The 144,179-nt window shown below is 39.7% G+C and overlaps 4 protein-coding genes across 4 annotated transcripts in view; all 4 read right to left on the bottom strand.

Annotated features, from left to right (window-relative positions):
* Nucleotides 1-25,571, bottom strand: part of LOC308706830 (alpha-tectorin-like) — a gene marked incomplete at both ends in the record, with an annotated part of 40,856 nt that extends 15,285 nt beyond the window's left edge. Inside the window, 32 exons of the mRNA XM_081392696.1 lie at nucleotides 5,519-5,681; nucleotides 5,875-6,120; nucleotides 6,296-6,456; nucleotides 7,376-7,560; nucleotides 7,681-7,800; nucleotides 7,900-8,171; nucleotides 8,658-8,947; nucleotides 9,037-9,225; nucleotides 9,729-9,938; nucleotides 10,210-10,415; nucleotides 10,584-11,142; nucleotides 11,221-11,825; nucleotides 11,930-12,494; nucleotides 12,594-13,177; nucleotides 13,448-14,027; nucleotides 14,114-14,260; nucleotides 14,349-14,602; nucleotides 14,754-14,907; nucleotides 14,992-15,087; nucleotides 15,215-15,493; nucleotides 15,697-15,839; nucleotides 16,443-16,823; nucleotides 17,595-18,680; nucleotides 18,828-19,668; nucleotides 19,885-20,033; nucleotides 20,147-21,040; nucleotides 23,072-23,473; nucleotides 23,591-23,977; nucleotides 24,216-24,287; nucleotides 24,375-24,386; nucleotides 24,498-24,767; nucleotides 25,316-25,571. Coding sequence (XP_081248822.1) covers nucleotides 5,519-5,681; nucleotides 5,875-6,120; nucleotides 6,296-6,456; nucleotides 7,376-7,560; nucleotides 7,681-7,800; nucleotides 7,900-8,171; nucleotides 8,658-8,947; nucleotides 9,037-9,225; nucleotides 9,729-9,938; nucleotides 10,210-10,415; nucleotides 10,584-11,142; nucleotides 11,221-11,825; nucleotides 11,930-12,494; nucleotides 12,594-13,177; nucleotides 13,448-14,027; nucleotides 14,114-14,260; nucleotides 14,349-14,602; nucleotides 14,754-14,907; nucleotides 14,992-15,087; nucleotides 15,215-15,493; nucleotides 15,697-15,839; nucleotides 16,443-16,823; nucleotides 17,595-18,680; nucleotides 18,828-19,668; nucleotides 19,885-20,033; nucleotides 20,147-21,040; nucleotides 23,072-23,473; nucleotides 23,591-23,977; nucleotides 24,216-24,287; nucleotides 24,375-24,386; nucleotides 24,498-24,767; nucleotides 25,316-25,571 — 10,758 coding nt within the window. The remainder of the gene's footprint in view (nucleotides 1-5,518; nucleotides 5,682-5,874; nucleotides 6,121-6,295; nucleotides 6,457-7,375; nucleotides 7,561-7,680; nucleotides 7,801-7,899; nucleotides 8,172-8,657; nucleotides 8,948-9,036; nucleotides 9,226-9,728; nucleotides 9,939-10,209; nucleotides 10,416-10,583; nucleotides 11,143-11,220; nucleotides 11,826-11,929; nucleotides 12,495-12,593; nucleotides 13,178-13,447; nucleotides 14,028-14,113; nucleotides 14,261-14,348; nucleotides 14,603-14,753; nucleotides 14,908-14,991; nucleotides 15,088-15,214; nucleotides 15,494-15,696; nucleotides 15,840-16,442; nucleotides 16,824-17,594; nucleotides 18,681-18,827; nucleotides 19,669-19,884; nucleotides 20,034-20,146; nucleotides 21,041-23,071; nucleotides 23,474-23,590; nucleotides 23,978-24,215; nucleotides 24,288-24,374; nucleotides 24,387-24,497; nucleotides 24,768-25,315) is intronic.
* Nucleotides 25,572-40,830: 15,259 nt separating this feature from the next.
* LOC308706829 (uncharacterized protein) lies at nucleotides 40,831-73,432 on the bottom strand (the record flags this gene model as incomplete). Its single annotated transcript, XM_081392695.1, has 25 exons — nucleotides 40,831-40,892; nucleotides 45,893-45,997; nucleotides 46,654-46,995; nucleotides 48,357-48,459; nucleotides 52,374-52,399; nucleotides 52,508-52,610; nucleotides 58,412-58,574; nucleotides 58,822-59,067; nucleotides 59,234-59,394; nucleotides 59,761-59,945; nucleotides 60,022-60,147; nucleotides 60,857-61,007; nucleotides 61,125-61,220; nucleotides 61,433-61,711; nucleotides 63,114-63,247; nucleotides 63,923-64,012; nucleotides 64,478-64,858; nucleotides 65,533-65,622; nucleotides 66,096-66,164; nucleotides 67,744-68,082; nucleotides 68,171-68,563; nucleotides 68,825-68,896; nucleotides 68,984-69,373; nucleotides 71,060-71,122; nucleotides 73,408-73,432. 25 exons carry the CDS (start codon nucleotides 73,430-73,432, stop codon nucleotides 40,831-40,833), a joined length of 4,194 nt encoding a protein of 1,397 aa, XP_081248821.1.
* A 2,452-nt stretch (nucleotides 73,433-75,884) lies between these two features.
* Nucleotides 75,885-100,530, bottom strand: LOC308706828 (uncharacterized protein; the record flags this gene model as incomplete). Its single annotated transcript, XM_081392694.1, has 14 exons — nucleotides 75,885-76,041; nucleotides 76,143-76,245; nucleotides 77,254-77,416; nucleotides 77,561-77,806; nucleotides 79,049-79,188; nucleotides 87,554-87,738; nucleotides 87,823-87,965; nucleotides 89,471-89,564; nucleotides 89,647-90,030; nucleotides 90,179-90,571; nucleotides 91,119-91,190; nucleotides 91,267-91,656; nucleotides 91,805-92,307; nucleotides 100,076-100,530. The coding sequence occupies 14 exons, from the start codon at nucleotides 100,528-100,530 to the stop codon at nucleotides 75,938-75,940; spliced, it is 3,375 nt and encodes a 1,124-aa protein (XP_081248820.1). The 3' UTR covers nucleotides 75,885-75,937.
* A 36,179-nt stretch (nucleotides 100,531-136,709) lies between these two features.
* Nucleotides 136,710-144,179, bottom strand: part of LOC308706826 (uncharacterized protein) — a gene marked incomplete at both ends in the record, with an annotated part of 12,840 nt that continues 5,370 nt past the window's right edge. The window contains 8 exons of the mRNA XM_081392691.1: nucleotides 136,710-136,813; nucleotides 136,919-137,021; nucleotides 137,382-137,544; nucleotides 137,685-137,930; nucleotides 138,126-138,289; nucleotides 138,672-138,856; nucleotides 143,639-144,037; nucleotides 144,159-144,179. The exon at nucleotides 144,159-144,179 is cut by the window's right edge and continues 372 nt beyond it. Coding sequence (XP_081248817.1) covers nucleotides 136,710-136,813; nucleotides 136,919-137,021; nucleotides 137,382-137,544; nucleotides 137,685-137,930; nucleotides 138,126-138,289; nucleotides 138,672-138,856; nucleotides 143,639-144,037; nucleotides 144,159-144,179 — 1,385 coding nt within the window. The remainder of the gene's footprint in view (nucleotides 136,814-136,918; nucleotides 137,022-137,381; nucleotides 137,545-137,684; nucleotides 137,931-138,125; nucleotides 138,290-138,671; nucleotides 138,857-143,638; nucleotides 144,038-144,158) is intronic.

The raw sequence follows: 144,179 nt of genomic DNA, 5'->3' as shown, positions 1-144,179 counted from the left end.
ATTTGAAAACCTTTACATGTATCATTTACCCACCACATTTTACTATAGATACTCCACATACTGTATACACAGACAGACAGACCCACTGGCTAATATAATTGATAAATTAGGTTGATATTCAACACAGAGGGCCCTATCTTGCACCCAGCGCAATTGACTTTGTACACCGACGCATGTATCATTCCTATTTTGCACCCGCGCAAAGCGCGCTTTTCCCTCCACAGAAGCACGTCGGTTAACTAGGAAATACACTTGCGTTCATTGGGCGGTTCAGCGCAAAGAGGAGGCGTGTTCCAGCGCAAACGTTCCTTCATGCTATTTTGCAGGTTTAGAAAACAATTGCGCTACTAACCAGGAAAAAATTGTTTAAAGTCAGTGGCGCGTTGCGCATGTTATTCATATGCTATTTTAAGGGCGCATGCTTGGCCATAATCAATGTAGCGTGTGCACAACGCGAATGCACTTTGATTCTCTCATCTACACAGAAGCAGCAGTTTTCATTTTTGCAAATCATACATTATTACGATAGATAGTCAAGTCAAGTCAAGTCAACTTTATTTATATAGCGCTTTTCACAATACAGATTGTATCAAAGCAGCTTCACAGTATTAAATAAAATAGTACATCAGTGTTTGTTTCTGGTGTATAACATCCACGTTTGGTAAAGCAGATCAATAGCACTGTTGAATCGATTAATCAATTTAAGTATCCCCAACTGAGCAAGCCAAAGGCAACAGTGGCAAGGAACCCAAAAACTCCATCAGGTGACCTAATGGAGAAAAAAAAAACCTTGGGAGAACCCAGGCTCAGTCGGGGGCCAGTTCTCCTCTGGCGTTTATGAAGTAGAGACCGGATTTAACTGTAAGATTAAAATATTATATGAATGCCTGGCTGAAGAGATGCGTCTTTAATCTAGTTTTAAACTGGGAGAGCGAATCTGAGCAACGAACAGTATCAGGAAGGCTATTCCAGAGTTTTGGAGCCAAATGTGAAAAATGCTCTCCCTCCTTTGGTGGATCTGGATATCCTAGGTATGACCAAAAGCCTTGAATTTAGTGATCTTAAAGAGCGCGATGGATTATAGGGCGATAGAAGATCCGTTAAATAAACTGGAGCTAAGCCGTTTAGGGCTTTATAAGTCAGTAGCAATACCTTGTAATTAATACGGAACTTTATAGGTAACCAATGTAGTGATGATAAAATTGGTGTTATATGGTCAAACTTTCTTGATCTAGTAAGAACTCTAGCGGCGGCATTTTGGACTAACTGTAGCTTGTTTATTGAGGATGCAGGACAACCAGCTAATAAAGCATTACAGTAATCTAGTCTCGAGGTCATGAATGCATGAACTAACTTTTCTGCATCAGAAACTGATAGCATGTTACGTAACTTAGCAATATTTCTAAGGTGAAAAAAGGCTGTTTTTGTAACATATGAAATATGATTTTCAAAAGACAGGTTGCAGTCTAATATAACACCCAGGTCTTTTACTGTAGAGGATAAAGTAACAGGACACCCTACTATGTTAAAGTTGTATTGTAAGAGGTTTTGTGGGCGGTTTTTTGAACCGATAAGTATTACCTCTGTCTTATCTGGATTTAATAAAAGAAAATTGTGCGTCATCCAATCTTTTATATCTTTAACACACTCTGTCAATTTGGATAATTTAGCATTTTCATCCGGCCGTGATGAAATATATAGTTGAGTGTCATCAGCATAACAATGGAAACTAATTCCATGTTTCCTTATAATATTTCCAAGTGGCAGCATATATATTGAGAATAATAGAGGGCCTAACACAGATCATTGCGGCACTCCATAGTTTACTGGAGTTATGATCGATTTTTCTCCGTTTAAATAGACAAAATGGTAGCGGTCAGATAGGTATGATCTGAACCAGCTTAATGCTTGTCCTTGAACACCGGTATAGTTTTGTAGCCGATCTAAGAGTATTGTGTGATCTATAGTATCGAACGCAGCACTAAGATCAAGTAAGACTAGTATTGAGATACAGCCTTGGTCAGAAGCTAAGAGTAAATCATTTGTGATTTTAACAAGCGCAGTTTCAGTGCTATGGTGCGGCCTGAACCCAGACTGAAACTTTTCATAGGTGTCATTTTCTTGCAAGAAAGAGCCCAGTTGGGCAGACACAACTTTTTCTAATATTTTGGACATAAAAGGAAGATTTGAAATGGGTCTATAATTTGCTAGGTTATTTGGGTCTAATTGTGGTTTCTTAATGAGAGGTTTTATAACTGCCAGTTTAAATGTTCTTGGAACATGACCTAAAGATAAAGACAAGTTAATAATATTGAGGAGAGGCTCTTCCACTATAGGTAACACTTCTTTCAATAGTTTAGTTGGTATGGGATCTAATAAACATGTTGTTGTTTTAGAGGAAATGATAAGTTTATTTAACTCTTTTTGTTCTATAGTTGTAAAGCACTGTAATTGTTCTTGCGGGGTGATAATCGAGGCTGAATTATAAGGCGCGATTGAAGATTGAACGTTTACAATTGTGGATCTGATGTTTTCTATTTTCTCAGTGAAAAAATTCATGAAATCATTACTACTAAACTGTAACGGAATATTTTGTTCAGGTGACGCCTGTTTATTTGTTAGTCTAGCCACGGTGTTAAATAAGAACCTAGGATTGTTTTGGTTATTTTCTATTAGTTTGCGGAGGTGCTCAGCCCTGGCCGCTTTTAGGGCCTTTTTATAGCGTGACGTACTGTCTTTCCAAGCGATTCTAAAAACCTCTAAATTAGTTTGTTTCCATTTACGCTCTAAATTACGAGTTTCTCTCTTTAGAACACGAGTAGTATTGTTGTACCATGGTGCTTTAATTTTCTCTCTGACCTTTTTTAGTCTCATAGGTGCAACAATATCCAATTTTCCAGAGAGAATGGTGCTCATAGTGCTGGTTAGTTCGTCTAGTTCATCTGTTTGTTTAGGTTCAGGCAGCAGCTGAGACAGATCCGATAAGCAATTTGAAAAATTATCTATGGTGGATGGAAGGATTGTTCTGCCTAATCGATAACGCGGCGCAGCATGATATATTACCGGGGTACGTAATATGCAAGTTACCATGTAATGGTCAGTTACATCATCACTTTGCGGAATGATATCTATATCGGTTGGATCGGTTCCATGTGATATAATTAAATCGAGTGTATGATTAAAACGATGAGTTGGTCCGGTAACGTTTTGCTTAACCCCAAAGGAGTTTAATAAGTCTATAAACGCAGCCCCTAACGTATCATTTTGATTATCTACGTGTATGTTAAAATCTCCAACAATTAATATTTTATCGACATTGACCAATAGATCTGAGAGAAAATTTGCAAATTCTTTTAGGAAATCAGCGTAAGGCCCTGGTGGTCTATATACGGTAGCCAAGGCTAAAGATAATAGGGATGTTTTTCTAACATCTAAGAGCGTAACATTTAGTACAAGTACTTCAAATGAAATAAACTTATAACCCGTTTTCTGAGTAACATTGAGAATATCTCTATAGATAGTTGCAATACCGCCGCCACGACCAATCAGACGGGGCTCGTGCTTATAGGAGTATCCTGATGGAGTAGACTCATTTAAACCGAAATAATCATTTGGTTTAAGCCAGGTTTCAGTAAGGCAAAGTACATCGATGCTATTGTCTGTGGCTATTTCATTTACAATAACTGCCTTAGGTGCGAGTGATCTAATGTTTAAAAGACCTAGCTTTAGAAATTGTTTTTGTTTACTAATAGCAACATTTTCTGTTTTAATAACAATTAGATTTTTCCTAGATCCTGCAGTAGATTTATTATTTGATCGCACTAAACGAGGAATAGACACAGTTTCTATGCAATGTTCTACACTAGTATTTATATCAGTTAATTTGGTGCAGCAGAGACTATGATTTGGACTTTTGGTTACTAGTCAAAAGGTATTTAACATTTTGGAGATGTTATCTGACAGAAGATCCGATCCGAATCTGTTTGGGTGTAAGCCATCAGCACGGTAAAGCCTAGGACGCTCCCAAAACAGATTCCAATTATTTACAAAGAGCAGTTTCTGCTCATTGCACCATGACGTTAACCATTCATTTAGCGCGAATAATCTACTAAACTTGTCATGTCCTAGACGGTACGTGGGAAGCGGTCCTGACACAATGATCGTTATATCAGGCGATGTGCTGCGTACCGTATCGATCAGATTCCTGAAGTCTTTCTTCAGAACTTCCGTCTGGCGCAGCCTGATAGTTTACGGAGTAGACGAGGTCGGAGTCAGCGGGTTAGTAACATTAATCTCTGATTTGTGAGCATCAGCGCGTGATGTTTCAAGAGCCAAACGCCGGTCTCTCAGCTTGGCCTGTCTCACTAAAAGGTCGTGGATCTGTTTCTCAACAGCTTCCAGCTCAGACTGTACCGCGTGCAGCTCAAATGTGTCCTCACCTGCACCAAAAGGTAGACTACATACATCTGATATATTCGCCATTTTAACAGATGGACAGAAAGTTAGCAACGACACTACCAGTGATGCTATCAATTAATACTAATTTCTGACAAGCGTCTTAGATATAATCCGTCTTTTAAGTGGTACGGGTGTAGAGTAGACGCACGATAGGTGAAAAATGTTTGTAAGTGAGTGTTGAGAAGACGCGTTCAGCCGTGATCCCCGGGAGTAACCTATAAGAGTATCCAGCGTTGGATCACTAACAGGCTTGAGACACGTCTGCTCAACAGTCCGCGTTGTAACTATGAGGTTTGAGCAGTAGTGCTTCTCAGTGAGGAAAAGTAGAAAAATGTTTGTTGTAAGTAAGTTTAAAGAGTAAAATCAAGAATTATAAATCAAATCGATAGAGCTCCAAAGACAACAACGCGTTCAGACGCGACGCATCCGCATAGATAGATAGATAGATAGATAGATAGATAGATAGATAGATAGATAGATAGATAGATAGATAGATAGATAGATAGATAGATAGATAGATAGATAGATAGATAGATAGACAATTTATTATAAAAGCATACATCTAGCTTACACATTTACCCAAATTATCATACGCCTTTTTAACCGAAGTTAATTTGGGTGTGTTTCTCCATCCCCAACGTCCCTGACAAGAACGTCCGTCTCTTTGGCTGTGAACCGCTCCTGGCGCGCGCCTGGCAAATCCGCCGTTACAATAGGAATCCACTTTAGAACAAACGCGTCTGCTCTTAAAGGGAATGTGAGATGACGCTCTGATTGGTTTATTTCACGTTACGCCCAAACCACACCTATGAATAATGAAGCTACTTCAGACCGACCCCTTTTAGATTTGCGCCGGGCGCAAGAGTCATTTATCCCGCCGGGAAAATAGCAACAGCGCCAAGACCCGCCCACAAAGTTACTTGCGCTTTGACACTTGCGTTTCAGATCGTTAAAATAGGGCCCATACAGTGAAAATGTATTTCACAATACAAGTACTAAACCTACTCTTGAAAATTTAACATTTTAATTTCATGAACTATGAGAGGTTTTGTACACTCACTGTTGAGCAGCGATTGCTTGACAGAAGGCAAAGGTGAACAGCACAGTGCAGGTAAAGCTTAGTGGAGTTTGCAGTGAAGATAAACATCCTGAAGGAGAAACGGCTGGATGTCGAGACGCCGTTCTGCAGCAGAGCCACTGTGTCGTCATTTGGATTGGGACACCTGAGAATATCAATAATGACAAATTCTTTCACTTTTGTATGAACTGTTTCAAATGATCTCATGCTTTAGTTCTGAAATACTGAAAGACAAAGCATGTAAGGCAATGCTAAAAGTTTCATGATTATTATTTATTCAAATGCTACATTGAGTAAAAGCTATAGGCTTAAAATAATAGAAAAAATCCCTGCTTTACTCTGAAAGGATGAGATCCCAGCGGAGGCTGTAATCAGGATCATTCACAGGTGTAGCCCAACACGTGTCCATCACCAGGGCAAACTGGCGGCTGTCGACCCCCTCAACACGAACTTCCACATGCATCTCCTGGTCGAGCTCTGCATCCACACGACCAGTGAAGGGCCGGGTAAACTCATCATCCTGATATGGAATCATCCGGACCTGATATCTGCCTTCACCAGCGGGAAGAGTCCTGTGCACAATGCTGATGAAATAATGGATAGATCTGTGTGAAAACCTCTTTGTTTTATGGGTAAAATTCTGCTTTAGGAGTAGCATATATTAAACACAAACACACAATATTCAGTTTTGGTGAACTACTCCTTTAATAACGGTAGCGTTGCTGAAATCAGAATTTGTATTTGTATTAAAATTCGCACCTCTCCAGGGGGTTGATTTCCACATTCATGGAAAGTGTTTGTGATTGAGGATAAACACAGCTGAAAGAAAGCTTCAGGATTTTATCTCTGCTGATGATGAGATCTTCTGACCTCGGTGTCCCCCGAATAAAGTTATCATAGATGAAGTGGGTGCCGTTAGCCTGTAGACAACAAATATAACATTTTGTAATTTAGCCTAAATTGAGTTCAAGGTATTTAAAAAGGCAGCAGTCATTTGCACTACAGCAGTATTTACCTTGCTCTAAGTAAAAAAAAAGTAGTTAGATGCTATTTATACTTAGTGCAAATAGTGGCAGATACTAAATTGCACCTTATGTTGTAGTAATACTATTATAAAACAGTCTGCGATAATAAAAAAATGGATGCTACCTCACTAAGACATTACTTGTCTATGTCCCTAAAGCCCACACTACACCTACTCCTGACCCTATCATATTGAACCTGCTGATCAGTAAAGGTCCTCGAAGGTCCAGGAAGAGAGCCATGGTTTTGAGTGTGGTAATAAGAGCTGCATGTGTCGCGTCAATGTCTCAGCCCGTCCAATCAACGCGAAGACTCAACATCCAATTTAAATTACAGGCAAATTAAAGACCTGTTGAAAACTTTATTCCTACTATTAAATACCTGTTGGATGGAGTTAGTGTAAGTAGCCTCTACCTAAACATGCACTTGGAGTAAATATAAACTTTTTTTTTGTTACTCAACATTATACATATCATTAAAAACTACAAAGCCCAAAATGTATCAGTCAAGGGCTACAAATTGAATTTTTAGAATGTAGAATTGAAGAAAGTGGACACAAGTTCCAGTGTCTTTTGTGGCATTATGTTGTGTATCCTTCCCCACTGAATCTCTTTGAGACTTTAAGAAGTCTATAGGGAGGTCTGTTTGGGCCCTTAATTTTGTATTTACAGATTCAGTATCCTTACAGACCTTTCTACAGACTTCTCAAAGTCTCAAAGAGATTCCCCAAGTGTTCAGATCAAACTCTGTTGGTTCAATCAGACACTACAAATATTTAGATTGTGTATTGAATAGATTATACATAGTTAAACCTACCACAAGATTTGTACCACAGATGTGTTCATCGTTATCAAAATGGAATTCCACTCTGCCATTCCGGACCGTTCCTTTGCAGCTGGGATCATTGAGGTGTAAGACATCAGCTGGAAAACCAGCCTCAAAGAGCTGACAGCGAGACACAAACATGGAGCCAGAGCTGCTTTCACAGATTTCTGAGAACTCTGAGAGGGGATAAAAGACAAAAGATTGTCAGAATTGTTAAAAAAGAAAAAATCAACTAATGACCGAAAAAAATATATATATTTTTTTTTTTTTTGTTGTTGTTGTTGAATGATACCAACCAAAAGAGTCAGGTTGTGGTCTGGGTTGGTCATCATTACATAAACAGCCATAAACACCATTTTTCTTCCCACACCATTCATCCTCAGAGCAGCTGAGTTTAGAACAGCGATCTCTCACATCTAAGAGGAGAAGCACAGATAGATTTAATACAACACAACAGAGTCAGAACTTAACATTCTGGTCCCCTGAATGAGTATTGCTCTGTGATTTTGACTTACCGCACCGCAGAATCGAGCGCCATTCTGGGATCTGTGTCTCCAAGATGGCACAAGCTGTCTCATAGGCCTCAACAGCTGAACATAGCATGCCATTTGCACGTGTGTAGAGACACAGATCATACACACAAGAGTAGAAGTAAGGTGCCGGGTCAACGTGAAGATGGCAGTTCTGGAAGGGGCCAGTGGTGTTGGTGATAATACTACAGAGATCAGAATACCTCTGTCTGTGTGGACACTCATCAACATTACCGGTCTGGTCTCTGGCACCACAGCTGAAGAATACAAGGAAAATTCAGGTCAATTATATACTTATACTATTTTATCAGAGAGATTTTAATTTGTACACTGAGAACTCAACACAATACTAAAAGTAAACAAAAGCAAAGTAGTAAAATTGAACATTAGCATGAAATCAATATTTGGAAGCCTTTCTCTTTATCTCTTTATTTGTAAAATTGCAAATATGTTAAATGTATGCAGTGTTTCATTCTGTCAGCAGCAAATAATTCCATTTCACTCCATGCATTCGATAGAGGCTTTAATAGCAAATGATTTACATTGCTTTCAAGACATACATTTCATCAGTTCATCTACTCCCTGGGAATCAAATGATGGCCTTGCATTGATATTGCCATGCCCTACTGTTTGAGCTGCAAGAACTCCACAAATCACATTAACCTTTTTCCCTGTCCACCACTCCATCAAAACAAACCTGAGACACATTTTTGGATCACAAACAACCAGGTAAAAATTCTTACCCTGGAATGCTGGTGTCTGATTTCCAGCTGTGACCAAAGGAAATGTCATCAGAAGCGAGTTCTCCACTAGGCAGCACTTTGTCATCCGCAGGTTTACCATTGAAATTCCCACACATTCCACATAGAGATCCAGAGAATCTTTCACTTACTCTGACTAGAAGGCTGCTATGTCCATCAAAATGGACAATGAATTCATTGAATGCATTTAGAATCACAAATCCCTGCTCCTCGTGTACCTCTACAAGATCATTGATTTGATAAGTCGGTGTGTCAATAGCATTTCCATCAACCTGGAGGAGAATCAGAAAATTTAAACATAAGAAAAGAGAAAAAAAGTGAAATATGTATTTATATTGGCATCAGTTAAAGTTTAACTTACCTTTACTCTCCTGTTCTGCCCAATACTGATGTGCTTATGTTGTTCATGCTGAGACAACCAAACATCCACTGCAGACACAAATGACACCACCATGTTCCCCCGGTGCCTGTTGGTGGCGACCACACGGAACTGCAGGTCACTGTCCGTAACATTACCACAGGTCTGGGCAATCTCATACGAACACGTTCCCTGGTGAGATTAACACAATACACTTATGCCCAGTTTCATAGCCAAGGTTTAAGCCTAGTCCCAGACTAAATGCATGTTTGAGCTGTTTTAACTGAAAGCAATTTGCACTGACATGTCATAAAATTGACATAAAATTTTGACTCAAGATACACACACTAATGTTGTTTTTCTACGGCAAGTTTATAAAAGCTACTTAAATGTCCTTTTTAAACTAAAGCCTAATTCTGTCTTAATCTAAGCCTTGTCTGTGAAACCAGGCCATAGTCTTCATTATTTCGTTCACTTTCCTTCCATAAATATCTTCATATATATATATTCTATATAAATTCATAAATATATGAATATTCTTCGATTTATGAAATCCATTTAAATCCATAAAATAGATATTCTAAAACCAATAACCATCCTTAGAATAACATTTTTTTGTTTAATTTGTCTACTGGTACACAAAACAACAGTTAAGGTAATTGTCTACAAAAAAACAGCAGTTTACCAGTTTATACCTGAAAGTGGGCCACAGCCCCATCAAAGGTGATGTAGTGGGGGTCGCCCCAGACTGTGCATGTGGACATTGGACTGAAGCAGTCACGACGTCCATTTCTGACCGCACACTCCATGGCCGCTGGGCAGAAAGATGCAGTGCAGCGTAGATCATTTGGAGCAAAACACTGACAGCGTTGAGAGCATGTTGAATCCCAGAACTGTTCACCAATCTACAAAATCAACAATGTCAAAGAAAATATACTTTACATTTCCATAACATAACATCAGTGAGTATTTTTACATACAAAAACAATCATGATATAGCCATGTTTTTAGGAGTATGTATAACGATTATACAATCTTTGTACCATGGCATCACCACAATGGTTTTAAGTGTTTAAGATGATTTATGGAACCATGATACACTAAGGCTATGCTTCCCCTTATCCAATGCTCTATATAATAAGGCTCAACATGTAAACATTATATTTTAATCCTCACATGATAGTAGAATCCATCATATAAGCAGCCACATTGTTCCACTGGTACACAGAGTCCTCCACTTCTCACAAATCCCTCATCACAGAAACAACCTTCTGAGCATGTGTGTTCACAACTAGCATCGATGCTGCTGGCGCACGTGTGGCCACAGTCTGTTCCACACACCTCATAATGACTGTTTGGGATGTTTGATGAGCAGTCCATGACTGGCAATGTAACAAAAAATGTACACGAAATATAAATAAATCAATAATATGTACACTATAAAATATTTGAGATTAAATGAAAACACCTTGAATAAGGGAAATAAATAAACATTTAGTTTAATTGCACTGGTCTTTTTAAAATTCTCATCCACATCTCCAGTCACTTACCACACGATGCAAGTTCTCTCCAGGGGTAGACGATGGCATTGACAGACTGACAAGCACTCACATAGGATTGGGAAGAGCGACACAAGACATCATTATGGTTCCCAGAGATGCACACATCAAATACACAGTTATCAAAGTAGGCTTGTGGATCTACAGAACCATGACAGAAGCTAAAGGGGCCCTGATTGTCTCTGATGATCCCACACAAGGCTTGTGAGATCATAGTTGTGCTCCCATCGTGGCAATTATCAGGACCTTCAGGAATATTGCATGGCATGTTGTCATCAACTATCCATTCTGCACCAAACTGGTCTGCTGAAGGTGCCAGAGCACCTGAAGGAGTGAGGAAGTCATCCTCCGGATGGCCATTAAAGTTACCACAGATGCCACACATAATTCCACTGTAGTCTCCTGGCACAACAATGTTTACCACCCAGGAACCACCATAAATGACACTAAAACCAAAGTCAGTTGAGACATAGACAAACTGTCCTGTGGAGTAGACAGACACTCGACCAGAGTCAAGATAGACAGGGAGGTTTCTGATCTCTTCATCAACCTAATTGAAGAAAAAGTTGAGCTTGTTTATTCACCCATTCTTATCAATAATTACATTGATTACAGTGGACTTGCTTACCTTAACAGCAGAATAACCATTCATGTCCTGTGACATGTGCACAAGATGACCAGAGACATTGACAAAAACTTCAACAGTTATTGACACAGGCCATCCATTCCATGCTTCATTTCTTGCTTCCACTTGGAAGTGTGGTAGTCCATGAGTATCATTACATACTGTGGCCAGCACATATCGGCATGTGCCTTGAAAGTCAAAGTAGGTTCTATCAAAGGACATATAATGTGGATCTCCAGCAGCATAACAGCTACCTTGTGGACGAGGATGGCAGCCATACTCCCCCTCCACCACACTGCAGATTTCTTGGTCACTGCAAGATGATGGTGTGCAACGGACATTTCCAGTGATACCATCACAGACACACTGGAACTGGCACTCTTCACCATGCCAGAACTGTTCTCCAGGCTGCCGATAACGGCCATCATAGTGGCAGCCGCAACCAGTGGGGGGAACACAGCGATCTCCATCCAGCACTAGTCCATCATTGCACTGACATCCCCCCTGGCATGGCAGAGCGCACTGGAAGGGAAACGAGAGGCTAGGGCAGGACGCAGGACAGGATGTGCCACACAGTTCAAAATGGGTATTTGCTGGACAGTTGGGATCTGGGATAATTAAAACAAAACAGGATGGAAAATGAATGATCAGAATTTTGAAGAAGATATATACTTTTAATTCTGAAAATCTTATCACATCACAAGATACTAACCACAGTGGGTGATAGTCCTCCACTCTCCAACTGCAATGCCATTCTGTTGGCATTGTAGTGTGTACCCTCGCAGGGCTTCACATAGAGCCTCCCTGGCACCCTCCGTCTGCTCCAGCATCTGAATGCAGTCTTCAATCCGCTGCAAAGGGTCTAGTGTTCTGCTGCACTCAGCAAAGGGTCCATCGTTCATTGCCATGATGCTGCAGAGCTCACTGAACTCGCTTCTGTTCTGATAAAGTCCTGGTTCCCAAATGTCAGCTGGATCCTCACAGTTGGCTGACAGGGATCCGTCACGCCAACTATCGGCAAATAGCTGGGAGTCATCCAGCAGGACCCCATCTGGGCTGTAGAATTCATCATCAGTATTTCCATTCAAGTTCCCACACAGACCTCCAAGTGTACCATTGTAAGTGGTTGGAGCCGTGATTCGGACAATGTGCGGCCAGTCAGCTCTAACGGTCACTCCAAAGTTTGTCTCCAACACGAAACCCCTCACACTACTGTGAAAGATGTGGATCTGACTTGAACCAACACTGATGGGAAGGCCAACCATCTGTCCATCCACCTGAGGACAATATAAAAGTTAATTGATCTAGCATATTAGTTTTAAATAATTTAGTTAAACTGCTCCAAATAAATGACAAGCTAAGATTCTTTAGCTAACCTGTACATTGCTACCTTCTCCTAATTCAATGGAAACATGAGTTCCTCCTGCCTCAAAATTCAGGAACCTGGAAAAGTCTTGAAGGCCTCTGGGTACTTTCTCCACTGTCAAAACAAAGTATGGCAGTTGGGATAGCCCCATCACTCTTGCAAGGGTCAGTCCACAAGCTCCTGGATATCTGAAAGTTTGTCCATCAAATGTATGGTATGAACCCAGGCCTTCAACCGAACAGGTAGCATAACTGATGGGTCGGCAGCCCCTCACACCATTATGGAGTCCACACACCTCTCCTGGACCACACTGGTACTGATAGCAGACCATTGACCCTGTACTGCAAACACATTGTCTCCCACAGTCCTCGTCCAACACTACTGACTGTCCCTCAGAGTAATAGAAGCCCTCAAATGTGCAGCCACAGTTCGCTTCAGGCACACATTGTCCAGCACTGAGGATGTACCCATCATCACAAATACAGCTCTCCTGATTGGGCAAGGGACAGTTTATTGGGGCAGCTGGGTTACTGCAAGTTGCAGGGCAGCTTGTTCCATGAGACTCAAAATGACTGCGCTCAGGGCATATGATTTCTGGAAATGGAAAGCAGAAAAAAGAATATGCATCAAACTCTGGATCTTTTAATTTGCACAAATATTTCAGTTACATTAAAGGAACACGCCGACTTTTGGGGACTTTAGCTTATTCACCGTATCCCCCACAGTTAGATAAGTCCATACATACCTTTTTCATCTTTTCAATATCTAACTCTGGGGGATACAGTGAATAAGCTAAAGTCCAAAAAGTTGTCGTGTTCCTTTAAGCTGATTGCCAGACTTACTTATAATAAATATGGCACTTACCACAAAAGCCTGGTTGTCTCCACTGTCCAAGTTGTACACCCTGCTGTTGGCATTGAGCAGAATACACATTGAGAGCCTGGCACAGAATAGGCTGGTAACCTCCTCCTAAGCAGAGATCATAGACACAGTTCTCTATGTAGGTCTGTGGTGAAAACACAGAATGGCAAGATGCAAAAGGCCCTGAAACGTCTCCCAGGATTCCACAGTGATTTGTGTCACTGTAAAGGCTCATTTCACTGCTGGTACAAACCGCACAAGCGAGACCTGTGCACCTGACATCATGGCATTCAGGATCTGTGTCCCCCTCTACCTTCCAAGAGTTGGCAAAATCAACATCTGAGCTCAAGATCTCCCCAGAGACTGAACGGAAGTCATCTTCAGGATGTAGGTTATAGTTCCCACAAAGACCACATGTGGCATTCTGATAGTCATACGGTACAGAGATGGTGACATAGCTATATGCATCATAGGTCACTAGGAGACCAAAATCTGTGCTGATGGCCAAGGAAAACCCTGACTGATAGACTTGGATGGATCCATTGTGGAGGGTGAATGGTGTTGCTAGAAAGGTCCCATTAACCTTGACAATGTTGACAAAAAAGAAATTAGGAAGATGGATGGGTGGCTGAACTCAACTCAACACTACAGCAATACAGTGATTATTACCTTTGCCTCATAATAGTGATCTTTGACCAATTCAATTTCTTCACTATAGACAAATACTCTGACCATCCGAGTCCATGACACATGAGTACTACCCCGATGCTCATTTTTCCCCTCAATGCGATAGTACGGCAAACCATTTCCACAAGCCTAAACAATGCCAAAAATTCAGAATAAGTAAAAGATTTTTTTTAAATCTGTTCTACAATAAATGGAAACCCATAGCAGAATTACTAACCTCCGACAGAACATATGTGCAGGTTCCTTGAAAGTGAAATATCTGATTGTCAAAGGTGTAGTAGTGAGGATCACCCGAGATGGTGCATGTTTGTCTCTGAATGTTCTGACAAGAGTATTGGAAAGCAGCTGGACGACAAGCTTGGGAATAAGTACAGGACTCAAAGCTGCACTGGATGCCACTTCTGGTACAGGTGCATCTCTGCTGACAGGTGGAATCACTCCAGAAGGATTCTCCCAGCTGCACTGGAAAACCTATAACAAAGAGTTTATGGATATAAACACCAAAAGTAATGTGTAATTACTGTAAGGCTTCACCTATGGCTCACTAGCATGATATAAGTCTTTAAGATATAGTCTTCCAGAAAATAGCAAATATTTCATACAATCAGAAAAGAGGTTTTACCATTAAACTGACAACCACGTGTTCCAGTGTCTGTTCTGAAGGCCCATCTGCCTGGCACATTGACATTGCTGCTGTATGGTAGGCTTGTAATGTCATTCTGGAGTGATCCAGTAATTGAGAAATGGTGACTTGAGTCGATGGTGTCATAACCAGCCTAATGATAAGGAAGACATTCAGATGTCTGATTATTTAGTCATAAACAGTTCAATACATCGTATCAATGTCATCTTGTGCCTACCTGTACATATCGTTGCGTTGGAGCGATTGCACCGTAGTTCATTACAACAAATGAGAGATGGCCATTTGAAATCAAAACCACTTGGAAAGATGTTTCCTTAAAAAAAGACAAATAATAATATTTTTTTTTTTTTGTAAAGCAAAAAAACATGTGGTATACCGATTTTTTTTTTTTTAAATGGGCACATGACGATCTCCATGGTATCAAAAATTGTTCTACTTACTGTTCCTGAATTGTAGTAGTATGCAACTCTATCCCATGTTGCAACAAAGACCCATGAAGCAGAGAAACTCAAGTCAGGGAAGTATTGGTTTATGTCTTGGGTCGCCTGTGTAAGGACACTGCCAGAGGTGTACTGTTGATATGAGATAACACCATTCCAACGGTTGTCAATATCTGTCCAGAATGGAGCAATGAGGTCTTTCCCTCCATAAGCTGGGAACTGGTATGGAGTGTAGCTGGACCATGCCCCGTCAAAAGTCAAGTGTCCATTGTTGTTAACCTGAAATAGAAGAGGACTGATTATCATGTGGAGGATACCTATAAAATATGCAAAATTATTTGCAACAGTATTTTAAACAGCAGTGAATGGCCATTTTCCCATTTACCTTTTCTCAAAGAGAGTTTATAGACATATGTATAAGATATTATACATATTATACATATACTCATGTTCCAATATCATTTCATATCAGATTGACTTACATAAATTTGGTTGTATGTTTGCCCAAAAAATATAAATGGCTGCTGGAGGTATATGACTGATGAACTTCCATCATCAATGCGTCCATTTACTGAGTCTCCAGTTCCAAATTGATAAAATTGGCTCGTAATATTGATGCCATTATCTGAGAGAAACACAAAACAGTATTGTACATTTATTAGTAGGCTACTGCCATATTTTTTTTATTTCATTTACCTTAATGTCCCCATCATAATATTTGCAATCTCTTCATAATGAAATACATATGATACAGCATTATGACCTATTTCTGCATGGTGGTTACCTTTGGCCTCTTGCCTATGGCTGAATCACTGTAATATGATTGATAATATAATATAACAGCCTATATAGCTTTATAAATTATTTAAAATTATTTACATGCATCACAAACCCATAATATTAATCTGATTTTCTGATGCCAATCAATAATCCTCCATATTGTAACACAATACATCATATTACCACTTGTAGTGTCCATGGTTGTAGTTTCTGTTGTTGTAGTTTCGGTTGTGGTTGTCTCTGGCGTGACAGTAGTAGTGGTAGTGTTTATGTTGCTTGAATCTGAAATAAATGATAATTATTAGATATAAATATATATATATATATATATATATATATATATATATATATATATATATATATATATATATATATATATATATATATATATATATATATATATATATTATCTTTTACATGAACAAACTGCACATGTAAATATATTTACCTGCACAGTAAGCCAAATTGCAGGCAGTTGGGCTCACAAACTCATAGACATAATAATCTCCTGGACAGGCTTTGACTTTAATGGGATTGGATTGGAAATAGCAGCAGTTATTGCTCCAGTGACCGCAGACATCTCGAGTGACCACTCCATCCTCAACTGTTGGATGTCCTCCGTTCAGCCACAGTGGAGCATAAGTGCCACAACTAAACTCATCAACACATGTGTCTGGCATCTGAACGCTCTGATCCTGAATGAAGAGACGGTACCAGCCGTTCCAGCTGACTGCAGTGTCACACATTATTTGAGAGGAATGTTGATTGTTGGTGGCTCTCCATGAATCATCCAGGATATTGTAGTTGTAGCAGGGGTCAACAGGGGGAGCTGTTGTCATGGAAATATTAAAAATATACATTTTGTATGAATATATGAAATTTTTGTACATGTATTTTTTTTGTAGTGGTTAAGTCATGAAATAGTTTACACTCTTTATGTATGTGTGTTAACTGCAAAAAAAATGAAGAATTAATATTAACTGCATACAAATATTAGGAATTAAAGTGAAGAATTAGGTGTGAAACCATCAGGAACCCTAGTCATCAGTGCCACCAGTTTCCAGAACCGCAACCTACCTGGAGTCTCCAAAAGTACAAGGTATCAGGATCTCAGAGACTTTGCTATGGTAAAGAATCCTGAAATATGACCTACACTTAATAAGAATCACAAGCTGAAGTATTGTGAAACCCATGAAGACTGTTATATATATAGGCTTTATACAGATAGGTTGGGAGTGACTCTTGAAGGACCAGCACGATAATGTATATAAAAAGTGCTTCAAAATTAGAATTTTTTAAAAATATATAATAATAATAATAATAATTATTATTATTATTTTTATATATATATACAGGTGCTGGTCATAAAATGTCACGTTACACGTTCAGGAATTAGGACCCAAAAGCAATTCAAGATAAACAGTTCTTTAATGCAAATTAGGCAGGCTGCGTAGCTGTCAAACAGAATGTCTCTTGTTGTAGAAAATAGGATGAACACAAAGTCTCTTAATAAATCAACTGAGGAACAGTCCAGCAAAGGTACTCAGCATTCAACTCAGCTTTCAGCAGCATCAAATCAAAACTCAGCGCTCAGCCTGACCGTTGGTCTGCGGGTGAAAACCAGAGGACAGACTGGGTAAGGCACCGATCTGACGGCAAAATTCCTTCCAGAACAATGACGCAAATTGAGGTCCACGATCGGACACGACATCCGAGGGGAGTCCGTGAATTTTGAAAACATGATTCACGACAACCTGAGCGGTCTCCTTAGCGGACGGAAGTTTGGGAAGTGGAATGAAGTGAGCTGCTTTAGAAAAGCAGTCTATGACAGTGAGAATTACAGTGTTGTCTCTGGACACCGGCAGTCCAGTAATGAAATCCAGCGCGATGTGTGACCATGGGCGAGAAGGAATGGGTAAGGGTCTAAGCAGACCAGCAGGTGGCAAATTACTAGACTTGGTCTGAGCACAAATAGAACAGGCGGCCACAAATCGACGAATATCGCGCTCGCGGGTAGGCCACCAGAATTTCTGACGGATTACTGCAATGGTACCCCTGACTCCAGGATGGGCAAACAGCTTGGAGGAGTGACCCCATTGCATGACGGCTAAGCGCGTGGAGACAGGAACAAAGAGTAGGTCTCGTGGACATTGGCGAGGAATGATAACCCGAGAAAGAGCTTGTTTAACTATACGTTCGATTCCCCAAATGGAAGAGCCAACGATACAACCCTGTGGGAGGATCTCTTCCCTAACAGGGGTTCCCTCGGGGGAATCGAATTGGCGTGAGAGGGCGTCGGGCTTAACGTTCTTAGATCCAGGGCGATACGAAATGGAAAAATCAAAACGATCGAAGAACAGGGACCAACGTGCCTGACGAGCATTAAGTCGTTTAGCAGATCGAATGTACTCGAGGTTTTTATGATCGGTCCAAACAATGAATGGGACAGGGCAACCCTCGAGCCAATGACGCCATTCCCCCATGGCCAATCGGATGGCTAGAAGCTCACGATTACCAACGTCATAATTTCGCTCGGACGGAGAGAGACGGTGAGAATAGAATGCGCACGGGTGAATCTTCTCATCAGTGGAAGAACGTTGTGAAAGAATGGCTCCAACGCACACCTCTGATGCATCAACCTCCACGATAAATTGCTTGGAGGGATCGGGGGTCGCAAGAATGGGAGCTGACGTAAACAAGGACTTTAAACGATCAAAAGCGGACTGGGCTGAGTGCGTCCATTCAAAACATGACTTGACCGATGTGAGCGCGGTGAGGGGGGCGGCGACCTGGCTAAAGTTGCGGATAAATCTTCAATAAAAATTTGCAAAACCCAGGAAACGCTGTAGGGCGACTCGTGAGTCGGACACCGGCCACTCGGTGACAGCACGAACCTTGGCAAGGTCCATGCTGACCCCGTCAGCAGAAATGACCGATCCTAAAAACGTGACAGACTGGGCATGAAAGGTACACTTCTCGGCCTTTACAAAAAGACGATTCTCCAACAACCGTTGGAGTACACGGCGTACGTGCTGTACGTGAACCTGGAGAGATGGGGAGAAGATTAATATGTCATCTATATAGACAAAAACGAAGATGTTAAACATATCTCTTAAAACGTCGTTGACCAGGGCTTGAAAAACTGAAGGAGCGTTGACGAGGCCGAACGGAAGAACCTTATATTCAAAGTGCCCGAGGGGGGTATTAAACGTGGTCTTCCACTCATCCCCCTCTCTTATACGCACCAAATGATACGCGTTACGCAGATCTAGTTTCGTGAAAACCTTTGCGCCCTGAAGGATCTCGAACGCCGATGACACAAGGGGAAGAGGATAGCGGTTCTTGACCGTTATGTCATTGAGCCCACGGTAATCTATACAAGGGCGCAAAGAGCCGTCTTTCTTTTTCACGAAAAAGAAACCTGCGCCAGCGGGGGAGGAGGACTGAACGATAGTTCCCGCGGCGAGGGACTCGGAGAGATATTTCTCTAGGGCTTCGCGCTCTGGTGCGGACAACGAAAATAGTCTGCCCCGCGGCGGGGTCGTGCCAGGGAGGAGGTCAATACAACAGTCATACGGGCGATGAGGAGGGAGAGAAGCGGCCCGTGAACGACTAAAGACCGCCCGCAAATCCAGGTACTCCTCCGGGACTCCAGACAAATCACCCGAATCCTCCTGAAACACAGAAACAGAAGAGACAGGAGGGACAGCAGACACTAAACACTTCACATGACAAGATAACTTCCACGAGAGAATGGACCCCTTGCCCCAGTCAACATGTGGATTGTGTTCCACGAGCCAAGGATGGCCCAAAACAACAGGAGTGTAGGGCGAATGAAAAATAAAAAAGGTAATTGTCTCTCTGTGATTTCCTGAAATCGTGAGACTCACCAGAATGGTAGCGCGGCTGACTCTATCCAGCTCGCTTCCGTCGAGGGCAAAAACAGGCGTACAGTCATTCAAATCAACTAAAGGAATGCCCTGTTCAATGGCCCAGGTCTCATCCAAAGAACTTGCTTCCGCTCCCGAGTCGATTAGGGCTCGACAGGAAACAGAGGATCCCGACCATTGGAGAGTGGCAGGGAAGGTAGTACGTGAACTTGGCGGAGGGACAAAAGCAGTAGTGCTCGCCAGAAGCCCTCTCCTTACTGACGAGCGTTGGCTTTTAACTTGCATGATGCTGCGAAATGACCAGCAGATCCGCAGTAAAGGCAGAGTCTGTTAATGATGCGACGCTCTCGTTCAGCCGTAGTGATGCGAATTCCTCCCAGCTGCATGGGTTCGGGAGCCGAGCTGGCAGGAGGAGTGATAGGAGAGACAGAGGGTGAGGCGAGCAGAGCTCTCTCCATGCCGCGTGCTCGACGCCGCAGCTCGAAACGTTTATCTATGCGGATGGCTTGGTCAATGAGAGAATCAAGATGGGCCGGCATCTCACGGGAGAGGATCTCGTCCTTGATGTCTGTGTTGAGCCCCTCCATGAATCGAGCAACGAGCGCTGGCTCATTCCATCCGCAGGTAGTGGCGAGCGTACGAAACTCTATGGAAAAATCTGGAACTGACCGTTTGCCTTGACGGAGGGATGAGAGCAGGCGAGAGGCTTCAACGCCATGTGAAGAACGATCAAATACTCGAGTCATCTCCTCCTTGAATGTCGAGTAACAACTGGTGCAATCCGAGTCGGCGTTCCAGACCGCCGTTCCCCATTCACGAGCCCTCCCGGTAAGAAGAGAAATAACGTATGCGATCCGGGTGCGGTCCAGCGAATAGGTAAGCGGCTGTAGAGTGAAAACCACCTCACACTGAGTAAGGAATGAACGGCATTCTGAAGGGTCGCCGGAATAGCAGGGCGGATTGTTTACTCTGGGTTCTTGGGTTCCAGAGAAGCGAGGGTGAGGCTCCGAGCGAAGACCGAGGACCTGTTCCGAGAGATCCGACAGCTGACTCGCCGAGGATTCGACTGCTCGACGGGTAGAGGACAGCTTGTCCTGTTGGCGGCCCAGCATGGCTCCCTGGAATTCCACCGCGGACTGGAAGGAATGATCGGTTGCTGGGTCCATAGTTGGCCAGATTATTCTGTCATGTTACACGTTCAGGAATTAGGACCCAAAAGCAATTCAAGATAAACAGTTCTTTAATGCAAATTAGGCAGGCTGCGTAGCTGTCAAACAGAATGTCTCTTGTTGTAGAAAATAGGATGAACACAAAGTCTCTTAATAAATCAACTGAGGAACAGTCCAGCAAAGGTACTCAGCATTCAACTCAGCTTTCAGCAGCATCAAATCAAAACTGGGCTCGGGGTCCGTCTCTCGTCATCAGATGCAGAGTAGCTGGGCAGAGAAAAGCTTCAGCATTAAACAGTCCAGACAGTGCGTAGCTTCCAGATACATGCACCAATACCAGGACAGGACAAGACACGACAAGATTCTAGCAGGTAAGGTCCGAGACGTAAGAAACATTGGCAATAATCTGGCAGAGGAAAATGGGAAAAGGGGTACTAGAAGTAGGAACGCTAATTAGAAGAAAGTGGAAGCAGGTGAGGAGATAGATTGAGTAAAGAGAAGAATGATGGAAAACAGCTGGCGTATAATGAATGAGCGTAATAGTAAGTGGGTGTGTCCAGGCGTGGTGTGTGTGAATGAAGAGCGAGCGTGTGTGTGTGGTGGGTGTGTCAGAGAGATGAATGAATCAAAGAAACAAAAGCCACAAGGGGGAGACAGAGACAAGAGAGAATAACAGGATCATGACATAAAATTAGAATATCATCAAAAAGTTGATTTATTTCAAGAATTCAACTTAACAGGTGAAACTAATAAATTATATAGACTCATTACATGCAAAGTGAGATATTTCAAGCCTTTATTTGTTATAATTTTGATGATTATGGCTTACAGCTTATGAAACCCACAAAATCAAAATCCCAGAAAATTAGAATATAACATGAAATCACACAGTAATTACACAGTGATACCATGGTCATTGAACCAGGTTTTGGTTCTTTTGGCAGTGTGGGCAGGTGCAAATCCTGCTGGAAAATGAAGTCAGCATCTCCATAAAGCTTGTCTGCTGAAGGAAGCATGAAGTGCTCTGGAAATGTCCTGGTAGACGGCTGCATTGAGTGGACAGCACAGTGGACCAACACCAGCCGATGACATGGCTCCCCAAACCAACACAGACTGTGGAAACTTCACAAAATTTGCTCTCATCAGAAAAGAGGACTTTGGTCCACTGTGCTTTATTAAATCCAGAGTCAACGCAGCCGTCTACCAGGACATTTTAGAGCACTTCATGCTTCCTTCAGCAGACAAGTGTGTGTGTGTGTGTGTGTGTGTGTGTGTGTGTGTGTGTGTGTGTGTGTGTGTGTGTGTGTGTGTGTGTGTGTGTGCGTGTGTGTGTGTGTGTGTGTGTGTGTGTGTGTAAGAATCAGAGTGTAGTTTGAAAGCCTTTTGAATTGATTCAGTTTTAGAGTATATTGTTGTTCATTGCATCAATATAACTTACTATGTTTTTTATTTTATTTTAGACAGATATATATATATCTGTCTGTACATGCAGTCATTTCCTCTTTCTGATGGTTGGTGTATGTGGACATGGGTTATGAACTTAGTTTGAGAAACAATGCTGGTTAAGCTTTCACTATTAACAGTTTCAGTACTTTGTTTGTCTAAAAAAACATTCTATGTTTACATTTAAATATATAGAGTTTGAATTCAATAATCATTTGTGGGCTGTATTGTTTTTTTTCCTGATGTGATTTCTGTTCATATTTTCTGCAAAAATTAATTTAGCTATGAATTTACTTAATGTGATTAACAGGAACATTTCAAGAGATCATGTTTAATAAAAATGCATGTCCAAAAAGATGCACAATAGAGTTTATAAAGGAAGCAAGACTTTACCAGTGGTTGTGATTGGTGGTGTAATGGATTCTATGGATGGGATCGTCTCTGTTGTTGTAGATGCTGATGAGATGGACTGACTTGAGGCTTCTGGTATTGGGAACATTTTATATGAACAACAATCATATTCAAACAAAGTCCAGAAAAGTAAATGGCTGAAGATCATATGAGTAAGTGCTCACCTGTACAGTAAGCTCCACAAAACATTGGCTTGACAAACTCATAAACATAGTAATTTCCTGGACAGGCTTTGACTCTTATAGGGTGGGATGTGTAGTAACAGCAGCCGCTCCGTGAGGAGACACAGACCTGACGGGTGACCACTCCATCTTCCAGCTGTGGGTGAGGGCCGCTGAGCGACAGTGGGTAACTAGTGCCACACATGCCTTGATTTACACATGATTCTGGCATCTGAGTATTTTCACCATTGTAGAACATCCTGTACCAGCCATTCCACTCCACATTATAATCACACATGACATCATAGTTATAGTTATTATAGTAAGGATTGTCTGTGGCTCTCCAAGGCTCATCCAGACTGGTATAGTTGTAGCAGGGATCGACAATTGGGGTGGAGAAAGGCACTATTAAGGAAAAAATGGAAAGAGAGCATTAAATATTGCAGATTAAATATATTCAAAGGAATATAAATCAATGCAATTCATGACAAGAATGTCAGATATTACAATTAATGAATGTACCTGCACAATATACAGGATCTGGGATTGAAAGAGTCGGCCTGGTAAATTTGTAGACATAATAATTTCCAGTACAAGCTTTGACTTGAATTGGGTCGGATCTGTGGCGACTGCACTGTTCATAGTGAGTACCGTAAATTTCACGAGTAACAACTCCATCTTCTAGCTGAGGATGAGATCCACCAAGCCACAGAGAACTATAACCTCCACATGACATATAAGACATACACCACTCAGGCATCTGAGCACTCAAGCCATTAATGAAGAGTCGATACCAGCCATCCCATTCTACATGAGTGTCATCATGATTAGTTATGTATCTATACACATAATTGAGTGTGCTTCTCCAGTAGTTGTCGAGTATGTTGTAGTTATTACATGGATCATAATCTGTTAGAGAGAGATGATGAGACCAAAACAAACAAGTTATATAACAATGATGAACTTCACATGTGCAAATCTGAATCAGTAAAACACTGTAATAATCATGAGATTCATAAACCATTCATACGCAATGTGAGTGTGTAATAGTAAAAATGTTTATGCATAAAAATTCCATTTAAACTGTAATGCAAATCTTTCATTGAAAAAATAAAAAAAAATCGTTCATATATTATTTGCAGCTTACTCAAAGTGATGCTGGATCCAGTGAATATATCTGGACTCACAGTGGAAACCGCCTGTGAAATAGTGTTGACATCTAAAAAGAAGGAAATTAATTTCATGACAGAAATCATTTTAAAGCTTTTGAAATAATTACAGTAAATAAATGAGAAAAGCACAGTACCTGTACAGTATCCTGAACACCACCAGAATAGTGGATTCACAAGTTCATAGACATAGTAATTGCCTGGACACGCTTTCACTCTGATGGGAATTGTCTTGTAATTACAGCAGCCTCCCCAATTACCATCACCACAGACCTCTCTGATCACCACTCCATCCTCTATCTGAGGGTGAGTATCATTGAGCCACAGACTGATGTATGTGCTACAGCTGAATGAACTAACACAGGTCTCTGACATCCGGATATCCATTCCATAGTAGAAAAGCCGGTACCAGCCATTCCAGGAGAAACGTTCATCACAAATGTAAACTTCACTTTCAGTGTTGGCTCTCCAGGGACGATCCAGAGACTCATAGTTGTAGCAGGGATCACTGCTGATGCTTTGGAAAGCAACTGTCATGGAATTTGCAAAAGTATTATTAAATATATTTCATATACTGTATATACAAAACTGTTATCCTAAAACCTATTAGGATGATTAATTACATAATTTTGAACAATTATATTCTATCCAGCTGTACTTTCACGCTCAAAATGGGGCAAGTCTACTGTAGCTGACAGCAGCCTGTAGAGGCAGAGCAACATTGCAAAAATTTACTAAAAGCTATGCAAATAAGACTTTTCTGACAAAGACTTGACAGCAACTATAAGAGAACTGTGAAGTAATATTACGATGTGTTCATAAACAGAATATTAATTATTAAGCAAATGGCCTAAAGTGTGAACTGAGGAATTTTGTAGCAAAAGATTGATCTGTAACATAACCTACTATACAGAATGGATAATGGACTGCAAACCACTGATTCTAACTAGTTAAAACATGCTTATTTTTATAAAACAATAGATGAATGTTGAATTATCTAATAGATAGAGCATTTACTCATTATAGTGAAATAAAAAATCATAACAAATATCCCCAAAGAAAAGGGTTAATATTGTACCTGCACAGTACATAGGCTGGGGGGGTGATATGATGGGTTTGACAAATTCATAGACGTAATAATCTCCTGGACAGGCTTTGACTCGGATGGATGTGGAACTGTAGGCGCCGCACTCATGGGAATACCCCACCCACCATGAATTAGTTCCCACGACTTCACGGGTCTCCACTCCATCCTCAAGTGTTGGATGAGAACCGTTGAGATACAGTGAAGTTTGACCGCCACATCCAGCATTACTCACACACCACTCAGACATCTGGGCACTTTCTCCATATAAATACAGCCGATACCAGCCACTCCATTCAACAAGAGTGTCATCATGTCCATGGTACTGATATTGGCTTTGCCGTATGTCTCTCCAATATTCATCAAGAGTGTTATAATTATAGCATGGGTCAGAGATGGAAGTTGTAGGTTCTGAGAGAATAAAGAAAAAAGACTCATTCACTGAGGTGGTAAAAACAAGAGTACAGGTAAACATCTAGCATCTGTGTCGTATGAAAAATAAGATATTGGGATGGTAAAATTAGGATGGATTAGAATTAGATAAACTAACTAAACCTACAGGCGTATCCTTTATACCCCTCTCTCACTAATTTAAAAAGAGTTGTCATTAAGACCTCAATTGAGGGATTTCTATAAACTGTATTTATATTTGTTTTCACCAAATAGAAATGACAAAGTTATACTTTGTTTTGGACTTTTATGATAAATGTGAGATTCAAATATTTAAGTAAAATTATTTTACCATTGAAACAAAATGTACAAAAAAAGGGAACAACAATATTTAAGATCATCCTCAGATAATTAAAGAGTGTCATGCTGTGCTGTTCACATACCTAATGCATTTTGATCCAAATAAAATACAAGATTTGTAAATGTTATGGACATATTATCATGGTACAGTTCAGCCTATTGTAGGATTTGAAGTCAAACCAAACACAAATTAATCTTCCGGGTGATTCGTTGAGGTCAAACCAAACACAAATGAATCTTCCAGGTGATTCGTTCAAACTTAATTCCACACAGGGGCATAGAATTTAGTAGGGACGCTAGGGACGTGTCCCTACCAATATCCAGTGACACTGATATGTCCCTATCAATAATTTCGATCAAAACTTAAAATATATTTATATATAACCACTGTTGTCCGGTTGTGGCTTGTGGTTTTTATGTATTAGGTTTATTTTATTTAATCAGGAAACATCTTATTTAGATTAAAATCTCTTACAAGAGCGTTCTGAGAAAAATTCGCAAACCATGGTACACAAACGGTTAATATATATCTGAGTCCCGCCTGCTAACACACATCGCTAAACTAATTGGCTTTGTTTTTTCTATCTAACTTGTGAGAGGCTCTTGTGTAAAGCGGCAATGCTTCTCCGAAGGAAACCTAGATGTGGTAAGCTAGGGAGAAATCAACAGTTCTGTGCACAAAAATGCGGGACAAATCAGTTTTTACTACTGTATTGCAATCGCGGGATAAGTGGTGAACAATCGTAAGTTTGACAATCGAGAGAGAGAGAGAGAGAGAGAGAGAGATTGTGTATGTTTAAGTGTGTGTGTGTGTGTAACACTACATTATAGGGACAAAATGTCACCACAAAGATGGCAATATCCGAAATACTTGTCCTTTTGGGGATTTATTTATTTATTTATTTATTTTTGGAAAACAGCTGAAAATGTAAAAATGCAGAAAGTTTTCTGTGATAGGCAGGGTTAGTGTAGGGGGGATATAATGTACCATTTGTACAGTATAAAATCATTATGTCTGTAAAAAGTCTCCATAAAACATAAAAACAACATTGCTTGGTCTTGTTGAAATGAGAGGAATGTTTGATGAAGTTGAAACCCTTGTCATCCCAGCTGAGGCTGAAAGAAGTGTCAGTGCTCGACTGAAAACACGGCTCAGAGCAATGGCACAAGTGACACTTAACAGTATTGCTGTGTGTCATGTCCAACAGGACAAACTGGACATTATTGATGTGAAACAAATATGCCAACAGTTCATTTCTGTAAGTTCACTTTTAAATGAAAATTCTGTCATCATTTACTCTCCTTCAAGTTGTTTCAAACCTGTATGCATTTCTTTCTTCTGCTGAACACAAAAGAAGATATTTTGAAGAATGTCGGTAACCAGTATTGAGGTTTTTTTTCTACTATGGAAGTCAATGGGGTCCATCAACTGTCTGGTTATCGACATTCTTCAAAATATCTTCCTTTGTGTTCAAAAGAAGAAAGAAATTCATACAGGTTTAAAACAACTTGAGGGAGAGTAAATGATGAGAGAATGTTCATTTTTGGGTGAACTGTCCCTTTAATGACAGATGCAGCTCAGCTTCAGGAGATGTCCCCGTCCCCACCAATTTCAAAATCAAACCTACGCCCTTGATTCCACACAGAACTCAACACTCCAGACCCCAAATCACCAATCCAGAACCATAAAATCCAGGCTCCAGCCAGTCTACGCTAACCAACGAAAAACCCCAGCTAAGATCTTTATGGCCATGCAAGCTTAAAAGACTTTTTTCATTTTTTCATTTGTGTGATTTGTACACAAATTTGTAGGTTGTTTATCCAAATTCGACCAATCAAATGTGGCCTTACTATCTTTATACCCGCCTCCCCAGTAGGTGCTATTATGCTATTGGCTAGATCAGGCCCAAAGGGGAACCTAGTGGCTCAGAGCAGAGAGTGGAAAATAAAAACTAATGGCGGGAGTAGAGACAAGCGAGGAAAATGACAACAATGAAGAACCTGTGCCTAAAAAGAACTGTATGTCTGAAATATGGCAATATTTTGGCTTCAATAGAGAAGACGTGTATATCGCCTCTACCGCGCCGCTATCTCCTTCTTTCCACAAGCGCTTGCGTCTGTCGTTGCTAATCAACCATGACCTGCATGAGCTTGCGGAATTCTGAAAAGTTGAGATGCTCTCATCTCGTCACGGCATAAGCGGGCCTGGAAAAATGCGCTTCCATTTTAAGCGCGCTTGCTGCGCGCCTGCATTTGAAATAACAAATTTGCACGTGCAAAAAACGCGATATGTGAACATAAGTGATGGTGTCATCGAGTCGTGCCGAACAATTTTGGCTACGTCGAGAGGAAACTAATCTCCACAGTCATCTGGAACGCAATCTCAGGGAGCTATATGAAGACTTCAAAAAGTGTAAGCCCGAATCAACCAAAACTGCTAACGAAATGCCAAGTAACAATAACAGAGTCTCACAGACAACCATTAATCAAAATGTTGCATGTGTAACGTTAACTCCTTATGAAAAATCTGAAGATCAGAAGAATATCTATAGCCTACCTGTTTATTTTAGTATGATCATTACATATATAAATGATAATAAAAATAGCATTTCTCTAGGGAAATGTTATATCGCAAGAAATATCCTTATCGCAATACTCAACAACATCGCATATTTTCCCAGTATCGTGCAGCCCTAGTTGAAATCTGTTAAAACCACAGACACTGAGACTTTACATATCAAAATACATAAATTCATCCCAAAACAATTCTTGACTGACTTATAATCAAACATTGTTCAACTACATAATTTTATATTGTGTCTACAACCTATATATGTGTCTATTATGCTTAGATCACACATAAGTCATGTAATTGTTATAACTATTAGATGTGTGAATGAAAGTGTGTCTTGTTTCCTATAAGTGTGATCGTATGTTCACAATTATGAAGATGGCTTGATTGAAATCTTTGTAAAATGTTTTGTATTCTTATAATAGGAATCATGTCTACACTGTGCTCTCTGTTAGAGCTGGAGAGTAAAGAGATCACAGATAACGCATGATTTACAATGAAAGGTGAAGAAAATGCCTCCTTTCAAATAAAGACAGTGCCTAATTGGTTAGAACTCATCCAGGAGGCTGGGCAAACATTTGAGTTTAAAATCTTAGGACCCGAACAAAGCCTGGGGAGTTTCGCTAGAGAAGATTGCAGAATGCATTAAGAGTTCCCTTTCAAGGCGGTAATTCAACATTACGTCAGCTGTGACGTATATGGGAACTCCTCCCTTCACCATTTTCGCTGAAATCTTATGGGCTAACGCCAGCTGGGGACAGCTGGCCAATTGACACAAAGCATGCAAATACTGACAGGTTCGCGGGCAGTATAAATTCCATGGGCGCGACAATTACGTCAGAATCTCTTTCTTCACGCTAGAAGTCATATCTAAGTCATCGTGGAAGTTGCAATAGAGGACTACTACGCCACCAGGCCGCATCGAGGAGAAGAACCCCGTTCTTTCCAGACGTGCATGAGCATGTGGTGAAGTCGTGGGCTGCACCCCAATCGGCGCGCACCCACTCCGCCATGCAGGCCATGTTCACACACGTGGATGGGGCAGAAGCCCACGGGTATGTGCGCATGCCCCCCGTCGAGGAGACCATTGCCGCGCACCTGTGCCCGTCTACGTCTGCATTGGGTTCGGACCGCAGCCTGCCTTCCAAGCCGTGCAGGTTCACGGCCCACCAGGCAGACAAGGCCTATGCATCTGCGGGGGAGGCAGCTTTTGCTCTCAACACCATGGCAATCCTGCAGGTGTTCCAGGCAAAACTGCTACAATCCCGTGGACGTCATTAGGGATCTGTATGCAGCAACGGACCTCGTGCTGATGGCTACTAAGCGCTCTGCACAAGCCATTGGCCGTTCCATGGGGTTCATGGTCATCCTTAACAGTCACCTATGGCTAACCCTAGCTGACCTGAAGGACGCGGACCGCAAGGGGTCCCACTCTTCTTCGGCACCTCGCCAGGCTCAAGGACCGGCTAGACAGGCCGCCGTGGTGCCCCGCCCCGAACCAGATGCTCGTTTTGGCCGAAACAAGCAGTGGTCGGGCCTGGGAGGAAACGTCAGGGTCAGAGAAGGAGCCCGCGCCACAAAGGAGTCAGCGCGCCATCCTCGGCTACCAAGCTATCTTCCTGACGGAGCGATCAAGAGGAAGGAAGAGCGCGCTGGAGGCCCCACCCCCAAGCACCATGTTCTAACGCATCATGTCCCCCATGTTCCTACGGGCGACGATTGCTATGTGTTTTTAAATGCTATTTGTGTGAGTTACACAATTAAAACATGTATCCATTCAAAAAAGTGATTTTTCTTCCTCTTACACCCAACACTGTGTCACTCGCCCTGCCTCAGAGCAGCACAGAGCCTCAACCTTTGATTATAATGGCCGCGAGAGGGCCAACATGTAATGTCAGGGTTCTGTCACCTCTATTTGGTTTGTATCTGGTTTGGTGACAGAGCTCTGAGATTCCCGGTTTGTCATGTGTTTGTGTCTAGTCTGGTTTGTTGTGAGCACATGGCTTGTCTTGTATTTCTTGTGCCATGTGCTCTCCTGTCAATCCTGGTTCGTTGTTGATGTTCCCTTGTGTTTCCAGTTTTGCCTTATGCCTGTCTTGTTTTTCCCCCACGGGGACTTTTTGTTTGTGGTTTTGTTTTCCTTATATGCACTTGAATCCTCTCTTCACTATTTACCACCCCGTGACACAACACCACACAATGCCCACCGCGATTCGCCCTCCCGCCAGTGCTTGTAGCCTCGCGGGGGTGGGGCTCCAGTCAAAACACGAAATAAATTATATTTTTTAAAGTATATTAAAATAGAAAACCATTATTTTAATTTTTTTATTTTTTATTATTTTTGACCAAATAAATGCAGGCAAAAGGGACTTATGCCTATAAAAAAATAGTAATGTGTGTGCAAATTTTTGACCAGTAGTAGGCTACTGTACTATTAATACTATTGCTGTAAAATTATCAAAATGTCACCATTTCGCGTGTTGTTGTCAACCTACACTTCACATAATAGGCCTGTAGTCCTGGGCTTCATTTAACAAACTATGATAGTTTCATCAAATGGTAAACGGTGTATCAATATAGATTAAATACTTGAATACTATACTAATAATACTATAATGCTACTTTTGGTGCTGGTTTTGTGCAGTGCTTTGTAGTCAATTAACATCCATTAGTTCGACGACGCAGATTCAGATCGTTTCATTAATGTAAATTCATCTGTCAAGTAATTTTCAAACGATTTATTTATAAATGACTGGAAAATTACCGCTTCACTTCACATTGTCCAATGAAATTTGAACTTCTTGTGTCAGATGACGATTGGTCGGTGTATTATACATGACAAACAGGCTTCAATGAATCCTGCTCCGCCTTTGAGAAAATGAAAATTCACATGGGCCAATCTGGAATCTTCCCTATATGTCGTCATACAGGGAAAAGTTACCTCCCCTTTCTCTGCTTTGCCCACCCAGAGAATTTGGCCTGCCCATGAGAAAATTAGCTACTTTCCTCAAGAGACATCATGGCTTGCAAACTAGCGAAGCATTGCAGTTGCTCAGTGTTTGGCTGTATAAATGAACACAAAAGTCTTTTTTTAGTTCCTTCATCCGAGCCTCTGAAGAACCAGTGGGTTAATTTTATTTTCCCTGAAAAAATCTTCAGGAGCAAATCATGGGTTATGTGTAACATGACTTCAATAGACGTGGACATGGAGAACTTTGTCATTAAAAAATGAGCCAGAGTACAGTCTTCTCTAAACTACAAAGATTACTGATATAGGTGCTAATACAGCTTTAGAACGATAGCAAATCAGAGCAACATGAAAAGCCAACAACGTAGGCTAGTGTTAGCTACATGATAATAACTGTAACAGCATACATAAACCAACTAAAGTACCGTATCCAGACACAGTATTTTAAACTAACCATTCGGGGAGACGTCCTATTGTAGCCGCTGAGTTGCAACTTCTTCAGGTGCTTCTCCATCCGGATCAGATTCTGGGTCAATCTAGAAAGCTTGAACGACTGCACATCTACAAGCCATTGCGATACATCCACTGTAAGCATTAGAGCATGGTACCATTGCTGCAAGCTGGTCAAGGCCACACCCCCACCCTCCACCTTGCCCCACCTCTCTCCTCCTCATTAGCATTTAAAGCTACAGGCACAGAAATGGCACGTCCTAAGGCAGGGGTGTCAAACTCATTTTCACTGAGGGCCACTTCAGCATAATGGCTGCCCTCAAAGGGCCGGTTGTAACTGTAAGACTTTTAAAATGTTAATATATTGTCTCTTTATTTGATTATTACTTATTTAAGTTACAAATATTGTATATGCATTTGCAGGGGTGTTTCTAGGTTTTAAAAACATCAGGGGATGAGCCCGAAACATCAGGGGCTGGGTAATAATGATTTGATACAGAGAATAATGTATATTGTATATATGCAGGGGCAAACTGGCTCAAAAATCCAGCCTTGGCACTGTAGCCACACCGTCATGCGTATTCAAATGTGAGGTAGTTAGGGGGGTTAGGGGACATGCTCCCCTGATAAAATTTGGATTTCTCTGACCTACATATGTGCATTTTAAGGTGTTTAAATGGCAAAAAAAATTGATAACAATAGCTTTAAAAGCATGTCAGTGGGCAGTAGCATACATTATTTGTCAAGATTCTTAAAAATGAGAATAAATGTTGCAATGAATGATGCACAGTACAGAATGGAAATGCAGAATGTTTCTGCTTATTGTTGACAATACACAATCACATATTCCAAACAGGAATGGCCATACATGAGAAATCTTTCAAGGAGAATTTTGCATACATGTTACATTTCAATTAAAAACCAGTGCAATCTTTGTGTGTCCAGAGGCAAATGAGCAATTTATATTAGCATTGAAGATTGGTTTCAGCAACTTGTTTCTTTTCCTTAATCAATGTATTTGCACTAATCAGTTTAAAGTTCAATTGTTCACTCATAAAGACAGTCACTTGCCACTTACTGACAGTCACTTAATGATGCAAGTGGCGCAAAGCAAACAGACAAGCGGAGTGATACAAATGGTGAAAAGGCTAATACTGATACCTATATTAAAATAATATAAAATATCAATATATTATTCTTCAATCAGTTCTATGCAGCAGAATTAGATTTAACAGATTTATTTTTTGACCAATTGTCAAAATAAAGTATAGTCCTACAAAGCTATTTTTTATCAGAGCATGAGCAGAGCAGGGAGAGGACCAGTGAACGAGAGGATCGTGATTCCTGTAATTTTACCAGGGTTGCCCAGCACGGCTATACACACCATGTTACAGCACAGTAGTGCTATTGCAAAAAGAAAGTCCAGAGAAATTTCATGTCGGCACGTTTTTTTTTTTTGCGGACTTTGCCTTTCCGGTGAGCGTGAGCAGAGCTAGCAACACAAATACACACACACACACGCACACACGGAGGTTGCTTGCGGAACATTGAGCAGAACGCGCTGTGAACATGGAGCGGAGAGCACAGCGCGCACACACAGCGTAACACGCTTCGAAGTTAATGCATCTTCGGATGCGGACTCGCACGCAAAGTCATAAAACACGCTGAGCCAGAGTCAAACCATCGCCGAACACGGAGGGGCGCGGCGAATTTTTAGTATCTTTCGGCCAAAAACCGAAAATGTTATTTTCGGCCAAAAAATTTCAGCAGCCTAAATTTCGTTGCATCCCTAATTTTAAGACACCCATATGCTTTCGCAGGCCATATAAAATAATGTGGCGGGCCGGATTAGGCCTGCGGGCCTTGAGTTTGACACATGTGTCCTAAGAAAAGCTCATTGTGGGACTGGCTTCTAGTGGCTGTAATTCTGCACCAAGGCTGAATTTCGGGAAAGAGACTTCAGATACAGTATTAGGGGATCACTCAGGCCTACATAAAAGCATCCAAAAAGCAGCATGTCATAAGACCTGCCATCCACAGACTACTCCAAAGTTTTAGACCCTCAAAAACGGACTAAGGAGACTGTCCCCGAAGCAAGACACACGCAACTTGACGCAAGTTGCAACTTCTTCAGGTGCTTCTCCATCCGGATCAGATTCTGGGTCAAACTGGAAAGTTTAGCAACGTTGCTATAGCAACCCATAGCAACGCATTATAGCAACGACACCTCAGACTGACATAAACGTCTGTCTTTGTTTTATTGACCACAATATAGACCCCTTCAATGTTTGTAAACATCGAAAGCCTAGGTTGGGTGCGCGCGCAGCTTGGGTCAGAAAAATGGCGCAGCTAATAGACAGGCATATTGTGTCAAGGTATGCAAAGGTCTTTGCCACCACAGGAACGGGAACAGTAACCATAATAAACTTGTTTTAGCTAATGGCGATTGTCTGCCTGATCCCGAGCTCCTAACAGAATGGGTAGACAACATTAGCAAGTGGTCAGATATTCACTGGTACTGCTATCTATTCAGATAGATACTGCGATCTGCTAAGTCTGTAGCATGACACAGGTCACAATTAATGCCAGATATCAAACTTCACCTAACTATGACATAGGTCCATGACATTTACAAAACTATTAACCTGCATAGCTTAACGTTATAGGCTAGTGTACAGAAAACTGTTCATAGTTATTTTTCTTTCTTTTTTTATAAGCGGGCAGACTGGGACAATGCTAAGATCAAAGAGGCTTGTGTTTGTAGTGCTCACTTCATATCAGGTAAAGTCATCCTTTATCATCCCTTCTGTTAGATTAAACTCGAAAGCTTGGATTGCATGAACAGTTTTCTGTACACTAGCCTATAACGTTAAGCAACGCAGGTTAATAGTTTTGTAAATGTCATGGACCTGTGTTATGCCACAGACGTAGCCAGCTGCTAGTAGTTAGCCGCAGGCTAGCGCCAACATTGTGACAACAACAGTAGAGTTAAGCCATGGAAAGTAAACAAATGTTTTCTGTAAACTGTAGACTGATTTAATAGTTAGGTGAAGTTTGATATCTGGCATTAATTGTGACCTGTGTCATGCTAAAGACTTAGCAGATAGAAGTATCTATCTGAAAAGATGTCGTCTATTTTTTTTTTAACAGATGAGATCCTGCAGGAATCCAGAAAAACTTGACTATACAGTCCATGACGCAACAAGTAGGCTATAGGCATTTATTTTTTGACGAGAAATTCTCTGGTTAACCCCCTGGGGTCGGCGGTATCGCCGGCGATAGCAGCTCGCTTTTTTTCTTATCAGTTCAAAAGAAATTAATTTTGCTCTGTTGACTTTGATATTACAAACAAGTTTCATACATCAATCGATTCTGTTAAATGTGTATTATTTTTGTGTATACTCACAATAAAAACAAAGTGTTGTGCTTTTTGCCAAATAAAGAAAAATAAACGTGATGCGAGTTCTGCCTTCTCTCTGTCAGTGAAGACCATTCTGAAACGCGTCCGAAAATGAACTGTAACTCAACGAATACTCAGTCAACCAGGCATATAGATGCACAGGCATGAAGCTTGAATTATCTTCTTTTAAATGAAGTAATTTATATAAAAAACAAATATTCTCATCTTGTGAAATCTGTATTAAAAGAGAGCGATTCCAGTCGAGCTCATTAGAGCTCATTCAAATGTAATGTGACCACGCCCCGGAGAGCGCGCGCTATTCAAACGCAAATTCTGAGAACCATTTCAGACCTGTGAAACGCCCACATCAGCTGTAAACACAGCGCGCCGCGAGTGAGGCATAATAGAGCCTACCTAATAATCCTGGAGAAAAGTTTCCTCAGAACAGTGCTGATATGAGGAGCAATAGATCCCGCTTTTCAAGTGTTCATTTTTCAAGTGTTAATGTGGAATAACGTTATGGAATAACGTTAGTGTAGGCCTATGTAAACCGCAAAAAGATGAATCGCGTTTCTATAATATGAATCGCGTTTCTGTGAGATGAATGAAGGTTACATATTTGTAAAGACTGTTTAGCCTAAATGTGAATCGCGTGTCTGTGTGTGAAAGAATAAACCGCTTTAATCAACTAAAATGCTTTGCTATACTGAGATGAGTAAAAATCGACTTAAATATGTTGAAATAAAATGTCTTTATATAAGTAACGTATTAACCTTTAAATTAACATTTATATGCCCTAATATTTCATAAAAACAACGTTACATTCAGGTGAAATATGAAAGACAACATTTTGTTGATTGGCAAGGAAGCAGAAGGAAGTTTCCTAGGAACAACCGTCCACCCATGCCTAAAACAAATAGGTACACGCCTCTTTCTACAGCGAGTGAGAGAGACTTCTCTGAAGATCTGAGTGACGTCGGAGGCGGCGCTTCACCATATCCCAACTCCACTTCTTTTTTGGATCGAGGTTACAAACGCGAAAGACAAAGACGAGGCGGGGCTCAAGGGGGAAGAAGAAGAGAAGCCCCACCACCCACGCGCTGGTCCCCGCGGAACCTCCAGAGGAGACTGTAATCAATATTTCGGACATTGACCTCACGGATACAGAGAAAGTAGTGCTTCGCAAAGGACTCTCCTTTGCCCCGTCGAATCAAAGTGACTCTTTCTCTCTTAAAGTGGACTCATTCAAATTCTTTAGACAGCTTCATCTTAAACATTTCTTTTCTAGGTCTAATGTCTTATCCAACGGTCATACTGTATGTAGAAACTATGATTCTGGAGACCCCTAGAGAAATGACTCCCTTTAAAAAGAAATCAAGGTTTTTGCCCTCTTCTAATTTAAATCCTACCATTGTCACTTTTAGTCAGCTAGTTGAGCAAGACATGGCTAAAATAAGTAGGCCCTTTCCTCCCAAAAATAAAAATATGGAAAAAAGTGAACTGGATGCGCTACGCTCTTTGGAATCTAGACATGACATTATTATTCGTCCAGCTGACAAGGGAGGCGCTGTTGTGGTTATGGGCTTAAAGAACTACGATTGTGGTATATTTAAATTATTAAATGATGAAAAACATTATCAGCTCCTTCTTCACAATCCTACTTCCAGCACAAAAAATATGATTAATGAATTTATCGATACATCTCATAAAAAAGGCTGGATTACCGATAAAGAAAAGGCTTTTCTACTTATTGACCACCCTCGATGTCCAGTATTCTATGGTCTACCCAAAATTCACAAACGACTTGATGACCCTCCTTTGCGCCCTATTGTATCTAGTATAGGCAGCCTAACCGAACCTCTCTCACAATTTGTTGATTTTTTTTTAAGACAATATGTTCACAGTTTACCATCATACCTTGGGGATACAACTGATGTGTTAAATTTGATTGACAATTGGAAGTGTGAAAGCAATGATGTCCTTGTATCGTTGGATGTACAAAGTCTCTATACATGCATACCCCACCATATAGGCCTACAAGCCATATTGTATTACCTTACCAAACGCCCCATTGATGTTTTGCCTCCATCAGAATTCCTTGTTAATCTTGTCGAGATCATTTTATCTAACAACTTTTTCAAATACTATGATAAATTCTATTTACAACTTCAGGGGACTGCAATGGGGTCCTCGTTTGCACCCTAATATGCTTGTTTGGTGATGGGCCTATGGGAAGAAAAATATATACAGAACACTGAAAATAACCTGTTCCATTCCAAAATATCACTTTGGCGCAGATATATAGATGATATTCTACTAATATGGAAGGGCACACTTAGTGAGTTAAATAATTTTTTGACTTATGTAAATTCTACTACAGATTATTTGTCTTTTACTATGGAGTTTAACAAGCAGTCCATTGATTTCTTAGACCTTACCATTTCTAAGGATGCAAATAATATCTTACAATCTACTATCTACCGTAAACCTCTTAGCAGGAATACCCTGTTAAGAGCAGACAGTAATCATTCACCTCATTTGATTCGTAATATACCAGTGGGCCAGTTCTTACGAGTCAGAAGAAATTGTAGTACCACAAGTGAATTTATGTCAAAAGCAGCCCACCTAGCGCGTCTTTTTGATCAAAGAGGTTATGATAAATCTGATATTTCTAAAGCATGGGATAGGGCTTTTAACACAGACCGTGCCTCATTATTAAAGAAAAAACCTAAGCCTCACACAACATCTAAAGTATTTTTTTCAACTAGCTACACTCCAGCAGCAGGAAGAATAAAGAACATCATTCGCAAACATTGGCACGTTCTTAATAGTGACCCGACACTCAAAGACATCTGCGCTGAGCCGCCCAGGTTCATTTTCAGACGTGCCCGTAACATTCGTGACCGATTGGTTCATTCAGATATGAGTATCCCACCTTCTACTACTTGGCTTCCTAGCCCACCTCTGGGTTTCTATAAATGTGGCAATTGTGCGCAATGCTCCAACTCGACCAATGCGAAAGATTTTTCACATCCCCGTACTGGTAAGAAATATTCTATTTCTTCATTTATCAACTGTAACAGTACTCATGTAGTATACCTTCTGAAGTGTCCCTGTGGACTGGTGTACATAGGTCAAACAAAACGTCAACTTAAACTGAGGATAGCTGAACACAAAACAGCAATTCGTACTCAGAACTTAACATATGCCATGGCGAGGCACTATAAGCAGGCCAATCATGGTTCCCCTGCTTCTTTGAAGTTTTGGGGAATTGAGAAAATCTTACCTTCACCCAGAGGTGGTGACATTATTAATAAACTCCTATGCAGGGAAGCGTTTTGGATACATACACTTAACACTCGAGAACCTTTAGGTCTAAATCAGTGGTTCTCAACCTCTCCTGCAGGGACCCCCTGACAGGCCATGTTTCTGTTTTAACCCTGAAATGGCACACCTGATTCAAATAATTAAAGGCTTAATGAGTAGTTGACTAATTGATTAAGTGACTAATTCCTACTCTTCCTATACTCATTAATTGAATCAGGTGTGCCATTTCAGGGTTAAAACAGAAACATGGCCTGTCAGGGGGTCCCTGCAGGAGAGGTTGAGAACCACTGGTCTAAATGATGAATTGAGTTTAACATGCTTCCTTTAAACACCTAAGCATATTAAAATACAGTGTTTAAGATGAATATATTTTTATTCCCATTGTATTGTGAACTTTATAATTATTATTATTATTTTTTTTATTATTTTTTTTATGTGGGCACTTGCCCTTTAATGATTGTTTTATGAGTGTGACACCTTGGTTCAGAGGGATGTACTTTTTTGGGTGGCCAACGCCCCCTTAATCACACCTGTTGATGATCCTTATTAATGGCTTCATTGCTCATTCTCTCCAAGGACTCTGATGAAGATGTAACCACATCGAAACGTTAGTCATTTATTGTTATGCACTTAAAATAAATATTTTAATCAGTAGACATCTTTGCTGCACCGGCGATTCCTTTTGTTTGAATTGTTTTGTCCTGCCCTGGTTGCACCGGATTGTTTGTGGATTACAGAAGCGCAGAGAACTCTCTTTTCAATTTTGTTGACTAGATTTGGGTACAGTTTTTACTGTAGAATATACTGCCACATCAAATAAGCTTTTGTTTAGCAATTTCTGCTCATATGTTCTATATATATATATATATATATATATATATATATATATATATATATATATATATATATATATATATATATATATATATATATATATATATGAAATACTATTTTTGTCAAAAATAAAGTCATAAACTAAGATGTTAGATGTTCCAATGTTGGCTATATTCAAACTAATGAATACATGTGATAAAATGTAGGCCTATAATCATTTTTTACAAAGAAAGAGTACACTTGAAATATTGTTGAAATTGTCATTTTTGTTGTAATTGTAATTGTAATGTTTTAATAAAATAGCTAAACATATTTACAAGATAGATGTAAGCAAAATCTTGAATGGTCAATATAAGTCTTCTTCTAAATCTATCTTTTGTCCTTGCATTTATTCTTGTGGCTCAGTCAGTGTCACACCTGAATGAATGGCTCATTATACAGAGTCATTACGCATAATGGGTGGGACATTGTATTCTCAGGTGTAAACTACTCCCCCTTTACGCCCCCCTCGCATATTGGCTTTCCAAGCAAAACCTGTCTTACACAATTTAAATCAATGTATTGTTTTATTGTGAACGAAAAAGCAAGACTATTTTCACATAATTTTGAAGCCAGAACTCGAAGCGACAACATCCATTAGTCAAAAGTCTTGTGGACACATATTTAGTATGTTTTTTTGTGGTCTTATTTCAGCAACTTTCATTTTGATTTTTTTCAATAACCACGCATAAACATTATTCTCTTAAAAATACAAACATCTACATACATATTGCTCACATGTTATGGTAGCCCTGTTTGTGCTATATAGAGTGAATTTACACCTTTGCCATTATGATGTTTATAAATAACTGAAAAAAGCACAAATGTCAGGGCATGTCAAAACATCCCAAAGGCCCCAAAAACACCTTAGACCCCAGAGGGTTAACACACAATTCAATGGGATGGAATGAACTTTCTGACCCCGACCTGCGCACTGCGAATTTTACTGTGACGTCAACTGTGAAGGGGTCTATTATCATTGATATTTGTTTGAGAAGGACACTTTTGAAAACAAAGGATGAATTGAAGATTAGATGAAGTAAAAGAATTATTGTACCTGTTGTTTGTCCATTGATTATTCCACCTGTTAAATACACAATATAAGCATAATTATATATTATTGTGATAATATTAGGTCATTGTACCGACAGATTATAAAACACTCACCATTAATCATCAGCAGCAGCAACACACTCCGTGAGATCAGAAACCTCATTGTGACGAACAGCTCCTACACACACATATACAACATACAAACACATGAAATGTGTTTCTTATATTTTGTTGTATTTTATTTATTCTTTGTTGTGCACATTTGTAAAACGACTATAACAATCACATATACTTTAAGGAAAATTTGACAAAATATTGAAAACAGAACTTTAAAAAACTTTACAAAATATTTTAGATCCATCCACAGTTGGTGACCAAAAGTGATAAAACAGAAGTGACTTTACCTGAGGTGAGATGCTGCTGCAGAGCAAACTCAGATTGATGACTGGTCTATGAGATTCTCTCTTCAGTAGCTCAATACAGTGATGCTGAACTGCAGCGCTCACATCTTATCAGTGCCTTTAATAACTGTAGGTGGACCTTTACTGGAACTAGTAATTTCTCAACAATAGCTTAAACCAGTTTTTTTATGTGACATTGAGATATTTGTTATTTGAACTGACAGTTTCCTTGTGTACGCCTGCATTCAGAAAGACATTCTTTCACTCTGTGTTCGAATAGATGTGAATATAGATGGAATGATGATGGACCAGTTTGATTTTTTTAGCAGTTTTTCCCAAAAGCAAATGTCCAAAAATAGTACCTTAAAACACACAATGAGTGATCCAAAGGTCACTGGAAAGATTAATGTTAATTTACTGATGGTAATTAATTATTAGTTTAAATAATTGTCTCATTAAAAGCTTTAGAGTTCATCCCTAAGACATCTGGAAGGATGCAGGCGGTGGTCAAGTAAGGCAGGGTTTTTAAGTTGTGCAAACTAACAAGATCATAACAGAAATGCAAAAAATACATATCAAATGTATTTTGAAAGCAAATAACACCTCAAAGCTAAACCATAAAGTAAACTGTAATGCCTTTTAAAACATCTGGGAAACAGCATGCTCGTTTGCAGATCAGCATTAGACAAATGGGTGTCTAATATTTGGGTTTCGACAGTTGAAGGAAAAAGACAATGAGAAACAGCAACAAATCCTAATCATGGAAACTAATTTACAAAGACCGCAGAGAATACATAAAATTAGGCCAAACCGACAAATGCTGGTACTTTCCTATGGTGAGAACATGTCATAATTGTCATATATGTATATATTTAATATATTGTTTGAATTGACACAACATCATTCATAAGACATGTACGTCCCATGGTTGATCATTTCATTTAAAGTAAAGAATTAGCTCTGGCCTCTGGCCTTGGAAAGTTTAAGGAAGTGAACACTATATTCATAGGTTTACCTGAGAAGAAAATATTTGACTCTTAAGGAATGTTCCACATTCCTCACCTGAACATTTCATTACAGACAGACAGAAAGATAGATAGATAGATAGATAGATAGATAGATAGATAGATAGATAGATAGATAGATAGATAGATAGATAGATAGATAGATAGATAGATAGATAGATAGATAGATAGATAGATAGATAGATAGATAGATAGATAGATAGATAGATAGATAGATAGATAGATAGATAGATAGATAGATAGATAGATAGATAGATAGATAGATAGATAGATAGATAGATAGATAGATAATAATTTGTTACATTTATATAGTGCTTTTCCTGGTACTTTAAAGTGCTTTACATAGAAAGGGGAATCTCCTCAAACACCACTAATGTGCAGCTCCACCTGGATGATGCGACGGCAGCCATATTGCGCCAGAACGCCCACCACACACCAGCTTACTGGTGGAGAGGAGACAGTGATGAAGCCAATCAGTATATGGGGATGATTAGGAGGCCATGATGATGGACAGAGTCCAAGGGGCAAATTTGGCCGGGGTTACACCCCTACTCTTTTTCCGAAGGACATCCTGGGACTTTTAATGACCACAGAGAGTCAGGACCTCGCTTTACCGTCTCATCTGAAAGCCGGTGCTCTTTGACAGCATAGCGTCCCCGTCACTCTACTGGGGTGTTAGGGCCCACACAGACCACAGGGTGAGCGCCCTCTGCTGGCCTCACTAACACCTCTTCCAGTAGCAACATGGTTTTCTCAGGAGGTCTCCCATCCAGGTACTAACCAGGCTCAACCCTGCTTAGCTTCAGTGGGCAACCAGTCTTGGGCTACAGGGTGATATGGCTGCTGGCCATGGATGGATGGACGGATGGATGGATGGATGGATGGATGGATGGATGGATGGATGGATGGATGGATGGATGGATGGATGGATGGATGGATGGATGGATGGATGGATGGATGGATGGATGGATGGATGGATGGCCATATTTAAAGGACTATAGCAGTTCATGGGTCTTCTAACAAAAGACTGTACTCTTGTCCAAGGCAGTCGTCTCCCAGTGCTGCAAAAATACAGTAGTCGACTACAAATGTAGAAGGGTGTAGAACATGTGCTACAGTCAAAGGTCTCTCATCTACAGTACTGTAATGACAAATGTTCTTTGAGTCCCCTACCCTTTATTTTCCTATACTCCCCTCCCCCTACTTTCTTCAGCTCTCTCACCTTTATTTATGTAGCTTAGCACTTTATACAATACAGATTGTTTCAAAGCAGCTTTAAATGGATAAACAGGAAAATAATGATTGCAATAATGATAATGATGCAAACAAAGTTCAATTCCGCTGTAAAGCAGCTCTAAAAAGAAAATAGTTTCACTGTTCAGTGTCACTCCCACCAGTATTAGGATGCATTTTTCAAATCACATAATCATCTGTGGCCATATCTATATCATCCTGAGATTCTGATCAGTGTATCATCAGTTTTTCTATAATGTTTATGCATGGACACATTTGTGTTATTTGAGTTCACATTGTGAATGCTTGAGTTAATTATAATCTGTACTTTTGTCTTCTGAATGTGAACATGATTAAACCATAGTGAAAAATTAGGGCCTTTTTCTCAGAAAACATTGAGAAAATTGGAATATGTTTGATAACAAGTGAAATGTGTTTATAGTTTTGAGAAATGTGTTGTTGTCTTAAGAACTGAATTAATTGTTATAGTGAATGTATCAGCTATAGTGTGTTAGCAATAAGGAAAAAAAAATAACATGTATTATACATTCTCCTTTGTCAAAATGGGAAGAGTTTAATGCATTATGAGAACAGCATGTACAGCAAATCCAGGTTAGTATTAAATTGTGCATACTAATACATTTTTTAACAAGCTGAATAAATGAACATTAGTTAATGTATTATGAAGCATGAATTAATGAACAGGAGTGTATTTTAAATATTATTAAATCAATTATTTGTTTTTTGTTAATGTATTTATTGCATTAGGTATAAGGTTAAGAACTTTTCATCCTCTGAACTACAGTAAAGTATGAACATCTCATGAGAAGAACTGTGTATTTCTTTGTTCGTGTAGTCTAACCTGATAGTCAGGTTCACTGTCATTTTTTCACATTTTAGAGGTTTTAGGAAACCAACAGAATGGATTCCAGACGATAAATGATTCTTATCAGGTCACCAGAGTGCAGTTGTCAGTGGATTTTTCCATTCATTTTTGCAAATGTAGTTGATCTGGGTTCCCAAAATCTACTTACAGTACATGACTGTCACCACTGCATGAACAATCTTTTTATTTTACTTTGCATTATCACACAATGGCAAATATGATGTGAAAATCAAATATAATATGATTTTTACAAATGGGCAAAATCATCATGTTAAAACCAATTATAAAGAATACAGTGTGTGCACAATCAGTAAATTTTATAGGTTACACATGGAAGCAGTTCATACTTTATATTACTTTCTACTTTATCAAACTTATCTAATAGCTCAAATATTTATCTTAACACGTTTGACAGGAATTTGCGATCTGAATCACACAATTTGGCCATTGACTAGTGACATACAGTATTGCTGATTGTTTATGATCAAATGCAGAAATCTTCTAAGTATTTGATCTGTAATATTTTGTTGTCAAAGTCTAAACTTAGTAATAGAAACACTTTCACACAACATCCAACAATATGATATTAATAATAATAATATTAACTTTCAAAAATAAAAAAAGTTTTATCGGAATGTTGCATAAATGCAGCAGTGGGTCTTAGTGGTCAACAGTTATTAATGTTATTAATGTGCGCTCACACGAAAGGATCAATCGAGGACAGTGTCAGAGGACTGCCTGAATGTGAACTTGCTCTCTGTCCTACAAGCTCTTCAATTTCCCTCTCTCTTCACATTCTGAAAACTAGAACAATACAAGAAAATGTATTGGCAATCTGACCACTGACTGAACCTCATTGTTGAATGACGAGCGGCAAGGCAAAGGTTCATTTAACAACATATAACTTTACTAGAGGAGATACAGAAGTTCAACATGCAAGCATATAACTTCATCACCGTATACTCGCGCATGCGTAGAAGCAAGCTTTTACAACTTAGTCTGTTGGATTTAAAGCTACAGAGCACTATGCTCTACATCCTCCTTCTTTAATTGTGACAGATATTCCTTAATGAAAAGTTTCCTACGAAGTTCCTTACATTGTAAGTTAACTCAAAGCCTTTATCTTTATAAGCAACACATTTAACAGATTAGTTAAGCTGAGAGTAAGAAAGTCTATTTACACTTAACCTTTTTTAAACAAAGTAATGTCAACATTTACAAATTGAACATTTTGTAAATAACTGAACTGTTTCCCCTTTTTTCCTTCATTCCATGTATTTAGGTTTGCAAAGGCGACCTGCTCTGGTCTCTGGAACTGTGGAAAGAATTCTTGTTGAATGTTCATTCAGTGCCTTCTTCTCGGCTCCTTGTGGGGTGCATTGTTCTTTGACTTCACTAGGAGTGGAGTATTTGTACTTAGATTCAACAGAGGGGGTCTGGTCAAAGGGAAATGACATATCGCTGTGCTCGAACCGTTGTGGTTGTGGCTCCGCGACAGGAATGATATGTTTTCGGTTTTGTCTGTATTCTTTTCCTTCAGTCTCCACAAGATATGACCTTGGTTCATCACAGAGCTGTTTGACAAGTCTGATTCTGTCAAGGTCTTTAGAAGTTGCAAGTCTCACTATCTCACCTTGTATGAGTGTCCGGAGAGCTCTGCTGGACTTGTCGTAGTATGTCTTTTGACAGTGTCTCTTCTTTGAGAGTTGAGTCTTGACAGCAACGTTGTCCTTTGAGGCTGGCACCAGAATGGACTTGCTGAGTTGTTTGCGTCTGCCTCGATATTAATCACTCCGCTGGCGAACCCAGTGTCTCGTTGTGTGGAATATTTCTGAGGTTGAGCAAGTTTTGAAACACATCCGAGCCCTCCCTTTTGGATTTCTCCATTAGATGTTTTACACTCCACACTGCCCTCTTGGCTAGCCCATTAGCTTTTGGATACTCAGGGCTACTGGTAGTGTGTTTAAAATCCCAGGCAGCAGCAAATTCTTTGAACCGTGGGCTTGAAAATTGGGTACCATTGTCTGAAAAGACTTTGTGCGGACTCCCATGAACTGCAAAGTGCCTTTTGAGTTTTGTAATCATTGTACTGGAGGACAGGTCACGAAGCAGATGTGTGAGTGTGAAGCTCTTCCAGTCTGAAAGACGAGATGTGTTGAATTGACATGACCTCGAAGTCAGTTTGTCATCAGTGTGTCCATCTGGTGAGTCTCTGGGGGAACATGACAATGTGTCGGCAAGGAACATGTGTTTTCCTTTTTTTGTATGTGATTGTGAAGTTGTATTTCTACAATCTTAGCATCATGCGTTGCAGCCTTGCTGGAGCTGTGTGGATAGGCTTGTTAAGGATGGTTACCAATGGCTGGTGGTCCGTTTCAATGTGAATTTGTTTACCATATATGTAGTCAATGAATTTGGTGGACGCGAATACCACAGCCAGAAGCTCTTTTTCAATCTGCGCGTAACGCACTTCTGTTTGCGTCAGAGTGCTACAAGCGTACGCGACAGGTGCATCTTCTTGAAGACACGCAGCTCCGAGTCCAAACTGGGAAGCATCACAGGTGAGTGTGACGGGTTTCTGGACGTCATAGTATTTCAAGGTAGGTGGACTGGAAATCCTGTGCTTCAGATCTTCAAAAGTATCCTGATGCTGTTTAAACCAGCACCACTCTGTGTTTTTACAGGTCAGCTCACGCAGGGGTGCAGACAACTCACTGAGGTTTGGTATGAATTTTCCTAAATGGTTGATCATACCCAGGAATCGCTGCAGTTCAGAAACATTGTCTGGCGGCAGCATTTCTGTGATTGCTTTTGTTTTAGCAGGGTCAGGTTATAGTCCCTTGCTTGTGAAAATACTGTATGTCCAACATAGCTCACCTCAATTAGGCGGAATTTGCACTTTTGAGGATTCAGCCAGTGCAGTGTTGACAGAACCGGGCTAATATGGTCATACTTCCTGGTTCTGGTAAGAACTCGAGCTGCTGCGTTTTGGACCAGCTGTAGTTTGTTTATTAAGCGTGCAGGGCAACCATCCAGTTGAGCATTACAATAATGTAGCCTTGAGGTCATGAACACATGAACTAGTTGTTCCGCATTTGTCAATGAGAGCATATGGTGTAATTTAGATATATTTTTTAGATGGAAAAATGCGGTTTTACAGATACTAGACACGTGACTTTCAAATGAAAGATTGGTATCAAAGAGCACACCCAGGTTCCTAACTGACGACGAAGACTTAACAGAGCAGCCATCAAGTGTTAGACAGTATTCTAGGTTATTACGTGAGGAAGTTTTTTGTCCAATAATCCCTGTCAAATTTCTGGGGGGGGGGTTTTCAGAATTTAGTAGTAGGAAATTTCTAGTCATCCAATTTTTTTATATCAGCTATGCATTCTGTTAATTTTGTGAATTGGTAGTTTTCGTTAGGTTGTGAAGAAATATAGAGCTGAATATCCTCAGCATAACAGTGAAAGCTAATGTGATGCTTCCTAATGATATCTCCCAAGGGTAGCATGTACATAGTGAACAGCAGTGGTACAATACAAAATGCCTGAATAAAAAAATTACAACACAATTTTTAGGAAAAGAAAGTCATATTAGTTAGTTGCCTACAATCACAATATCACAAATTTCCACAGAAAGGGAATGACCAAATTATGTTTTTGCATTATTTGAATAAACATGAATCTGATGGTCTTTGTTGTTGCAGCACATTCCCTCAAGTAATACAGAATGAATGTACTATATAGAAATAAACATAAATGATTAAATAACAATTCCTTTATTAGTCCACCAGAAATATCATTAATTAAATAAAGAAACGTTTAGAAACCCACAACCAGTGTAGCATCAGTTCCACATGAATTAAAACTACTCTAGACAATATGCATGTAAAAAGTTGTGGTACTAAACTAAAAGTGTGTCAGGACACTCATCAGAGGAACAAGTATCAGCATCAGAGAACCACACAGACAAGAAGCCTCAGATACCTTCACTTGTTCTGGGACCCACTTATCTGTGAACAGGGGATATAATGCAATGCAGTGAAATATAATGTATTTACATAGAAACCTTTATTCACGAATTATTAAAATCACCTGTGTTCCCTTCAGACAACACCAGAGGACCCATGGATATGGAAGCACTGTCATGGAAGTCCAGAGACCTGCCCTCTCTCCGCCGGTGTCCAGAAGAACAGTCCTAATAGAGAAAAGAGCAAAATCATTTACCCACCACATTTTACTATAGATACTCCACATACTATATACACAGACAGACAGACCCACTGGCTAATATAATTGATAAATTAGGTTGATATTCAACACATACAGTGAAAATTTATTTCACAATACAAGTACTAAAACGAAAATTTAACATTTTAATTTCATGAACTTTTGTACACTCACCGTTGAGCAGCGATTGCTTGACAGAAGGCAAAGGTGAACTGTATTAGGCCTGAAAATAGTCCCCAGCTCGGTAACTTCCAACGTGACCGGGACTAAGTTTGTCTAACCTATTAGACCTATTTTCAGGTGCTGCATCATATCATTACGCCTGCTGCACCCATGGTACGGCAGCAAAGTTTCTTGATTATTTCTTTACACACACAGTGAGATCAGAAACCTCATTGTGACAAGAGGCACCTGCACACACATATACAACATACACACACAAATGAATAATGTTTCTTATATTTTATTACATGTTTGTTGTGGATATTTGTAAAACTATAACATTCACAGATATTTAAATTTAAATATATATTTGATTAATATTTGTAATATAAAATTTAGATGGGCTAAAATAAAGAGAAATAACTTCAAATACTTGAGATCAGAGTAAACTCAGGGAGATTCTCTCTTCAATACAGTGATACTGCAGCGCTCACAATCTCATACGTGCCTTTAATAACTGTGGGTGGAACTTTACTGGAACTAGAAGTCATTTCTAAATACCGTAAACCAGTTTTCAATTTTCATGTGACATATAGGTATTTGTTATTTTAACTTTTTTCCCCTTGTGAAAACAACTCTCGGAAAGACATTCTTCTACTCTGTGCTTAAATACATGTGAATGTACAGTGGGTGACAGCTAGTTTTATTTTTAACATTTTTTTCCAAAACAGCTTTACAAATATAGCACTTTCATTTAATCAAGAAAAAGTCTCATTGAGATAATTATATCTTTTATAAGAGTGTCTTGGCTCAGATCGTGTTCTGTACTCTAGACCCCCCTAAATGAGGCTTGATATAAGGCTAAATGGTTAAATGCCACACATTAAATGGATCATACCACTGACTTAGTACCTGAGAAGTAAATATGATAGACAACCCCTGATCAAAAAATGATGTCCGTTTACAGAGCAAGAACATAATGCAAGTGTTTAAAATGCATATGCACTGTTAAACTGAATGAGTTTAAGTTATAAACCTCATAACGTAATGCTGTTAAACTGAATGTACAAAGCAAAATGTTCAATGAAAAAATCCACAAAATTAACAACATCTCTGCAATAAAAGCGTGCAAGTGAGGGGAAAGCATGCAAATTAGCATGTTAAAATTAGGCAAATGGGTATCTAATATTTGGGTACAGACAATGAAGGAAAAAAACAATAAGAAATATCAAAGAATACTAATCTTGGAACTTGATTTACAAAGACTGCAGAGAATACATAAAATTAGGCTAAACATACTTGAGTGGGTTTTCCCTAAAGCGGGAACATGACACATTTAACGTCTACTTGATATAAAATGATGTGTAGGCTATATTTTTTATATTGTTTGCACTGACTGACACACAGTAAAGAATCAGCTCTGGCCTCTGGCCTTAGAAAGTTTAAGTGAACACTGTAATCACAGGTTTACCGGAGAAGAAACAATTTGACTCTTTAGGAATGTTCCACATTCCTCACTTGCATGCTTAAAAATAAGCTCAAAATCTAAAAACAAAAAAAACATGTCATGCACTTAAAATGTGTCAGTACAGTAATGTATCCTCTGTAAATCTACAGAATAGGCGATGTTTTTTTAAAGCATGATAACTCCTAGTAATGACTGAAGTCAATGTAAGCTTTTCTTTTTTTTTTTTTCTTTTTTTTTCGTTTTTGGATAGTAATGACTCAAGTGTTACTACATCCTTCTAAAATAAGTACTGGCCATTTGGAACAGTATTCTTAAGTGAACATCATGGTAACAATAATTACTCAAGTCTTACTACTTCTTTCTAAAGGAATTACTAATTATTTGGAAGCATATTCAGTTACCCTTTATTGGTTAAATTTTATTTTCAGGGTCCACAATCATGCGGTAGTTAAGTTTTAACACATCAGTAGTTAATAAAGGGATATTAGCCATTATGCAGTAGTTAAGCTTTAACAAACCAATAATTTCCCTAAAATAAAAATTTAGTTATAATTTACTCACCTTGGTGTTGTTCTCAACTAACTCTAAATAGAGTTTTAGAAGCCTATTAGGTAATGGTTTGTTTTAAGTTTAAGTTGACATGTAGTTGCAAAGTTACTTAGTCCGTTGAATGTCTGTTGGGGATCATCAAAATAAAGTGTTAGCAGATATTAATACAGTAATATCTGTATTAATATAGTCTACTAACACTAATGACTACTAGTTGACATAGTTGCAAAATTATAGGCAGCCGAATGTCTAAAGTGAACCATTGAAATAAAGTGTCATACCTTTTAGCCATTATTTACAACCTAACGCATTTTTTTTTAGTAGTAAGTGATTTACATCATGTTATATTTCTGCGATTTACCATCTATTAAGTAAGCTGAACAATAAACCCATTATGTTTAATTAGTGTTGGTTTAACAGTTAAGTAATAAATTGCTAAAAATGTGTAATATAGACAATTTGACCCCCTGTTCTTAAGTTATTTGTATTATTGAGGAAATCACCAGACTGGATTCCAGACAATACATTTTTCCAATAATGGTTACAACTGCATAAAGAATACAGCAGACAATTATCATGTGATAAAAAGAAAAAGGGTTAAAAATTATAACAAGATAATCTAATGATCGATGGAGACAACAGACACTCCTCTATGATTGCACAGCATGAAAAATGATTAGGAGCTGATCCTATCTAACTGGCTCTCAGTGAAGCTCAAACCTCATGTACTGTATAAAGGTGTAATATAGAGAGACACACTGATGAGGATGAATATTCTCTAATCATTCCATAAACAAATCCAGTCTATTTAGAGTCTCATTGAATTGAACTGGAGACAACTTTGACCAAATGTTCATTATAAGCTGGCTGATGTGTGTCTAAGGTAAGATAACGTTCAGAAACCTGTTATACTGAATATCCCGGCTATACTACGTCATGACATACAGGCCAAAGAGTCTTTCACATGTTCGGCATTTTAGCCTCTTACTGGAAAGACTCTTTCAAAAAGTCAATGCAGCAGCACTGCAGGCTTCTGAACATGCATTTCCAGGAACTTTATAGGCTTTAGTAAGATGTAGGAATATTCAAAAAGAGTGTCCAAGGGCTGCTTGCACATGAACTTATTAAATGCAGCCTTACAACTTCAGTTTTTCTTCACTTTATTTAATTAAACTAAAACTAGAACAAAACGAAGAATTTGGGTTACAGTTTGAGCATGGACTGAATCTCATCATATCTTACCTTATCAGAAAGAACAATTCAGTGCGGTAACATTCTTCAAAGCATTTATATTTTTAACAAAGTTAAAGAACTGAAAGGAATCGTAGAAGAGGAATGATCCTTTTATTGTTTTTGCATGATTTGAATAAACACAAATTTGTTATTATAGCATGTTCTCTTAAGTAAAAATTTAATGACTAACACAGTGTATAGTAATTGTGAAGATTAATTACTTAAATAATTCATTAATAATGAAATAATTATTGGTGCTTGTAAGTAAACAATCAAAGGCTACACAGCATCAATGACAAAGAAACAATTAGAAACCCAAAGCCAGTGTGGCGTCACTGCCACATTCATTAAATGGCATTATACAATGTGCATGTAAATTCTGTGGGATTAAGCTAAAAGTGTGTCAGGACACTCATCAGAGGAACAAGTATCAGCATCAGAGAACCACACAGACAAGAAGCCTCAGATACCTTCACTTGTTCTGGGACCCACTTATCTGTGAACAGGGGATATAATGAAATGCAGTGAAATGTAATGTATTCATATCAGAAATCTTCAGAAACCTTTATTTACAAATTATTAAAATAAATGAACCTGTGTTCACCTGTGTTCCCTTCAGACAACACCAGAGGACCCATGGATATGGAAGCACTGTCATGGAAGTCCAGAGACCTGCCCTCTCTCCGCCGGTGTCCAGAAGAACAGTCCTAATAGAGAAAAAAATCCCTGTTAAACATCATTGATATTTAATTCACAGTACATCAGTTTTTCCTTTGTGAAAGGAGTGCACAAGAACAAAAGAACTGCAGTGTTCAGCCAAAACAAGTATTTTAGCAGCCTTTTGGTGACACTGAAGCATTTGATTAATTTAAGGCTTCACTATGTAACTTTTTTGTTCTAAATAAACTACATTTTTAATAATTACAGAGCACATTGTGCATCTTCCAAACAGTGTTTACGACTTACCATGAATCACTACAGTAAACCTATAATAATTAGGGTTGTCAAAAGATTAATCCAAAATAAAAGTTTGTGTTTACATAATATATGTGTGTGTACTGTGTATAATTATTTTGTATATATAAATACACACACATGCATGTATATATTTAAGAAATATTTGCATACATATACTGTATATATATTTATATAGTTTATATTATATATAAATATGATTTTTTTATATATAAATAACACATTTTTCTTAAATATATACATGCATGTGTGTGTATTTATATATACAAATTTAACTATACACAGTACACACACATATATTATTAAAAACAAACTTTTATTTTGGATGCAATTAATCGCGATTAATCTTTTGACAGCCCTAATAATAATTATTTATATTTTGGAGCTGTCAGGACGCATTTCGCAGGAAAGTGCATATTCTATCATTCTTCTATGCGTGTTTACTTCATATCCATTAATAAAGTAAAGAAGGTCAGGCTACTAGGCTATAGTCAAGTCAAGTCAAGTCATCTTCATTTATATAGCGCTTTTAACAATGTAGATTGTTCCAAAGCGGTTTTACATTGATAATAGGAAAATAAAGTAACAGAGATTGTTTTGGCAGTTCTAGAATAAAGTTATTGTCCAGCTAAAGTTAGTTTTGATTGATTCACTTCCATCGCAACGATCATTAGTTATTAACTTAGGGGCCGCTAACACGACACCGTTTACAGAAACCTCTTAAGTTCTTTCTTCGCAAACTTTCAAATCGCGAACCCGTGAGAACGCTGATGACATGCACATGTGTATTACGAGTTCAGTATATACTGTAGGTATGCGAATTTGAATATATGTCCGCAGGGTTGTAGTCCTTCCCTACAAACCAACCCTCAAAAACTACTTGTCAGGCCTTAAAATTTATAATACAGAATTTTTATCGCTTCCACGTAGCCACGCGAACCAGAATAATCCTGACAACGCTTTATCTGTAGGTAAAGGGAGGGGAGGGAGGCCTTCACAGGGAAGAGACTAGTTGACACTTCAGGACTGCGCTGTCGTCGCGTCCAGGCGCAGGTCCTTCATCAGATCTGGATACAGCCTGGATCCGGCAGACTGCGGTAAACCTCGGGATAAACAGAGAGACTAATATTAGCGTAGACGTCATTCTTCTTATGATGTAACGAGTACATCAGGATTTATGGGAAGTGTTCCTGTATGCAGTGGAAGGTGTCGTAGTAGCTTGAAGCCTTGTGTTTGCAAGCAAAAAGTGAAAGCAACAGACATACTGTAATAAAAACACCCGTAATAAAAACACAAATAAGCATCGGCTTGGCTTTTCAGAAATACATTTAGTTTGCATTGCATCACATTTGCTGTGCATTTAGGGCAGATCACCTAACCCGTCCCCACCCCAACCCTAAATCCACTGCAACTACAAACTCCACACTAGCAAATGCCTAACCAAATCTCCATTACAGGCCCCCATTTAGATCAAGCGAAATCGAAGAACGAATTAGTGTGACGACATTTCGAACAAAATCGGGCTAAAACAAAGTTGTTTTTTGAGTTCCAACTTGGAACTCAAAAACCAAGCTCCGACTGGTAAACACCTTTGTAACACCATTGGTCCGTGGCAATTACATAATAGGTAGATGTGTGCTCTGTGGCTCCCCCTTCTTTGTCGTGGAAATATTTTCCGGTTCATCACTATGATCAGAACTTTCTTAACTGCTGTTTTCTCACCACTGTTATTTTTGTTGTGCGTTTCTTTAGTTATTGAGAGGAAAGCACGCAGCACATACACTGATGAGCCAAAACATTATGACCACCTGAAAAATATGCTGTTGGTCATCCGCATGCTGCCAAAACAGAACCGACCAACCGAGGCATGGACTCTGAATGTGTCCTGTGGTATCTGGCACCAAGACGTTAGCAGCAGATCCTTTAAGCCCTATAGGTTGCGAGGTGGAGCCAGAATATGTTGGTCCAGCACATCTCACAAACACTCAATTGGATTGAGATCTGGGGAATTTGGAGGCCAGGGCAACATCTTGAACTCTGCACCATGTTCTTCAAGCTATTCCTGAACAATGTGTGCAGTGTGGCAGGGTGCATTATCCAGCTGATTCCATCAGGCCACTTCCACCAGGAAACACCATTGTAATGAAAGGGTGTACCTGGTCTGCAACAATGTTTAGGTAGGTGGCACATGTCAAATTTAAGTCCACATTAAAGGCAGGGTAGGCAGGTTTTTTCTAAAAAACTTTTTCCCAAATTTATTTGAACTGTATACCAATACATAATTAAAATGTAAGTACTCTGAAAAAGAGAGTACAAAAATCGAGTGTCTGTAGTCCTCTCAGGCTGCAATAAACACAGCTACTTATTTCCATTCGGAACAAATGAAATGATTGGCTGGACGACTGTCACTCTCCCTCACTACCATGCCCACATGCACGCACCCGTTTGACTCAAGGAGGGGCACGGAAGCTAGGAAGAATCACAATTATGGCAGAGAAAGTGCAGTCAAAATTCCAAGTACCTGCATATACAGTCAGTAAAGGCAAAAAAGGCAAAAAAAGGAAGACAGTATTCGAAAAGGCTATGACCAAAAGGTCTTTGGATAAAGCAAGAAGTCAGACGAGAGTCAATATCGGCTTCCTCATCAGAGCCAACAGTGCTTTCATCGTGGAAGCTCTTACATGCAAAATACCCAATATGTTATGAATCTTACACGAAATTCACCTTCATCACAGCCTGACTAATGGTAATGGGAAAACGTGTATCAATGCAACCTGTTTTTAGCTTTGCCTTATGTTACTAGCTCGTTACCGAATCAAACTCAATATATTTTAAACTTTACCATAATGATAAAGTCAAGTATTTTATTATTCTGACATGATTTCACTATATGCAATGCGCTCCTTTTGCGCGTTCATGTGTTTTGGGGGTGTGGCTTTGAAAGGAGCCCAGAAGGGAGGGGGTGGGACTGAATGGAATAAGTAGCTGTGTTTATTGCAGACCTGAGAGGACTACAGACACTCAATTTTTATATTCTCTTTTTCAGAGTACTTACATTTTAATTATGTATTGGTATATAAAGACATTTTAAACAAATTTTGGAAAAATTTTTTTAGAAAAAACCTGCCTACCCTGCCTTTAATGGCCGGACCCAGGGTTACCCCGCAGAACATTGCTCAGAGCATCACACTCCCTACTTGTCGTCGTCGTCGTCCCACAGTGCATCCCTGTGCCATCACTTCCCCAAGTAAACGGCTAACACATACACAACATCCATGTGATTGTAGTGACTGAGACAGATCAAACACACAATTATTTGTTATATTTAACAAATAACCCACTATACCCCTCACCCATGAAACAAACCATGAGGTAGAGTTCAAAAGCACTGCCCCGGAGAGAAACTAACACCACAAATACAGAACCAGGCATTGGTTACCATGGCTCAAAGGCACATCAGAAAGATACGTTTTAAAAATCAAAGGAATTTAAAGAGTTTTCCCTGTCACTTCATTCTACATAATGTATCTTCAAGATACATAATGCCCATAAAAAAAAAGACTTCTCTCCATTAATTCATAGACAAATCTTTCTATGAATGAACATGCATATCCTTAGGGCATTGTGTGTATTATTACTGTTTTGTATATCGTCTTTTGTATTATATACTGTTTTATGCATGCCTTTATTAATATATTGATATATTTATTATTTAATGTAACCTTATTGATATAATGTTTCATGTCAAAATGATCCTCATTTAATTGATTGCACATTGCAGTACATCACCTCTTCATAGCGTTCATGCCTGTTATATTAATCAAGAGTATTACGCCGGCCCACTCTGAAACAAAGGAACTTTTCCCACTTGAAATTATACCCTTTTCATTGGTCAAGCTAAACTGGAGAGGTGCGACCTCTGCAGAACTTAAAGGAACACAACGACTTTTGGGACTTTAGCTTATTTACCATATTCCCCAGAGTTAGATAAGTCATACCCTTTTCATCTCTGTGTGTGCTGTAACTCTGTCTGACGCACCCACCGCTAGCCTAGCTTAGCACAAAGACTGGAGGTAAATGGCTCCAGCTAGCATACTGCTCCCAATAAGTGAAAAAATAACACCAACATTTTCCTATTTACATGTGGTGATTTGTATAGTCACAGCGTGTACAAATAACAAGGTCACATGAGACACAACCATCTTCTATCCATACACATACTGGGAACTATATTCTCAGAAGGTGAAGCGATTTACTCCAACTCTGAGCGAACTCTCTGCTCCTCACCACGGGGCTTCTCAGGCGCTGTGAGCAAATCACTCCGCCTGAGTAGCAGTGCTTCGCCTTCTGAGAATGTAGTTCCCAGTATGTGTACGGTTAGAAGATGGCTGTGTCTCATGTGACCTTGTTATTTGTACATGCTGTGACTATACAAATCACCACATGTAAATAGGAAAATGTTGGTGTTATTTTGTCACTTATTGGGAGCAGTATGCTAGCTGGAGCCATTTACCTCCAGTCTTTGTGCTGTGCTAAGCTAGGCTAGCGGTGGGTGCGTCACACAGAGTTACGTCATGCACAGAGATGAAAAGGGTATGACTTATCTAACTCTGGGGAACACGGTGAATAAGCTAAAGTCCCAAAAAGTCGACATGTTCCTTTAAAAGCCACTATCTCCTGACGTTGTTTCTGTTGAAAAGAGTATAGACATCAGGTCCAACCGCTACTCTACAGGATTCCCCACGCCAGAGGGGCCTCAAAGTTACAATAAACCATATTGTAACTTTCCACCAGGGAAAGAGGACTCTCTGACAATTTGCTTCATGTTGTAAAAGAAAACGGGACTCATTGGACCAGGCGACCTTCTTCCACTGCTTCAAGGTCCAGTTCTGACGCTCACAAGCCCATTGAAGGTGGACAGGAGTTATCATAGGCACTCTCATTGGTCTGTGGTTACGCAGCCCGATACACAGCAGGGTGCAAAGCACTGTGTTGTAACAGATTCCTCCCATAACCATCGTTCAAAATGTGTGTTTTGAATGATTACGCTAATCACGAGAACTGTTTGTTTGCTTGGCATCTAATCTACCAAGACCTTAACATGTGACCTTGTTAGCAGATGATCAACGATATTACCTGTGACTGTTCATAATGTAATCAGAGTACAAAGAGACACAAAACTGCCAGCACAGTGTGTTTCGATTTTCATTTAGATATTCATCTAAACACCATTCTCAGCAGTGTGGGTGGCATAGAGATGTTCGTTAACGGTATATTGCTGCAAAGGTGTTTCCAACAAAAAATAACTTTGCCGTGAGTAAATCATTGTCTTAACCATAACCCTCAAAAGTAACTTTTTATGCTTCATACGCTAGATAGAACAGTGTAGCTTCAGCTATCATTTTTATATATTTAAATTGATCTGTTCCTTTAACATCAATGTGGTGATGTTAAAGTAACAGCAATAAATCCGTTACAATACATTTTACAAAAATATAATTCAGTATCATTATGAGAGATTTTGTTATCTTACTGTTGAGCAGCGATTGCTTGACAGAAGGCAAAGGTGAACAGCACAGTGCAGGTAAAGCCTAGTGGAGTTTGCAGTGAAGATAAACATCCCAAAGGAGAAACGGCTGGATGTCGAGACGCCGTTCTGCAGCAGATCCACTGTGTCGTCATTTGGATTGGGACACCTGAGAATATCAATAATGACAAATTCTTCCTTTTTAAAAACAGTCAATACAGAGTGATCTGTAAATCATCACACATTTGCATTCCATGTACAAACAATGGAATCTTGTGATTTAATTCTGAAAGACTGAAAGACTAATATCTATGACAATGCTAAAACTGATTTGATTATCAAATATTTTTTTCAGTAAATAATGTTACATTGAGTTGAGGCTAAGCTTAAAAGGATAGAAAAAATCCCTGCTTTACTCTGAAAGGATGAGATCCCAGCGGAGGCTGTAATCAGGATCATTCACAGGTGTAGCCCAACACGTGTCCATCACCAGGGCAAACTGGCGGCTGTCGACTCCCTCAACACGAACTTCCACATGCATCTCCTGGTCGAGCTCTGCATCCACACGACCAGTGAAGGGCCGGGTAAACTCATCATCCTGATATGGAATCATCCGGACCTGATATCTGCCTTCACCAGCGGGGAGGATCTTGCGCACCATGCTGATGAAATGTTCAAGATCCATTTAAAAAGAAAAAATTCCCTCAACTCAATCTATATTTAAAAATGAAGATTAATACATTTATATTACATTATATTATATTATATTACATATATTTACAAATTTTTATACTGTGCATTAGCTTTTCCTGCTTAAAAGATTCCCACCTCTCCAGTGGGTTTATCTCCAAATTCATGGAAAGTGTTTGTGATTGAGGATAAACACAGCTGAAAGAAAGCTTCAGGATTTTCTCTCTGCTGATGATGAGACCTTCTGACCTCTGTGTCCCCAGAATAAAGTTATCATAGATGAAATGGGTGCTGTTAGCCTGTGGACAACAAAATAATGTAAAAAAAATGTAACTTAGCCTAAAATGAACTCAAGGTATTGCAACAGCAGAAACTAAGAGAAATATTGGTGGGCTACATATTAATGGTGGAGAATGTGGGCAAATGTTCCAAACTCTTTCATAGCAGGGTGTTGCGCATCTCTTCCCACTGAATCTCTCTTTAGGGAGGTCTGTTTGGGCCCTTCCCTTGCTTTGTTACAGATTCTTCAGTACCCTTACAAGCCTCCATACACACTTCTCAAAGTCTCATAGAGATTCCCCAAGTGGTCAAACTCTGTTGGTTCCATCAGGCAATACAAATAATTGGATGGTGTATTTGAATAGATTATACATAGTTAAACCTACCACAAGATTTGTACCACAGATGTGTTCCTCATTATCAAAATGGAATTCCACTCTGCCATTCCGGACCGTTCCTTTGCAGCTGGGATCATTGAGGCGTAAGACATCAGCTGGAAAACCAGCCTCAAAGAGCTGACAGCGAGACACAGATATGGAGCCAGAGCTGCTTTCACAGGTTTCTGAGACATCTGAGACAAAAAGCAAAGCTAATTAATGACTGAATATTGTATTATGTTTTAAATTTAGTTGTGGAATTACACCAACCAAAAGAGTCAGAATGTGATTGTGGTGTATCATGGTCCTTTTTGCATAAACAGCCGTAAACACCATTTTTCATCCCACAGCTTTCATTCTCAGAACAGCTGAGTTCAGAACACGGATTTCCATCAACTAGAAGGGGAAGCACAGATAGATATAATACAATACTTCTTATTTTTCTTTCCTGCAATTAACCTCTGTTCTAGCTTGCTTCCTAAACAAGCGTTCAATTAAACCTGGAATTGTACACTATGAATATTGCTGGCTCTGTGACAAGCTGCTTATGTTCCACTATTTGAAGTCACTTTGGAAAACAGTATCAGCTAAATGCACCTTACTAACGCAAAGAAAACTTCCACTTTTACCATAGCTAAGCGTTGTGTGTACAAAATCTTACACCCTGACCGATTATTGCTCTTGGTCTCAAGTACATTTTTTTTCTAGTGAATTAAATGGATCTTTTTAACATTAATAATAATTTCCCTCGTGAGGTCCACTGATAATAATAGCCTGAGTTTTTCAACAAACTTTGCAACCACCTGAACGTTAGAATTAAATGTTTGTTTGTTTGTTTTTTTAGGATTTTTAGCTCCATGCATGCAGAAGATGAGACTTTATATAAAAAAATATGATGATATGATATGAATATGAATACACTAGATGAACTCTGTGGGCACATGATGAAGCAACACAAAATATTTGTTCAATAACATGTTTAAACAGATGCATTATTTTCATTCAAAACATTGCATAGAGTTATAAGAAACTTATCAGAAAAATTGGCTATTAAAACAAACCCTTATTGTTTTTATCTATTTATCTAGAAAGACAAAACTCTTACCTTTAGAGAGGTTGTGTCCGTCGTCCACCCTGAAGGCCCAACGGCCTGTAACATTGACATTACTGGACCTCTTGAGGTTTGGAATAAAGCTCCCGTTGACTGATCCAGGAATCACAAAGTAGTGTGTGGAGTTTACAGTGTCATAACCAGCCTGTATAATACATGTAAAAAATGCTAATTATATATTTAAACTGTACACATACATACGATACACTTATATAGTATTGAATGGTAACATTTTGTTCTGACACAGAAAGGTTTCTTTTACCTCCACCTGACGTTCTGTTACAGAAATGTCACCATAATTCATCAGAATAAATGTAAAATTACTGCCTGAAATTAAAACCACTTGAAACGATGTTTCCTGCAAAGAGTGGAAAAAAGCATAATCACTCTTAGTGTTCATTGTTCATTATTTTTAAACAAAATATTCATATTATTCAATGTTAGTATCAGTCATATTATTGCTCTTATTTGTATGAACATTACTGTGTGATCTCATTGTTATAATTGTTTTATTTAATGGAATTGAATTTAGTAAAAACAGTCACATTTCAGAAGCATAATCAAACTTACTGTGCCAGACAAGGATAAGTAAGGGACTTTATCCCACGTTGCAACAAAAACCCAAGAAGCGTTGAAGGTTAGATTTGGGAAATGATTGTTTATATCCTGAGTGGCGCGCGTGAGAACACTTCCATCGGTGTACTGATAATATGAAACCACACCTCTCGCACTGTTGTCAAGGTCGGTCCAAAGACCAGCAATTATATCTTGGTTTTCATTAGAGGGAAAGGAGTATGGCAAATATTGTGATGAAGACTGATTGAATGTGAGGTGTCCATTATTATTCACCTGAAACATGAGATATATTGTCAAAATCACAGCCACAGATGAGCTTATAATGCAATCACTCACATTAAGACTTAGGGCCCTATCTTGCACCCAGCTCAATTGACCTTGTACACCGACGCATGTATCATTCTTATTTTGCCCTCCACAGACGCACGCCGGTAAACTAGGGAAGTAACTTGCGCTCCCGGGGGCGGTGCAGCGAAAAGAGGAGGCGCGTTCCGGCGCAAACGTTCCCAGGTGCTATTTTGCAGGTTTAGAAAACAATTCCGCCACTGATAAAAAAAAAACTAGTTTAAAGTCAGTGGCGCGTTGCGCTTGTTATTCATATGCTATTTTAAGGGCGCATGCTTGGCCATAATCAATGTAGCGTGTGCACAATGCGCATACACTTTGATTCTCTAATCTACACACAGACGCAGCAGTTTTCATTTTTGCAAATCATACATTATTACAATAGATAGATAGATAGATAGATAGATAGATAGATAGATAGATAGATAGATAGATAGATAGATAGATAGATAGATAGATAGATAGATAGATAGATAGATAGATAGATAGATAGACAGACAGTTTATTATAAAAGCATACATCTAGCTTACACATTTACCCAAATTATTATACACCTGTTTAACCGAAGCTAGTTTGGGTGGGTTTCTCCATCCCCAATGTCACTTCTCTGTGTTTTACGCCCCTGACGAGAACGTCGGTCTCCTCGGCTGTGAGCCGCTCCTGGAGTGCGCCTGGCAAATCCGCCGTTACAATACCAATCCGCCATGGAACAAGCGCACCTGCTCTTAAAGGGAATGTGAGATGCCGCTCTGATTGGTTTATTTCACGTTACGCCCAAACCACACCTATGAATAGGCCTAATGAAGCTACTTCAGACCAACACATTTTATATTTGCGTCGGGCGCAAGAGTCATTTATCCCGCCGGTATAATAGCAACAGCGCCCAAGACCTGCCCACAAAGTTACTTGCGTTTTGCGCTTGATACTTGCGTTTCAGATTGTTAAAATAGGGCCCTCTGTGTTTTACGGCCCTGACAAGAACGTCGGTCTCCTCAGCTGTGAACCGCTCCTGGCGTGCGCCTCGCAAATCCCCCGTTATAATAGCAATCCGCCATGGAACAAAGCGCGTCTGCTCTTAAAGGGAAAGTGAGATGTCACTCTGATTGGTTTATTTCACGTTACGCCCAAACCACACCTATGAATAATAAAGCTACTTCAGACCAACCCATTTTAGATTTGCGTCCAGCGCAAGAGTAATTTATCCCGCCGGTATGTAATAGCAACAGCGCCCAAGACCCACCCACAAAGTTACTTGCGTTTCGCACTTGATTCTTGCGTTTCAGGTAGTTAAAATAGGGTCCTTAGAATCAAGATGAAATCCAATTTTTACATAAATCTGCTGGTATGTTCGGCCAAAGAACAGAAAAGGCCTCAACAGCTTAATTTTAATGGAGCTTCCATCATCAGCAGCAGCATTTCTTGTGTCTCCTGATGAGTCGAAAGGGTAGAATATTTCTGGTGCAACTGTGAGAATAAACAAAAAATACAGAAGATTTGACATTTACATTTCACAGTGATTTGTGAGGCTCATTTTGAGTTTATGTAATGTGAGAGGAATCTGGCCGCTATTAGTAGTGGGACATGATGACCTCTGGTTGTGGACTGGAGTTACTGTGGACTAATATTGGCACCCTTGGTAAATATGAATAAAATGTTGTTTATCTTTTTTGTTTTTACAAAAATCTATCCTTTAACATTTCTCCAAAACTTGGGCCACAATTATTTTCACCCCTAGAAATTCTAACAAATCATATTGTAAGTTTAGTTCAAGAGTGTTTAAGAAAACTTAAGTTATAAGTCATAACTTCCTGCTCTAATTATGATGTGATACGCAAGCCAAATTCCTCATCCATCACAATAAGAAAGACTGAAAATCATGTAAAATAAATGTGTAAAAAAAGGTTGTTGAGAAGATGAGGAAGTTGATGTTAGAAAAAAATTATTTAAATGGCCATTTCCACAATCGAGGAAATAATTATTCTGTGAGCTGTTTTCTAATGTGATGTGTTTCTAATGTTTACATTCAGAAGAAATTGGTTTAGCTATGATTTTTTTTCTACACTCTTGTGTAATGGTCAAACAAAACAAAAGTCTAAGATGCTCATGAGAGTTTATGAAGGAAGCAAGACAATACTGTACCAGTGGTTGTGATTGGTGGAGTCGTTGATTCTATAGATGGGATTGTCTCTGTTGTTGTAGACGCTGATGGGATTGAATGGCTTGTGGATTCTGGTATTAGGAACAATTTTATGTGGCTTGCATTTAAAATAAATTAAATATTACATTCAAAAACAACAGTTAGGTTCCACTTTATTTAGATAGTCCACTTTAGACCTTCTACAAAGTAACTTTGCAACAACATGTCAAATAACTCTCGTTAGAGTATTAGTAGACTATAGTAGACTTTTAGTAGACTGTTAGGTTATGGTTAGGTGTTAGGGTTTGGGTCAGTAGAATAAGTTGACTTGTAAATGCCAAGTTACTTACAGTCAGTAGAATATCTGTTGGGGACCATCAAAATACACTGTTAGCAAATATTAAGCAGGCAGTCTTCTAATACTCTAATGACAGTTAGTTGGCATGTAGTTGCAAAGTTACTGATAGTTAGTAGAATGTCTATAGTGGACTAAAGAAATAAAGTGTGGCCAACAAGGTTCTCTTGCATAAACGAAGCGCACATGTAAATATATTTACCTGCACAGTATGTCAAATGGCAGGTAGTTGGGCTCACAAACTCATAGACATAATAATCTCCTGGACAGGCTTTGACTTTAATGGGATTGGATTGGAAAAAGCAGCAGTTATTGCTCCAGTGACCGCAGACATCTCGAGTGACCACTCCATCCTCAACTGTTGGATGTCCTCCGTTCAGCCACAGTGGAGCATGAGTGCCACAACTAAACTCATCAACACATGTGTCTGGCATCTGAACGCTCTGACCCTGAATGAAGAGACGGTACCAGCCATTCCAGCTGACCCAAGCGTCACACATTATTTGAGATGAATGTTGATTGTTGGTGGCTCTCCATGAATCATCCAGGATAGTGTAGTTGTTGCAGGGGTCAACAGGGGCAGCTGTTGGAAATATGGGAATATTACAAATATAAATTTTTCTGAATTAATAAATGAATGTTGTTTTATGTATAATTTTTGTAGACATGATATAGTTATCTCCAGATCACTCTTTACTTAAGTTCCCTGTTTTATTTGAATTTTAAGTTCAAAGCTGAAGACAATTTGTCTTGAGCTTTCAGAACATCTCCTCTCATTTAGCTGACAAAACAAGTGTTAAAAACAGCCAAATTGAGTCACTTTGCAATTGAGCACAAAGATTACAAGCAACTTGACCTCAAGAAGTCAATGCTTTCAAAACACACGTTGACACTTATTTGCAAAATATATTTATATATATTTTCAATTAGTGATCTATGATCCACAATCTTGAAAATCAGATTTTGATTGTTCTTTCAGATTTAAAACAGCTTTAAGAACTGAAAATTGTGTAAAAAAAATGTGAAACAAAATGTTGTTGAGAGGATGAGGAAGTTGATGTTAGAAAAAAAATATTAAAATGGCCATTTCCACAATCGAGGAAATAATTATTCTGTGAGCTGTTTTCTAATGTGATTTATATTCAGAAGAAATTAGTTTAGCTATGATTTTTTTCTACACTCTTGTGTAATAGTCAAACAAAACAAAAGTCTAAGATGCTCATGAGAGTTTATTAAGGAAGCAAGATAATACTGTACCAGTGGTTGTGATTGATGGAATCATGGATTCTATAGATGGGATCGTCTCTGTTGCTGTAGACGCTGATGGGATTGACTGGCTTGTGGATTCTGGTATTAGGAACAATTTTATGTGGCTTGCATTTAAAATAGATTATAAATATTACATTCAAAAACAACGGTTAGGTTCCACTTAATTTAGATAGTCCACTTTAGACATTCTACTAACTATAAGTAACTTTGCAACAACATGTCAACTAACTCTCGTTAGAGTATTAGTAGACTGTAGTAGACTGTCAGTAGACTGTTAGGTTATGGTTAGGTGTTAGGGTTCAGGTTAGTAGAATAAGTTGACTTGTAAATGCCAAGTTACTTACAGTCAGTAGAATATCTGTTGGGGACCATCAAAATAAAGTGTTATCAAATATTAAGCAGACAGTCTACTAATACTCTAATGACAGTTAGTTGACATGTAGTTGCAAAGTTACTTATAGATAGTAGAATGTCTAAAGTGGACTAAAGAAATAAAGTGTTACCAACAAGGTTCTCTTACATAAACGAAGGGCACATGTAAATATATTTACCTGCACAGTATGTCAAATGGCAGGTAGTTGGGCTCACAAACTCATAGACATAATAATCTCCTGGACAGGCTTTGACTTTAATGGGATTGGATTGGAAAAAGCAGCAGTTATTGCTCCAGTGGCCGCAGACATCTCGAGTGACCACTCCATCCTCAACTGTTGGATGTCCTCCGTTCAGCCACAGTGGAGCATGAGTGCCACAACTAAACTCATCAACACATGTGTCTGGCATCTGAACGCTCTGACCCTGAATGAAGAGACGGTACCAGCCATTCCAGCTGACCCAAGCGTCACACATTATTTGAGATGAATGTTGATTGTTGGTGGCTCTCCATGAATCATCCAGGATAGTGTAGTTGTTGCAGGGGTCAACAGGGGCAGCTGTTGGAAATATGGGAATATTACAAATATAAATTTTTCTGAATTAATAAATGAATGTTGTTTTATGTATAATTTTTGTAGTCATGATATAGTTATCTCCAGATCACTCTTTACTTAAGTTCCCTGTTTTATTTGAATTTTAAGTTCAAAGCTGAAGACAATTTGTCTTGAGCTTTCAGAACATCTCCTCTCATTTAGCTGACAAAACAAGTGTTAAAAACAGCCAAATTGAGTCACTTTGCAATTGAGCACAAAGATTACAAGCAACTTGACCTCAAGAAGTCAATGCTTTCAAAACACACGTTGACACTTATTTGCAAAATATATTTATATATATTTTCAATTGGTGATCTATGATCCACGATCTTGAAAATCAGATTTTGATTGTTCTTTCAGATTTAAAACAGCTTTAAGAACTGACACTCCCTTCCCAGTCTAAAACAAAATATAAATCGAAACTAATCTGCAAAATATATTGGTCCTAGATCTCTGCTTTTGATTTGATTTCATGGCTTATTACACTTGCATGTATCATTTGCTAAATAGTTAATTTTGCATCTTGTACGTGTATTTCTCAATCTAGTGTCAGTCAAAGATAGTAATACCCAAGTAATATTGAGACAAAAAACGACACTAAACTATAAAATCGAATGAATGTATAAAAGGCCATCAAATTACACTCTGATTCTTTTATATTTTTGTGTGTACATGCAGTAATTCCCTGTCTCTGATGGTTGGTGTGTGTGAACATGGGTTATAAACTGAGTTTGAGAAACACTGGTGGTTTAGTTTTCACTATTAACAATTTCAGTACTTCACTTTATCTAAAATTGCATTCTGTTTACATTTTAATATACAGAGTCTGAATTTCATACTCATTTTTGAGCTGTATTGCTTCTTCCTAATGTGTTTTTTGCAGAAATTATTATGAATTTACTTAATGCGATAAACAGGAACATTTCAAGAGATCATGTTTAATAAAAAGATGCTCAAGAGAGTTTATAAAGGAAGCAAGACTTTACCAGTGGTTGTGATTGGTGGTGTAATGGATTCTATGGATGGGATCGTCTCTGTTGTTGTAGACGCTGATGAGATGGACTGACTTGAGGCTTCTGGTATTAGGAACATTTTATATCAACTTCAATCATTTTTAAACAAAATTCTGAAAAGTTAATGGCTGAAGATCATACAAGTAAGTGCTCACCTACACAGTAAGCTCCACAAAACATAGGCTTGACAAACTCATAAACATAGTAATTTCCTGGACAGGCTTTGACTCTTATAGGGTGGGATGTGTAAGTACAGCAGCTTCTCCATGAGGAGACACAGACCTGACGGGTGACCACTCCATCTTCCAGCTCTGGGTGAGGGCCGTCGAGCCACAGTGGGTCACTAGTGCCACACATGCCTCGATTTACACATGAGTCTGGCATCTGAGTATTTTCACCATTGTAGAACATCCTGTACCAGCCATTCCACTCCACATTAAAATCACACATACCATAGTGGTAAGAGTTATTATAGTAAGAGTTGTCTGTGGATCTCCAAGGCTCATCCAGACTGGTATAGTTGTAGCAGGGGTCGACACTTGGGGTGGAGAAAGATACTACGCAGAAAGAGTGCATTATAATAACATAAAAATCATCAATACAATTCATGATAATCATGACAAATATAAAGATGAATGAATATACCTGCACAATATACAGGATCTGGGATTGAAAGAGTTGGTCTGGTAAATTTGTAGATATAATAATTTCCAGGACAAGCTTTGACTTGGATCGGGTCGGATCTGTAGCGACTGCATTGATCATGATAAGAGCCGTAAACTTCACGAGTAACAACTCCATCTTCTAGCCGAGGATGAGAGTCACCAAGTGACAGAGAACTATAACCTCCACATGACATGTAAGACATACACCACTCAGGCATCTGAGCACTTGATCCATTAATGAAGAGTCGATACCAGCCATCCCATTCTACACGAGTGTCATCATGATCAGTTATGTATCCATACATATACCAGTTATTGTGTGTGCTTCTCCAGTAGTTGTCGAGTATGTTGTAGTTATTACACGGGTCATAATCTGTTAGTGAGAGATGATGAGACCAAATCATATTATATTTCAATGATGAACTTCACAAGTACAAATCTAAACCAGTCAAACTACAAATAATCATGAGATTCATAAACCATTTATACATAACATGACTGTGTTAGATAGTGATGGTTCAAGTTAATGTATACAAATTGTCATTTAATGCAGAACTTTCATTGGATAAAACAAGAGCAAATTTGGCTGTTGAGATAATCATATATTCACTCATAAATATTTTATACAACTTACTCAGGGTGATGCTGGATCCAGTGAAGATATCTGGACTTATAGTGGAAACCGCCTGTGAAATAGTGTTGACATCTAAAAAGAAGGAAATTCATGTCATGAGAAAAATCATTTTAAAAGGTTTGAAAGACCTTATACAAAAAAATACAAAAAGCACAGTACCTGTACAGTATCCTGAACACCACCAGAATTGTGGATTCACAAGTTCATAGACATAGTAATTGCCTGGACACGCTTTCACTCTGATGGGAACTGCCTTGTAATCACAGCAGATTCCCCAATGACCACCACAGACCTCCCTGGTCACCACTCCATCCTCTATCTGAGGGTGAGGATCAGTGAGCCACAGATTGACTTCTGTGTTACAGGTGTATGAACTAATACAGGTCTCTGACATCCGGATATCCATTCCATAGTAGAAAAGCCGGTACCAGCCATTCCAGGAGAAACGTTCATCACAAATGTAACCTCCACTTTCATTGTTGGCTCTCCAGGGACGATCCAGAGACTCATAGTTGTAGCAGGGATCACTGCTGATGCTTTGGAAAGCAACTGTCATGGACAAAAGAGATCTCTGTATTATACACTTTGTATTATCTACCTGCATATACACCAGGGGCCTCATGTATAAAACTTTACGTAGATTTCATCCTAAAAGTGTATGCACGCACAAAAGGTATTGCATACGCACGATAGTCCAAAATTATCCATACATGGATCTTACGACGCCTAGCCTTACTATGCATAACCTTATCTGCATATCATTTTATGGGGTTAGAATTGTTGCATTGTTCCCAATAAATAGATTGAGATTCACAAATAAAAATAAAGACTATTTGACTATCAAGCTAAGCCACAGTATTATATTTTATGAGCCTTTGAAAATGCGAAAGAAACAATGCACATCGCTGTTATAGGAACAACACGTTATGGCAGCGTCACGTTATTCAAGGTAGAACAGAAAAGCATCAATAAGCAGCTGACTAATGAATAACTAATGAATAACTAGATTAAACCTATAGATAAACATGCAAGTTTGTGTAATAGGTCAAATTACTGTCACACAACAGCCAACAGTGTTTCCCAGTTCTTCAGTCAAGCAGTTTTAATGACACATATGAGCAGCTCTGTGGATCTAACAATCTATAGAGCATTATAAATAGTATTTTAAACATAAAATAAATGCATTATGATTCCTTTTGTTTGTAGAGATATATATATGTGGGTACTTTTTAAATGTTTGGCAGGTTGTTGCATTCCAATAGAGAAAGCTTGGTTTGCTAAGCAAGAAAAAAAAAAAAACAGAGGGAACATTGCCCATGTAATGTCTGACATATTTCACAGAAAGTGGTTGGCGCAAAGAATTTTAATTAAGAGTATTTAATCGTTCATTGGCACTTTTAAACATTTAGGCTACCTACAGAATGACCCCTCAAGTGTGCAAGTTCTAGACTTCTCAAGTATGACAGACTCATTTAACAATCCCCTACTTGTTTCATTTCAACATCTGGTAACACTTTACAATATTTATTAAACATTATGTATTAACTGACATGAACTAACCATGAACAATACATTTGTTACTATTTTTGTTCATCTTTATTTAATCAAAAAATACAGCTGTTCATTGTTTGTTCATGCTAGTTCACAGTGCATTTACAAATGTTAACAAGATTTTAATAAAGTATTAGTATAAATGTTGAAATTATAATTAACAAAGATTAACAAATGCTGTATAGGTGCAGTTCATTATTAGTTCATTCTAACTAATGTAGTTAACTAATGTGAACTAATGAACCTTATTGCAAAGTGTTACCCTACCTTTTTATGGAAAGCAAAATATAGAAAGAGGAATTTAAGGTTATAAAGTGAAAAAATTACTGTACCCATTGGTCCATTGGTTATTTCACCTGTTAAAACAATTCAAGCATGAAGCTTTAAATTTAGGAGTATCTTATTAGTTCACATATTTGAAAGTGTCAATCCAACATTGTAAAAAAATTCTAACCCTCCCAAATCAAAAATTTCAAGTGACCGATAACATCTAAATTTTTCAATTGGCCCAAGTGAAATTCTGTAAATTATAAAATTAAATTTACAGAATTTCACTTGGGCCAATTGAAAAATTTAGATGTTATCGGTCACTTGAAATTTTTGATTTGGGAGGGTTAGACATTTTTTACAGTGAATGAGACATATTTGGTCAGTTATAGATTTTAAGATGTATAAAACACTCACCATTAACCAGCAGGATCAGTGACGCACATAGTGAAATTAGAAACCTCATTGTGACAAACAGATCTGTAAAGACAACATCTCAAGATTATACACATATAACAACAATATTTGTTTCTATATATGTTCATTTCAACTTGTAAAATCCAAACAAGTTATTTAAATATAATATACATGAAATAACTTTACCTGAGATCAGAGCAAACTCAGTGAGATTCTCTCTTCAGTAGTTCAATACAGTGATGCTGAACAGCAGCGCTCACAATCTTATCAGTGCCTTTAATAACTGTGGGTGGATCATTACTGGAACGCTTAACAATACCTTAAAGCAGTGTTTCATTTCTTCTTATTTTGTAAGAGATTGTATCAATGCTTGCCATTTAGTCAGGTCACTTCATTGTGCAGCTCTGTTGTGTACCGGCTGCTCTGATATTACAATGGCAACAATAGGTAATGTAAGTTGACCTAAAATCAGAATTAATCTAGATAAGCAAGATTCCCATGCAACTGTACATATACTGTATGTACACACACACACACATACATATATACACATATACACACACACACACACACATACATATATACAAGAGTAGTTTAACTCTTAACTTTAGGAGGCACAATTAGAATCAGCACTATATGTTGAAAACAATTACATAATTTAACACATTTAAAAGGAACATTGGCATTAAATGTATTAATCTCCCAGCGAACATCACACAACATGACCACTGTCCACTTAATCTTCCAAATACATTCTTTAAAAAAAAAAAAGTAAGCAACAAAAAGGTAGCCCCTATAAACTTGCAATACTAGGATACATGCAAAAGTCTTAGTGGTAAAAAGTTGCTCTCATGCAAAGATCCATTCATTAAATTATACAGTTTCAGTCTCATACTGGAAAGACTCTTTCAAAAGTCAATGACTTTAATAAGATGTAGGTATATTTAAGAAGAGTGTCAGACTGCTTGGACGTGAACTTGTCAATAGTCTGACACTGAATGTATAGCCTTTGAGTCTTTCTTCACCTTATTTACTGTAATTAAAAACTAAAACTAGAACAAAAACAACTTTGGTTATTTGAGCAATGACTGAACCTCACAGCATCTTACCTTTTTCAGAGAGAATAATTCAAACAGTGCGGTAACATTCTTCAAAGCCTTTAGAATTGAAAATACAGTAGTCAACATTTGAAGTGGATCAGAAAAGTTCATCAAAGCTGTCCTAAGACAAGAACGGATATTGTTCAAAATTCATGTAGAACTTGATGAAAGGATTTGATCCACTTCTACTATAGAATCACACTTACACATTATGGAACCATTATGGAAAACGATCAAAACGATTGCTATTATTACAAATACTTCACTTTCTTACAATTCCTGAATGTAACTGATCACAAAAGGCAGACCAGGGGCCTCATTTATAAAACTGTGCGTAGGAACCTTACTAAAAGTGTACGTGCGCCCGAAAGCCAAATATGGCGTACGCAAAAAAAATATTCAGACTTATAAAACCGTGCGTACGCCAGAACCTGCGCAGAATTCACTTTATAAATCCCAGTCAGCAGAAGATTGTGCGTACATGCGTCTCCACCCGGAATAACCATATATGGAGCTTACAACGCCTAGTTTTACTATGCAGATCCTCATCTACATATCATTTGCATATGATTATTCATCCACGTGATAACTTAAACGTTATCACGTGGATGAATAATCATATGCAAATGATATAAACTGTACAAGAAACATTACATTAATAAAAAAAATAGTTGTCTATCCTTGCCTTGTTTTTGAATAGCCTACATAAATCAAATAGTGTAAAATACATTTCAGAGAATGTTTTTCTCAATCTTTTCCACTTGCCGAATTGTATTTTTAATTGATTTGTATTTTTAATGGAAACAGATAGGCCTTGGGCATTATTTGCACGAAACTATTTTCTCAGACAATCTGGTATTATCATGATAAGCAGTTATCTCTGTGGTTAAAACATTAAAGCACGCCACAGGAAAAGTGTTCAAAAGCATCGCATCCACAACAAATATTTCTAATGATTGAATTTAAAAAAAATTTGTAACTTCAGTAATGATTTCATGTTTAAGTGTTTAACTCCATTAATTTGAATGGCATATTTAATATAAATGTTTATATCAGAAGTATTTGCGTCAGTTTCACTAAACAGCTCAACACGCTCGCTGCCGCGGACATTTAAGAAGGAATGGATATTTGCTTCAAGTGACAGGCTTGGTGATTGAAATTGTATTTGTATAATCTTTCTGTATATGTTTAATTTTCTTTAGATTTTCTGTATAAAAGTGACCAAAAATACATTTAACTCCAGCTCACCATCGGTGTCGCCAAAGTGCTTCATCTCCAAAACGTTCGTACGCAAGGGTCAGAGTTTGCGTGCAGGTGCGCAAATTTTCCCGTCAAGTTTTTCTTTATAAATCCCACCTTTTGCGCAGGAACTGGCGTACGCATGTTTTCAGCCCCGTTTTGTGCGTACGCAAGCTTTATAAATGAGGCCCCAGGAAGCCACTTTACTTACTCATCAAAATTAATTACCTTTAGGGTTACTCTCTGCAGTATGTCCTCGTCATATGATTTGATACACTAGATAAAATATGAATCTATGATTTTTAAAGATGGTGCTGCACTTATATAATATAAAAGTAAGGAGGTGGGCGCCATTTTGTTTGAGGGATAATGCTTTTCTCTTGTTTTGCTGCATGTGTTGTCAGGGAGCCAGGGAAGCTCAATTGTTGTTGTTTTTAATAACTGTTTTGGTGTATGTACAGGCAAGTTATACATAAAGTTAAGTTAGGAGTCCTTTTGTTTGTTGTTTCGGCCGTGCTCCCTCCTGGGGCTTGTTCTGTCAAAAACTGCTCCAAGACACGAAGGTGGAGAATCCAAATGCAGATTTTTTTAAGAGGTAATCCAAAGAACAGGCAAGGTCAAACACAGGCAGGCAGTCCGTACAAACAAACACACAAAACAGGCAGAGGTCAGAGGCAAAAGAGTGATCCAGGGAACAGGGCAAGAAATCCAAAAACAAGAGACATGAAAACCGGGAGAATGGTCAGAATTGCAGTGTGACACTAAAACAAGACTTCGCAGGGAACGAATGAGTGTACATGGTATAAATAGGCTGAGACTAACAGGGTAATGAGACACATGTGAATGCAATCAGTGAAGATTAGTCTGGGCAGTGAGTTATGGGAAATGTAGTTTGTGAGGGAGTGATAATAGTCTGGTGTGGAGTGCCCTCTGGTGGCTCTCAAGGGCACTCCAGCTGGTGACCGTAACACATACCTTGGATGGTAGTTAAACAAAATCAGGGTTACAGGATTAGTTTTGAGTAAAAAAAAAAAAAAAAAAAGACAATCCAATCAGCCTTTATGACAACGACCATCAACTTTCTCTGTTAACCCAGGCTTTAATCTTGAGTTCGTGGAGTGTGTACACATTAAATTGTGACATCAGTAGCGAACAAATAGTCACAAGCCTTGAAACATGCGATTCACTTTTAACAAGAGAGTCAGTGCGATTCAATTTTCTCTTCTCCCAAAGATTAAGACATTGAATAATATGAATTATATACTGTTAATGCATTTACATCGAAAATATCTTGCTATATCAGTGCAAGTGAAAGTTATCAAGTAGATAATATATATAGGTATACAGAGATTTGAACATGTAAGCTCACATGTATGTATTTATATTACATATTATCTGTACACATTTAAACTAAATGCTTAATAAAAATTGTAGAAATAAAATTGCTCATGTGTAATGGATTAAGCGTGTAATAATTACATAAGTAATATAAAATAATTTAAATAATTCATTGCTAAAAGTCAGATGATATTGTCCTAAAATCTGTGAAACGGTGGAAGTGACTTTATTGCGTCAGGCATGTGTCACTTTGCTCACAGCTGACTGGTCCAATGTTAGGTTGACGTCTCTTACACAAGAACATAACCTTCTCCAAAACAGGTTAGCTGTGGAGTGGAAGATACTATTGCGATGAACACCGCTAAAAGCCAAGCCACTTTAATGGAGCCTAAAACCCAGAGTCGGCACAAACTAAACTGAAACATACTTGATACCCACCTTAACCAGCTTGGTCTAGGCGCCTGAAATATACATTTATTGTTTATTTTGATTAAATAAAGAACAACTTAAGTTCATTATTTGGTACTGTGTTACTGGTGATGGAGACAAGAAGTTCCTCTTCTCTCTCCAAATTCTGTTCCCACTGACCCGATTTCCCATAATCTAAAGAGGGTTAGTATGTGACACTATTCAGAAATATTCTAGCCATTTCTTCTTTTTCCTTTTTTCAATCCTTTAATTGAAATGGTTAAAGCTAAACACGATTTCTTGGAAATATTGTTTCAGTTAAATTAAAATTTATTTTTTTTCTTTCTAAATCAAACCTCTATTACTCTAAAACTTTCCATCCTGTTTGATCCAGTTACACAGATCAGTGTGCTATTATCAACAATGAAAGGGAGGTTACTGATGCATTCATGTATTCATCTTGTTCATGAACCAGATCATCTTTCTATTACTGAAAGCCTGTTATAGAAATAATTCCTTGAGCTGCAACATAAACATATTTATTTTTATAAACAATAGAACTGAAAGGAAGCGGAAAACAGAAATTATCTTTTTAATGCTTTTGAATAAACATGAATCTGCATATAACAATTCATGTAAATGATTAAATAATGATTATTTTTTTATTCTAGACAAAGACTACATGAGATGAGAAAAAAATTAGAAACCCAAAACCAGTATGACATCAATGTTACATTCATTAAAATGGCATTAGAAATTGCATGCAATACATGTAAAAAGTTGTGGTATTAAACTAAAAGTGTGTCAGGACACTCATCAGAGGAACAAGTATCAGCATCAGAGAACCACACAGACAAGAAGCCTCAGATACCTTCACTTGTTCTGGGACCCACTTATCTGTGAACATGGGATATACAATGCGTTGAAATATAATACATTCATGACAGAAATCATCAGAAACCTTTATTACAAATGATTAAGATAAATGAAATGTTCACCTGTGTTCCCTTCAGAGAACACCAGAGGACCCATGGATATGGAAGCACTGTCATGGAAGTCCAGAGACCTGCCCTCTCTCCACTGGTGACCAGAGTCACAGTCCTAACAGAGAAAAGAGCAAAATCCAGCTGTGTGAATCTCTGTTAAACATTGCTGAATAAACATGAAATAAAGGAAAGTCTCAAGCAGAGGGCAGAAAAAAACAAGCAGCCTTACATACCAGCCTTATCTCATGAAATGCATATCTATAGCACGCAGTTTTCACATGCATATGATACGCACTTTATTGCGTGTAATACCCACGTACCCCACACCACTACCCAAGGGGTTTACAGTGCATATCATATGCACCTAAAAACTAGCCTAGAAATCTAGACGCACCCTAGCAGCAGCAAAATGTATTTCGCAGCCAGGTACGTATAGCAACTCTCAATAAACCTTCTCGCTGCAAAAACCCAGATTGGGTCAGGCCAATCACGTTGTGTATAGAGTAGGCGGGGCGGGCTTAACATACACGACAGAGTTGCGACGGTTACCTGGCTGCTGCTACTTGAAAACAAAGAATGGCGGCTGCTGATGGAGAACAACGGTCTTTCGAATCGGCTTTGGCCGCGACTCTGGAGGACTTGGAGTTAATTTTTTCTTTGAGAAAAGAGCAAAGAACGGCACTTCAGTCATTCTTAAAAAAAGGAAGATGTGTTCGTCGTTTTGCCAGCCAGATATGGCAAAAGTTGAATCTATCAACTAAGCTCCGCTGTTGGGAAAACGCTCTGGTTGGTTGAAGCGCTGTCCTATTACGTGCAGAGGGAATTTGAAAGACAGCCGTTTATCCCGCCCCTCGGATTGAGCCGTGACTATGGTGAGTTTCCAGACCTAACATCTTGATGTAGGTCTGGCTTAGTTGCCAGGCTACCTAAAAACTAATTCTCGCGTATAAATTGCACATTAAACACAATGTCTGCTATAGACGCATTTAATGAGATCCAATACTGAAGCATTTGATCTTACGTTCCAAAATAGAATTTAACAGTCATTTTTAAATATTTAAAGTTATAAATTACATTTATTATCAATTACTCATTATCATTATGCAAGGTTTTGTAAACTCACTGTTGAGCAGCGATTGCTTGACAGAAGGCAAAGGTGAACAGCACAGTGCAGGTAAAGACTGATGGAGTTTGCAGTGTAGATATTCATCCTGAAGGAGAAACGGCTGGATGTCGAGACGCCGTTCTGCAGCAGAGCCACTGTGTCGTCATTTGCATTGGGACACCTGAGAATATCAATAATGACAATCAACAAATCAAATTCTTTTCTTTCTTTCCACTGAACAAAAATGTAATCCTGTGCTTTTGTCTTGAAATCCTGAGAGATAATGTAGGATTTCAGGCAATCCTAAAAAAAATCCCTGCTTTACTCTGAAAGGATGAGATCCCAGCGGAGGCTGTAATCAGGATCATTCACAGGTGTAGCCCAACACGTGTCCATCACCAGGGCAAACTGGCGGCTGTCGACCCCCTCAACACGAACTTCCACATGCATCTCCTGGTCGAGCTCTGCATCCACACGACCAGTGAAGGGCCGGGTAAACTCATCATCCTGATATGGAATCATCCGGACCTGATATCTGCCTTCACCAGCGGGAAGAGTCTTGTGCACAATACTGTTGAAATAGAAAAAAAATTAAATAAATAAATAAATATATACATATATATATATATATATATATATATATATATATATATATATATATATATATATATATATATATATATATATCAAACAATATATGTATATGTATATATATGGGTAAAAAACTGTTTTTAAGAAAATACCATATATATCTGTAGCCATGCTACTTGTTTTTATGCTTAAAGGGGCTATATGCAACTTTTTCCCCAAAATAAACATAACAATAGCCTTTTTATTTGACCATGTATGACTCAAACATCTTGATGAGCATACTGACACCTTGTCCGCTCACAGTGGGTGCACGTATAAGCCTGTATCCTATTTTTCCTATTTTCTGTCGGGTCGGATTTTTCGCGCACTGTCTCCGGATGTGACGTCAAGCGCGGTCATGTTAAACGTTTCAGATCACTCTGCCACCACCGCTAGTCACCAATTAGCCTTAGTTTCTCAAACAATATATGTATTTGACTGTTCTTACCTCTGTAAACATCATGTTGACTTCTTTGCAGCGGAAGAGCAGTTCCGTTTTTTGGCCACAGGTGTCAGTCGCGAGTTTAAATTTCAGAAAAACGCATATAGGCCCTTTAAGGGATTAGTTAGTCCAAAAATTTTAATTCTATCTTCCTTTACTCACATGCATGCCATTGCAAACTATAACATTCTTTGTTCCATGAAATACAAAAGGGGACATTTTTTTTTAAGGTTAAAAAAAGATGAAATAGCAACATCATTAAAATAATCCATACTCATATGTTCTGAAGTCATACAATAGTTTTGTTTAAGGAACAGACCCAAAGTCATTACTTAATGAAAATTTTGACATACGCACTAGATCTCTTTGGTAGTTTCATAAGAGTTGATGAGAGAAGTAGTGATGTCCAAATTGTATTTGATTTCTTTTGAGTCAGATCATTTCAAGAAATCTGGTTCTTAAAAAAAAAAAACTGAATGATTCATTAATGAGTCTGACTAATCTGATTCTTAAGCTCCTTAAACAAAGCTATGGCATAGTTCAGATGACTTGTAAAACAGTACATCCTTGCATCTTTTTTGAAGCTTAAAAGTCTCCATGAGGGCTAATTGCTTTACAATGTTTTATTCTTCTACAAAACAAATAAAGACATTAAGGTGAGAAAATATCCATATTTTAGTTGAACTAATGCTTTAAAAAATAAGGCTGATAAAGAAGTCTGAATTTAAAATTGACTCGCACCTCTCCAGCGGGTTGATTTCCACATTCAATGAAAGTGTTGGTGTTTGAGGATAAACACAGCTGAAAGAAAGCTTCAGGATTTTCTCTGACATCTGTGTCCTCAGAATAAAGTTATCATAGATGAAGTGGGTGCCGTTAGCCTGTGGACAATAAATATAACATTTTGTTATTTAGCCTAGATTAAATTCAAGGTATTTGAAAAATGTATTAAAGCAACATTAGAAACTACAAAAAGTTGCATCAGTCAAGTAAAATAATGGTAGGTGACATTAATGGTGGAGAATGTGGGCACAGAGGAAGCAGTCAGGCAAAAGAAGTGGACAGCATCCAGTGTGTGTTTGTTTCTTTTCTCATTTGATTTTATTGCAGTTGTCGTTGCTAGGAAACACTGTTTTGTTTACTGTGTTTACCTTGGTAAATTCGTGTGCTGAAGTCACGTATGTTATTGTGCCATGTTGCGTGTATTTTCAGTTTCGTTCTGTTTAATATAAGGTGTGACCAGCTGAATTCAATAACGATGTATCAGACAAGTATATAATTGATTAGTATGCCATGGCAGTGGATGTGGCAGACCTTGTGTGAAGACCGAAGACCTGCGTGAAGTTGGCCCCCCACCCAACGCAAAACGTCGTCAAACTATGCTCAATCGTTTGTGCTCCGTTTGTGCTGGTTTGTGCTGTAAAAATTTTCGTTTGTGCTGTTTCGGTTTTTTGGATATTAAAAGAATATTTTTAGGTCATTCTGAGGTCACTTAGCCCCCCCACATGTTCCAAATTCACCCAAAATAGTCTCGTTCGTTTGTGCTTCGTTTGTGCTGGTTTGTGCCGGTAAAATTTTCGTTTGTGCTGCTTCGGGTTTTAAAATATCAGAAATTGAATTATAGACGATGACGTCACCAGCCCCCCCACATGCTCCAAATTCACCCAAAATAGACGCAATCGTTTGTGCTCCGTTTGTGCTGGTTTGTGCTGTAAAAAGTTTCGTTTGTGCTGCTTCGGTTTTTTAGATATTAAAATAATATTAGGTGGTCATTCTGAGGTCACTCAGCCCCCCCACATGCTCCAAATTCACCCAAAATAGTCTCGTTTGTTTGTGCTCCGTTTGTGCTGGTTTGTGCTGTAAAAAGTTTCGTTTGTGCTGCTTTGGTTTTTTAGATATTAAAATAATATTAGGTGGTCATTCTGAGGTCACTCAGCCCCCCACATGCTCCAAATTCACCCAAAATAGTCTCGTTTGTTTGTGCTTCGTTTGTGCTGGTTTGTGCCGGTAAAATTTTTGTTTGTGCTGCTTCGGGTTTTAAAATATTATACATTCAATTATTTTTGATGACGTCACCAGCCCCCCCACATGCTTCAAATTCACCCAAAATAGTCTCGTTCGTTTGTGCTCCGTTTGTGCTGGTTTGTGCTGTAAAAAGTTTTGTTTGTGCCGCTTCGGTTTTTTAGATATTAAAATGATATTTTTAGGTCGTTCTGAGGTCACTCAGCCCCCCATATGTTCCAAATTCACCCAAACTAGTCTCATTCGTTTGTGCTTCGTTTGTGCTGGTTTGTGCCGGTAAAATTTTCGTTTGTGCTGCGTTGGGTTTTAAAATATCAGAAATTGAATTATAGACGATGACGTCACCAGCCCCCCCACATGCTCCAAATTCACCCAAAATAGTCTCGTTCGTTTGTGCTTCGTTTGTGCTGTTTTGTGCCGGTACAATTTTCGTTTGTGCTGCATCGGCCTTTAATAATATATAATATAATATAATATAATATAATATAATATAATATAATATAATATAATATAATATAATATACATATATTTTTTTTTACAGTAGCTAGTTGAAGTAACAAGGTAAGACCGAAACGGATTAAATTAATCAAAAGGGGAAAAAATATCAAAAATTAAATTTTCCACAAAAAATATTAAACATAAAAAACAAAAACAAACAAAAAAAAAACATACGCAATATGTAAAAAATATAATACAAAATACAATACAAAATAAGAGCCTTTCTTAAATGAGCAGTGAGCACCAATAATAATTGAGCACAACATCAACATCTTATGATTTCTAAAGAATAATGTGACGTTAAAAACTGGAGTAATGATACAGAAAATTCAGCTTTGACATTACAGGAATAAATTACATTTGAATTATATTAAATTTGAATTATATTAACATTAAAATATTAATTATATGAAAATATATAATCTATTTATAGGCTAATCATTTTTCACAATATCAGCAGCACTTCCAAACTGTAATACATTATAGATTACTTTGTTACTTTTATTTAAAGGAAATTATTTAGAGTACCTTACAATAAAGGCCGTCTCAGAATTGTAATGCATTAGCTACTCCAGTTACTTTCACCAAAATAACTACAGAAGTAGAACTTAACATTTCTAAAACAAACGACTAGGGCTGTGTAACAATATGCAATATGAAACCAAAATCCCGACGCTCCATCCACGGACCTGTGTTGCGGTGTGAGAAGGCAGAATCGCGACACACCCCTTCCAACTCCTGAGTCCAGATCCAATGCTACCACATCTTCATATAACTATTATTTGAAGTTAACATTATAAAATACATAGACTTACACCACAAAAACAGTTGAGGATAAATTCTTTAAAATTGGTCAATTCCAGCGTTATGGACGTGACATTTGCAAGTCAAAACTTGAAGTATAAATTATCAGAATAAATTAATACCAATATATTGAAACTGTCTGTTATATATCCATAGGCTTCTCCCTTAATAAAGGAGTCCAGACATTAAAAAAATATCAGTCTACTCATGCGTTTTATATTTAATATGAGGGAAATAGCATGTGCGTTACATTTTTTTTTTAATAATTCTGTGCAAACCAAAAGTAGCCTAATACTAGCCTACCCACCGGATGAAGAAGCGTTGTCTCTCCGCAGAACATAAATTATTCATTTTATTTAATTTTTCGTGTTTGCATTTATGAGGAAAAAACAATGTAACGGACGGAGAACTTCGTTACGGACTGACCACTCTGAAAACGACACTAAAAGACTGCTTTAAAACTTTCACAGAGACCTCAAACAGAAAGCACAAAGCCTTTCTTTAAGGTGAAATTCGTTTTGTATTAATTTTATCTTAATTTTAATCATTGTTTCATCTACCAAATGCCAGGATTTAATAGGCAAAATAAAATGTTAATAGGCCTATATCAGACAACAGATAATCAGGACATAGAGGCGCCGGCGCCTGAACTGCAGTTGGTCTCATAAATGAACCGAAACTCAGCGCCTTGACCTACTTGCATCACAGACATGTCTACTTTTAAACAGAACAATTCAAAACGAAAGAAAACAGACTGCTCTCTGCTTATGTATGAAATGTGCATTTCTCTGTGGTGCGTTCATGAAGATGCAGGCTGGTTGAAGTCATTTAATGGGCTGGTGAAGTCACCGTCTATAATTCGCTTTCATTCACTGTCTAATATTTTAAAGACCGATGCAGCACAAACGAAAATTGTACCGGCACAAAACAGCACAAACGAAGCACAAACGAACGAGACTATTTTGGGTGAATTTGGAGCATGTGGGGGGGCTGGTGACGTCATCGTCTATAATTCAATTTCTGATATTTTAAAACCCAACGCAGCACAAACGAAAATTTTACCGGCACAAACCAGCACAAACGAAGCACAAACGAATGAGACTAGTTTGGGTGAATTTGGAACATATGGGGGGCTGAGTGAACTCAGAACGACCTAAAAATATCATTTTAATATCTAAAAAACCGAAGCAGCACAAACAAAACTTTTTACAGCACAAACCAGCACAAACGGAGCACAAACGAACGAGACTATTTTGGGTGAATTTGAAGCATGTGGGGGGCTGGTGACGTCATCAAAAATAATTGAATGTATAATATTTTAAAACCCGAAGCAGCACAAACGAAAATTTTACCGGCACAAACCAGCACAAACGAAGCACAAACGAACGAGACTATTTTGGGTGAATTTGGAGCATGTGGGGGGCTGAGTGACCTCAGAATGACCACCTAATATTATTTTAATATCTAAAAAACCGAAGCAGCACAAACGAAACTTTTTACAGCACAAACCAGCACAAACGGAGCACAAACGATTGCGTCTATTTTGGGTGAATTTGGAGCATGTGGGGGGGCTGGTGACGTCATCGTCTATAATTCAATTTCTGATATTTTAAAACCCGAAGCAGCACAAACGAAAATTTTACCGGCACAAACCAGCACAAACGAAGCACAAACGAACGAGACTATTTTGGGTGAATTTGGAACATATGGGGGGGCTGAGTGACCTCAGAGTGACCTAAAAATATTCTTTTAATATCCAAAAAACCGAAACAGCACAAACGAAAATTTTTACAGCACAAACCAGCACAAACGGAGCACAAACGATTGAGCATAGTTTGACGACGTTTTGCGTTGGGTGGGGGGCCAACTTCACGCAGGTAGACCGAAGTGTGTAAAGACCAGAGTCTACCTGTGCGAGTCCACCAAGCAAGGACACCGACAAGGCACTTAAGTATTGCTCTTTTTTCCTTCCTCTTATATACAACACATGCTTACCAACACTCATGTTGAAGGCAACGCAATCCTAACAAACTGCGTACTTTCCCTGTGTTCTCTAGTACAAGAACTTTATTTTCCTATTGAATAGTTATAGTTAAAGGAATAATAGTTCCTTTGAATCACATGCAATTACTATGACCAGCCCTATCAAAATCCATTTTGTAGTTGTTTATGATCCCCCAGGTCAGCTAGGTAACTTCTTGGAGGAGTTAGATGTGTTACTCTCATCCTTCCCTGAGGATGGTACTCCCCTGGTAGTATTTGAAGACTTCAACATCCACCTAGAAAGACCTCAGGCTGCAGAAATCCACACTTTGCTTGCCTTGTTTGACCTCAAGCGAGTGTCTACTGCAGCTACTTATGAATCAGATTCAGTGTTTCCTCTAGGATTTTTTCCAGCTGTGGTGGCAGGCCTTTTCCACGGGGGAGGGGGCATCACCCATGGGTGATTCCCATTGAAACTTACCCAAGGAATTGAAAAATTAAAAAATTAAAATAAATAAAAAATTCTGAGGAATTGAAAAATTAAAACCATCCATCTCCATCAAAACAAATTACGCAAGATATTAAAGTGCACAGTAAGAGAAGGCTATATTCATAATCTATGGCAAAAATACTATTATAAATTAGTTTAGTGGATGATACAGAAGCTAAAGTTATTTTAGAAAAATCATGAATGCACAATAATTTAATAAAATGAACATTTAGTGAAAAAAAAAACATTAAGTGGAAAACAAATAAATGGTAAAATGTTCCACCTTGATCTTTGTATTGTTACAAAATACTTGTTTAAAAAAAAAATCTCAATCTGGCTAATGACCCAACACGCACTCCTCCACAGGTCACCTTTCGGCGTAACCTACACTCACTCTCTCACTCCTCTTTGGTTTCATCCTCACTTCCTGCCCATAATCAGCTCTCATCACTAGATACTAACAGTGCTACTGATGCTCTTCTCTCAACTCTAACATTTTATTTAGGCAATTTTAGGCAATTTTTCCCCCTTTCATCCAGGCCACCCTCTCTGCCCCCTGGCTATCAGATGTGACTTGGAGGTAGAAGTCTCCAAACTCGTCCTTTCCAATCACACTACTAGCTGTCCGCTTGATCCTATCCCCACTCATCTCATTCAAGCCATTTCTTCTTCGGTTGTACCCACACTCACTCACATCATTAACACCTCTCTTCACACTGGTACCTTTCCCACAGCATTTCAGCAGGCTCATATAACCCCACTGCTTAATAAACCCACTGTAAATCCAGCACTTTCAGAAAAAACCTTTAGAAAACAAAAGACCGGTAACCCTTCTTCCATTCTTTGCTAAAACACTTGACCGAGTCATGTTCGACCAAGTCTCTACCTTTCTTACACAGAACAACCTCCTGGACAACAACCAGTCTGGTTTCAAAAGGGGCCACTCAACTGAGACTGCCCTGCTCTCAGTTATTGAAACTCTGAGACTGGCAAGAGCAGCTTCCAAATCCTCAGTACTCATGTTGCTGGATCTGTCTGCTGTTTTTGGCACAGATAACCACCAGATCCTCATGTCAACCCTCATAATGAAGGGCATCTCAGGAACCACACTTCAATGGTTCAAGTCTTACCTCTTTTAGGTAGGTCCTTCAGGGTGTTGTGGAGAGGTGCGGTGTCTAAATGACAACATCTAGCTACTGGGGTGCCTCAGGGCTCAGTGCTTGGACCACTCATTCAGAAACATGTTTTTTCCTATCACTGCTACGCTGATGACACACAATTCTACCTTTCATTCAAGCCAGATGATCTGATGGTAGCTGTTCACACCACGGCCTGCCAGACAGACATGTCTTGCTGGATGAAGGACCAACACCTTTAACTTAACCTTTCGAAGACAGAACTACATTTGATCTCAGCCAACCCAAAACTTCATAACAACTTCTTGATTCAGCTAGGTTAATCAACCATAACTCCATACAGGACAGCCAGGAACCTTGGAGTTGTGATTGATAATCAGTTAAACTTCACAGACCACAACTGCTCGGTCCTGCAGATTAGCCTTATACAACATTAGGAGGATCAGGACCTTCCTATTTGAGCATGCTATACAACTCCTTGTCCAAGCTTTTGTTCTATCCAGACTGGACTATTGTAAAATTCTATTGGCAGGTTCTAGGTTCAGGTTCAATTCTATTCTATTCTTTTTCATCCACACTTGACCCATTAACGCAAACATTTACTATTCTATACATCTATTTTAAAAAAAGACTGTACTGTGCTAGACTAGCTGGGATTAGTCACAGCACTTTGTTGCCCTATTGTTGGTTTGATTGCTTCTATTGCTCTCCTCATTTGAAAGTTGTTTTGGACAATAGCGTCTGCTAAATTATTAAATGTAAATGTAAATGCACAAGTTCCAATCTCTTTTGAGGCATGGTGTTTTTGACCCTTCCCCACTGAATCATCTGAGACTTTGATAAGTTTCTATGGAGATATGTTTAGGCTCTTCCTATGGTCATTACAGACTGATTCTTCAGTACCCTTGCAGATCTCCCTACAGACTTCGCAAAGTAGAGATTCCCCAAACGGTCAAATCAAACTTTGCTGGTTCTTTTAGGCACTACAAATCTGTGGATGGTGTACAGTGCTGGTCAGAATTATTTGCCCCCTTGGTAAATATGATCAAAGATGGCTGTAAAAAAATAAATCTGCATTGTTAATCATTTTGATGTTTTTTTAAAAAAATGTGCAAAAATCTAACCTTTCATTGAAGTAAAATAATTGAATGTGGGGGAAAAAATCACATTATGAAATAAGTGTTTTTCTCCAAAACACGTTGGGAACAATTATTTGCCCTCTTTTATTAAATACTTTTTGCAACCTCCTTTTTCCAAGATAACAGCTCTGAGTCTTCTCCTATTAATGCCTGATGAGTTTGGAGAACACCTGACAAGAGATCAGAGACCATTCCTCCATATACAGTAGAATCTCTCCACATCCTCAGATTCCCAGATCCATGTTGGCGCTTCTTCTCTTCAGTTCAGCCCGCTCCTTTTCTATAGGATTCAGGTCAGGTACTGGGATGGCCATTGCAGATGCCATCTCTCAAACTTGCGTTGCTGGTTTTGCCAGCGGCGGCATCCCCCCAAAAAATATTGCAAATCTTGCATAGTGTGCCTTTAAGATGAGTTTGGTGCACACAGGGATAAAAAAATTACCCCATGTGTAAAATGAAATACTCTGCTCTATCTTTAATGCTGTGGGCCTACTTTTCTGCCAGAGGTCCTGGACATCTTGTTCAGATACATGGCATCATGGACTCAATCAAATACCAACAGATAAAAAATCAAAACCTGACATCTGCTAGAAATCTTATAATGGGCCATGTTTGGATCTTCCAACGGGACAGTGATCTAAAAACAAACATCAAAACAAAAATGGGTCACTGAGCACAAAACCAAGCAACCAAGATACCAATGGCCATCCCAGTCCCTGACCTGAATCCTATAAAAAATTAGTGGGCTGAACTTAAGAGAAGCAGCGCCTACATGGATCTGGGAATCTGAAGGATCTGGAGAGATTCTGTATGGAGGAATGGTCTCTGATCTCTTGTCAGGTGTTCTCCAAACTCATCAGGCATTAATAGGAGAAGACTCAGAGCTGTTATCTTGGAAAAAGGAGGTTGCAAAAGTATTTAATAAAAGGGGGCAAATAATAGTTTCACACGTGTTTTGGAGAAAAACACTTATTTCATAATGTGATTTACCCCCCACTTTCAATTATTTTACTTCAATGAAAGGTTAGATTTTTGCTTCTTTTTTTTATAAAATATCAAAAGGATTAACAAAGTAGATTTATATTTTACAGCCATCTTTGATCATATTTACCAAGGGGGCAAATAATTCTGACCAGCACTGGATTTGAATAGATCATACATAGTTAAACCTACCACAAGATTTGTACCACAGATGTGTTCATCATCATCAAAATGGAATTCCACTCTGCCATTCCAGACCGTTCCTTTGCAGCTGGGATCATTGAGGTGTAAGACATCAGCTGGAAAACCAGCCTCAAAAAGCTTACAGCGAGACACAGACATGGAGCCAGAGCTGCTTTCACAGATTTCTGAGAAATCTGAGAGAGAAATTCAAATAAAGATAATTATTGACTGAAAAAAAAAAATTTAAATTACACATTTTGATGTGGAATGATACCAACCAATAGAGTCAGAATGCGGTTGTGGTGTGTGATGGTCTTTTTTACATAAGAGCTCAGAATAGCAATCTCTCGCATTTAAGAGAAGCACAGATAGATGAAATTTAAGACAAAGACACACTGACTGAGTCAGGTCCCAGTAGCATCTGAGAGAGAAGAGATGAGATAAAACTGTATTAATCCCTAATGAAATTACAATGCTGGAAAGTTGTTCGCTTACTATTAACAGTGAAACCAAATTTATTTTACAGTAAAAAAAAAAAAAAAAAAAAATTTAAAAAAGAATAATAAATAGATAAATGTTAATAAATAAAAAAATATTAAAGGTATAGCGGAGGATCTTTCCGAATTTTAGATAAGAACCGCCCTCTCCACTTTTTGAAAAAATGCACATGCGCAACACTCTACTCGCTCCCAATGGTGAACGCCTATTAAACGTGTTCGAGGTTCCCCCTGTGCACCCTCTGTTTACAAGTTGCTGTCGGCATCGCTCATACAAGATTACTTTCCAAAAGAAGATTTGCACTTTTTCTCCAAATAGCATGCCAAACTTTACCTGTCAAGTAGAAACTTCGCGACTGAGGCATCAGTGGGAAGCCCAACCTGTGTTTTCAGCGCACGCCATCGTGTGAAACAATCTCCCAAAAACACTCTGATCTTGTTTCTCTCTTCTGAGGCCTTTCTCTTCTTCTCATACAGTTCGTACAAACTTTTTCTCTTGCGACCCTCAGACATTTTCAAAGGACCCGGTGAAACGGCGAGCTTCAATGAATGGCTGAGCTCTAGCTCACCACACATAAACACCTGAAAGTGCGCATGCGCAGAAAGCGAAAACTAAGGGACGAGCACGTACGACGGCCTTACGTAAACATATCACCAGAATGATTGACACTTAGGTGGACCAATAGTTTACACTACCCACCCGGAAAAAGAAAATCCTCCGCTATACCTTTAAATGTAAGACTTCAGCCAAAAAAATCTTATTTTTCTTTACTTCACCTTACCTCTGCTCTAGTTTGTTTCCTAATGTAGCTTTCTGAAAACCTGGCATTGTATACTGCATATTGTGGACTCTTGTAACGGCCACCTAAAATTAAATACTATTCATGACATGAATGTGGATGTGCCCTTAAGAAGACTTCTTCTATGGTCTATGTTATTGTATGTATATGCACGCTGTTCTTATGTGAGCATGCACGCACAGGTAGAGAGAATGCTTGAGTGAAGAGAGAGATGGCCGCTCTACCGCTGACAGCTGTTACATTATACTAATGTGTTCATTTCCACTTTGACTTGTCGCTTTTATCAGAGTGCTTTCTTTTTCCTGTTTATACTCTATCTTTTAGATGTATATGTGAAGAGTGTGCTTCTTGTGCGAACCATAAAGACATGGGACTACCAGTTGTTTTGCCTCCTGTTTTTTTTTTTTTTTTTTCATCTGGGCAGACTTCAAACCTCTGACAGATGTTAAACTTTGTTACAAACTGTTACTGTACATTACCAAAGCATGTAAACCTATTATATGAGACATCCAAAACAAACTTAGGAACATTTAAAATAGCATAATATGGGCCCTTTAAGTTTTGCTATGACTTTTTCTATACCCTTGTGTAATGGGTCAACAAAAGGAGGGTTATAAAGGAGTCAAGACAATACTTTACCAGTGGTTGGTGGAGTTATGGAATCTGTGGGTGAGATTGTCTCTGTTGTTGTAGACGCCGATGGGATGGACTGGTTTGTGTATTCTGTCATTAGGAAAATTTTACATCAACAGCAATCATTTTCAAAATACATGACTGAAATACATATGAGTAAATGCTTTCCTACCAACACAGTAAGCTCCGCAAAATATTGGCTTGACAAACTCATAAACATAGTAATTTCCTGGACAGGCTTTGACTCTTATAGGGTGGGATTTGTAAGTACAGCAGCCATTCCATGAGGAGACACAGATCTGACGGGTGACCACTCCATCTTCCAGCTGTGGGTGAGGGCCGTTGAGCCACAGTGGGTCACTAGTGCCACACGTGTACTGATTAACACATGATTCTGGCATCTGAGTATTTTCACCATTGTAGAACATCCTGTACCAGCCATTCCACTCCACTTTATAATCACACATGCCTAAGTTATGATGGTCAGTGGCTCTCCAAGGCTCATCCAGACTGGTATAGTTGTAGCAGGGGTCGACACTTGGGGTGGTGAAAGGTACTATAATGAAAAATTAGAAAGAGAGCATTGTATAATGAAGATTAAATGCATGCAAGTAGAAAATAAACTTTAACAGGTCTGCACAGGTAATCGTGAAAATATACAATACAATTCACGATAAACATGTAAAACAAACAGATGAATATACCTGCACAATATACAGGAGCTGGGATTGAAAGAGTTGGTCTGGTAAATTTGTAGACATAATAATTTCCAGGACAAGCTTTGACTTGGATCGAGTTGGATCTGTAGCGACTGCACTGATCATTACGGGAGCCGTAAATTTCACGAGTAACAACTCCATCTTCTAGCCGAGGATGAGAGTCACCAAGCCACAGAGAACTATAACCTCCACATGACATGTAAGACATACACCACTCAGGCATCTGAGCACTTGATCCATTAATGAAGAGTCGATACCAGCCATCCCATTCTACAAGAGTGTCATCATGTCTATTTACATATTCATTTGTATACCAGTAAATAATTGTGCCTCTCCAGTAGTTGTCGAGTATGCTGTGGTTACTGCATGGGTCATAATCTGTGTTAGTGAGAGATCAAAAAAGGAACTTTGTGAGGCCTAATTTGATCTAGTCAAATATAGTAATAATCATAATGTATTTTAGCCATTTGTACTTTACATGACATGACATGACTGTGTAGTATGATACATGGTACAGGTTCATGCATAAAAGGTGCCCTTTTAGAGCAGAATCATTACAAAAAGAATAAAAATTATGGATATTTTTAATATTGTATTCATTTATATTAAGTTAAGTCAAGTCAAGTCACCTTTATTTATATTGCGCTTTATGCAATTCAGTTTTTCAAAGAAGGAAAATTATTTCAGACATTCATTTCAGCTGTAAAGCAGCTCCAAAAAAATAGTGGCATTGTTTATCTGAAGTCAGTTAAGTGTCGATTCAGATCCGTTGCAAAGATCATAAATTATTACATTTATCCCTTTAATCTAAAGCAGTTCTGCAAAAAAACAGCGATGTCATTGTCCAGCTCAGTCAGTTCTCCCCCAGTAGTGTCAGGGCAGTCAAATATAATATATTAAATTGTATATACTATATACAACTTACCCAATGTCATGTTGGATCCAGAGATTATATCTTGACTTGTAGAGAAAAACACCTGTGAAATAGTACTGACACCTATAGAGAAGGAAATTCAAAACATGAATGAAATCGATTTGAAAGGTTTTAAGGTCTCTGGGAAAAATCACACTACCTGTGCAGTATCCTGAACACCCAAATTGTGGATTCACCAGTTCATAGACATAGTAATTGCCTGGACACGCTTTAACTCTGATGGGTTTTGTCTTGTAATCACAGCAGCCTCCCAAATGATAACTACCACAGACCTTCCTGGTCACCACTCCATCCTCTATCTGAGGGTGAGGATCATTGAGCCACAGATTGACTTCTGTGTTACAGGTAAATGAACTAACACAGGTCTCTGACATCCGGATGTCCATTCCATAGTAGAAAAGCCTGTACCAGCCATTCCAGGAGAAACGTTCATCACAAATGTTATCTCCACTTTCATTGTTGGCTCTCCAGGGACGATCCAGAGACTCATAGTTGTAGCAGGGATCACTGCTGATGCTTTGGAAAGCAACTGTTATGGACAAAAGATATCTTTGTAAAATAATGTTAAAATGTTGACAATTTAGTTTTAGCCCTGACTACAGAGACACTGGGATAGGCTCCAGCATCCCTGATATCTTGTATAGGACAAGCAGTTAATTTAGTTTTTAAAATTTTACCTGCACAGTACATGGGCCCTGGAGCTGATATGATGGGTTTGATAAATTCATAGATGTAATAATCTCCTGGACAGGCTTTGACTCGGATGGAATTAGATCTGTAGCTGCCACAATCACCGTCCCAATAAGTTCCCACGACTTCACGGGTCTCCACTCCATCCTCAAGTGTTGGATGAGAACTGCTGAGATACAGCCCAGTGTCACCACCACATCCCACATCACTCACACACCACTCAGACATCTGGGCACTTTCTCCATTCAGATACAGCCGATACCAGCCACTCCATTCAACAAGAGTGTCATCATGTCCAGAGTACTGATATCGCTTTTGCCGTATGTCTCTCCAGGATTCATCAAGAGTGTTATAATCATAGCATGGATCAGAGATGGAAGTTGTAGGTTCTGAGAGAATTAAGACAAACAAATAACAGATATGTGATGATTCATACTCATTTTCTGCACTTAAAAAGTGATTTTCTTCCTCAGTATTTTCCTTACTCTTGCTGGTTTGTACAGTATATCTACATTAGGCTTGTTATAGTAGCATTTTTAATTAGGGCCCAAGCCCTGAAAGGGCGAAGGCCCTATTGTTTTCGTAAGGATTTTTTTTTTTTTCATTATTTTTTTTTTGCCTTTTTGCCACTTTTGGGGCCCTTAACATGCTCAAAAACTCTTGAAACTTTGCACACAGGTCAGAACCCGCGGCCATCAGGGCCGGACTGAAGCTGGTACCCGGGCGTGGCAGGGGGGCTCGACAGCGCCCCCTGGAATGGGGTCCGAAATCTTGGTCCATATATCAAACACGCTTGCATGTAATAATATGAAACTCAGTACACATATAGATCTCATCGGGCCGCACAACTTTCGTGCTCTAAGTTTTACAAAAGCCCAACAGGAAGTCGGTTATTATACGTTGTTTGGAAAACGCATACAATGGAATGTGAAATACTCCTCCTAGGGAATTCATCCGATCGTCGCCAAACTCGGTGTGAATGAAGTCAAGACATTGAGGATGAATTCTTGCGAACAGATTTTTGATATCTCGAATGGTTTGGCCGTGGCGAGGAAACGAATTTATGGTGAATAATGGGACACAGGAAGTGTATTAAAACTTCAGCATACATTATCTGATCTTGCTGAAACTTCAGCAGTGTGTTCGTTGTAAGAGGCCGATCACATGGATGTGACCTTTGTGAGTCAAAGTTATAGCGCCACCAACTGGCAACAGGAAGTGTGTCACTTTCAAAATGCTTTGAAATCACTTTCTTATTTTTACCCGATTTGCTTAAAACTTTATGTGTATAATGTAGGCACACGGCAGATGTAGACCTGTGAAAGGATTATTGATATCTTAGATACTGTTGCCGTGGCAACGCATCAAACTTTAATATTCTTTTCGGATGCTTTTGAGACTCTTCACATGCTTGAAAATGCATGAAACTTGACAGACACATCACATTTATTATCCAGTAGACATGTGCAAAGTTTCAGAAACGGGCGTGGTGGAATGGCTCAGTAGCGCCACCTTTAGTCAAAAATGGGGGCTTAGTTTTTCCTAGAATCACAAAACTTGGTAGGTGTATTGTTCTCATCAAGCAGGACACCTTTCTAATTTACAGTCATAACCTCAGACCCACAGGAAGTCAGATATTTTGGTTTGAATGTGGATTTTCTGGAGAATTTTCTCTCTCTCTGTGTGTCTGTGTGTGTGGGGGGGGGGGATTTGTCTATTCCATTTAATCTTTGTTTTTCAAGGTTTCAGGGGCACTTTTGGGGCCCTTAACATGCTCGAAAACTCTTGAAACTTTGCACACAGGTCAGAACCCACGGCCATCAGGGCCGGGCTGAAGCTGGTACCCGGGCGTGGCAGGGGGGCTCGACAGCGCCCCCTGGAATGGGGTCAGAAATCTTGGTCCATATATCAAACACGCTTGCATGTAATAATATGAAACTCAGTACACATATAGATCTCATCGGGCCGAATAACTTTCGTGCTCTAAGTTTTACAAAAGCCCAACAGGAAGTCAGTTATTATACGTTGTTTGGAAAACGCATGCAATGGAATGTGAAATACTCCTCCTAGGGAATTCATCCAATCGCCTCCAAACTCGGTCAGCATGAAGTCAAGACACTAGCTATGTTTCCATCACCACGTTTTTATCCGAATTATGTGATATCGAATGAAAAATGCCTTATGGAAACAGCAAAATTCGGTTGAATTTCTTGAATATCGACTAAAATGAAATACGGTCGGTCTGATCGGATTTCATCTTGATCGATATACGGTTTATGCGATAAACGCTGATGGAAACGTTATTTGCCGAATAAATAATGGATTGCGATTAAGTTTTAGGTCATTTTATGGGTACAACCCACCACAAAAGAAAAAGTTTTAGTTAATTTCCGCCCAGTTTGCACCCATTATATACTGTCTGGTTTGCACACATGGCCGGTGTGGAGGTGTCAACAACGTGGACAAACGAGGAGACGAGATAGGCTACTTTTTGAATTGAATTTAACAGAAAAATAAAACGGCTATTATAGCAAAAATCTAAGAAATGCCATAACAGTCAAATAATGTCGCTATCAGCTGTCACATAAGCACCTAGAGCAGGGCTATTCAATTGGCGGCCCGCGGGCCAAATGTGGCCCGCCAATCATCTCCATGTGGCCCGACGGCACCAACCTCCCTCCTCCTCTTTTCCTGGTGGTGCGGCTAATTCAGTTTGATACTCGCTCCGATTGACCTGAGAAACGTTTTACGTGCGAATATTTCAGCAGTTATTATATGTGTCCCGAATTTATGTTGACTGAACCAGCGATACCAATCATTCGTGAATGAATCATTCTTTTGGTTCGATTCTAAACGCGCTTTTAAAACGGTCTAAAACTATTCGGATTCGTTCGGACCGCTCCGTCACTGAATCATCTGAAGCGGTTTCTCGGTCAGTACAGTAACAACAAATAGCGATGTTTTCAGTTGTTTCACTAGTTGTTTCAACACGGCCCAGCGCGGAGTTGCGTTTACTCCCGGTCCCGGACACTATATTAAACAGCGCGACAACCAGTAAGCGTTTCAGTTCGACAGAAACCTCTCTGTTACAAACCACAAATCACTCGATGATTTATTAAATCGGATGAAACAGCCTCAACATTCCCAACAAGACTGATGAGCAAAGCAGGAGAAACACTGTGGCATGAACGAAATTAGAAGACTTTAAATCCCCTAATCACCCTTACAAATATTTACCATGAATGTACTGTAGTAATTTACCATGGTTGGGCAGAAATGTGCAATATTTATATTGAATACTATGTAGTAATAAATAAATATAGTAAATATACTGTATATACTATAATATTATACAGTATAATAGTAAATATAGTGATTTATATTGCATTAGATTTATTAGGTGGGTAGAGGAATATATAATTAATGCTTGTTATGAATTTATGTCAGTTTCTTTGTAAAGGTGCGTATAGTTTTAACTTGTGTTTAGGCATTTTTTATACAGTGGGAGCCTGTGGTTAACAAGTCTCACTGTCAGAATATTGTCATTTAAGCATTTTATAAATAAAATAATTATTATTTCTCACCAACAACAGCTACGAGTTTGTATAATTAATTTATTTGTTCCAAGGAAAATAGTTGTACACAGCTGTAAATTATCAAGTTTTTTATTTATTATGGTTTTATATATTTGCATACTGTTGGGTACCACATTTCCAAGTAAATACCACACTTTTTTAGGGTTATTTTAACTTATTTATTGAAACTGTTATGTTTCAATAAATAAGATAAACCCCCAAACCAACCCACCGGCCCACCTCAACTTTTCGATTTGATAATGCGGCCCTCGAATGAAACTAATTGAATATCCCTGACCTAGAGTCCTGCAATGGGTTGGGTTCCCGCATAAAAGTGGCTAAAACGGATGGATTGTGACATTCCTAAAATTCACAGGCGGGGATGTGGGTGGATAATGAACTCCTTGCGGGCGGGTAGCGGATGAAAAATATGTGCAATATTTGTTTGTCTAAATTGCCATTACACACTCGCAAATATTGTGTTTTGGGCATCCTTAAAAATATTCTTTGCCGTTACCCGACCGATCCTGTCAATTTAGGACCGACCCAATAATTTTTTTTCCCCCTTTTAGTCCGACCGAATGGCCGGTTGTAAACTTGCGTTAAGATCGACCGATTTTTTTTTTTTACTCTTCAAACAACTAATACAAATGCAATAAAATAATATTAATTATATTTTAGTAGGCCTATTGTATATATAAATTGCCCATAGCCTATTATAGGCCTACAAACGTAGGCTACACTCTTTCTTTTAAATAAAAACCCGTCAATCTAGCAAAATAATATTCAATGATTGTAGGGCAGGCTAATAAACCCATGTGTTGTAGCCCTATCATTAAAAAACGATTTAGTTTTTTTTTTTTTTTTTTTTTTATGTTGATTATATGAAAAGTGAAAAAAGCATGAATAAGATAAGATGATCCCGAATATCGGGAGACAAATGGAGTGGGCAGACATGATTTTGACCACTTTATTAAGTTTGTTTTTGTAGAAAGACTTTCTTTAAAGTGAATTTCGTTTCGTATTAATTGTATCTTAATTTTAATCAATGTTTAATCAACCATTTTTCCTGGATTTAATAAATAAGAGCTAAATCTCAGGCAATATAATCAGGACACAGAGAGGCGCCCGCGCGTGAACTGGAGGTAGCCTGGGCTACTTGAATGGCCCAAAACAAAGCGCACTTTAGCGCTCATTAGCCCATTCATGAGGCTATCATGGTGATGTTGAGAGAGGTGCGAGATAAAAATAAAGCACTTTAAATTGAATGATTTTAGCTTGTGTGCGATTTATTGCGGGCACGGGTCAGATCTGCTGAACTTTGCGCGTACGGGCGGGGCGGTCTCAAAAAATGGACCCGTGCAGGACTCTGCACCATTACAACTTGTGCAATAGGCCTATTGATTTTGTCTTGCAAAACTTTGTTCGCAAATGTTTGCTTGAATGTTGTGCGATTCAGTGCGAAAATGAATGGAAACACCTTAAAATGTCTCAAATCAATTCGATATACCAATTTGATCGCAAAACAGCATGTGACGTCATTATGCACAGGTTTTTATTCGCTTTAAAGCCGTTTTATGGAAACACACTTTCAGCAGCTTAATTCGCATGATTTTTTTTACCGAACTTCAGATAATTCGATTGACAAGTTGATGGAAACATAGCTAGTGAGGATGAAAACTTGCCAGGGGATTTTTGATATCTCGAACGGTTTGGCCGTGGCGAGATAACTAATTTATGGCGAATAATGGAAACAGGAAGTGTGTTATAACTTCTGCATACATTAACTGATCTTGATGAAACTTCAGCAGTGTGTTCATAGTAAGAGGCCGATCACATTGATGTGACTATTGTGAGTCAGAGTTATAGCGCCACCAACTGGCAGCAGGAAGTGTGTCACTTTCAAAATGCTTTGAAATCACCGTCTTATTTTTACCTGATTTGCTTCAAACTTTATGTGTATAATTTAAACACATGGCACATGTAGACCTGTGAAAGGATTATTGATATCTTAGATACTGTTGCCGTGGCAACGCATCAAACTTTAATATTCTTTTCGGATGCTTTTGAGACTCTTAGCATACTTGAAATTGGATGAAACTCAACAGATACATCACACTTATTAGCCAGAAGACATGTGAAAAGTTTCAGAAACGGGCGTGGCAGGGGGGCTCAACGGCGCCCCCTTGAATGGGGTCTGAAAACTTGGTCCATATATCAAACACGCTTGCATGAATTAATATGAAATTCGGTACACATATAGATCTCATCGGGCCAAACAACTTTTCCCCGGTCAAGTTTTACGCCAGCCCAACAGGAAGTCGGCTATTATGGGTTGTTTGGAGAACGCTTGCTGTGGAATGTGAAATACTCCTCCTAGAAAATTCATCCCATCCCCACCAAACTCGGTGTGCATGAAGTCAAGACTTTGAGGATGCTAAATTGCGGACGGATTTTTGATATCTCGAACGGTTTTGCCGTGGCGAGGAAACGAATTTATGGCGAGAAAAGAGAGAAACGAAGTGTTATAACTTCTGCACACATTAACTGATCTTGATGAAACTTCAGTAGTGTGTTTGTGGTAAGAGGCCGGTCAGATGGATGCAACTATTGTGAGTCAAAGTTATAGCACCACCAACTGGCAACAAGAACTGTGTCACTTTCAAAATGCTTTTGGCAAAATGGGGGGTTACTTTTACCCCCAGTTACAAAAATCAGTACATATATTGGTCTCATCGAGCCGGACAAGTTTCTATTTTACAGTCATTAGCTCTGACAAACAGGAAGTCAGATATTTTGGTTTGAATGTGGATTTATTTGCAAAATCGGCCTCTGAATTTTATATATATATATATATTTTAAAGTGACAAGACAGAGAATATTACTTGTCCGATATATATATATATATATATATATATATATATATATATATATATATATATATATATATATATATATATATATATATATATATATATATATATATATATATTTAGAGCAACTAAAGTGCAACTAAATGCACCAGGGTGGAGGTGCCACCGGCTTGGGCCCGCAATCGCTGCTCGCAGCTATATTTTATTTTTATTTTTTTGTAGAGCAAGTATTTGTTTTCTAAAAATACTAAAATCTCTAAGCCTAGACAGTTATTGTGTGTTTGCTGGGAAACATGTGATTATACAGTAGCCATCCCATCTACTAGGGCTGCACGATATTGGAAAAAAATTGCATTGCAATATTTTTTTCCCAACGATATATATTGCGATATTGCGAGCCATCAATCCAGGCTAAAGTCAATAATTACCATTCCATGATATTAATAATTTCACTAACAAGCTAGCTTCACTACAAGTGACAAAAAGGTCACTTAATATTGTATTCCAAAATTAGAACATATTTCTGTAAACACAAAAGCAGAACACATTTTGAAATAAAACAGCAGCTTTACACCAACCCCCTGATTGGTTTACAAAAATATAACTTAAAATAAATATATTTTTTATAAAACAACTTATAAGCATTTTGGTTCACAATCTTTTAAGTCAACTTTTCTTAGCCAAAGTGCCAAAGTAAAACTGTGTTGGTGTTGGTCATCATAATCATATCTAAATATATGAAATAAACAAAATGAAATAAAACTTTAATATATTTTGTATTAAATCTTCTAAACAGAGTAGAGAACATATTTCTGTAAAACACATTTAAGCCGAACACATTTAAACAGCAGCTTTACATCACCAACCCCCCTGATTGGTTCATAACATAACTTAAAATAAATATATTTTTTATAAAACAACTTAAAAACAAAAGATTGTGAACCAAAATGCTTATAAGTCAACTTTTTTCTTAGCAAAAGTGCCAAAGTAAAACAGTGTTGGTCATCATCATAATCATGGTTAAACAAAATGAAACAAAACTTCTAAACTGAGTATTCTTTAGCATGATCATGATCATGCATGCTTATGTATGCTGTATGCTTTGCTTACTCAAGGTTTTTAGCTAAGAACACAAGTCTATTAACATTTGCAGGCTTGAGACAGGTTCGTTGGCAAGTGACGATGTTGCCACTAGTACTGAAAAGTCTCTCTGACTGCGAGCTTGTCGCAGGAATACACAGGTATTTGCAGGCAAGTCTGGCGAGATGAGGAAAGCTTAGTTTGTGTACTTTCCACCATGCAGGTGGATCCTCCTCTTTGTCTATTGGAGATGTTAGCAGGTATGTGTTTATAATAATAATAATAATAATAATAATAATTCATTACATTTATATAGCGCTTTTCTCGGCACTCAAAGCGCTTTACATTGAAGGGGGAATCTCCTCAACCACCACCAATGTGCAGCATCCACCTGGATGATGCGACGGCAGCCATATTGCGCCAGAACGCCCACCACACACCAGCTTACTGGTGGAGAGGAGACAGTGATAAAGCCAATCAGTATATGGGGATGATTAGTAGGCCATGATGGACAGAGGCCACTGGGCAAATTTGGCCAGGATGCCGGGGTTACACCTACTCTTTCGAAAGACATCCTGGGATTTTTAATGACCACAGAGAGTCAGGACCTCGGTTTTACGTCTCATCCGAAGGACGGTGCTCTTTGACAGTATAGTGTCCCCGTCACTACACTGGGGCATTAGGACCCACACAGACCACAGGGTGAGCACCCCCTGCTGGCCTCACTAACACCTCTTCCAAAGCATCCTTTAGGGTCAGAGAGGAATCACCCTTTGCTGCAGTTTCACTCTGTTTAAAGAAGCTTCCCAAGGACGTCTTTGCTTTCTTTGCCTGTGGTGCACTGGTAACGTTGGGCTCCACGTCAGTGGTGCAGCTTGATTTCTCCTGGCATTCCATCATCTGTGATGCCACTCTGGCCTTAACTTGGGTCTTCTTGTCTGCACTGATGAAGTCCATCTTGAACCGGGGGTCCAAAAAAGATGCCATATCTAGCAGCTTCTGAGTATCATCATCTTCGTATTTCTCGTTGAGGTAGTCCAGCATCTTCTTCTTTATGTTCTTGGTCAGGTCTGTGTCTTCCTCTTGCATTTCCAGTAGTGAAGTGTTGAAGAGCTGAAGAACTGGCTTTATAAAGGAGAAACTGACATCTTCATCCCCTGAAAGTGCATCAGTGAAATCCAGCATTGGGCCCAGTGACTTGCTTACAGATTCCAGGGGCCTCATTTATAAAACTTTGCCAGTCAACAAACACAGTGAGTAATGTCTTGTCCTGTTATTGACACCTGCACTTAACGTCACATGTTTAGCATAGCCTTCTCTGTTGGTAGTATAGGATTTATATGTGTTAAATGCAAGGAGTCAGTTAGGCTGACGGAGAAGATTTCAGAACTAGAGACACGCATCCAAACTTTAATTGAGGATAGTAAGAGTGCTAGAGCTTCAGATGTTTTGGATGCGCATAGCATAGTGAACACTTTACATGAGTCGGTTCCGGCTGAAGTAGAGCCTATGCAGCAAGGCAAATGGGTGACAGTGAGGGATCGCTCTAGTCGCGGATCAAAAAACCACCCTTCCGTTCCGATTACCATAACAAATCGATTTGCCCCGCTCAGTGAAACATCCACTGAGAATGATTGTGCCCTAGTAATTTGTGATTCGATCACACGGAACGTGAAAATAGAGACACCAGCCACCATAGTCACATGTTTGCTGGGAGCCAGAGCGCCTGACATCAAAGCAAATTTAAAAGTGCTGGCTAATGCTAATAAATTCTCTAAGATTATTATTCACGTCGGCACTAATGATGTTCGAAATGATCGAATGATCACCAAAATTAATATTAAAGAGGTGTGTCAAGAACTGTGATTTGCTCTAGCCCCCTTCCTGTTCGCAGGAGTGATGAAGTTTTTGGGGCAAACCTGACCTGAGATGGTATTCATCCAGGGCCGGCACGTCCATATAGGTGAAATAGGCAATTGCCTAGAGCGGCACTTTTGTAAGGGCGGCAAAATGTGTGCCAACCGGGAATTAACAATTCACAAAATAGGCTATATGATTTGATGAGCTGCCGCAGCCCCGCCCCCTGCTCTCACGAGTCATGACTCATGAGTTGTCTAATATTTTTAGACTCATGAGTCATGACTGAATAATGGGAAGTTCGGATCATTTTACTGACTCTCTTGTTCGATCTTGTTCATCAAAATGAACAAATCTTTATTTGAGTCATTTCGTTAATTTAAGTGGCTTAAAATGTTATACATTTAACAGCCAAATTCCACAATCACATCCACCGCCGTGTGCGCTCCTGAAAGGTAAGTTAAGCTTTATTTGCTCTTTAGTCGTTGTTTAAGATGCTGAACCAGCTGATGATATAATGTGCTTGCGGAAATTTCATTTGTGTGCGTTTTACGCACTAAAGAAAGTGGTGTAAAGAGATTGGCATCGGTAATTTGAGGAGCTGAAATGTGATTATGATGACTGCTTAAAGAAAAATGCCAGCAGGCATTGCCTCCTGCATAAACTTTAATATTGTTGACACTTTGGGCACACTGGCGTTGTGCACTATTTGCGTTATATGTAGGCCTATGGCTTATTGGTCTTTGTGTGTTGTTGCTGGTTTTGGCTATTGCTATTGGTCTAATAGAATAATAGAAACAAAAGGTATTAGCCTTTTTACCCGTTATTATCAATCCAAATTAATCTTGTTTTTAATTTAACTTAATTTCATTTCGTTTTTCTTTATTTAAATTTAGTTTCTTTATTTAAATTTAGTTTTTTTATATATTTAAATTTTGTTTTTCTTTATTTAATTTATTTTCTTTATTTAAATTTCGTTTTTTCTTTATTTAAATTTCGTTTTTCTTTATTTAAAGCTACCCTTTACTGTGTCAGTAATTTGTTAGTCAGAAAAATATTAGACTACCTTAAAAGTATTGCTTAAGTTAACAGACTTGTGTGTGTGTGCGTTTAATATCACTAGTGCAGGGAGCATATAAGCCCCGCCCGCGTGAGGTGCGCCGCTTCCCGCTCACGCTGTTCTGTAGTTTACTAAAAGTTTATTAATTCTGAATGTGTTGCGTCTCACGTGTCTATATTGCACCAAATGCAACACTGCACTCCCTTGTGAAGTCGATTAGATGAACGGTTCTCGAAATAATCAAAATGCAAATGGATATACAGAGACACATAGAGATTCTTGATATGTTCAGCCCCCTCTCTCCGAAGCTTCAAATATTCAATGTTCATTACTATCGAAGCTTTGAAGCTCATTCTTGAAGCCTGTATTCATCCCTCCAGGGATGGTGCTGCTCTTCGCTCTAGCAATATAGCACATAGTCTTAGAGCTCAAACATGACAATCTGGGCCTCAGGTCAGGAAACAGACAGACTGGCTTAACCAACTGTCTGCTAGCGGCCTCACGTCACCAAGGTCAGATCAATCCTATCACATAGAGCATCTTTCACCTAGATATCATCATATAGAGACTGTGTATGTTCCCCGAATTTGGAAATCCAAAAAAACGTTTAAACCCATCTAAGGTTAAAAATTTAATTGATGTTCAACAAATAATAAACAGCTATAATACAGATGAGAAAATGATAAAGCTTGGGTTGCTGAATATTCGATCGCTTACTTCAAAAGCACTCATTGTTAATGATATGATTTCAGATAATAACCTAGATGTGCTGTGTTTGACAGAAACCTGGCTAAAACCAAACGATTACATTACTTTAAATGAATCAACCCCGCAAGATTACTGTTATAAACATGAACCTCGTCTGAAACGCAAAGGGGGTGGTGTTGCTGTAATTTATAGTAATAGTTTCAAAACCACTAAGAAATCAAGTTTTAAATATAATTCTTTTGAAGTGTTAGTGCTAAATGTAAAAATATATAGTATAAATGATAAATCACATTTGAGATAATTGTGCTGGCTACTGTATACAGGCCACAAGGGCACCATACAGACTTTATCAAAGAATTTGCGGACTTTCTATCAGAATTAATATTGACTGCAGATAAAGTACTAATTGTTGGTGATTTTAATATACACATCAATAATGAAAAAGATGCATTGGGATTGGCATTTAAAGACATTGTAAACTCAATTGGAGTTAGACAACACATGTCAGGACCTACTCATCATCGTAATCATACTCTAAATCTAATATTATCACATGGAATAGATGTTGATGCCATTGAAATTCTTTAGACACAGTTGCTCCATTGCGCTTAAAGAAGATTAAAGAAAATAGTCCAACGCCGTGGTACAACGAGCACACTCGGGCCCTTAAGAGAGCAGCCAGAAAAATGGAACGCAACTGGAAGAAAACAAAACTAGAGGGATTTCACATTTCATGAAAGGAGAGCTCGATTACTTACAGAGAGGCTTTAAAAGCTGCTAGATCTGCTTATTTTTCAACCCTATTAGAAGAAAATAAACATAATCCTAGGTATTTATTTGAAATGGTGGCTAAACTAACGAAAAAGAAAGCTTCAAGCACTGAAGTTTCCAAGCAACACAGCAGTAATGACTTTATGAACTTCTTCACTTATAAGATTGATAATATCAGGGACAAAATTATAACTATGCAACCGTCTACTACAGTATCACATCAGGCAGTCTTTGTAGTCATTGGGGAAAAATTTTATTCATTCGTTGCTATAGGAGAGGAAGAATTTACTAAACTCATTAAATCATCTAAATCTACAACATGTATGTTAGACCCTATACTGACTAAGCTACTGAAAGAGATGTTTCCAGAGGTCACAGATCCTCTTCTTAATATCATTAATTCATCTTTGTCTCTAGGATACGTACCAAAAACCTTTAAGCTGGCTATGATTAAACCGCTTGTTAAAAAAACGCAACATGATCCTACAGAATTAGTCAATTACAGGCCGATCTCAAATCTACCTTTTCTGTCAAAGATACTAGAAAAGGCAGTATCTTCAGAACTGTGTTCCTTTCTTGAGAGAAATGATATCTGCGAGGATTTCCAGTCCGGATTTAGACCGTACCATAGAACCGAGACTGCTCTCGCTAGAGTCACAAATTATTTGCTCTTATCATCCGATTGTGGTTGTCTCTCTATTAGTGTTACTCAATCTTAGTGCTGCATTTGACACCATTCATTGACCACAACATTCTTTTAAATAGACTAGAAAACTCTGTTGGCATTAGTGGAATTGCACTAGCATGGAGAACAGAGATTCTAATTATTGGACAAAAAACTTCCTCACATAAAAACCTAGAATACTGTCTAACACTTGATGGCTGGTCTGTTAAGTCTTCGTTAAAGAACCGCTATAAAGCCAAAACAATCTCTGTTACCTTAAATTATACGTTTATCTCTGTAAAGCTGCTTCGAAACAATCTACATTTTTAAAAGCACTATATAAATGAAGATGACTTGACTTGACTTGACTTCATCGTCGGTTAGGAACCTGGGTGTGCTCTTTGATACCAACCTTTCATTTGAAAGTCACTTGTCAAGTATCTGTAAAACCGCATTTTTCCGTCTTAAAAATATATCTAAATTACGTCATATGCTCTCATTGACAAATGCGGAACAATTAGTTCATGTGTTCATGACCTCAAGGCTAGATTATTGTAATGCTCTACTGGGTGGTTGCCCTGCACGCTTAATAAACAAACTACAGCTAGTTCAAAACGCAGCAGCTCGAGTTCTTACCAGAACCAGGAAGTATGACCATATTAGCCCAGTTTTGTCAACACTGCATTGGCTCCCTATTAAACATTGTATAAATTTTAAAATATTGCTGATTACTAACAAAGCACTAAATGGTTTAGCTCCGCAGTTCTTGAGTGAGCTCTTAACGCATTATAGTCCTTCACGTCTATTGCGATCTCAAAATTCCGGCCAGTTGATAATACCTAGAATATCAAAATCGACTGCTAGCATTCACATAATACATTATAGACTTCTATAATTCAATGTTAGGCTGCATAGATTAGGTCAGCCAGAACCGGGAACACTTCCCATAAATCCTGATGTACTCGTTACATCATAAAAAGAATGGCATCTACGCTATTTTTAGTGTCTTTGTTTATCCTGAGGTTTTCACGCAGCCTGCCGGATCCAGGCCGTATCCAGATCTGACGAAGGACCTTCGCCTGGACCCGATGACAACGCAGTGCTGAAGTGCCAACTAGTCTCTCCCTATGGAGGATCCCTTTACCACTCTACAGATAAAGCGTTTTCGGGAAATTCATTTCGCGTACCTACCCCAAAGTGACAAAATAAAATTCTGTATCAAAATTTATAAGGAAAGCCAAGTACTTTGTTTAGGCTTGGTCTGTATGGAATTACAAACCTGCACACATATATTCAAACGCACATAACTATAGAACCAATTCTTAATGCGCTCGTGAACGCCATCGCCACAGGTTCGCGTTTAAAGACTGTGTAGAGAGAATGGTGTCGTCTTGGCGGCCCCTAATTTAATAACAAATGATCATTGTGACGGAAGCGAATCAATCAAAACCAACTTTAGCTGGAAAATAACTTTATTAAAGAACCGCTATAAAGCCAAAACAATCTCTGTTACCTTAAATTATAAGTTTATCTCTGTAAAGCTGCTTTGAAACAATCTACATTGTTAAAAGCGCTATATAAATGAAGATGACTTGACAAGTGAGTCCAAACCTGTATAAAAATAATCAACTCTTCCACTGGCAAAAATATATGAAATAAACAAATAAACAAAAAAAGAATAAAATGTAAACACGTATCCACAATACACAGTTTCACAGAGGAAAAATATCAGATTGACTTGTTTGCGAAACCACAATTTCACGATCATGCATCGGCCTACCAAGAGACCCTAAATAAATACCCAGACACTCTTTTATACTTTTGGCTCCTCCCCTATTGGAATATGAAATTTTACAGTGTTGAAGTAGGCTACTACATAAACTCGCACCTATAATCAACATCAAACATAAATAAACCTATAAAATGCATACCAAAATCACCTAATATCCCTATTCTTATAACATTTCCCACATCACAGAACACATAAGGCTTGTTCGACTTCATGCAGCGCTGCACAGACCAATCGGCGGCTGACTTGAAACAGTGCATGCCGGTTAGAAATTTTGTCCGACTTTTCCCTCATCAGTCAGCAAACAAGAAAAAAATACAAACTTCAAAATATTTAAACCACATGAACACGGGACAAGGCGTCAGCAGTTACATTCTCTACGACTTTAATATGGCGTATATCCAAAGAGTAACTCTGAAGAAACACCATCTCATCAACCTTTGGTTGGGGTTTTGTAAAACAACCAGCCAAAACACCCAAACCAACCACTAAAAATTCTCCACAGGTTTTTACTTAACAAATATTATTGAGAAAAAAATTATTTCTAACGAATTAATCATCAATTTAACAAAATGAACTATTTAAACAAATAATGAATCTCCAAATATATCACTCTAAACAAAACCGCGGACGAACGTGCAAATTTCTCTTAACAAATCAAATGGACTTGTACATAATTGTCAGCTACCAAACAAACTGGACACATATTTATCACTTAAACGAAGCGCCCATATTTATCACACTAACAAACTACGAACAAATCGTTATCAACTAATAATTAACCGGACGACACAAACTACAAATGAATCTTCATCAAATAACAATTGGCTGGACGAGCCCCCATATTTGTCACGACCGGCTCAAAGCCGTGACAAATAAGTGGAGGACTTAATAAAGGTTGGTAAGAATGCAACAAGTTTTTATTAACATAAGTGAGAAAATAGGTAAAACGGGAAATCAATTACAAAATAACTAACAATTTCTTTCTGACAAACGATGTTAAAGTGTCAGACAGAACCAAGCTCAAAATAAATACAAAGGAAAACAATCAAACAAAACAGAAAACAAACGGGAGAACAAGTCTCACAACGTCTCTCAGCACTGGAGCTGTCCGAAGCACCACCAAAATTCTCAAAGCCTAATCTTATATACAAGTGAACATCATTCTCTTGATGGCCCTGCACAGCATTATTCTCCTGATGAGTCTCCCAGCCAGACCCACCAGTCGACAACAGCAGGCACAATCAGAGTCTCGTCATACTGCTTAGATTTTTACTTTAAATTTTAGCAGTCAGAACATATATTTACTTTTACGGCTCCCGAAATATACCCTATGGATGTCATTTCTACCACAACTTTACTTTAATCTCTGTATTATTATTTCGTTTCTTTTAATTTAAAATAACAATAACATTGATGTGTCATGAGACAACTTGTTATTATGAGTGACTGCTGAGAACTGAGGCAAAATGTAAATTGCTATTACCGTAGCTTAACCCTCTGGGGTGTTTTCTGGGCCCTGGAGGTGTTCTGATATGCTCTGACATTTGTGCTTATTTCTGTTACTTGTGACATTTTCATGGCTAAAGTTTAATTACACTGTATTCAGCACAAACTCTGCTACAATAATATGTCAGCAGCATGTATGTAAAAAATGTGTAGTTTTGAGATAATAACGTTTATGTGTGGTTTGTGAAAAAAAAGAAAAAGAAAAGAAATTGTCACTGAATAAGGTCATGAAACCCATTAGGGCTGCACGATTATGACAAAAATCATAATTGTCGATTATTCCCTTGAAATTGTAATTGCGATTATTAATTACGATTATCACAATTTACATTGAATATATATATAGGCATATTATTATACATGTTTGCTTAAAAATTGTGAACACACACACTGTCCCCCTTTACTTAACATATACATAAATTGTAAGAATATGACTAATAGTAAAGACTACTAAGAAATAAACATTAGGCCTATGCTAAAGCTATTAAATATCAGTCCCAAACTAGCTTTTGTTTATACAATGTTGGTATGAGCCACCACAGTCATTTAAAATATAAAAAATAACACAAAGTGAAAATAAAGTGCCATTTTGGGGTTAATACACTGATCTATATAGAATGTCATTATATAGATCAGTGGGTTAATATTAAAACGACAGTTACCATGGTGATACACAATACTAACAAGAACTGTTAATGAAACATGGAAACTGCTCTTGGTGAATAGAATGAAAATCATCCCTGCATGCAAATCCTTCTCAGCTAACACAGCCTACAGTAACGTGATTTATTGGTATTTTACTTTTGTGACTTACCAATTTTCAACGTAACAACGTTGCATGCTCATAGTTTCCTTTGCACTTTATACCAGAGACAATTTATGCGCGCGCCGCCGCATTTGCGCATGCAATTGAAGAGTGTGCGCTACTAACGGCTGACATGACAGGAACGTCCGTTTTTCTGAGGTGAAAGACTTTTTATTTCAGCGTACACATACGTCGCTACCTGGTAGTTCCTTCCTATTGTGCTGGGTTTTCTGAAGTAGTTGTGATTTGCCTCTCACAACATGCTCTAAAAGCACGCAGAGTGGATTTTTTTTTTTTTTTTTTTTTTGTAATCGCGGCTTATAACGTGGCATCCATAATCGTAATCGCGATTAGAAATTCGATTAATTGTGCAGCCCTAAAACCCATACTGATTATTTATTGACGAGACTTTTGAAAATTGTAGAATAGAATATTTGCTTCGAAACTATGGGAAAATCATCCTGACTACTCATTCAGATGAGACAATATATTGATTTAAAATTTGTAAGACATGTTTTGTGTAAGAAAGCTTTATGCGAGGAGGCATCTTGAAAATTGATGTGTTTCACACCTGAGAAAGACAAAGACCCTCCCCTAATGGCCCTATCAGGTTCTATCAGGCCCTATCATTATGAGGAGCATTGCACAAAGAATGAGGAGATTTAAAAAAGAGATTTTTTGGGGGATTTATTTAAACAACATAATCCAAATATAGACAAAAAATTACAAAAAGCACATTAGTAAACACACTGATCTAAGACTTGGTCAGAGACTTGATCAGTCACACACCTTTGTGTCATTCCTGAAACATAGTACATACCTGTCATTTCCAAGGTGTTTGATTTCCATTTTACCATGTTCATGTACAGAGACTCATGTGAATGTTGAAGTCAGCAGGACTCATCAGTGGCATCTAGTCCCTGTCAAAAAAAAAACCCACCTGTGAACATTCTGATATCTAGAGAAACTATAGGGCTGCATGATTTTGGGAATACATTTTAGATTTTTCTGGTTAAAATTATTCAATTTATTTATATATATATATATATATAGTTTGTTGTGCCTTGTAGGCATATATGTGTAGGGCTGCATAAAATAATAACATTAGCCTAGATAGCAGGCGGCCTATAATCGTTCAAAATTAACACTTCAGTAACACCACACTAGAGAAAAATATATGGATTATCATATGTTACTTAAAACATTTCCATTCGTTATGACGTTATGAAATGAGATTGGAGTAAAAACATGAAGCCTAATGTTTGGCACATTTTGCTTTTCAAACACACAGCGCGACTGACTCAAACTCGCAGCACGTGCAGAGAACATTTACTGAAGCGATGGAGCCGTTCCAAACTATGAAACATTATTGTTACCACATTATACATATCTACGTTTGAGCAGATATCCACAAACACAGTATTTAACAGTAAACACGGGTCTGAACATTATAATATTCACCATATTAGAATAAACATGCATACTAGCCTACTTTTATATCGTGCTGTGTTAAATTATCGAACATAAAAACATCCTTGTGTCGTACATGTACATTTATCATTAGGCTTCATGTTTTTACTCTAATCCCATTTCATAACGTACATTTTAGTCTGGCACTAGTTTGACTAGTTGCTACAATGTAAAGTTTATGCAACAATAACATGCTACTATTATGAGTGTCTTACCTTAAAAATCGTTCTCAATCAAATCGTGTTCTTCTAATTCTTCTGAGGTAAATCCAAGGTAAACAACAAAGCACAAACACAGTCTTCCAAACTCAAGGAAAAACAGAGGAATAGCCTACTGAAGTCTCAGATTCTTTGTTTTTGAGGCAATCTACATTTACAGCTCTGCGTTCCTCCGCGTGGATCATGTGTGTCAATCGCTCATGCGCGCGTGGGTGTGGTGGTCACATATTGAGCTCGGGCTGCAGAGACTGTACATGTCGTTGCTTTCATACAGATTACTTAAAGAATCTTTTTTTATATATATATGATTTACATCGTTTAAAAATGGAGACTTCAAGCTTTGTATAGACATTTTTCATGTCAATGTGAAAAGCATTCACTGACTTACAGATCATTTTCTGTCACATTTCAGAATGAACTTCACATTGAAAGAGACGGGAGAACACGCATTAATGTAATGTCTGACATCACTCACAGAAAGTGTGAGAATTAAGGGATGATCGGCACATGCAGAAAAGATGGGGTACAATGGTGTTTCATGTATTCAGAGTTGTTTACAGTGTTAAAGAGATGGATTCTCGTGCTTAACATGGCCAAAGTTTTTTAAAAATATTTTGGACGAATAACGGAGAATTTCTGAGCCGAAAATCTTACTTCCGGGTTGGTTTCGGCTGTTTTTTTTTTTTTTACCGTGGATCTAATGACGTAGACCAGAGTGGAACTCCTTATATGAGCATTTCTCCCGGAAAAGCACGGCCGCGCACACGTCGACCAGAGGAGAGCGAGACCGCGCACCTCAACGCGCTTCAACAGGAAATCATCGGCAGCGCTGCATAGTGTCTCCAAAGTGTTTTTGGTGAGGGAAAGCTTACCAAAGAATGCAGCGTTAGGAACAGTGGATGCAGAAAAGAGTTGTGTAGACTGTTTGTTCCCTGCATTTCGACGATGAATGTTTTATAAACAAAGCCCAGATCGACGGATTCTCTCTATGGCTCTGACTTCGCCCACACGGCACGCCTCCAGACGCTCGTTTTTTTCCAGAAAGACTCGGTACAGCCTATTTTCTCTTATAAATGTAATAAAACTAAAGACTTTTGGAGATATGAAGGATGCAATTAGGGATGGGACTTTTTATCGACAAAACGACCGACATTCGACACATGCTCCACTCGACAAAAAAAATAGAGTGTCGACATGTCGAGGGGGCGGGGCTTGTGGGATTTCCAAATTGCATTTTTTTTTTTTTGGCTTTTAATTTCTTATATTTCCTCGGTTACTTTAACCTCGGTTCCCTGAGAGATAAGCGAACGAGTATTGCGTTGCAAACGCTATGAGAAAACTCCTTTTCTCGAGAAAAGAACGACCATGGTGTGTAAACAGAAGCAGCAGCGGAAATATGCACGATCCGCGAGTGCTGAACGTTCTGCACGGCTTTGATGGGTGCGCAGGAGGACACAAATGGGCGGCGACAGCTTCTTACAGTGGCGGGAGTTTTTTCCCCAGCGCCGTCAACAGAAAGAGCGTTAACTGTAGCCAGGTACGTACACACCGCCGCCGACTTGAGCTGCAAAGAAGCTCTGGCCGCCCTGTCAAGGATGCTTGTCAAAAGGACGCCTGGCCGGGACTCGCTCTCTCTCTGCTCGTGCGTGCGCGCTTAAAATTTCATATTTTGTTATGAACATTCACCCGCCAGTGTGGCGGATAGCCTTTTGAGATTTACTCGCCAAACAGAAAATCTACCCTCATTTGGCCTTAATTTCAGACCCTGATGTAGAATATTTTCCACCATCCGCATTGCTGCTGCTCTTTAAAAAAAAAGAAAAAAAAGGCCGACAATCCGACAAAAAGTCGACACATGGGCCTCGACAGTCGATTTCCCAAATCCCGTGTCATTCCCATCCCTAGATGCAATACTACTCTATAGGTACTCAAGATTAACAGGAGATTGAGTGAAAATGAGCATTTCACCCCCCCTTTAAGAATATTTCAAGTCCGCGTGAACCGGAAGTTGCAAACGACTTTTCTCCAGTGTTGTGACGTATTTCCCAGTGAAACAGAATATTGAACAGAGGGCAGGGTTTTACTCCAGTGCTCCTCCTCTCAATCTCTGTTAACGGTTTGAGGGGAGTGGTTAAGCGTTTCCCAAACCAAGCCGTCAAACCTCCGTCATCAGGGAAGGTCCTCCAATGCAGAGGGGAGGGGCATTTTCAGATTTTGATTAAAGATTACGAAGCCAAAAAAAAATGTTTGTGTGGACTGACTTGCATGGATGAATTGTTCACCAGAAAACAATCAATTTAGGCAAACAAAGTAAATATGGTCAATTTTGATTTCATGTGGACTTTAATGATTTAAAAATTTAGGCTACCTACAAAATGGCATCCAAAAATGACAGACATTAATTATTCATACAAAATTTCTTTAATTTCTACATTTTTAATGGAAAACAAAGGATGGAAAGAGGATAAATTAAAGATTAGATGAAGTAAAAGAATGATTGTACCTGTTGTTTGTCCAGTGCTTATTTCACCTGTCAAAATATACAATATATGCATCATTTATTATTGAGTAAATATTCAGTCATTTTACATGACAAATTATAAAACACTCACCATTAATCAGCAGCAGCAGTGACACACACAGTGAGATCAGAAACCTCATTGTGACAAACGTCCTATACACACATACAACATATTGTTATTTTTACTCTGTTTATTGTGCATATTTGTAAAACAAATAATAATAATTACATGAAAATTAATAACAATTTAGAGCAATCAAAGCCAATGGCATTCAGGGTCATTTGATAAAATGAAGACAAAATGCAGAGAAATAACTTTACCTGCAGTCAAACTCAGGGAGATTCGGAGATTCTCTCTCCAGCAGCACAAAACAATGCTGATTCACAGTACTAGCTCTCACAGTTATTTAATTATCAACTGGGTGGAGCTTTACTGTCAGTAGAACTGGAATGTATTTATGTGACGTGTTTTTACTTGTATAGCGCTTTTCTCAATACAGATTGTATCAAAGCAGCTTCACAGTATTAAATTAAAATAATACAACAAGGTTTGTTTCTAGTGAAATTTATTGATTGATAAAATTAAATTAAATATTCCCAAAATATCCCCAACTGACCAGTAAAACAAACAGCCTACTTTGCATAGGCCACAGGTGTCAAACTGAAGGGCCTGGAGGGCCACAGCCCTACACGCCCTTCCAACCCTGCTTCAACACACACACACCTGCAGTTTTCAAATAAACCTGAAGGACCCGATTAGCTGATCAGGTGTGTTTAGGCAGTTGCCCTCCAGGAACTGAGTTTGACACCCCTGATCTAGGCGAATGCTATTTGACTTTCTCATATAAATATATATATATATTTCTTTAAGCTCGGATTCCCCTATAATGTCAAAAAATTAATCGTCAAATATGTACTATTGTGTTAACATTTGATTGACTAAAAATGCGTTAGAACACGTTCATCTCAAAGACAAGTTCGTTCAGAATCAGTAACATATAGCAGGTCGGCTGACTCGATTTCCTTCTCATACATTCCCGTAGCGTCACAGTGCATTTCCCTGTTAAAGCCCAGCGTCCATTGACTTCAATGGGGCTTCTTTGAACAGTTATTTTCAGTGCTACGAAACTAGATGGTCATTGGATAAATGCTCCGATTATGTCCCACCCACGGACGCTCAGCGTCTCAGAGGGGGAATCAGGAGTGGGCTGGCCTGGACTCCGGGCATCTGCGTTCAGTGATATCTTCCAAAAACATTTAGAATTTTAGCGCATTTTTGTTCTATATAGTGTTGAAATAGCAACTAGTAAATACACTTTCATCATGCTAGCATGTGTGGAAGTATTTGAAGCAGGGTTGGTTAAACCCCTTGACCCCTTCTTCAAACATAGAGACAGAGCGCAACGCGTCATAATCTGAAGACCACGCCCACCCAGGGGGAAAACAAACCAACGCTCTCCATTGACTTTCCATTGCGAGAGGCTGCCTCCTTGTCATTTCTTGCTTCTAAGAAAAGACAGAATAATGCCTAAAAGCTGCTATGTGACAAGGTGTACAGCAAACAAGCTAAGAAACCCAGAAATAAGTTTTCATAAGCTGTCGACCCCAAAAAACGAGTGTTTAGGACATAAAAGTGGATACAGGCTGGAACGAATGGGTAAATTGTGGGATCCTGACACTCAGTATGCACTAAAAATGCAATGTGCAGTAAGTTAAACATTTGGTCACCGGTGAGTCAAATATCCAAATGTCAGCTTTATATATTATATTTCTGTAAGATAAACTATCCTGTGTTGCCGATTACGGTCTCCTCCAGCGGGCGTACGTTAGTTCTCAGAGTAATGAGACACGTGACGCTCTGTCTCAACTGCCTGTATCCACTTTTATGTCCTAAACACTTGTTTTTTGGGGTCGAGAGCTAATAAAAACTTATTTCTGGGTTTTTTAGCTTGTTTGCTGTACACCTTGCCATACAGCAGCTTTTAGGCATTTTTCTGTCTTTTGTTAGAAGCAAGAAATGACAAGGAGGCAGCCTCTCGCAATGCAAAGTCAATGGGGACGGTTGGTTTGTTCTCTTACGAGAGGTCTCTCGTATTGCGTAAGGTTAGCTTACGCATCGGGAAAGTCTTCTTTCTTCGAGATCTGAAGCCAAAAAATTATCCTTAATTTTGTATACATAGTCAACGCAGTGCAGCAGCCGACAGACCTAGGCAGGCTGTATAAGCTTGCTCATTGGCTGCTCGGTGGCAACTGCTTAAGCCTATCGGTGAGCGCTCTGAACGCGGCAACCAATGAGGGCGCTTCGCGCCCTCCACACCCTTCTAACCGTCAGAATGGGTGTGGCCAGCGTGTATATATTCAGCGCTCACAGGCTAAAATTCTGATTTTCTTGTCTTCAGCGACGCTCTTCGCATCGCTGGATCTTGAGAGCCGCCGCCATTGAAACCAGCGACCAGCAAGCTTAGGACAGCGCCTGAGGAAGCCGGCCGTCTTCGCCGCCTTCAGCCATCCGTGCCTGCTACGCTATCCGGCGACATATCCTTTACATTATAACTGTTACTGTGTGTATTCTAAAGGAGCACGAGGCGTTTTTGTAAAAACTCCTCGTTTTTCCTGCGGCTCGTGCCGCGCCCCGCTCAGCAACGGAGACCACCACCTCTCTGCGCTCTCCGCCTGGGCCGCGGGCACGCCGCCACCGCACTCTCCGAGTGCAAAGAGCTTTCAATGTCGACCCTGCGGGCTCGACTTGAAGCTTTCGACCAAGCTGTCCTCCGCCTGTCCCTGCCGGGCCGCGCAATAAGAAGCGCTGCTCGCAGCGACCACCGGAGACTGTTGTGACTGAGGAGCTCGCCGGAACCTCTCCCTCGAGCTCTCTCTCGCCCTCTCCCTCCCGGCCGCTCAACCGCCGGCTCTCGCCCGCGCCGCCGCCGCGTCAGGAGATGAGGCGAATGTGATAGATACCCGTACTCTCCCTCTGTTCGAGCCGTGCAACTACGCCGTTCACAAGGGATGGCAGAAGCGGACGAACTCGGAGCGGGTTTCCTCTCCCTCTGTTCGAGCCGCGCAAACTGCGCCGCTCACAAGGGATGGCAGGAGCGGACGGTCTTGGAGCTCTCTTTACGTTACAAGAAACCTACTCCGTCCTCGCGCGTCACTCACCGGTGAAAGGGGAACAGAGTGTTTTTATCCCGCCGTGGCCTGGACTATAACCTCCATTTCTCACACATTTCTCAGTCCCCTCTTAAGTTCAGGCGACTGGAATTGTTACTATTGCAGTATACGAGCCTGTTATAAATACACGCTCGCCTGCAAGCAAACGCTGTCACAAGACATGATGACGCTAACTGAGTACTAATGTATTCTCCCCTGTGGCTCAGTGGCGGAATCCTAGACTGTCAAGCTAGAGACCCGGGTTCGGTCCCCGCTCTCGCGGCAGATAAAAATTTATGCTGTTCGCTTCTCCGAGCTCGCGGCCAGTTTTTTTTTACATACAGAAAGCAAGCCCGCTCTCTCCCTCGTTGGGCCGCACAGATTGCGCCGTTCAAGGGATGACGAAGCGGACGGTCACGAGCAGCGTTCAGTGTGCGCGCCTCACTCACCGGCGAAAAGAGGAGAGTGTGTTAGTCTCGCTACGGCTGGACAACCGCCAATTCTCACACATTTCTCAGTCCCCTCTTAAGTTCAGGCGACTAGAAATATTACTATTGCAGTAAACGAGCCTGTTTTAAACACACGCACGCCTGCAAACAAACGCCGACGCGACACATGAGGTCGCTTTTTATATGCTCGCGCTAACTGAAAGCTAATGTGTTTTCCCCCGTGGCTCAGTGGCAGAATCATACGCTTTCGTGCGGGAGATCCGCGTTCGATTCCAGCTCTCGGGGCAGATAAAATTTATGCTGCTTGCTTCTCCGAGCTCGCGGCCAGTCTTTCTTACTTATAGAAAGCGAACCCACCTCTCGCACCACACCTTCTCAGGGTGCTCGAGTATTTATGAGTGTCTAAACACGAGAGAAGAAAAGACGGTTAAGCCCCGCAGCTCTGCGGCTGGACCACCGTCTAAGCTTAACGCTCTGTCAGTCCCCGTTGCCACGGCTACTGCAGCTGTTTACCTCGCAGTCAACGAGCCGGTATATCTACCCGCTCGCCTGCGCGCATCCGCCGTTCTCACGGCAACCCAGAGAAATTTCAAAAGAGCATAATGTCTGGTTGCACGGCTGACGCCGTATGTGTTTCTAGTACAGTGAATGTGCCCACGTTTCTGTGCTCACCCCTGTACACAAGCACTATACATCCCGTGTCTCTCACAGAGCCCACTCTCATGAAGCAGGCAAAAGCCGCTTTAGTGTTAGAAGTAGGTCACGTGTCCACTTATCCGTGCCCACACCTACTCACTGCCCGCTCTATCACACGGCCTCGCACGACCGGTCATGTTTTGAATGTAAGTCCTGTGCCCGCCCTCGAGCGCTCACACATACTAACTAACATTTTCGCCCCGACGCCGACATCGCGCCTCACACTATATGTTCCCCGTCCAAAGCCACCAGGACACTGTGTGTAAAACGGCCAGCTATCGCTGCGTGCGATCCGCCGTATCTAAGCACCAAGAGCGCGCACGCCGCGCCTGCCCCTCCGTTTCGAGCTCTCGAGCCCACGATGCGCGGCGATCGGAGCCCGGAGGCCATTCTGCCCCTGGCTGCACACGCAAAAGCGTGGGAAGCTATTCCAGGCGCATCAGAACGGGTGCTAAGCACAGTAAAACAGGGCTATACTCTGCAGTTCGCTCGCCGCCCTCCGCGCTTCCAAGCGCGTATCGAGACCAGAGTGAATGTGGAAGTAGCACATCTACTTCGAGCAGAAATAGCTACACTTCTGTGCAAAAGGGCTATAGAACCGGTTTCCCCTTCCATGAGCGAGTCGGGCTTTTACAGCCGTTATTTCCTCGTTCCCAAGAAGGACGGAGCTCTCAGACCAATTTTGGATCTGAGACGTTTGAACAAGGCTCTTATGAGAAGACCGTTCAAAATGCTCACAACCAGACAAATTCTCGCTCAAATTCGCCCGAGGGACTGGTTTATATCTCTCGATCTAAAAGACGCGTACTTTCAGATCCAGATAATACCCCGTCACAGGCCATTCTTGAGATTTGCCTTCAACGGTCAGGTATATCAGTACACGGCCCACCTGTCGTCACAGCTGCATTCAACGCCTGGCCGCGTCCCTCCGGCCGGGCAGCACCGTACCTCTCAAAACATTTCAGAGGCTACTGGGTTGTATGGCCTCAGCCGCAGCAGTGCTTCGGCTGGGTCTTTTACGAATGCGCCCGCTACAACGCTGGCTGAATGCCCGAGTGCCTCACAGAGCATGGGCTTCCAGCGGTGTTCACATCAGAGTGTCTCAGAGCTGCGTTTGAGCTCTGAAGCCCTGGTTAGCGGCCGACTGGTACCAGCGGGGAGTGACAATGGGAGCTATCTCACACCGCAAAGTTATCTCGACGGACGCTTCCACCTCAGGCTGGGGCGCTCTGTTCGAGGGCAAACCGGCTTTTGGCCTATGGTCAGACCGGGAAAAATGCCTCCACATAAACTGTTTGGAGATGATGGCGGTCGAGAACGCGCTCAGGCGCTTCCTCCCATTCATACGGGATCACCATGTGCTAGTCCGCTCGGACAACACGTCCGTGGTATCCTATGTGATCCGACAGGGCGGTGTCAGATCCAGGAATCTGTGCAGGCTGACAGAACGCCTTCTCGTGTGGGCTTACCGCTCGCTGCGCTCGCTGAGAGCCGCGCACGTGCCGGGCCACCTGAATGTCGGTCCAGACAGACTGTCCAGGGACAACATTCCCCCGGGAGAATGGTCTCTGCACCCCCAAACAGTCCAGTTTCTCTGGCTCCTATTCGGCAGAGCGGAAATCGACCTCTTTGCGTCGAAAGACAATGCTCAATGCCTGAAGTTTTATTCGAAGAGCAAGGACGCGCTGTCCCAGACATGGCCCAGCCTCCCGCTGTATGCTTTTCCTCCGATCTCCCTGTTGCCACAGGTCATTTCGAGGATCAGAGAAACGCACCACTCAGTGCTGCTTATAGCCCCGCGATGGGAAAACCAAACTTGGTACCCAGAGCTAGTGAGGCTGTCGCACTCACCCCCATGGCCGATCCCGGTGAGAAAGGATCTCCTCTCCCAAGCCGGTGTATCGATCTGGCATCCCCATCCAGAGCGCTGGTCGCTGCATGCATGGGTGATCAACGGATACCCGTTGACCTGTCAGAAGGGGTCGTGAACACGATCACACAGTCGAGAGCCCCCTCCACGAGACGGCTCTACGCGTCTAAATGGTCGGTGTTTTCTAAATGGTGCGCTACTAAAAACTTGGATAAGCGCGCATGCGGGGTCCCGCGGGTGCTCTCCTTCTTACAAGAGCTGTTGGAAAAGGGCAGATCCCCTTTCACGCTCAAAGTATATGTGGCGCTATTGCAGCGTTCGCTGAGACGACGCGCGGCCGGACAATGGGAAGGAATGAGCTCATTATCCGCTTCCTCAGAGGAGCTAGACGGATGAATCCCCCGCGGCCCCCCTCGGTTCCCTCGTGGGATCTGTCCTTGGTCCTAGCGGCCCTAAAGGCTTTTCCCTTTGAACCGCTTGAATCCGCGGATCTAAAGTATCTGTCGCTTAAAACCGTTTTTCTGATAGCTCTGTCTTCAGTCAAACGAGTGGGTGATTTGCACGCGCTATCTGTTAGCCCTGCATGTCTTGAGTTCGGGCCGAATGACTCGAAAGTCATTCTCAGACCGAGACACGGTTACATCCCCAAAGCGATTGGAACCCCGTTTAGGGCACAAGTTATTTCCCTCTCGGCTCTGCCAGCATCCGATAGTGGGGACAGTGATAACCTCCTATGCCCTGTCCGGGCGCTGAGAGTTTACATCACGCGCTCCGCCGCTTTCAGGCGTTCAGAGCAGCTCTTTGTTTCCTTCGGCGGACGCACCAAGGGTCTTGCCGCCTCGAAGCAGAGCTTGTCCAGGTGGATTGTGGACGCGATAGCAGCAGCTTATGCCTCCAGACACCTGCAGTGCCCTCTGGGCATCAGAGCCCACTCCACTAGAGGAATTTCTATTCACGATATTTGTATGGCGGCGGGCTGGGCCTCCCCGTCAACATTAGTGAGGTTTTATAACCTGAAAGTTCCTGCCCTACAGGCAAAAATACTGTCAGTATAAGTGACATATATCATATATGCACGATATTTGTATGGCGGCGGGCTGGGCCTCCCCGTCAACATTAGTGAGGTTTTATAACCTGAAAGTTCCTGCCCTACAGGCAAAAATACTGTCAGTATAAGTGACATATATGCTCTGCCCATTTCTCGTGTGCAGACTACGTTCATATGCTGGCGCTATTCTGGTACTATACTCAGGGTGAAGTGTTTGACTCAGACCGGCTGATCCGCTCTGTTTCCTATTTCCCGTTACGCGCTGTTGTCGGTGCTGGCCCGCGCTGCTGGCCGCCCGTATTATTCTCTGTCGCGCGGGAATTTTTTCTCTTCATGTGAGACCGACTATGTCATTTTTCTCCTACCCTTATGAGTGCTTATGTACTGTATGGGCTCGCTCTGCCGGCCCTACTGTTTGTACTGTTATATGTCTATAGACCGGCCGGCCTCTATTTCATATGCTGCATGAAGTGCCTGTACTGCGCTGGCCCATCTCTCCGACTGGCCACATTTCCCAGCAGAGTGTTTTCCCCGGTTTCCCTGGGATTCATGGGCTGGATGCTCGGCGCACACGGCGTTGACAAAGGGTTCCCGATGCGTAAGCTAACCTTACGCAATACGAGAGACCTCTCGTAAGAGAACGTACTCGGTTACTAATGTAACCTCGGTTCTCTCTAGAAGAGGGAACGAGTATTGCGTAACCTGCCGTGTCGCGCCACGAGCTTTTGCGCTTCAGACTGCGAAAACCAGAATTTTAGCCTGTGAGCGCTGAATATATACACGCTGGCCACACCCATTCTGACGGTTAGAAGGCTCATTGATTGCCGCGTTCAGAGCGCTCACCGATAGGCTTAAGCAGTTGCCACCGAGCAGCCAATGAGCACGCTTATACAGCCTGCCTAGGTCTGTCGGCTGCTGCACTGCGTTGACAATGTATACAAAATTAAGGATCATTTTTTGGCTTCAGATCTCGAAGAAAGAAGACTTTCGTGATGCGTAAGCTAACCTTACGCAATACTCGTTCCCTCTTCTAGAGAGAACCGAGGTTACATTAGTAACCGAGTACGTTTTCCCCCTGGGTGTGGGCGTGGCCTAAATGCGCTCTCTCTATACATACAGTTTTCAAATATGTACGAAGAACTTGACTAGCTGGATCTGGTAGTCGCTCACGTGTTAATGTCTGCACTGCACTGTATATATTGTGCACTCGCACTTGTTTCCTATCAGTTTGTCGTTACACTAACGCAAATGCTCTATGGTGCAATATGATGTTTTATTTAGAGGTGCGCATTATATACAAGTGAGTCCAAACCTGTATAAAAATAATAAACTCTTCCACCGGCAAAAATATTAATCAATGAGTGCATTCAAACCCGGAGACAGGAGCGTCGCGTGAGCAGTAGTGAAGCGGGGGTTTCGAAGCCAAAGTCTATTTTTGCAGCGCTGCTCACGCACAATTAAAGTGAAAGCGCTCAAAATAAGCATGTCTAATGTGTTTAAACAAGAACTGGAGTATGTCAGAAAAGAAAACGAAGATTTGTAGAAGATTTACCCATTTAAACTTGTTTTCATTAGTAAGTTTTGGTTGCAAGTATGGTTATGATTATAAAAAATAAATAAAGTAAACTAGGCAGAAAATATAGAAATATCTTTATACTGCAAAGCTATATATATATATAATATGATATAAGATATTATAAGATATAATATGATATAAGATATTTTATTGCCATTACCCATTTTCCCTGTTTTCATACAGAAGTATAGTTTGATAAATATAGATTTTCTTTTATTTATTTTTTTATTTTATTGGATATGAAAAGTAGGAAATGGTTCTTCCATAACACTGCACTTTAGATGTATGTGAATTTCCCACACCAGGAGTAAATTATATAGTTCTATTTTATAGCGATTATCTGTTCAAAAAATGTTCTATGCAAAATGAAAAATGTTAAAGAAAAGATAGAAAAATATAGCTGCAAGCAGCCATTACCGGGGCCAAGCAGAATAAGACGACAAGACATGCCAACATGTCTGAAAGTGTCAGACCAACTGCAACAATGAGCAATTAAACACATTTAAAGAGGATTTTTGGCAAAATGCCTGAAAAATCATAGAAACAATAATTAAAAATATGATTTGATGGATTATCACTTTCGACCAATAGGTGGCGCAGTTACAAAACTGATGTGATGTGGTCAGAGTAAAGTTACAATGACACATACAAAGTTTGGTGTCAATATGTCAAGGCATTGCCGAGATAAAGCCTTAATTAGTGCTATTAGCATCATGCCTCAACTTTGCTGCTGCGCTATACGAAAACGGTTTCGTCTATCGACACGAAATCCATGACTTTTAGTCGGCACGGTCTGGAGATGATACGATTCGATTTTGGTGAAAATCGGACAAACGGTCTAGGAGGAGTTTGAAAAAGTAGGTTTTGAATGAAAATCAAGATGGCGGACAAGAAGTTTGACCAAATAAGGAAAATTTGGTATCTATGTTCTCGGCTTGACCCAAGGAATCTATTAAGACCAGTGGCATTTACATAGGCCGATGTATTCAAAAGTTATTAGCAGTTTTGGAAATGTTGTTATAACTTTTTACAACTAGGTGGCGCTGTCTCTAAATATTTTGGGTACCTTCAGGGGATGGTGCTGATGGCACATTCTGAGTTTCGTAATATTACACCAATGCATTTGTTAAGTATAGCATTTTATTTCACAAAACTGCATTGAAGTCAATGGGAATTTCATGTTTGTTCTATTATAGCGCCACCAAGAGGCTCAGTCCCACCATTTTTTTTATGTGTCCTCAAAGTGAGCCCATACATATATGTGTCGATTTTGGTGCAAAAATCTCAATTTGCTTCGGAGTTATAGACATTTATATGAAAAAACACGTAAAAATGACTGACACATGACTTTGATTGAATATTACTACCCCTAAACATCAATATTTTCGCATTTGGACATTGGTTTTAGCTATCGACCTATGTTTCCAAACTTCTGACGGTGGTTTCGTCTCAATCGGACAAACGGTTTCGAACATATAGCCTACTGTTTTTTAAGCGCTAAATCACAACGCTACACAAACCGTAAGGCAAAACCTAGCATGTTTGGTATTGTTGGACTCGGCAACGATTCAGGAGTCTAATGAGATGAGTTTCGTGAAAATAAGTCGACCACACCCAAAGTTATAAGCATTTGAAAAAAAATCACCACTAGGTGGCGCTGTTTCGAAACTTCTCACACTTCTTCAGGACATCGTGCTGATGACCCATACCAAGATTCGTAACAATCCGTTCATGCATTGTTAAAATACAGCATTTTAGCACAAAATTCAAAATGGCCGACAGTCAAAATGGCTGATATGGCAAAATTGGATATCAGTCGACTCGGCATGTCGCCCTGAATCTAACAAGACCAATTTTATGATTTTTGGAGAAACTGTTCAGAAGTTATAAGCAAAAAAATTTCATTTCTAGCCATTTTTCATATCTCCGGACCAGTACAAGCCATTTTTCATATCTCCGGACCAGTGGGTGGTGCTGCGCCGAAACACAGCATGTTGCCTCAGGTCATGCTTGTGATGACTTGTACCAAGTTTGGTCTGAATACGATAAAGCGTTGCGGTAGCCTCGCAAGCCAGACCTACATCAAGATGTTGGGTCTGGCAACTCACCATAGACACGGCTCAATCCGAGGGGCGGGATAAACGGCTGTCTTTCAAATTCCCTCTGCACGCAATAGGACAGTGCTTCAACCAACCAGAGCGTTTTCCCAACAGCGGAGCTAACGTTAGTTGATAGATTCAACTTTTGCCATATCTGGCCGTCAAAACTACGAACACAGCTTCCTTTTTTTAAGAATGACTTAAGTGCTGTTCTTTGCTCTTTTCTCAAAGAAAAATCTAACTCCAAGTCCTCCAGAGTCGCGGACTAAGCCGATTCGAAAGACTGTTCGCCAGCAGCAGCAGCAGCCATTCTTTGTTTTCAAGTAGCAGGTAACCGTCGCAACTCTGTCGTCATTATGTTAAGCCCGCCCCGCCTACTCTATACACGACGTGATTGGCCTGACCCAATTTAGGTTTTTCGCAGCTCGAAAGTCAATGGAGAGTTGCTAGACTGCCCTGGCTGCAAAATACATTTTGCTGCCGCTAGGGTGTGTCTAGATTTCTAGGCTAGCGTTGCGGAGATACAGCCTTACGACTGTTTTTGCAGCCGCTACGTAAAATTAGTTTGAGTGTTTATCGAAAACGGTTTGACGAATCAATTTGAATTCCATAACTTTTGGTCAGCACTGCCTGAAGAGGATCTGGTTCAATTTTCGTGCAAATCGGACAAACCGTCTAGGACGAGTTCGAAAAAGTAGGTTTTTAGAAAAATTCAAAATGGCGGCCATATTTTAATGACGGAAAATGACGTCATAGGCTATGTTCACACTTAGCGTCTTTTTTCAAACTGCCAGCGTCTGTTCTACATTATAACCCTATGGAGTAAACCGTTTTTTTTTCAAAAAAGTCCTGAGCGCTTTTTTAGACGCCACCGCCGGCGTCTTTTTCTGCAGCTCAGAGCGTCTTTTTAAGTTGAAAAAAGTTCAACATTTCTGAAAAGAACGCCCTACGTCAAGCGCCTTTTTGACAGCTGACCAATGACAAGCGAGTAGCGAGACCTGTCGTTTCCATAACAACAAGAACAACAAGATGTTTACAGTTACAGTTTAACAGTTTCCTTCCCCGTATAATGTCGTGCACCCACAAACGTCTTTGTGAACCGACATTCTCCTCCCCGGTAACTTCAAAAGCCAACGCAAGAGCCAACTTTCTCTTTCTCGAATTTTTTTGCATCACACAGCACTAGGCTACTGTTGCAGCTGTTGTTATAGCAACAAAAGACGCGCTCGGCTGCTATTTGTAACCGAACGCTGCCAGCGTTTTTGTTTTTTTTTTGCTAAAAAAACGCAGTTGTCAACTTTTTCTTGTCAAAAAAGACGCTAAGTGTGAACATAGCCATAGAGTGCAATCGAATCGTCATGAGCTCAGGAATCAGAGGAAAAAAGAATTTTGTTGACTGGCCTTACGCTTCAAAAGTTATTAGCATAATAAAAGTGAAACTTTGGACAGGTGGTGGCGCAAGAGGGAGTGACTTAGAAACACCAAAATTGGTGTATTTAATGTTGGGACTGTCCTCTATCAGAATGTCAAACCAAAACAACTTTCCCGCAATCGGTTCTATGGGCTGCCATAGACTCCCAGAGCGGAAGAATAGGAAGAAGAAGAAGAAGAAGAAGAAGAAGAAGAAGAAGAAACCGAACGGATACAATAGGTGCCTCCGCACCTTCGGTGCTTGGCCCCTAATAAATATGTGTTATGTGCTGTAAAGTGGTTAGAAAAAATGAAATCGGAATCAGCTAAAATTGGTATCGGCAGGTCAAACTCAACGAAAAATCTGAAATTGGAATCGGCCTAGAAAATTGTAATCAGTGCATCTCTAATTATGATACAATTCTGTGACAATCATTTGTTTCTTTTTTGCCAGGAGAAATGCAAAATCAAAATGGAATCCATGTCTTTAATATGAAATATGAGCTTCCACTGTGAAAAAAAAAATGATGTGGCTTTGAGATAATTGGCCCCAGGGCTTGTAAGTCATAATCTGTCCCAGTCTCCAACATTAGAGGATTTTAATCATGTAGGATAAGAAACCTGCTGTTAATAGCTGACTTCTTTAATATGCATGTTTTTAGAATGGCAAGAAAGCAAGTCATCAAAGATGAGTTGTGTGAGCAGTTGGTGGAGGCAGCTATTCTGCCAGAATAATTAGATGAGTTGGGAGAAGCAATGGAGCCAGCCTCTGATCATACAAGTTCAGCTGATACTGGTACAGTGCATTCTGATTCTGATGTAAATACATATGTAAAATTGTTACCATAGTTTTGTGAAGCTGAAGTCATATTTACAAAAACAATTCATAACATCTTTCAGGGTTTTATTTCAGAGCCATTATACAGTACGACATTCTCTTGAATAAATGATTCAATAAGTCTTAAGTGATTAAGTCACTGATCGCCACCTGGTGGTGAAACAATTTAATTGATAAATACGTTATTTTAAAGCTACACTGTAATATTTTAAGTAGATTTTTAGCAAAAAACACTTTGTTCTTTCAAAATTACACGTTCTCATAAATGTTTAATCACTTCAACCAACTAATTAAGTATTCTCGTAAGTGTATAATCTGCCATTTAGAATACGAGCGAGTCGCTCGAATGGCGGCAGCCATGTTGCGCATCCATCTTGAAAATATATTAGACAAAGAGGGACATACCTATAAATTCAAGCTTCGCCTTTCGCGTTTTTACACTCAGTGGCACCGAGACGAATGCGAGAGGGAGATTGCTCGTGACTGCCGGCAGATTTGAAATAATACGGCCACTGTAGGAGTTAAAATGCCCTCGGGATGGGAGGGGCTATAAAGTAATATTCAGTTGGTAGTCATATACAATTTCACCGCTAGATGGGAGTAATTCCTACACAGTGTAGCTTTAAGCAGCAAGTTTCTATCAAAAGCTGATTTACTCTATTTTGATCGCTACCGTAGACATCAGTGTTTATATTTGAACTTTAAACTTATGAGGTTAAAAAGCCCTTTTGTGAAGTCATTCCATGAGAACTCGCTCTGGGTCTTCGGCACAGATTTGAATGTTGTGATATGATTTTGTCAAAGGTTTAATAGACAGACAATTTGGAAGAAGATTGTGTGTTTGTTTGATGGAGATCACAGTCTTTTAAAGATGAATCGTGCAGCTCTACTGTCTTATCTCTCTCTCAGCATATGAGTAGCGCGAGGGCTTTTCAGTGCATTCAGTCTTACGTTGCTTACAAGTGTGCACAATGCTCGAAGTGGGGCGGTACAAACCGGTACGCAGTACCAGCACTTCTACATTTTACTCTTAAACCTGCACTTTTTCTTGCGTATTGCTACTTCTCGTATTTAGCCGGTACTCTACCACTGACAGAAAAAGCGTCAGTGACACGCCCGTTTTACATATACTCCGTTTGCAAAAGGCAGTAATAGGCGGTAATCGGCATTCTGGTTGACTACCTACTGTAGGCTACTAACACAACGAGTATTCAGCCCAGTTAAGTATGGGGCGCCGTTTGTAAAGCGGCTCAAGCTGAAAATAACAGCAACATTTTGTCACATTTAGCTTCAAACAACGCAAAGATTTAAAAAACTGGTATGAATTTTTGACGGTCACTTTTTAGCACATTTACAACAATATTTGTCAACTTAGAGATATTTTAAATAGTTAAATCTTAATATTAAATGTTACACCTAAATGTTAAATGTTAAATCTAAATGCTAAATGGTAAAAGCGCTATATAAATGAAGATAACTTGACTTGACTTGACTAAATCTAAATCTAAATGTTAAATCTAAATCTAAATGTTAAATCTAAATGTTAAATCTGAATCTAAATGTTGAATCTAAATGTTAAATCTAAATCTAAATGTTGAATCTAAATGTTTCGGGTGAAACTAAATATTTAACTAATATGCAAATGCAAAATGCCGGTAACCGGAAGTGCCAAAATAAAAGCTCGTCAGTGTGTGTTTATAGCATGGTTTATAGTGTCAAATAACGAATAAAAACCATCTCATCCGAGGAAATGGACTCTTGGACATGGATTATCATGATAATAACTATCTAAGTTTGGAGAACATATTTGAAGAGTAGGCTATAGTGTCACTTTTATGAAAAACCTTATGAAAGGTTCACCGATTGATGTGAGCCGTTGACCATCCTTAATGGTGTCATTGTGTGTGAGGAACTCTTTGGAATATTGCAACAGCTATTTCTTAAAAACATTGCATCAGGCATATTTGTCATATTTTTTACTTTATACTTGCTAGGAAATGAACTGAAATTGAAACTTTGTAGACGTAAGAAAAGTAAATTTTCTAAAAGAAAAAGTACCAATTAATGGCATTGTGTCAGAACACAACACAAATGTCCCACCGTTGTGACGAGTGGAGCATGAGCTTAGTTTGAGAACAGTGAATTAACCCTTTAGAACCTGATGCTAAAATAGGTGATTTTCACGTATTTTGTTTTTGACTGTACAATTATAAAACAATGTGCTATCTTCAAGTGTAAGGTGTTCATATAATCTAAATTGTTTTATTTATGGATGTGATTGTGTAATCTGAAAACAATTCACAATTCATTTTGATTTGATTTTTTTAAATAGCACGCAGTTTCTAAGTTGGTGATGATGTTTTTGTCTTACTACCTGTACCTGGGTCAGCTTTACAAGCCACATTTTCTGGTCCTACACCGCTGATTGATAATAAACTTGACAAGTGAGAGTTTGAGTTGTAAATTTTTACGGTCAGAAGAATAATAATAACTAGAATGTACATTTCCTGAAGAAAATGTGAAATGGTGCTTGCAGTGGCAAAACTCTCCACTCGGTTGCTAGGGTGTTGTACATGATTGCATTTGAGCCAACAACCATGTCTGTATGTTGTGGAGCTGAAATATAGCTTCTATATGTTGCAATATGGTTTATATGTGGCTCTAAACGGTTGCTAGGGTGTTCTGGGTGGTTGCTATGGTGTTGCTAGGCGGTTGCTAGGGTATTCTGGGTGGTTGCTAGGGCGTTGCTAGGGTGTTCTGGGTGGTTGCTATTGTGTTGCTAGGCGGTTGCTAGGGTATTCTGGGTGGTTGCTGGGGCGTTGCTAGGCGGTTGCTAGGGTGTTCTGGGTGGTTGCTATGGTGTTGCTAGGCGGTTGCTAGGGTATTCTGGGGGGTTGCTGGGGCGTTGCTAGGGTGTTCTGGGTGGTTGCTATGGTGTTGCTAGGCGGTTGCTAGGGTATTCTGGGCGGTTGCTAGGGCGTTGCTAGGCAGTTGCTAGGGTGTTCTGGGTGGTTGCTAGTCGGTTGCTAGGGTATTCTGAGTGGTTGCTAGGGTGTTGCTAGGCAGTTGCTAGGGTGTTCTGGGTGGTTGCTATGGCGTTGCTAGGCAGTTGCTAGGGTATTCTGGGTGATTGCTAGGCGGTTGCTAGGGTATTCTTGGTGGTTGCTAGGGCGTTGCTAGGCAGTTGCTAGGGTGTTCTGGGTGGTTGCTAGGGCGTTGCTAGGCAGTTGCTAGGGTGTTCTGGGTGGTTGCTATGGTGTTGCTAGGGTGTTCTGGGTGGTTGCTAGGGCGTTGCTAGGCAGTTGCTAGGGTGTTCTGGGTGGTTGCTAGGCAGTTGCTAGGGTGTTCTGGGTGGTTGCTATGGTGTTGCTAGGCGGTTGCTAGGGTATTCTGGGTGGTTGCTAGGGCGTTGCTAGGCAGTTGCTAGGGTGTTCTGGGTGGTTGCTATGGTGTTGCTAGGCGTTTGCTAGGGTATTCTGGGTGGTTGCTAGGGAGTTGCTAGGCAGTTGCTTGGGTGTTCAGAGCGGTTACTAAGGTATTATGGGTGGTTACTATGGTGTTACTAAGTGGTTGGTAGTTGTCACAGATGATTACTATTGGAGTTCTTAGCATTTTCTTGGCATGATTTAGCACTTGCCCAATCGCTATTAGCATGTAGCTTGTAGCTATCCACAGCTAGCATGTGTAGCATGTTGGAATTCCTGTTTGTTAGCATGAGTCAAAAGAGCCAACCCCCATCTCTATACGATGTTCTGATGCAGAGAAAAAGGTCTTGCAAAATGGTTGCTAGGGTACTTTGTTTGTGGACACAGCGACCCCATTGGAACTCAATTGAGACAAGTGAAGCCCATTTTTAGCGATTTCTTAGCACTTCCTTTCCTGATGCGCAGACTCAAACCGAGCAAAGCAGTCCACGGACCACGTGAGCAACCCGTCTGTCTTCTAGTAGCTGTGCCAAGAGAAATCTGAATCATTCCCTTCCGAATCTTGCAGAGACGGAGAGTGTGAGTAGGAATTGTCCATGAGCATGGAGCAGGAGCAACTTTTGCTCGGTATTCTGATTAATTATATTGTCATTCTGCCTCCACGTCCCCCCGATTGCCCGCGAGCTTCTCCTCCCGTCTATACGGTAATCTCTCTACTGTGCGACAGAGAGTCGCTTGGTTATGACGCAATCGTTAGCCTACTTTTACAAAAACTGCTTCTACGGGGCCATAACATAAGCTACAAGGTAATGGAGCATTTTATACATTGTCGTGTTTCTTTAGAAATAAATAATGGACAAATGGAGTCTTCAAACGCCTCAGATGTAAAGTTATTCGCTGTCAAAGTGACGCCAAAATGAATGGGATTCAATGGGATGCTAACTGCAGGTGAAGTTCTGCTACAAGATGGTGGCATGCGGCCGGCTTCAACTTCCGGTCGACTTCCTTCCCGCCTGGCTATGACGTGGTTTAGCGGCAAGCAGCACCAAAATGGCAGCAACCAATCAGAATATAGACGTCCTTCGCGCTGGCTGTTTCCGGAGAAACATACGATGTAAACTTTCGTTCCTACCAAAACATTAGTTCCGAGAAAATGGAGGAAAAACTGATAATTGCTGTTGCTGAGTTTCTTATCATTTATAATATGACGTTATTTTCATATAGGGACCAGTTACAAAAGAGAGAGAGCCCCGGCCGCGCGCGCGCACTCACCTTCACCGTCTTCAAACAACAGGTCTTGCTCTCTCTCCCTCGCGCATATTAATCAAAATCATTTTTTTCCTGACCAAATGTGACTAAAACGGCTATAAAAATGCTGTCATTATAAAAGGGTTCTAGTGTCAATGTATTGCTTGTTTTTTTTCTGTTTACATTGCATGGTGTAACACAGACTTCAGAGCGGCCAAAGCGTCAACAAGCTTCCCCGTACTTTTTGACAAGCGTCCTTGACAGGGCCATAGATATCATATGGACAGGGCGGCCTGAGCTTCTTTGCAGCTCAAGTCGGCGGCGGTGTGAACGTACAGTCAAGAGTTTTAGAGCATGTCTGAGGATAACCAGCTACGGCTGAACTCATAAGAGTGAAAAAACGAAGAGAAAATCCCAAAAAAAGTCAAAGGTACAAGACTGTGTCAGTTCACAATCTGACTGGTGTCGAATGCGCATGCGTTGCGTCTGAACGCGTTGTCTTTGGAGCTCCATCGATTTGATTTATAATTCTTGATTTTACTTTTTTTTTTATTATTATTATTAATATTGTTAGCATCACTGGTAGCGTATTTGCTAACTTACTGTCCATCTGTTAAAATGGCGAATATATCAGATGTAAGTAGTCTACCTTTTGGTGCAGGTGAGGACACATTTGAGCTGCACGCGGTACAGTCTGAGCTGGAAGCTGTTGAGAAAAAGATCCACAACCTTTTAGTGAGACAAGCAGAACTGAGAGACCGGCGGTTAGCTCTTGAAACATCACGCGCCGATGCACACAAATCAGAGATTAACGTTACTAACCCGCTGACTCCGACCTCGTCTACTCCGTGCGTTTCTCAACATCGGTCCCGAGCGTCGAGGTCGCGATCAGCCATGGTCTCGTTCACTCCAGCTCCAACACGCCACCACGAAGCCTGGATATTTCCGCAGCGGAAGACGCGAGTCAGGTCTAGACCAAGACCCTCTCCGAACCCTCCAGGTTTTCGAGTTATCCACACAAAACCACTTCTCCCCTCTTCGCGAAACCGAACGCAATGCTGTGATCATCTGCGATTCCATCGTTCGGCACGTCCATGCTACATTAGGTAAGAGTAAGGTGCACAGTCACTGCTTTCCTGGTGCTCGTGTTTCTGAAATTGCTGCTCGCGTTCCCGAGATTCTGAACGATAAAGAGCGCGCCGGAACTGTGATCTTGCACGCGGGAGTGAACGACATCAGGCTGCGCCAGACAGAAATTTTTAAGAAAGACTTCAGGAATCTGATCGATACGGTACGCAGCACATCGCCTGATATAACGATCATTGTGTCAGGACCGCTTCCCACGTACTGTCTAGGACATTACAAGTTTAGTAGATTATTCACGCTAAATGAATGGTTTAACGTCATGGTGCAATGAGCAGAAACTGCTCTTTGTAAATAATTGGAATCTGTTTTGGGAGCATCCTAGGCTTTTCCGTGCTGATGGCTTACACCCAAGCAGATTCAGAGCGGATCTTCTGTCGGATAACATCTCCAAAATGTTAAATACCTTTTGATTAGTAACCAAAAGTCCAAATCATAGTCTCTGCTGCACCAATTTAACTGATATAAATACTAGTGTAGAACATTGTATAGAAATTGTGTCTATTCCTCGTTTAGTGCGATCAAATCATAAATCTACTGCAGGATCTAGGAAAAATCTAATTGTTATTAAAACAGAAAATGGTGCTATTAGTAAACAAAAACAATTTCTAAAGCTAGGTCTTTTAAACATTAGATCACTCACACTTAAGGCAGTTATTGTAAATGAAATAGTCACAGAAAATAGCGTCGATGTACTTTGCCTTACTGAAACCTGGCTTAAACCAAATGATTATTTCGGTCTAAATGAGTCTACTCCATCAGGATACTCCTATAAACATGAGCCCCGTCTGATTGGTCGTGGCGGCGGTGTTGCAACAATCTATAGAGATTATCTTAGTGTTACTCAGAAAACGGGCTATAAGTTTATTTCATTTGAAGTACTTGTACTAACTGTTATGCTCTTAGATGCTGAAAAAATCCCTATTATCTTTAGCCTTGGCTTCCGTATATAGACCGCCAGGGCCTTACGCTGATTTCCTAAAAGAATTTGCAGATTTTCTCTCAGACCTATTGGTCAATGTCGATAAAGCATTAATTGTTGGAGATTTTAACATACACGTAGATAATTAAAATGATCCGTTAGGGGCTGCGTCTATAGATTTATTAAACTCCTTTGGGGTTAAGCAAAACGTTACCGGACCAACTCATCGTTTTACTCATACACTCGATTTAATTATATCACATGGATCCGATCCAACCGATATAGATATCATTACATGGTAACTTGCATATTACGTACCCCTGTAATATATCATGCTGCGCCGCGTTATCGATTAGGCAGAACAATCCTTCCATCCACCATAGGTAATTTTTCAAATTGCTTATCGGATCTGTCTAAGATGCTGCCTGAACCCAAACAAACAGATGAACTTGAGGAATTAATTAGCACTATGAGCACCATTCTCTCTGGAACACTGGATATTGTTGCACCTATTAGACTAAAAAAGGTCAGAGAGAAAAGTAAAGCACCATGGTACAACAATACTACGCGTGTTATAAAGATAGAAACACGTAATTTAGAACGTAAATGGAAAAACTAATTTAGAGGTCTTTAGAATCGCTTGGAAAGACAGTACGTCATGTTATAAAAAGGCCCAAAAAGCAGCCAGGGCTGAGCACCTCCGCAATCTAATAGAAAATAACCAAAACAATCCTAGGTTTTTATTTAACCCCGTGGCTAGACTAACAAATAAACAAGAAAACATCAGAACCACAATTGTAAACGTTCAATCCTCAATCGAGCCTTATAACTCAACCTCGATAATCGATTATCACCCCGCAAGAACAATTACAGTGCTTTACAACTATCGAACAAAAAGAGTTAAATAAACGTATCACTTCCTCTAAAACAACAACATGTTTATAAGACCCTATACCAACTAAACTACTGAAAGAAGTATTATCTGTAGTGGAAGAGCCTCTCCTCAATATTATTAACTCATCTTTATCTTTAGGTCATGTTCCAAGAACATTTAAACTGGCAGTTATAAAACCACTCACTAAGAAACCACAATTAGACCCAAATAACCTAGCAAATTATAGACCAATTTCAAATCTTCCTTTTAAGTCTAAAATACTAGAAAAAGTTGTGTCTGCCCAACTAGGCTCTTTCTTACAAGAAAAAAACATCTATGAAAAGTTTCAGTCTGGGTTCAGGCCGCACCATAGCACTGAAACTGCGCTCGTTAAAATCACAAATGATTTACTTTTAGCTTCTGACCAAGGCTGTATCTCAATACTAGTTTTACTTGATCTTAGTGCTGCGTTCGATACTATAGATCACACAATACTCTTAGATCGACTACAAAATTATACTGATGTTCAAGGACAAGCATTAAGCTGGTTCAGATCATACCTATCTGACCCATACCATTTTGTTTATTTAAATGGAGAAAAATCGATCATAACTCCAGTAAACTATGGAGTGCCGCAGGGATCTGTGTTAGGCCCTCTATTATTCTCAATATATATGCTGCCACTTGTAAATATTATAAGGAAACATGGAATTAGTTTCCATTGTTATGCTGATGACACTCAAATATATATTTCATCACAGATGAAAAGCGCCGGATGAAAGCGCTAAATTATCCAAATTGACAGAGTGTGTTAAAGATATAAAAGATTGGATGACGCGCAATTTTCTTTTATTAAATCCAGACAAGACAGAGGTAATACTTATAGGTTAAAAAAAAAAATGCCCACAAAACCTCTCACAATACAACTTTAACATAGTAGGATGTCCTGTTACTTTATCCTCTACAGTAAAAGACCTGGGTGTTATACTTGACTGCAACCTGTCTTTTGAAAATCATATTTCATGTTACAAAAACAGCCTTTTTCCACCTTAGAAACAATGCTAAGCTACGTAATATCCTATCTGTTTCTGATGCAGAAAAGTTAGTTCATGCGTTCATGACCTCGAGACTAGATTACTGTAATGCTTTATTAGCTGGTTGTCCTGCATCCTCAATATACAAGCTACAGTTAGTCCAAAATGCAGCCGCTAGAGTTCTTACTAGATCAAGAAAATTTTACCATATAACACCAATTCTATCATCACTACATTGGTTACCTATAAAGTTCCGTATTAATTACAAGGTATTGCTACTGACTTATAAAGCCCTAAATGGCTTAGCTCCAGTTTATATAACGGATCTTCTATCGCCCTATAATCCATTGCAATCTTTAAGATCACTAAATTCGAGGCTTTTGGTCATACCTAGGATATCCAGATCATCCAAAGGAGGGAGATCATTTTCACATTTAGCTCCAAAACTCTGGAATAGTCTTCCTGATACTGTTCGTTGCTCAGACTCGCTCTAACAGTTTAAAACTAGATTAAAGACGCATCTCTTCAGCCAGGCATTTATATAATATTTTTAATCTTACAGTTAAATCCGGTCTCTAGTTCATAAACACCAGAGGAGAACTGGCCCCCGACTGAGCCTTGGTTCTCCCAAGGTGTTTTTTTTTTTTTTTCTCCATTAGGTCACCTGATGGAGTTTTTCGGTTCCTTGCCACTGTTGCCTTTGGCTTGCTCAGTTGGGGATACTTAATTTAATTAATCAACAATACTATTGATCAGCATTACCAAACGTGGACGTTTTACACTAGAAACAAACACTGATGTACTATTTTATTTAATACTGTGAAGCTGATTCACTTCTCACGAGAGTCAGTGCGATTCAATTTTCTTTTCTCCCAAAGATTAAGACATTGAAGAACATGAATTATATACTGTAAATGCATTTACATAGCAAGAAGAAAATATCATGCTATATCAGTGCAAGTGAAAGATATCAAGTAGATAATATATATATAGGTATACAGAGATTTGAACATGTAAGCTCACATGTAGTCATTTATAAAGGTCTATGTATTATGAACGCATATTTATATTACATATTATCTGTACACACATTTAAACTAAATGCTTAATCATAATTGTTGAAATAAAATTGCTCATGTGTAATGGATTAAGCGTGTAATAATTACATAAGTAATATAAAATAATTTAAATAATTCATTGCTAAAAGCCAGATGAAATTGTCCTAAAATCTGTGAAACGGTGGAAGTGACTTTATTGCGTCAGGCATGTGTCACTTTGCTCACAGCTGACTGGTCCAATGTTAGGTTGACGTCTCTTACACAGAACATAACCTTCTCTAAAACAGGTTAGCTGTGGAGTGGAAGATACTATTGCGATGAACACCGCAAGAAACACCGGCACAAACTAAACTGAAACATACTTGATACCCACCTTAACCAGCTTGGTCTAGGCGCCTGAAATATACATTTATTGTTTATTTTGATTAAATAAAGAACAACTTAAGTTCATTATCTGGTACTGTGTTCCTGGTGATGGAGACAAGAAGTTCCTCTTCTCTCTCCAAATTCTGTTCCCACTGACCCGATTTCCCATAATCTAAAGAGGGTTAGTATGTGACACTATTCAGAAATATTCTAGCCTTTTCTTCTTTTTCCTATTTCCAATCCTCTAATTGAAATGGTTAAAGCTAAACACGATTTCTTGGGAATATTGTTTCAGTTAAGTTAAAAGTATTTTTTTTCCTTTCTAAATCAAACCTCTGTTACTCTAAAACTTTCCTGTTTGATCCAGTTACACAATTCAGTTTGCTATTATCAACAATGAAAGGGAGGTTACTGATGAATTCATGTATTCATCTTGTTCATGAACCAGATCATCTTTCTATTACTGAAAGCCTGTTATAGAAATAATTCCTTGAGCTGCAACATAAACGTATTTTTTTTTTTTAAAACAATGGAACTGAAAGGAAGCGGAAAACAGAAATGATCCTTTTAATGCTTTTGAATAAACATGAATCTGATTGTCTTTGTTACCGTAGTAAAAGATGTAGTATATAACAATTAATGTAAATGATTAAATAATGATTTTTTTTTTTTTTTAGACAAAGACTACATGAGATGAGAAAAAAATAGAAACCCAAAACCAGTATGACATCAATGTTACATCCATTAAAATGGCATGAAATTAATGTAAAATGTTGTGGTATTAAACTAAAAGCGTGTCAGGACACTCATCAGAGGAACAAGTATCAGCATCAGAGAACCACACAGACAAGAAGCCTCAGATACCTTCACTTGTTCTGGGACCCACTTATCTGTGAACAGGGGATATAATGAAATGCAGTGATATATAATGTATTCATAACAGAAATCTTCAGAAACCTTTATTTACAAATGATTAAAGTAAATGAAATGTTCACCTGTGTTCCCTTCAGACAACACCAGAGGACCCATGGATATGGAAGCACTGTCATGGAAGTCCAGAGACCTGCCCTCTCTCCGCCGGTGTCCAGAAGAACAGTCCTAATAGAGAAAAGAGCAAAATCCAGCTGTGAATCTCTGTTAAATATCATTGATATAATCAGAGTTCATCACCATTGTTTTTGTGAAAGGAGTGTTAGGCAGTGGACAGCCAAAACAAGTATTTTAGCAGCCTTACATACTGACACTGAAGCATTTGATAAAGTTCCAACACTGAATTTAAAGCCACACTATATAACTTTTTTTGTCCACAATTAACATTTTTAATAATGAAAGGAGCACATCATGAATTCATCTTTCAAACCGTGTTTTTGACTTGCCCATTTATATTTAAATTGATCAGTTACATTTAATATCAGCGTGAATAAATCAGTCCCATTATGACAGGTTTTGTACACTCACCGTTGAGCAGCGATTGCTTGACAGAAGGCAAAGGTGAACAGCACAGTGCAGGTAAAGCTTAGTGGAGTTTGCAGTGAAGATAAACATCCTGAAGGAGAAACGGCTGGATGTCGAGACGCCATTCTGCAGCAGAGCCACTGTGTCGTCATGTGGATTGGGACACCTGAGAATATCAATAATGACAATCAACAAATCAAATTCTTTTCTTTGTTTCCACTGAATAAAAAATTTATCTGTGCTTTTGTCTTGAAATCATGGGAGATAATGTATCTCCAGGCAATCCTAAAAAAATCCCTGCTTTACTCTGAAAGGATGAGATCCCAGCGGAGGCTGTAATCAGGATCATTCACAGGTGTAGCCCAACACGTGTCCATCACCAGGGCAAACTGGCGGCTGTCGACCCCCTCAACACGAACTTCCACATGCATCTCCTGGTCGAGCTCTGCATCCACACGACCAGTGAAGGGCCGGGTAAACTCAGCATCCTGATATGGAATCATCCGGACCTGATATCTGCCTTCACCAGCGGGAAGAGTCTTGTGCACAATGCTGTCGAAATGTTCCCAAAAAAAAAAATAAAGTACAATAAAGTAAAATCATGTACATTTTTGTATTTGCCTCAACTCAATTTAGAAATGTAAATATTTCAAGAGCATAGCATATATATATATATATATATATATATATATTCTTAGAGTATATTTGCATTTGTGCGTTAGTTTTTCCTGCTTAAAAGATTCCCACCTCTCCAGTGGGTTGATTTCCACATTCATGGAAAGTGTTTGTGATTGAGGATAAACACAGCTGAAAGAAAGCTTCAGGATTTTCTCTCTGCTAATGAGACTGTCACCCTCTGACCTCGGTTTCCCCAGAATAAAGTTATCATAGATGAAGTGTGTGGTGTTAGCCTGTGGACAACAAATGTAAAATTTAGTCATTTAGCCTAAAATGAATTCAAGGTATTGCAACAGCAGAAACTAAGCCAAAATTTCCCTCAGTCAAGAGAAATATTGGTGGGTTACATATTAATGGTGGAGAATGTGGGCAAATGTTCCAAACTCTTTCATAGCAGGGTGTTGCGCATCTTTCCCCACTGAATCGCTCTTTAGGGAGGTCTGTTTGGGCCCTTCCCTTGGTTTGTTACAGATTCTTCAGTACCCTTACAAGCCTCCATACACACTTCTCAAAGTCTCATATAGATTCCCCAAGTGGTCAAACTCTGTTGGTTCCATCAGGCAATACAAATAATTGGATGGTGTATTTGAATAAATTATACATAGTTAAACCTACCACAAGATTTGTACCACAGATGTGTTCATCATTATCAAAATGGAATTCCACTCTGCCATTCCGGACCGTTCCTTTGCAGCTGGGATCATTGAGGTGTAAGACATCAGCTGGAAAACCAGCCTCAAAGAGCTGACAGCGAGACACAGACATGGAGCCAGAGCTGCTTTCACAGGTTTCTGAGAACTCTGAGAGAGAAAACAGCCAAAAGATGGTCAGAATTATTATTATTAATAATAATAATAATAATAATAATAATAACAACTAATTATTTACAGATTTTTTTTTTTTTTTTTTTTTTTGTAGAATGAGTTTCACCAAAAGAATCTGGACTGGTCTGGTTATCATAACATAAACATCCATAGATGCCGTTTTTCTCTCCACACCATTCATGCTCTGTGCAGTTGAGTTGGGCACAGGGGTCTAAATGAGGAAAACATAGAATAAACAAAACAAAGGAAAAAAGCAGGGGCCATCAACCAAATGTTCTGTATTATGTACAAATATGGCCAGTAAACCCTCTTGACGTTGGTTTATTCCTTAAAAATATCAACGAAAGAGTCAAAGAATGCCAATTCATGTTTATAAAATGAGGAGAAAACATATATGCTAATATGATTTTGCAGGTCTGTGATGCAGGGTGGGCCAAGAGCCTGAGACATTTTACGCTGCTGTTTTTAAAGGGGGGGTGAAATGCTCATTTTCACTCAATCTCCTGTTAATCTTGAGTACCTATAGAGTAATATTGCATCCTTCATATCTCCAAAAAGTCTTTTGTTTTATTATATTTTTAATTGAAAGATTGGCTGTACCGAGTCTTTCCGGAAAAAAACGAGCGGCTGGGGGCGGGCCGTGTGGGCGAAGCTAAAGCTGTGCTAACGCGCCGAGCTAACAACACACAGAGACATTTGTTCAACAGTTTTACTCACCGTTCCAACGCACGACCGCGAACCTTTATCATTGTGACTGCTCGATCCTTAAGCATTAGACGATCTGGGCTTTGTTTATAAAACAATCATCGTCGAAATGCAGGGAACAACAGCCTTACACAACTCCGTTTATGCTCAGGAAAACAAACTCCATCCACGGGTGCCTTAACGCTGGGTTCTTTGGGAATCTGTGCAGGGTTGTCTTGCCCTGGCAACCAAAAACACACTTCTTTGGTGACATTGACTTCCCAAAAGCTGGGCAGGGCGCTTTGATGGCGAACTGCTTTCGCTCTCCTTCTCTGGTCTAGGAGTGCGCGCGGTGCCCGCGGTCTCCCAGCAGAAGTGCCCTTAGGACCAGTGGCGTGGCGTGGGGAAAATTTCTGAGGAAGCCAATTAAGACACAACCTCTAAGCTGTGTGTTTTAAGGGGTGGGGGCAGAAAATCATACGTTACCATTTATATGTTGCTATTTGGATTAACTATTAGAGCGCCCAGCATCATCTTACCGGGACTTATGCTTGTTACAATCCAACACTTTGAGCACGGACGCTCTCTCTCTCTCTCTCTCTCTCTCTCTCTCTCTCTCTCTCTCTCTCTCTCTCTCTCTCTCTCTCTCTCACACACACACACACACACACACACAGTCAGTCCTCTTAAACATCTTTCATGGTGTTTTTTATTAAAACATTCGCAGATAGGAAACGCCAACGGTAAGCAACAAGAAGATAACCTTTTTCATTTAATACACCCTTAAATCGGTGTGACGCTCATTAAGGATATACAATAGCGGTTATTCACAAACAATAAACAACAAAGTGCACTCACATGCTGCTTAATCAAAGCACGCAAGAAACAGTAAGAAGAACTATAATCACATTAAAAAAAAATAACACATCGCTAAATGGGCAGTTCAGACCAGACGAGCTCTTTCTCTCTCGCTCTCTCTCTCTCTCTCTCTCTCTCTCTCTCTCTCTCTCTCTCTCTCTCTCTCTCTCTCTCTCTCTCTCTCTCTCTCTCTCTCTCTCTCACACACACACACACACACACACACAGACAGTCAGTCAGTCCTCTTAAACATCTTATGGTCTTTTCATTAAAACATTAGCAGATAGATAGGAAACGGACGGTAAGCAACAAGAAGATAACCTTTTTCATTTAGTTTTGGTGTTGGCCTGCCATCGGATTTAATTCTGAGTTGCTGCTGTAGAGGCAGTTTAGTAAAATATTTTTTTATCAAATACGTCCAAATCTCCACCCTCCATAATTACAATTAATAATTTTAGCTAACTAGCTAAACAAGATGTCAACACAAATCCACAAATCTTCCGCTATTTCATTCATTCATTCATTGACGATGATAACGTGATGTGATTGGCCTGATGCCAACAAGTTCATGGCTTCCCTTGACACTGTCCTGACCAATCACAGGGGAGCAGTGTCGTGACATAGCGTCACTTGATTGGTTAATCATTCTTTTTTTTTTTCTATTAAGGGATGCCAACTCAGCCTGGCCTCCTCACAGACACAGGGTGCAGTACCATGTTTTCAACGCTCATTCACCATGTCACTTTTATAGGGGCGCTGTTTTACACATCATAAAACGCTCAGTAATGAATGAAGAGAGACGATGAGGAGATGACAGGATTACGTAAACTGTGAAAACAAAAGTGTTTATTAAATGACGATTATATTCTGAAAAAGTGAGGAAGCATGGCTTCCCTTGGCCTCCGCAAGAAAACGCCACTGCTTAGGACCTGTAACGAGGTATGATGTTGAGGGAAGAAGGAGGCGGGAACCGGCGAACACTTAAACATTTTAATAACCAAATAAACAAATACAAAAATGAAAGTAAAAGCCAGCAGCCCCTCACGGACGACTGCTGGCAACACACAAAACAGAAACAACACATCCAAATAAAAATCAGGCCTGTCCTCTCTCTCTCTTCACTGTCGTCGCTCCTCCTTTATGCTTCCGCTCCTCCGTGAGAGATTCGAGACCGGTGCGTCGCGCAGGTGTCGCTCATCAGCAATCACGCCACCGGCCTCGTGCCGCCCTCTCACGGCCCTCGGCCTCGTCCTGCTCGCCACATACCCCCATCGCCCCTCGCAGGCCGGGGGGTACCCACGAGACTGCGCTCTACTCCCCCCCTCCCCCTCCTCCGGGGAGACCGGACCCGGCGGCTGCGGTACCTGGGGGTATGGACAGACGAGGCGAGAGAAAGGAGACGGAAGCATGAGGAGCGACAGAGACGAGAGAGGGGAGAGAAGAGAAAAAAAATAATAATAAAAAAAAAAAAATTCTTGGTCCGGTTCCCACAACGCGCTGCCATCTGGCCCTGCACCAACTGGGCGATCTTCTCCGCGGTGCCTGGCGGTGGCGCTGGATAGCCCTCGGTGGACGGCACGAGACTCCTCCGCCGCCTGGTGGATGGCAACGGCTCCTCCGGACACGGGCAAACGGCAGGAGTCCCCCGTTCCCTGCTCCTCCCCATCATGGCGGACGACAGCAGGCTCCGGCTCACGGCGAACGGCGGCGACTCCTCCGCTCCCTCACGGACGGCAGCCGCCCCTCCAGCACCCAGGCGGCCGGCAGCGAGCTCGTCCATCCCCCCGGCAACTCACTCCAGCGCCCCGCCTCGAGCGTCCATGGCGACGAAAACTGCCCGCCCTGCTCGATGGCACCGCGGATTCCACAGCGGCGAGGGCTCTTTGACAGCGCGTTCCTCCTTCTTCCCGGGTTTCGGCACCAGTGTAACGAGGTATGATGTTGTGGGAAGAAGGAGGCGGGAACCGGCGAACACTTAAACATTTTAATAACCAAATAAACAAATACAAAAATGAAAGTAAAAGCCAGCAGCCCCTCACGGACGACTGCTGGCAACACACAAAACAGAAACAACACATCCAAATAAAAATCAGGCCTGTCCTCTCTCTCTCTTCACTGTCGTCGCTCCTCCTTTATGCTTCCGCTCCTCCGTGAGAGATTCGAGACCGGTGCGTCGCGCAGGTGTCGCTCATCAGCAATCACGCCACCGGCCTCGTGCCGCCCTCTCACGGCCCTCGGCCTCGTCCTGCTCGCCACAGGACCCATATAAGGAAATTCCGCCCTCTCTTACGTAAGACAGAGCCATACTCGAAAAAAACTTTCCGAAACTTGTGACAAACCGGAAGGACAATTTTTGGAACAAAAATACTCCTTCAAACGTACAACTTAACTTTTGAAACTTTGACCATGTTTAGCATGGGAATCCAACTCTTTAACAGTGTAAAAAACTCAGTATGCATGAAACAGTAATTCACCCCCCCTTTAATATGCTTATATGCCGCAGTCGGCCGCTGCCGCTCCTTTTGTTGTGTTGCTTATGTTTATTACGATTGAAGTTGTGTTTAACGTCCGCCTCCTCTCTAAACTTGTACTTTGTTACAGTAACCTTTGATCATCTCATTCTAAAGAAATAGTCACAAGTGTTGCTGAATTACTACTCATACAGCTCACTTTATTTGACGATTTAAAATTGTGGGGTAACACAGCGCTGTTTTACTTGGTCAAAACAATCATACTAAAAATACATTTGAGTGAGTTGAAAGTTGTTATATCGTTACTGTGTTGACTTTGGTGGCTGCAAGCTAGATCGATATTATATATATTATATATACTTAATGAGTACTTAGTTGAGTTAGTAAAATAACGAAATTATAGTTTTCAAGTAGAAAAAATATTAACGTAAGGAGATATAGCAAAATAAAAAGTGTTTGTTTTAACTATTTTTTCATCAAATAAATGCTGCCTTGGTGAGCATAAGAGACTACTTCCAAAAGAAAGCATTTAAGAAGAAATCCGACTAATATTTCCTTTTATACAGTAGTGTACACAAGGACTCTCATCATATTAGGGAAACAGTACAGTACTTTACCAGTGGATGATGTCTCATTAAGGCCTCTGACATCTGATATGAGAAAGATTTATGTTAATGTCACCCATTGCCAAAATTAATTGCAAAAAGTTAATGAACAAAGCATATAAATGGCTGCATTTATTTACCTGCACAGTAAGCGCCGCAAAATATTGGCTTGACAAACTCATAAACATAGTAATTTCCTGGACAGGCTTTGACTCTTATAGGGTGGGATGTGTAAGTACAGCAGCCATTCCATGAGGAGACACAGATCTGACGGGTGACCACTCCATCTTCCAGCTCTGGGTGAGGGCCGCTGAGCGACAGTGGTTCATAAGTGCCACACATGCCTTGATTTACACATGATTCTGGCATCTGAGTATTTTCACCATTGTAGAACATCCTGTACCAGCCATTCCACTCCACATTATAATCACACATGCCATAGTAGTAAGAGTTATAGTAGGGGTTGTCAGTAGCTCTCCAAGGCTCATCCAGACTGGTATAGTTGAGGCAGGGGTCGACACTTAGGGTGCTAAAAGATACTATTACAAAAAATTTAAAGATTTTATGATTTTATTATGTATTCATATTTAAAAGGTCTGTCATTTGAAAGCCAACAACATAATGCATAATCAGGTCAAACATGAAGAATAATGAATGTACCTGTACAATATACAGGAGCTG

The sequence above is a fragment of the Scardinius erythrophthalmus genome (genome assembly GCF_964197995.2).
Source record: "Scardinius erythrophthalmus genome assembly, chromosome: 18".
In the NCBI taxonomy this organism is placed as follows: Eukaryota; Metazoa; Chordata; class Actinopteri; order Cypriniformes; family Leuciscidae; genus Scardinius; species Scardinius erythrophthalmus.
Note: the sequence above shows the minus strand (reverse complement) of the source record. Positions and strands in the feature narration are given on the sequence as shown.